At 41.1% G+C, this 144,179-nt stretch overlaps 1 protein-coding gene across 2 annotated transcripts; it reads left to right on the top strand.

Moving 5' to 3' along the window:
• Positions 1 to 31,483: 31,483 nt before the first annotated feature.
• On the top strand, positions 31,484 to 121,711 carry SNAP25 (synaptosome associated protein 25). Of its 2 annotated transcripts, none has more exons than XM_037811598.1 (8): positions 31,484 to 31,637; positions 89,340 to 89,474; positions 91,383 to 91,424; positions 98,219 to 98,267; positions 105,240 to 105,357; positions 108,919 to 109,044; positions 111,466 to 111,610; positions 120,420 to 121,711. In XM_037811598.1, exons 2-8 carry the CDS (start codon positions 89,403 to 89,405, stop codon positions 120,486 to 120,488), a joined length of 621 nt encoding a protein of 206 aa, XP_037667526.1. In that variant the 5' UTR covers positions 31,484 to 31,637; positions 89,340 to 89,402; the 3' UTR covers positions 120,489 to 121,711. The 2 variants fall into 2 exon arrangements, with proteins under 2 accessions (XP_037667526.1, XP_037667527.1); XM_037811599.1 differs by lacking the exon at positions 105,240 to 105,357 and adding an exon at positions 104,943 to 105,060.
• Positions 121,712 to 144,179: the final 22,468 nt, after the last annotated feature.

Raw genomic sequence — 144,179 nt, 5'->3', positions numbered from 1 at the left:
ATATTCTGATCAGACTCTCAAATACTGAAGAGAAGGAGCAAGTTCTGAAAGCAGCAAGAGAAAAGCAATTCACCACATACAAAGGAAATAATATAAGACTAAGTAGTGACTACTCAGTGGCCACTATGGAGGCGAGAAGGCAGTGGCATGACATATTTAAAATTCTGAGAGAGAAAAATTTCCAGGTAAGAATACTTTATCCAGCAAAACTCTCCTTCAAATTTGAAGGAGAGCTTAAATTTTTCACAGACAAACAAATGGTGAGAGACTTTGCCAATAAAAGACCTGCCCTACTTCAGATTCTAAGGAAGCCCTACCAACAGAGAGACAAAGAAAGGAGAAAGAGATATAGAGAATTTTAACAGACACATATAGTACCTTACATCCCAAATCACCGGGACACTCATTTTTCTCTAGTGATCACAGATCTTTCTCCAGAAGGAACCATAAGCTGGGACATAAAACAAGCCTCAAGAAATTTAAAAAAAAAAAAAAATTGAATATACTCAAAGAACATTCTCCAAACACAATGGAATACAAATAGAAGTCAATAATTTTTGAACTGTAACTCCACTATTTGCTTCCTACATGATATAAAATACACAAACTCTAAGGACAAATCAGTGGTTTTGAACTCAATGTAAAATTTGTAATTTTAGACAACTATATAAAAGTGGGGGAATGAAGGAGTATAGGAACATAGTTTATGTGCCCTATTGAAGTGAAGGTGGTATCAAAGAAAAACAAGATTGATAGGGATTTAAGAGGTTAATTTTAAGCCCCACAGTAAACACAAAGAAATTATCAGAGACTATAACCATAGAGATGAAATTAGAGTTTGGGTTAAGAGAAATGGGGGAAGGGGCAATGGGGAGTTAAGAAAGGAATCTAGGGTTGCTGTTTGAGGTGAAGGGAAATTTCTAGTAATGGATGGTGGGAAAGAGCATTACAACATTCTAAATGTGATTAATCCCACTAATGGAAGGCTAGGGAGGGGGTGGAATGGGAAGATTTAGGCTGTATATATGTTTCCACAATTGAAAAAAGGAAAAAAAAAAAAAAAAAAAGAGACAGTCTAACTAGACGACAATTGAATGCTAAGGATGAACTTGGATGGGATTGGAGGGTGGAGGACAGGTGGCTCAAAGGGACACAGTTGAGACATAAGGAAAAGGAAATATAGAATGTAAGCTTTGTATCATTGTTTAATCTCTTATACTTCTTAGCTGTGCTTAATGGAATTACATAAAGCAATGTTCTTGTTCATGGGAAGTACATACGTGAATTATAGTGTATGTTCAAGGATGTGTGCAGCTAACTCTCATATGTTCAGAAGACAGAGAAATATATGATGGATGATAGATAGGGAGGGAGGGAGGGAAATAAATAGTGATGTGACAGCATGTTAAAGTTGGTGGATTGAGCTATTGGGAGGGGGGTCAGGGTATGATGGAATTCTGTGTATGGGGCTAGTATTGTTATTGCAGCTATTCATGTAACTTTGAATTTATTTCAAAATAAAATAAAAAAAAAAGTAATACATGCTTATTGTAGAAAATATAGTTAACATTACCCATAATGCTGGCCACCACAGAGCAGATCAATTTTATAGGCATACATGTAAATATATGCATATAGATTTTAAAATATATACATATAGATTTAGTTTTGTACCTGCTTAATTAATGGAACAGTATTGTGAACATTTTGCCACATCAGTAAATATTCTTTACAAATAGAATTTAACGGCTGCTTAATACCGCCTCCCAAGGTTCCTAAATTTACATCAGTTTCATTAGTTTGAGGCCTTCAGGGTTTTCACAATTTTTTTTCTATAGGAAAAAGTAATGCCCTAGTGTTTGTATGCAGGTTCCAAAGCACTATGGATTTCTTTCTTTTTTTCTTTATATATTAGATATGATGGTAGCATCAGAATTTTGTCACTAAAATGGGACTTAAGGGAATATCCCCCACTTTGTTTTAGAGAGTTGTAGTTTGAAATATTTTTTGAGTACAGAAAAATACATGGAATAATGAAACATTAATTAATTACATTTCCTTCAGAATTTTAAATTAAAATAATTAGAATACTCTAGGTAAAGCAAAAGTCTTGTTTGTTCTATTTCTCTATCCCATCTTTTTCTTTCCCAAGCTAATGACTGTCATAAATATGTTGTATATCACCTAGCCCAGTTTGTTACATTTTTGCCACGTATTCATGTGGGTAATATATAGAGTTGCTTATTTTATGTGGATAAATGTTATCATATTGAATGTAATATTTTGCCATTTCTTTTCCCATTCAACATTTTTAAAAATCTGTGTTGATTAATGTGGTTCTAGTTCGTTCAACATAACTATATAAAATTCCTTTATGTGAATAAATAACCTCTCTATCCATTCCATTTTTTATGGATATTTGGGTTATTTCTAAATTTTCTCTTGTACAAACAGCGCTAGAATTTGTACAAAACTTTTCGTATATCTTTAGTGGCCATGTACCACCCCAACTCTCTTTTCATTAGTATTTGCCTGATATATCAAACGCGTTTTCCATCCTTTTACTTCCAGTTTTTCTGAGTTTGTTTACTTTAAGTACATCTCTGAAGAGTAGCAAACAGATGGATTTTTTTATCAGTCTGATTGTCTCTATCTTTTAATACAATCTATTTGTATTTATTATAATTACTGGTATATTTGGATTTATCTCTGCCATCTTATTTGGTGCATTCCATTTGGGATATTTTTCTTTGCTTCTTCTCCCTGCCCCTAAATTCTTTTGGATTCATTCCCCACTAACTTCCTATATTGGTTTAGATATCATACCTTATCTCTACTCTTTTAGTGGGTACCCTTAAATATTTAACATGTTTACTTAACACATTTCAAGTTAATCTGCATCTCTCTCCTTCTTCTAAACAATACAAGACTTCAGAATGCAGTGACTCTGATCTTTTCTTACTCATGCTATTATTTTCTAAAATGTTTGTTCTAAAATTTCTGTGTGTTTGGTGTGCTAAGATAGATTTCCTAGGTCAGCTCAGCCTTCCATTGGAAGTCCCAGGATAGAATTCCTGGAGACTGAATGTTTAAAAAATTCTGGATGGGTATGCACCAAAATATTGATAGTAATTATCTCATGGTGATATGATTAGAAATGATTGTTTTTTCTTTCCTATTTTTGTTTTTATACACTTTCTCTTTTTTTCCATAATGAAAAAGTGGAAAGAAATAAAAACAGAAAGAAGGAAGGAAGGAGGAGGGAGGGAGAGAGGGAGGAGGGAGGGAGGGAGGGAGGGAGGAAGGAAGAGAGGAGGGAAGGAAAGTAACTTTCTTTACTGTTTTTAGTCTCATCTTGCTCTATTGCTCTAATTCACATTAATGGCAGGATACAATTTTAAACTTACCCTTTAAAGGTCTATCAATTTGTATCTTCCTTGAGAAATCTCACAACCTGCTCTTCCCCTTCCACGTGGTGTCTGGGTACAGGGAGAAGCTGACATTCTTCCCTGCCTGTTGTTCTCTGCTGGTTCCCATTGACCTCAAGTTCAGCTGAGCCCCACCTCGCATGGTGAAGCTCCAGCCTGGCTGTTTCCGCTGCTGAGGGGTCTGCTATAAGCCCTGGTCTGCCCTTGCTGGATTGCCCCTTTCTTTCTTGGTGCTGATCCTCCTTCTTTGGGTTGGGCAATGACCCCCCATTCAAACTTTAGCCCAGTGGTCTACCCTGCAGCCTCTACTACAAACTCACCATACCCTATACTATGAGGAGTTGCTCTGGTGAGATCACAAGCCAGCTCCCTCTAACTCTTTTGAATGTCCCTTTGTCCCCTACCACTGGGGCATGCAGGAAATTCTGAATTCCCTATAAAGCATTCCCAGGCTAAGGCAGATGACATAACCACAGACTTGCCCCTTGCTTACCCACTTCATGCTGTGCATCCATTTCCATTCTGCCTTGGCCTTCTCCTGTTGGGGGCGAGGTGGGGGGGCACTCTTCTAACAGCCTTGACATTGTCCTAGGGTCTGCAGGGGAAATAAGGAGTGTCTGCTCTGGTATTCCTCCAAAACTGTCTGATTACTGCTCCCACAATACCACTGCAGATACTTTTGGCTCTAGGTAACAGAAAACCTGACTCATATTGGATTAAACAAGAAATAAATTTGGTGCATCCCAAAATGGAAATTATAGCTTTAGGGTTGGCAGATTCAGGGGTTCAACATTGTCAACTGGGTCATGGGCTCTTCATGTCTCTCTGCTTTGAGTGCCAAACTGTTGACCTCATTCCAAAGCCAGTTTCCTACATGGTCACAAGTTGGCTGAAAATAGTACTGGGAGTCTGCTTCCTTCACTGCCGACAAGAAAGGGGAGAAAACTTCTCTCTGACCTTGTATCATAAGGCTTTTCCGTAAGCCTGATTGGGCCAACTCAGAACAAATGAAAGTGGCCAGAGGATTGCCATGTGCTGATTGGCTTAAGCCTGGATTTCTGAACCAATCTCCACCAAGGGAGCTGGGATGACTATTATTTGTTCAGATTAAGCCCCAACCCTATAGCTGAATGTGAATGCAGTTTCTGGAATCATGTGGACTGTGTGAGGTAAAGACAGACACCAGACAAAATCATTCTACCAGTAAGGAGATAAACGGTTATGGGTGCTCATTATTCAGCAGTAATATCCCCTACAACCATCTCTCAAAAGGTTCTTTATATCAAGTAGAAGGAAGCAAGACATTCATATCTGACCTCTTGCCTGTCACTTCCTCTACTCTCTCTTGTGGCGGGAAACTTTCTACTGCTTGCTATCTCATGGAAACTTCCCCTCAAATAATAGGCTAGGTCTTTCTACGTCTGTTTTATGGTAAAACCTGTGTTCCTACTCCATACCTTGCTCTTAATATGAAAAGGAAGGGCTTAAATTTTATAAATCCCTTTTTTCTTTCTCAACAAAAGCTAGCTTTATAAACTTTTGTTTCTCTAGACCTAAGAAAGCCCACTTTTCATTCATTTGTCCAGGGGGAAATCTGCGATCCTCATGAAGATATAAAAACTGGAGATCTAATAAGTAAAGAGTAGCAAGGCAGCAGGCAAATGGATCCACAGGAAGCAGAGAATACAATGCAAAAATATAGCAAAAAAAAAAAAAAAATTTAGTCTCATCACATTTCTTCCTGCCTGGTTTTTCCTCCAGGCGGAGGGTTAGATCCTTCAAATCTCAGGTGATATCCCTCTGTTCATGTTACTTAGCATGCAGTTCAAGTGGCTTTCCCAGTTATTTTCTAATTCATCATTATATTGATTTCCTACTTAACAATTATTAGAATGTGTAATTACCTATTATTTTTAATTATTCCTATTTATTTTTACCTATTGCCTATGGGTAATGTTTAATTATTGCTTATTATCTGCACTAGACTATAATATCTATGAGGGTAGAGACTTTAGAAACTTCTTTATCCTCAGCATCTAGCAGAGGATCTGTACAAAGTAAGCTTCTAATAGCTATTAGTTGGATAGATGGATGCATGAATGAATGAATAATTTTATCTTTCTAAGTTGAATAGCCTTTATACAATTTAGCACTTTCGGATCCATGATCTCAGTTGATTTCTAGAGTGAGGTTACTCTCACCACCAGAAAATAGTGATAATAATAATAAGGTACAGAGATGTTAAGTAACTTACTCAAGGGCACACAGTAAGTGTTAAATGAATTAAATATGAGTCTCAAACACAAGTCTTTTGCCTCAAGTCCAGTGCCCTCTCCATTCTGACCTACGCTTTAAAGTTTTCAAAGCTCAGGAACCACTTCAACAGAGAGAGGTGGTAGAAAGCCCTCTCTAGCCAAACAGTGAGCAAAGTCAGGGAGATGGGAGAGAATGGGAGATATAATAAGGGGTAGAAAACCCTCTCTAGTCAAAGAGTGAGCATAGTTAGGGAGATGGGAGACAACAGGAAGCATTATGGGAGTAACCTGGTTGTGCATTCTGGAAGAACTTTCATGTACCTTGTCCCACAGAATGCTTAGGGAGATGTGAGACTTCCCATAGGAACCACAGGCTTTCCCTACCTTTTTTTGGCTGCAAAAACAACTACTGCCGCCTCTAGCAATGCCAAGAACCAAGTTCCCTGCATACTAGGAGTCTGAATGGAGGACATAGTGTAGAAATCACAAGGCAAGGGAGATTAAATTTAGCCTCTGCCTTCCTGGAATATTTCCAGAAGTCTGGGCTGCTCCTTCAGCAAAGGGGAAAATCCTAGACCCTGCAGGCACGCCCCATTCCATGCTCAGGGATTGGTGAGGGCAGGCTGCTCTCAGAAGCCTGGGGATCCAATAAGAAAACAGAAGGGAAGCTGACAGATACCCTAAGGGCCCCAAAACCAGAGATCTGAAGCAGCTCTGATACACTAGCAGCTAAAAAACCTCCTCTCTGCTTGAAGAGCTTTCTCTAAATATGATACTGTAGCAGCGTTAGCTCAGAATTATTCTTAAAGCCAGAAGCCATCCACTGTTCTCATTTATCTTTGATGAAAGCTTTGTGAGATGACTTGGGCTAGGATTACTTTCTCTGTTCTTGGATGAGGAAACTGAGGCTCAGAGAAACCAAGGGATTTATGTAAAGTCACTGTGGTGCATTGATTGCAGCATTGGCCCCAATTTTTTCATGCTTTTCCATATCCACACCTCTAGGTGGTGCTTTTCCACACTGACTGTGGGCTTGGCCGTGTGAGCAAACGTGATGCCAACAGAGACTTTGAAAAGTGCTTGTGCAAAAGGGCTTGCCATTCTCACACACTCCTGGGACCATGTGACCATCAAGTGAACAAGCTCAGGCTAGCCAGCTTGTTAATGAGAGACCATGTGGAGAGAGGCCTCTGTCATCCTCTTCTGTCACCACAATAACCAGCCAGGACCAGCCAAACCCCCAGCTGACCGCAGATGCATGAGCAAGTCCCACTAAAGTCAGGCAAGCTCAACCCAAATCAGCAGAAGCCATAGCAGATACATAGATTTATGAGTGATATCAATGGTGGTTGTTGTAAGCCACAAAGTTTTGGGGTGGTTTGTTACACAGAGTAAGCGAGCTGATACAATTCTACAGATGATAAATGGTAGAGCTGACACTCAAATTCATTGTGAGGCCTGTTGACGCCACACAACCCTGAATCAATATGATGATGATTTATAATTTTCCTACAAGCCATTTTATAAGTTCCTCCCATGCCCACCAGCACTGTGCTTTTTTTTTTTTTTTTTTTTAATTTGCCTCTTTGGGATATTTCCATCCTTGAACCATGAAGAGAAAGTCAGGGGTTTGAGCTTTAATGGTGTGATTTCCGGCTTTGATGAGATTGACCAAAACCTGTGGGGGAATTGCCAAGCCACCCCAAAACTTGGTGGCATAAAACAACCAGGTTTTATTTCTCATGAATCTAAGTGTTCACCAGGAAGTTCTGCGAATCTGGATCAGTCTTGGCTGATCTTGGCAAGGCTTGCTCATGCATCCACTATCAACTGCAGGGCTGTCAGGCAGCTGGCTGGTCTGGCATAGCCTCAACTGCAATTCCGTGGTTCTGCTCCATGTATCTCTCTAGTCCCTCCAACAGGCTAGCTCAGGCATGTTCTCTTGATAGTGGCAAAGATCCAAGAAAGAAAGCAAAAATGTGCATGCATTTTTTCAAGTCTCTTCTTTCAAAAAGTTAACTACTGTCTCATTACCCGAACACATCTCATGGCCTAGCCCAGAATCAGTGTGGAAGGGCACTAACCAAAGCCATGGATAGACGTAGGAATGAAAATCTGCATCCATTTATGCCATAACTCTACCATAACAAGCCAATAACCATGAAACTGGCCAAGAAATGGGTTTTGGGAAGAGGGAATAGTAAAATGCCTGGAGGAAGAGGAACTGGGTTATTCAGGAAGTGCAACAAAGAATGTTATAACAAAATGAAAGCAAGTTCATGAATAAACACCTGGAATAAGTATTTGGATAGTAGTCTGTGGGGCTCCTTCTGCTGGTGGCCCCCAGCCTGACTCAGCATTTCTCTGTCTTCCTATTGTTTATCCAGCAACCGTTCCCCTTGACTAATGAAGCAAGAGAGTGGAAAAGCTCCTAGAAGAAACAAAGGCAGATCAGGCAGGAGCTAAGGTTTTCCAAAGTGTGGTTTTGGGCATGTGAGTGCCTTTGTACAGAGGCAAAGCTGAACATTCCCATGACTTCGATGACCTTTTCATCACAACCACCTCTAGACTACGGACATTTTATTTCCATTTCCTAAATTATCAACTAAGAAATGTTTGTTCCAAAGAAAAAACAGCAAAAAATTCAAAAGCATATAAGATGGAAAATTGTAACATGGCTTCTACAAAACTCCTCAGGGGTAGCTACCACTCTCAGTTTGGGGCACATCCTTCCAGTCTTTTTTCTACACACAGACTTTTTGCACATAGCCTTTGAACATTATTATTCAGGACTGGGGTAATGACACTAACAGTCTAAGGGTCTCTTTCTGACAGTCCATAAAGCCAGCCTTGTCCTCTTTTTTGATTCAACCCTGTGCCTTCCTCCCTAGCCAGAAAAATACCCTCCCTGATAATGAGTCCCACTCTGCACCTCTGTTTGTGAAGATTGACATTGGGAAGTCTAATGTAGATACATTGATCCAAAGAAGGTAGGTAAGAGTAGAATAGAAGGAAAGAGAACACATAGAGAAATCCCAGGAGGAAAAAATGATAAAGATCTGAAAAATATCATGGAGACAACCCCAGTCTGATATTTAATCTAAGGACCTAATGGAAATAGCTTATACCCTGAATAAATATGTGTGATGGGCCTGGAGATTACATACCTCTTAGTAATGAGCAGGCCAAGTAGGGCCCCACACCTCCTACTTAATTTTTAGTCCAATTTTATTCTTATTAATTGGGCCATTTCAGTTGCAGAAATCTCACTTCCATTAATTGTCTTCTATTTGAAAAGCTTATGTGATTCACTTAGGATTTTATTTGGGTACAGATGCGTGTGACAAAAAATACAAAATAATAGTGACTTAAAAAAGATAAAAATTTGTATCTCCCTCACATAAAGATAATCTAGATTTAGGTAATCTAGGGCAGATTTGATACTCCATGGTGCCAAGAGCCCAAGCTGCATTTATCTTGTTGCTCCATTCTCCTTGGCCCATGGCCTCTACCTCATGGTCCAAGATGACTACTGAAACTCCAGCTATCAAGTCTGCATGCCAGCCTGCACAAAGCAAGAATGAAGTGAAGAAATGTAGAGACTCTTTCTTTAAGGTGACTGCTCATCAGTTTCTCACAACACTTCCTCTAACACTGCATTGGCCAAGATGTAGTCACATGACTATACCCATCTGCAAGGAAAGCTGGGAAATATAGTTTTTGATTTTCATGTGCCCAGCTAAAAATAAGGAGCTGTATCACTGGGGAAGAAGGGGGTTGGGGGGAAGCATATTGAGGGCAAACAGTAATCTCAAACATATAAAGTCATCAAATTTATTGTTTTTTCCCACTTAACCCTTTTTGAGACACTAAGAACATAAACAGAGATAATGACTGAGCACTTCAAATTTGTTTTGGATATACTACTTATTTTTCCCCAGGTAAGATGGAAAGAACTTTGTCCAAGTGAAAGAATGCGGAAGATTAAAGACTACAGTTCAATTGGGTTTCTGCATCCCTAGCAGCTATCTCAACCCAAAGAATCTTTCCCCATAAAACAATTTTTCTCTGGTGAAATCTTTGGCTTTGAGGCAAAGCAGTAAGAATATGCTTTCCCAGCCCTTCAAGGGGTGGAGGGAAGATAGCGCTAGTCCCCAGGCATAAGGCCTAAATGTGACCAGTTATCTCAGGCTCTGCAAGGAGTGGAAGGTAGAAAGCCCTATTGCCTACATCTGTACAGATGAAGTCTGGTGCACTCAGATGTTAGGAGAGGGGAAGTAGCTCATGGGAAGACATAGGGAGGATGAGAGAGAAAGCTGAGGGTGAGTTCCCTTTGACCACTCTTTTCTCATCCTGGAAACCATTGGAGAGAGAGAACAGTGTTATATGCATGCAGCAAGTTCTTTCTCAGCTTTCAGTTTCCCTCTCTATAAACAGGGTCAATGAAACCAGCCTCATAGGCTTATTATAAGGTTGTTTGGGACACACTTGCCAAAGCAACTGGCATACAGTTCCACTTAGCGCATGGAAGTTCCTCACTCTGCTTCCCTTTGGAATAACATAATCTAATTGCAAGGCTGTGTTTCCACCATACAGCATCATGAGAAAAGTTTGGCAACATGTCTACAGCTGCAATATGGTAGCCAGTCATCACCTGTGGTTATTGAGCACTTGAAATTGGCTAGGGTAACCAAGGAACTGAATTTTTAATTTTATTTCGTTTTAATGTATTTAAACAAATTTAAAAACTGAAACTTGATTTAATTATTGGAAAACATTTAAGTAGATTTGGAACAAATTAAGTATGTGAATCCATCCTTTTTCAATTGTAAATTTTATGAAATCTAAATATAGATCAATACTTCTGATGAAATTTAACATTCAAATTAATATGTGCTATAAGTATCAAATACTGACAAGATATGAAAGACTTACTACAAAAAAGAATGCAAACTATCTGAAATAACTTTTATATTGATTACATGTTGAAATAATGATATGTTGGATCTATTGGGTAAAATAGAATTTTTATTTTAATTTCACATTTATTTTAGCCTTTTTAATGTGAACACTTGAAAATTTTAAATTACATTAGTGGGCTATGTTAGCTTTCCGTTGGAGAGCACTGAACAGAGGATAGCAAATAATCAATTGGATTGATTGGCTGGTGATTTTGGCCCTGCTCAGGCATTGTATTAATTAATTGAATACCTATACTGAGCTAGGGATAAAGCAATGATTGAATCAGAAACAAACATATAAACAAACATTGTAAATAGGATAATTGCAGTAATTATAATGAGTAAAAGGATGGAAATAAATAGGGTAATGAGTGAAAGAATAATTGACCAGAGATGGGGGTGGGTTCTTTAAAGGGGAGGACAGGCAGAGAAGGCTGCCTAATTAGAGGAGGAGCATTTGAAATAAGACTTGGAGGGTCAAGATGTGCTACAAGTGTCACAACCTATAGGAGAGTAGCATTTTACAGAATTGTTAAATGATTTTTCTCAAGGGCAGACAGCTAGCTGCTGAGGGTCAGACAGGATTATTACGTACACACTCAGGTTAGTGTGTCCCCAGGGTTGGTGGCCTTAACCATTTGTGAGAGATTCTACTTTTCCCTCTGATATAATATTGTCCTTGTCTTTTAAGGGACAAAATTCTTGACAAGGACCAATTATAAAGAGGCAGAGCAAGAATCAATGGAACAAGGATATGATGGAAATTACTTATGAGGGGAAAATTAAAGGAGCTAAGTAGATGTATCTTTCCAAAGCCATGACATAATTGGGTCAGGCTAATAAGCTGGAGGAATTAATGACCAAATGGGGAAGTAATGGCAATTCTGAGAAAGGGACAGTGTGGATTCCGGAACAGGGGTCCAACCAGCAATGCAGTCCCATAAGGAGTTATTAGATTTGGAAGAGCAGCCATCCCTTGAGGTTTTGTAGACTGAATAATGGATGAAACCCGCCATATTGGGTTACAGAAATTCACAAGGAGGACAGGCAAACGGTTACCAACTTTTTCTCAAACGTTGAGACTCCAGATTTCTCCTGAAGTCCAGGGGCTGCTGGGAGACTAGAAATACATAGCATGCAGCCATTAAAGCTACAGGACTTGATATTTTTATTTTATTTTAATTATTTGCTTCTTTGTTTTGCTGCTTCTAGAGTCCAGAAATCTGGCTAGCCTTTGCCTTACTCTACAAGAGAAGAGGGTCAAAGACAATCTTCACAGATGCAAAAGCAGACATAGAGAAAGATGTTGAAGCTGTTGGGTGAAGAACGCTTGGAGCTGAAATAATTGGAAAGCCCACGAGGACGTTGAAATTCACAGGTTTGGAGAATGGCCAGTGTGGTTGTGTCAAAAGAATAATTCAACCTTAAAAATGAGTTTTTGTTCAATAAGAATTACATATCTGGCTCAGACCTAGCCTCTGGACTCCAGACTTGTCAGTCTAATTGCTAACTTGACATCCAATCACCAACAGATACTGGGTATCTCATGGTCATCTCAAATAAAACTTGTCTAAAATGGGATTTTTGGTGTCTATATCTAGCTTTTCCCATTTAGGAAAATTAGCACCATCTAATTGCCCAAGCTATAGTCTCCCATATCCATTTTTTCACCAAGTCCAGTCAATTGTGCTTCCAAAATATTTTTATAACCTGTTTACTTCCCTCCATCTCCAGAATCATCACTCCAGTCCACATTGCTGTCAATATGCATGGTAGCGGTGTCCTGGCTTCTGTGCTTGCTCCTCACCCCCAAGCCCATTTTGGGCAGTCATAAGCCCACCCAGATCCAACGAAAAGGGGCATGGACTTCCAACTTCTCAATGAAACAAGTGTCAAAGAATCTGTGGCCATTTTTAAAAATTGCCACATGCATGCTTACAGAAATTGGCACCCATTGCAAATCGTTTCTTTTGGCATTTCCACTGCTTCTGGTCATAGGCCTTGACCAATACAGAAAAAAAAGAAATCCACACCAACCGCAAACTCAATTTTTGCATGAGTTACCTACAAAAACATGGCAAACCTCTCCTGTTTAAATTTTGAGGTGATTAACTCAGTCCAGCACTATTTTCCTCTTTCTTGTTAGCTCTGGCTCTAGTTTTGTCACTTATTAGGTGACCTTGAGCAAATCAATTAATATCTCTGGGCCTCAGTTTCCTCATCTGAATTAAGGGTCTTTGCACATCATCACCTCCAAGTTCCTTGCACTTCAGCCAATTCTAAGGGAGTTCATCCACTTTAGCATGCTCATACCCCATGGGTATATAGTTAAAAATAATTGTTGAATTGTATTATTTATAAGAGACCTGCTTCTATTTTGACTTTTCATAGAACATGATACAAGTCTCCTGAGGATTTGAGCTGCCTTGCCATCCCTCCTCCCCAGCAATGGCAGATTATTCGAACCAACTTTAGATGCTATGATTGTTGCCAAAGACACTTTTCTAAAAGCTGCTTTCCCTTTTTGACCCAGCCAATTTGTCCCCATTCCAGTTTTCCAAGCAGATCCCTGCCTGCAAGTTCTTCTTTTCTTTCTAACTGTTCCAATTTTTTTTTCTTCAATTGTCTTATTCAAAAGAGGGTTCTATAACCTTTGTTAGCATAAATTTATAAAAAAAATGTAATTTCTCCTCTATCTGAATTTTCTTTCACTCTGTGTTAAAGGAACAATACATGCTGAGGCAGAGAACTAAATTGCATTTACATGTTGGGGATTCATTTAGGCTGGGGTAGAAGGCAAATGTGATATGTGTTTTTCAAAACTATTTCAATAAAAGTTATAAAGTCCATCATGATTAAATTGTTTACACGGAGAAAGGATATATTGTATTTATTCCTATGCTGCTTTTTCTAAATTATGGTCCCAAAATATATGTAAATGTGTAACATACATTTGAATGAATATAATAAAAGTAAGTTCCTCTGAAAAAGACATTTAGTATTTTTATCAGACTAAACCACTGTTGCATACCAATAACCCAGAGAGTTGAATTTTGTGGGGTTTTTTTTTAACTTTCTATTGGACAAGCAGATAAACAATAAGTACATGATTTGATCAATTTTCACAAACTGAATACACCACATGCGCAGTCAGAAGGTTATATGAATGCTTGTCAGTGATGAGTTCTTGAGAAACACTTGTAAAGTTGTCTTATATTGTTATTTAACTTTAAGTAAGCATGAGGTCTGCCTCTTCAACTAAATTATACATTCTTTGGCAGTCTGACCATAGCTTATATCACTTTTTTCTACCACAAAGATAGCTAAGTTCCTTGAACTGAGGACACCCTAAATAAATGAATATGATCTATATTCAGACTCAGTTTATAAAAAATTAATATGTGCCAGCCTCTGTTCTACATGCTTCCATTATCTGATTCATCTTCTCCACCACTGACCTTTCCTTCTAAGTCTTTTTGCTAGGTCCAACCTCACTGGCCAAATGTTTGAGTTTCTAGGACTCTTCATCTACACCCTCTCTCATTGAGTTCCATTGTTCTCCTGGCTTTAAATACCATCTATATGCTGAAGAATCTCAAGTTATAACTTCTACTATAGTAAGTTAATTGCATTGATGGCCCCAATTAATGGCCTCTCTATACCCACACACCTTTGCAATATGATGTTGCAGCAGCTCCCATCAAAAAGTGGAGTCTATTTCCCCACCCACTGAATCTCAGCTGGCCTTATAATGTAACTTTCTTGGTCCAACAGAACACTGGGGAAGTGAATGAATCAACTGTGAGCTTAAGCCTCTCTTACTCTTGGAACCCTGCCTCTAGCATATGAACAAGCCCAAGGTTGCTCACTAGAGGATGAAAGGATTACTCCAGCTGATAGCCAGCCAACCTCCAGAAGCAAAGCCACCTAGCCCACATGCAGCTGACTACTGATGCAAGGGAGAACTCAGGCAAGACCAAATGAGATGCCCCACATAAGCCACACTCAATCATCAACCTGCAGAATCATAAAATAATAAAATAGCTATTGTTTGAAGCCACTGGCTTTGGTGTTGTTTGTTACACAGCAAAAGCTAACTGATACATCAACTTAGACTTACATGTTCAACTACCAACCTGATATCTCCATGTAGATGACTCATAGCCATTGGAAAAAAAATCTGCATTGAACTGTTGATTTCCTCCCCAGGTCAAAACTTTTCCTCTCCAGACTTCCTCTTCTCAGAAGGTGGCCCCATGATCTTCAAGCAAAAAATCTGTAAGATACCATTTAATTCCTCCTTTCCCTCACCCCCCACATCTGATCCATCAGAAAAGTCTATTGATTCTACTTTTTAAATTTATCTTGAATCTATTCACTTCTTTCCAGCCCCACTAACATCATTTCTCCCAGTCTAAGTCTCTGCTATTCCTTGCCTATCACACTATAACAGCTTCCTATATGGTCTCCCTACTCTACTTCTGTACTTTTCCAACCCCTTTTCACACACACATACACACAAAACTAGAGTTTGGTCTGACATTCCTATAAGATCATGCCAGTCTTTGCTTAAAACCCTTCAAAGACTTCCCATTGCACTTAGAATCAAATCCATGATTCCTTACCATGGTCTGTAAGGTCCTTCTACATGACCTAGTCTTTGCCCTTCTCTCCAAACTCACCTCCTGCCACTCTCCATTAACTCACTACTTTCCCATCGGAGTGGTCTTCTTACTTCCCCTAGAAAAACCAAGCTCTTCCCCACCTCAAGGCTTTTGTTCTTATTGTTCCATCTGTAATAAACTCTCTTCGCTTGCACCCTGCTCTTTGCCTCATGGGTACCTTTTCATCCCTCTTGTCCCAGATTAAATCTCACCACTTCTTGGAGGCCTTCTCTGGCCACTCTGTCTAAGCTATTTAAAGTGGTATTCCTGCCGTGCACGCGCAAACACACACACACACACACATACACATTTTTCTTCCGTCATTGCATCCTGTTAAGTTCATTGAAATTATTACAATTTCTGATTCTTGATATATTTACTTAATAATTTACTTTTTCTTATCCATGTTCTCCAGCAGATCAGAAGTCCCAAGAGAGTAGGAAACTATGTCTACTTCGTTCACTTAGTATCATCAATGCTTACTACAATTTGTGGCCCATAGTAGACACTCAATGAATGAACATTAGACAAATGAATGTAATGCAATCCTCCCAATAAAATTATCAGGTCGATTTTTATATTTCTTATAGTTTTACAACTAGGAAACTTGAGGGCAGGCATTATCTGTATTGCCCTTTTTCAGAGCAGAGAGAAGGGATGGAAACATAGACATCAGGCCAATTTTTCAGAAAAGTTGTGGGGAACTGGAACCCTGTATTTCCTGTAGAGGACCTAATCCTTAATTCCTTAATTCCAGTGACTTCAGAAAAAGCAACTGTGCACTTGTGGGAAGGGGATGTTGCAAAGCAATGTGAGGAACAAAATGCCCCAGCTCATATTAGGTGTTTTCCACCCTTGCACTGCAGCTGCAGCTCCAAGAGTCATGTCCTCACACAACTGAATCCAGATGCAGGTAGGAAGGGGCAGACAGTAGTGGCCTTTCCTTATCTCTCTCCCTTATCAGAAAGGGAAATATTCCTCAGAAGCCTCCAGCAGATTTCTAGTTACATTTCATTGGCTAGAATTTGGTCCCACTCCCACTTCTAGACAAATCATTCACAAAATAGGCCAAGGTTGCCATGTGTGGTTTACACTCATTACCATTCCCTGCCTGGGCTGGGCTTGTTTGACTCAAATGCATCACGGTTCTGGATCTAAGACTGAAGGGGGAAATGGCTGCTGGTCATGCAAACACCAGTATCTGCCACAGATTCAATTACCCTGTGTTCTTTCAGTCCCATAGGCTTAAGTCCATAGACTCAGAAACCACGAATTCCGCTCTGATGACACTGAAGCAAGGAAGGTCACAACCTACTTCCCTTGGTAATTGATGAACCCGTATGTTGTACCTAAAGAATTTCAACCTCTTGCCTCCTGTCAATGCATAAACTTATATACTAGGCATAGCGTAACAAACCAAATGATATATTAAGGCATGGTCCTGATGATAAAAATAAAATTGTCTTGGTAAATAAATCTAGCCATGTTGGAAATTCAGTACTTAACAAACAACCTAAATATGCTACTATTCGAAATAAGTCACTTTTGGCTAAACCTCAATGTTCTCTTCCTCAAAAAAGACCCTTTTTATTTTCCATAAAATTCAATCTCAGTGTTTCTGTTTCATCGGCAGTGATAGGAGAGTTGCTGAGAACTACTTATATACAATAGAGGAAAGTGTGTCCTGGTGGAGCCAGCCTTTGGGAATTGGTAGACTGGGTTCTTTCCAGTACTGGTACTTCTAAAACTGGCTGTGTGGGCTTAAATAGTCACTTCAGTTTTTCTGTTAAATGTAAAGATTTAAATAGACAGAGCTTTCCACTTTCTGAGTCTAAACTTCTGTGATTATATCTGACATCCAAGTCAAAGCCAATTGGACAATATATTAGTAAGGGTATTTGATGCTAGCAGCTATGACAAACAGCCCCTGAACTGTAGTGGCTAAACATAGTAACAGTTTCTTTCTTTCTCACATACAGTCCAGTTGAACTCAGGAGGAATTCCCAGTGTCTTTCCTCCAAGCACTGTTTCAGGGACCCAGCCCTGGTCATCTCATTATGCTCCCACTCTCTGCATTTAGCTTCCACAGACCCTATAAGAGAAGAGAGAGCCTGAAGAATAAAGCAGGTGGTTTTATGGAAGGCCTGAAAGTGTCACAGGTCAGGTGGGTCAGAAGGGATGGGCAGAACCCTGTCACATGCTTCAGTCTAAATAAAAGTGGGGCCAAGTAACGTAGTTGGTGAGATCGGAAAGAAGCAACAGAATTGGTGAGCATCGAGCCAGCCTCTGCATAAACATTTTTTGAAATATTTCCTTCTCTGAATTCAAAGTACTGAGAAAATCAATCTCACTCTGAATATCCTATTGTTTCACTCCCTATATTGTGCTTCCAAGCACTAATACTACTACTATTTTATCATGAATTAACAGTTTATATGTCTACCTCCCCCTGCTGGCTGAGAGCTCCCTGAAAGAGGGACCCTGTGTAATTCATTTCTGTACCCTAAGGACTTAGCAGAGTACCTGGCACATATTAGTTCTGAGGAGGATGTCCAAATTGGCCCTTCCCCCATTCCATGGTTCCAAACTCACTCCTAGCATGGCCGAAAACAGAGTACCCCCCCCCACCCTGCCCCGAAGCAGCGATTATACAGGTTCCTAGACTTCCAAGATGCCCATAATCCAGAATTAGAAAACATCCCTGTGGCAGTCTTGGGATCACAGCACAGACCAGAGCTGCCCAAAAGAGTTTCCTTGTTTTCAAATTAAGGATGTATTTTAATTCTCGTAGTTTAAGCAATACTAAAAATCTGTTTAAAACCCAACTTCTAGAACTGTACAATCTAATACAGTAGCCTCTAGCCATTTGTGGCTATTTGGATTTAAATTTACATTAATTAAAACTAAACACAGTTAAAAATTCAGTTCCTTAGTTGCACTAGCCACATGTCAAGTGCTCAATAGCCACAGGTGGCCAGTAGCTGCCTCACTGGACAATGCAGCTATAGAACATTTTCTGTCGTCACAGAGAGTTCTGACTGGACAGCACTGTTCTAGAAACTGCTTCCATGGTACTAGTATGTGCAGCTTTCTAGATCAAGTTATCTTCAAGCCTATTGGGTAAAAAATCTGATGAGCTCCTTTTAGGAAAATAAAATAAGGCCTGTATTGTTGTGACATTTAGCTATATGCATGCAGTCTCTTAAAATAAATTTTACATATATGAAGGGTAGGTCCACCTTGCAAAGTTAAATTTCCCATCCTCGCATATGAGTAAAGTTTTATCTGCCTGGAGCTCAGTAATCATTATGGATTAAAGGTTAAAAAAATAAAGCGAATGACTCCTGACATCCTCCAGACAGGGAGGGAAGAAGCAACGTGAGACCCTTTCCAGGTAACAAAAGAAGCAAGAAAGAACTGAAAAAAGTACTTCAGCTGTTTTTAATATCCGCAGGAATATATCATTTTAAAGAATAAAATTCTATGTTACCTTATACAAAGCATGAAATTCTTCATACATATATTAACTTCTAAGCTATATAATGAGACACAGCAGCATTTTTTTCCAAGGGAAGAAATTAGCCTACCCAAGAAGAAAGTGGATTGGCCAAGATCCCATTTTGTCACTGGTCCAGGAATGGTGAGGACATTACCTGAACATCAGGGAGGCCACACAGGGTAGTAGTTATAGCTGTTTATAAAAACTCTGGCTAACCTTCTCCAGTGATTTGGGAGGACAGTAATTCCCCACTCCCTAAGGTGAGAAAGGTCCTATGACTTGGTTTACACAGTTAATAGGAGCAGGAGTGATGCATGTCGCTTCCAGTGGAAATGCCTGTGTTTGACTGTGTCCCCCTTTCTTCCCACCTTGACACTCACGGAAGCCCATATTGGAGCATCCTTTGGTGTAGATCCATTAGTGATTATGATGAACAAATTAGCAAGTGGAAGAATAAAGTACTGTTATGTAAACTCATTATAAACATGAGAATGTCCGTTACGGCAGCAGAACCCAGCCTAGCCTCACCAATGCATCATCCAAATCCAGGTCTTTTGGCACAAAATGGAAACTAGGTGCCCTAAGTCCATGGCTTCAATGAATAAAAATAAAAAGATATATATGTATATATATATACATTGATCAAGAATTAGACACTGAAGAGGGATCAATTTGACGAAGTCAATCCTAGGACTGATTTCCTACAGAAACTTAAACATGGTGAGAAAAAATGGCTAATTCATGTGAACAGAAATAGTATGTAGAGGTTTATTTAAATTCTGCTGTGAGTTTGGGCCTCTTTTTCTAGCTGGTTGAAGAAAAAATTCTATACTGACTATGTATGTCTGAACTACTTTTCCTACAAAAGCATTAAAATTTTCATTCTCCTCTTTCTAGATAAGTTAAGAGAATTTTTTTTCCTTTAAGAACAAATAAATCATTGAGATCAGCATCCAGCTTGCTGAGTCACTTGTCTTCCACTTGAACTTTAGCAGTGATCTGAAAGCAGTCTGTGCTAGGAGGGGGGAGAGGGAGAAAGGGGGGAGAAGGGAGAGAAGGAAGGGGGGGGAGGAAAGAAAGGCTGATTCTAGAAAGAAAGAAGAAAAATTATTAATTCTAATGGAAAAAAGCAAAAATAATCTTTGAGATGTTGGGCTAAGAGATCTATTCCCTTACACTGTAGTAGAAGCCCTGAATACAATATTTTAATAAAACTGTATTTTGATCAAGATTTGGACTGGGTTTCAACAGAGGAAAGAGCAAGACAATTAGAATGAAAAGACCTAAGATTTTTATTCCATACCTCCAATACTAGCTGTCTGAATTTTGACAAATTCAGCTCACCTCTCTGAGTTATGGTTTACTCATCTATGAAAGAGGAATTATAACACTTACCACTTAAATTTGTATGGAAGATAGAATGCTACACCATATATCAAAGGACCTAGAAAAGTTCCTGACACCAATCAGGAGATCAATAAATGCTCCTTTCTCTCTCTGTTTCTCTCTTTCCATATCTTCTTAATTCTACCAGGAATTAAGAATTAAGAATTAAGAGACACATCTCAAGATGAGTATCTTTCTCCAGAAGGCTCCTTATTGAAGACTGCCTATAGTTCTAATTCTACCATTCTGTTAGAATATTGGGTCAAGTTTACCTTCCTTATCTTATTTAATCTTCCCAATAACTCTATGTAAGTTTATCCCCATTTTACAGAAGAAACAGAGGCCTGGAGGGAAGAAAATGTTTGCCCCAGTCCACACAGATAGTCTTTTAGTCGTCTATTGCCATGATAATAAAGTATGACCAACCACCCCAAAACCCAGTGGCTCACGATGACAACGATCTGCTATGACACATTAACCTGTGGGTCAGCTGGATGGTTCTGCTGATTGGAGTTGGGCTTGGCAGTGCCCACTCATGTAACTGTAGTCATCTAGGGTTGGCAAAATGGCCAGAGCAATAATGAGCAGCAGGAAATGAAGTAACCTCTGGTTCATTTAGTGAATAAATTGCTGATTTATTCATGGGGGGCTCATTTATTTTCTCTGGACCAGAGATCTCCTTTAGGCCAATGCCTTAATCCCATAAAGGCCTGGAGTAGGGAAGTGGGGAAGGTCATGATTCTTGTAGAAAAGTTACCTCCCATCCCGGTCCTGCCCCTGAGAAAGGAGGCTGACAGCAGGACACAGACTAGGGGTAGCCAGACAGGACACACAGATGTTATTAATCCCCTGCAGCTCAAGGTGAGGGATTTACCACAGCTGAAGACCATTGAGATTGATGCTTTAGCACAGTTGCACCAAAATGTGGTCCATGAACCAGAAGCATAGGCATCACCTGGGAGTTCATTAGAAATGTGGACTCTTAGACTCTGCCCTAGACCTCCAGAATCAGAATTTGAGAAGTGGCTTTAGCAAGAATCACAATGGGATCACACCACCAGAATACCATATGCAGCTGGATTTGCTGAAGTAGATGAGTTAACCCTCCAAGCCCCAGCACCTTCTTGAGTCTCTGAACTCCCACCCAGGCACTTAATGCCTTCGTTGCTTAAGTGGTCCTACTCTCTGGGGTAAGCATCTGTTGTTTTTGCTTACTTATCATGCATCCCCCCTTCTGGTTTAGCTCATTCTGATTTTCCTTTGTGAGGACACTACAAGTCCATGTGTTTTTGGTAGGACACATAATAGTTCCAGGGACGGATACGTTGCACAGGCTAGCTAATTAGAGGTTAGCATCCTTCCAGCCACAGTGATTGTTTCTGAAGGGAGCTTATGACCAAGGCCTGGCCAATGAAAGGAATAGTCAGGGATTTTGCTGGAACTGTTGGGAAAGTGGTCATCTCTTTTCTTTTGATAACCATAGTTGGATGAGTCTATCTGACAGTGAGGTCAACACATAAATGACAAGATAGATTTCTGTTGACACTATTTGAGCACCTGGATCCAACCTTGCCTGAAGCCAGCCCTGACCCCAAACTTTTCAATTATATGAGCAAAAATGTTCCCTTTTATACCTAAGATATTATGGTCTGGATTTCTGCAACTTGCAAGCAAGAGTCCTGAAATACACAGCCACTCCATGCTCCAATTTTCCCAGACAGCACAAATCCTTGGCTCAACCACTGGTCTCTCTTGTTACCTATCACCTGTGACATAGTCATTTTCCAACCTCCAAATTCCAAAATGTTTGTAATTATATTTGTTATCATGGTCACAAGCCTAACATGGTGTCATGAGATAATACTGCATGTCCTTAGAGATTTGGAGGAGACATAATTCTTCCCTAGAATAACATGAACCTTAAATATGGGTTTCTATCCAGAACCTTACTACTCAGCAGTATTGGCATCACCTGAGACCTTGTTAGAGATGCAGAATCTCAGGCCTCACCCCAGACCTACTGAACCAGAATCTGCATCTTAACAAGATCCCCAGGTGACTCATGCAACTGGTTTAAAAAGTGATGATCTAAAATACATGTCATATAATAGGGGAAAAAAATTACTGCCTGGGAATGAGGAAACTGGTCCTGTCGTTCTCTCTCTGCATCACTTTCTTCATCTGTGAAATGAGCAGACCAGACTATGTCATAGATTTACAACAACCGGTCTTTCTAAGACACCCATATTTTGAGGACGCTGGCTTAAATAGATTGTGATAACCTAGAAATCAGTTAAAAAGGTAGGAGGCAGAGAAAGAAAAGGGTACCTCTTGGTCAGAAAGCAATTGGTTGGACCCTGTGTGTGGCATGACATCTACCTCCAACTAGAGGCAATTTCTCATTTTATAGATTAGAAAAACCCAGAGAAGGTAAGTAGCTTGCAAAACGCCACACAGTATAGAGGCAGCAGAGCAGGAGTGCAAAGCTACTCATCAGTGCTTCAAAGATACAAAGAGAGTAGAGTGTAATATACTCTGAAGCCAGGCTGCCTGGGTCCTGGCACTTAGCAGCATGGTGACCTTGGGTAGGATACTTAACTGCTCTGCCTCAGTTTACTCATCTATTGAATGGGCATTATAATAGTACAAACTTTATGAAATTGTTTAAGGGGGTCAAATCTGTAAAGTGTTCAGAATTATGTCAGCAACATATCATATTCTATAAGTGTTTGTTAAATAAAAATAAATGCTCTCTGTCCACAATGTTTTCCATTGTATCCTTCAGCTTTCCTGGGCCAGAAATGCCCCCACTGTCCCCAAAGATGTCTCTAACCACAAGATGACTAAAATCCCACCTTTTAGTTCTTTTTAAAATTACCAGGATTTCTTAGCATGGTGAAAAGTCACTAAACCCATGGTATGAACTGGTTACCTGATACTCTATTTTTAGTAAAAGCCTCCCTGAGGCACCAGATTAGCTCTACTAGGGCTTCTTGAAGAGAAAAGGAAATAGGATAAAAAGGACTGGATAGATGGACAGAATAGGGAAGTAAACAGGGTAACTCCTATCTGTCAGTTTATCTGTGGTTTATCCATAGCAGTAGGTCAAAGCATGGGATGTACCAAGAGAGCTTTATAAAAATAATCAGTATCCAGGACCCACCGCACCGCAATTAAATCAGCATTTCTGGCCATGGAACCCAGCATCAGTATTTTGCAAACCTCCCCCAAAGGATTCAATGGTGCAGCTAGGGTTGAGAATCACTGGCCTACAGATGTAAAAGTAGAGGTGTAAGATATTTTTTCCTTTCTTATTTTCTTTTGTCACTTGTGTTTTATATCATATCTAAGAAACAATTGCCTAATCTGAAGATTTATGCCTATGCTTTCTCCTGTGAGTTTTATAGGTTTAGCTCTTGCATTTAGGTCTTTTATCATTTTGAGTTAATTTTTGTATATGTTGTGAGAAAGGGATCCAATTTTATTCTTTTCATGTGCACATCCAGTTGTCCCAGCACCATTTGTTGAAAAGACTGTTCTTTTTCCATTGAATTGTCTTGGCAAAGAATTCATCTTTGGATATTCAATTTGATTCCAATGAGCTCTGTGTCTTTCCTTAGTTCTGTACCATACTGTCTTTTTTTTAAATGCAGTTTTATTGAGATATACTGTACCATATTGTCTTGCTTTGTCTAGCTTTATAGTAAGTTTTTAATTTTTCTTTATTTGTTTAACTTTCCATTTTGAAATAATTTCAGATTTACAAAAAAAGTTGCAAAAATAAGTACAAAGAATTCCTAAATGTTAACTTCTTATATAACCACGGTACAATTATCAAAAACAGAAAATTAATATTGATAAAATACTATTATCTAATCTAAAGATCATATTCAAGTGTTGCGTACTGTCTCATTAATGTCCTTTTTTTTCTGTTATAGGATGCTTCCAGGATCAAACTGTGTTTAGTAGTCATATCTTCTTGGTCTCCTTTAATCTGGAACAGTTCCTCAGTCTTTTTTCTTTCAGTCATTTTTTAAGTTAGAGAAGTTGTAGGTTTATAGAAAAATCATTCGGAAAATATAGAGTTCCCATATAACACCCCTCACACACAGTTCTCCCTGCTATTAACACTTTGCATTAGTATGGTAACTTTGTTACAATTGATGAAACAATATCATTATAATTTTACTATTAAATATAGTCCAGAATTTACATTAGAGTTCACTATGTTGTACAGTTCTATTTTTAAAAAAAAATTTTATTCTAGCAACATACATACAAACTAAAATTTCCCCTTTTAACAATATTCAAATATATAATTCAGTGGTGTTAATTGCATTCACAACGCTGTGCTACCATCATAACCATCCATTATGGGAACTTTCCATCACATCAAACAGAACTCTGTACCCATTAAGTATGAATTCCCCATTCTGTACCCCCACCCCAGCCCCTGGTAATCTGTATTCTAGTTTCTGACTCTATGAATTTGCTTATTCTAATTATTTCACATCAGTAAGATCATACAATATTTGTCCACTTGTATCTGGTTTATTTCACTCAACACAATGTCTTCAAGGTTCATCCATGTTGTTGCGTGCATCAAAACTTCATTCCATTTTTATGACTGCATTATATTCCATTGTATGTATATATCACATATTATTTATCCATTCATCTGTTGATGGACACTTGGGTTGCTAGCATCTTTTCGCAATTGTAAATAATGCCACTATGAACATCAGTGTGCAAATATCAGTTCAAGTACCTGTATTCAATTCTTTTGGGTATATACTTAGAAGTGGGATTGCAGGTCATATGGTAATTCTATACTTAACTTTCTGAGGAACGACCAAACTGTTTTTCCACCCCAGCTGCACCATTTTACATTCCCACTAACAAAGAACAAGCATTCCTATTTCTCTACATCCTCTCCAACACCAGTTATTTTCTGTTTTTAATTGTAGCCATTATGTTGGATGTGAAATGATATCTTATTGTGATTTTGATTTGCATTTCCCTAATGGCTAATGATGTTGAGCATCTTTTCATGAGCTGTCTCATCATTAATTATGTAAGAGAAGAAAAGAGTTATAAACAAACAAACAAAAAATACACGTATACTGTCTTTTATATTTAGCAATGTACTTACCTTTATTTGTTGTGATGGTTAAGTTTATGTGCCAACTTGGCTAGGTTATGGTCTCCCATTGTTTGATCAAGCAAGCACTGCCCTAATTGTATGTGAGGATATTTCATGGATTTAAATAATCAGTAAGTTGATTGCATCTATGGCTGATTACTTCTACAATCAACTGAGATTGCCTTCAACAATGAGAACTCTCATTGAATCAGTTGAAAGCCTTAAAGGGAGTACTGATGATTTCAGTAGAAGAAGAAAGAATTTCTATCTCTACTTCAGTCAGCCAGCTTCTCCTGGGGAATATTAAGATACTTCCGAGTTTGCTATTTTGGATGGCAGAACATCTGGTGAGATTGTTAATTGGAAGTATAAGAAGAGAAGCAGATTCACAGAGAGCAGGAATCAACTGATGCATGTATATGTTTAGTTTGAGATTCCTTTGAATCATCCTGATGACAGTGTCTAGTAAAAAGCTAGAAATATGAAGTTTACAAGAGAAGGTAAGATGAGACTATGAATTTGATAGTCATACATATCTAAGTGATAGTTAAACTCAAGAGCATGGATCCTAATTTTTTAATACAGCATGTGAAGGAGGGAAGGAAGAGGACACTGCGTTCTCTTGCCGTACCATGTTCAGTACACTAGCTTGGAAGACCAATCGGTATTTTGTAGTATGTGATAGGAGATTTAGAATGGGAAGTTCTCAGTACCTATTCCAACCCCACTCCCAACTGGCTATGTGATGTAAGAGCCGCATGTATCAATTTGGAAGTAAATAATAATTACTATTATATATACCTCAGAGAGTTGTGGGAATAAAATAAGATCACGTATGTGTCAATGCTTTGTAACTTGTACGAGGCTTTACAAATATGAGCCGTTCAATCTTTTTGGCTTAGAGTATAGCAGCTTTCATGGTGGAAAGTCAGGACACGTTCCAAGGGCATATGGCCCCCCAAGGGGGTTGGTGTGGGGCTCAGGGATATGTCCAGTTTAACCTGCTGGGGACCACAATTTTGCCACTTCAGCCCATCTGCTATGGAAAATGAAGAGCCAACACAGAAGGGAGAAACAGAGGTAATGGCATCTAATAAAGAAAGCTTTAGGAAGTGGAAAGAGTGGTGCACAGTGTCAGGTGCACCCAGAAATCAAGAAAGATGAAAAGTCCAATGAACATGACCAAGAGATCGATGATGCTATCCACCAAGGTATTGGCGTGTGCCTTGCCCAGTCTGGTGCCTGTCAGCTGACAGAACTGTCCTGCCCCTCACTCCCAGCACCAAGAGAATGGTCCCAGATATCCTTCCTCCTTTCCCAGCATACCCTGGATCATTTATTTCAACCCATCTCATCCTGGTCCTCATCCCTAGATTTCCTAGCCCTTGGGTTCAATTCCTGTTTAAGATCTCATATCAACACCAGTGGTCCACTTTGGTGTTCTGTTAGGACTTCTGGTTGACCCTCTCAAGTATATTTTGAATCCATCTTTTGACCCAATTCTTATTTAAGCTGCTTCTTAGATATCAACCCTTGAATCCCTCCCTTGATTGTCCTTTTGCACTTTCTTCCTTTGAATATATTGTTTCTGTTTGCCACAGCTATCACTCTACCAGTCTAAACCCCTCCCTTGGAATTCATCTCAACCACACCTGTGGTCAGTGATGCACGGGCTCCCTCCATTAGCAAAGGGGACCCTGAAGCTGCTATTGAGAAAACATAAGCACGAACCACAATGGGTTGAGGCAGAGAGGTTCGCCGTAGAGGGAGGGTGTAAAATCTGAATGGGGCCAGAAGAGTCTGTGCTAAAGCATAGTGATTATGAGCTTGGGCCCTGGGGTTCACATGCTAGTTGTACCATGATTAGCTGTGTCCTTGCACAGTTATTTTAAAACTCAATTCCCTCCTGTTTTACCTAGATCACAATGTATTTCAGGTACAAGCACATGGCACGTATTTGGATACTGAGCAAATGAATGAATTAATACAGAAGACACAAAGACTCAGAGGCATTAAATGATATGCATCTAGTTAGCAACTAACAAAGAACTCAGTCTCTCCATACTGCCAATAATTAGAGAAAGTTAAAAACTTATCAAACTGATAGATTTACTTTATTTAACCAACACTTCATAGTACTCAAAAAGTGCCAGACATAATTCTAAGTGTTGCACAATTTCCCTGTAAATTGGCTATAATTATTATCCCCATTATACCTATGAGAAAACTGAGGTACAGTGAGGTTATGGAGGCTATAAGATTCTTTAAAGGTTTACAGAGGGAATACTGTGATCCCTTTCAAATAGCCTTTTTGAAGTTTGCTAATCTTGACTACCATTTTCCCCTTCCTTCTGCCCCTGATTGTCACAAGGCTCCTCCTCCCCACTTGCCACAAGGCATGTATGTCTCAGAGTTGGGGAGGGTCCTAGGTTGCAGTCACCTACAAAAGAGAGCCTGAAATGTTAATGCGTAATGGAACATGGGTGTGGGAGCACCCAGCCTCTGACTAAAGAGCCCTCCCCTCCTTCCTTCCTACAATGCTGCTCTTACGAAAGAACAAAATGTTATTTAAAATTCCGAGTGTGCTGTCTTATTTTGCTTCAACATGGCAAGCCAGAAACAGAAACCAATATCCCTGGTTCTCTTTCTACCTCTCTCAAGATATGTCTCTACCTCAGAGGCTCGAAGGAACAACAGCCTGGAGAATTTAGACCTGGGGCATTTAAGCTTTCCCAAGACACTATCAGGTCACTAGCTGTAAGTGGGGCAGGAACTGCGGTAAGAGCTAGAAGAGCATGTAAAGAGAAAGTGACAAACAACATCATGTGAGAAACAAACCACAGAATCAAAACAGTTGATCTGTCAAACTGTATTCTTGTGCCCTCCTCCTGTGCCCTCAGGGTGATTTGAAACATTTTTACAGGGTGCCAGGTGTGCCCCAAGGAGGACTTTGTAGGGATTGGTTCTGAGCTGGGCTAGTTCTAAACTACTCCCAAGTTGACTTTAGATTTATATGGTAGTTCATAAAATGATTTATTGTATTATCCCTTATGAGGTTGTAATTTTTGAGTCAACCATAAATTTTGCACCTTGGTTAAGAGAATACAAGCTAAATACTTTGGATCAGAAGCTGTTACAAACCCGAATACTTTGGGGCCTGGTGTACCAGAACACTGAATTAACATAGTGTAAATAAACATCCTACAGAGCAGGTAATTTTCTCTTTTCTCATGGACTGAGTTCCTAAGCATTAGCTACTTAAGGTGTTGGCTCTTTATAGAAATAACTCACATGCAGCTGAATCATTTTGGAGCAAATTTTCCATCACCTTCCTTCTCTGTGTGATTCAAGGCTTTATAGACCCTGAGTAAAATGAAAATGCTGGTAATCAATCCTACTGGCAAGAATGGCTGTGGCTGTTTTTTTGTGGGTTTTTTTGTTTTTTTGTTGTTTGTTTGTTTTTAAATCAAGAAATGAGAAAACCCTGGGGGGCCGCGGCAGGGGTGGGGGGCTGTACAGGGGGGAAATCTCACTATCATATTCAAAATACATGTTGGGCTATCTTTCATCCTTAGTAGGCTTTTTAGCTCCAAATGGACCTAAATGTCCAATATTTATGTTTCTCTGCTACCTTTTCCAAAGCAAGATGAAGAACCTCTCAAACGCATCATTTTCAACACCAGCACAGGGAAATGGAAAATGCTGTCACCACTGCCAGATAATCTGTAGAGCCTGTGGTATTTTCTGTGACGCCCTGAATCTGTCTGACTCTCATCTTATCTGTAATTTTTAAAGATGTCAGTGTGGGGCATCAGCAATTGAAAACTCAGAACACGTAGCCAGTCCCTCCCCGGTTGACTTCCACACAGTTTTTGCCTGCAGGATAAACTCCCGTTACTGACGTAGTTACTTTTCAACTTTTTTTTTTTAATCTGGAAAATCCCCTGCTCCCCTCCCCCTCCCTCCCGTTCCTTCACAAAACTTGCTGCCTGAATGACTTCTAGTCTGATAGCCCTACACATATTTTGTTTCTCCCCACTGCAGTTTTCCCCTCTCCCCCAAACTTCTGCATGCTGCCTTGTTTGTGTGTGTCACATTTTGGAAAAAATCCTGACTATAAAAGATTTTGCAGTGCCACTGTATTTATCACCACTTCTCCCACCCCATTCCTACTTGCTTTATAATGAAATTAACAATCATAGCTAGGAGAGTTTTACTGGCAATTAAATATCTAAGGACCATACAGATTTTGATTTTCTTGTTCATTATTGTAGAGGAATCTTAAATGTTTAATAAATATTTAAGTAAACAAATTTCAATAGCATGCTTTATTTTAGGACTGCAGCTTTAATGAAAATCCAGACACCATTTATTAATTATTATTGCAAAGATTAATATTTCAAAATACCCTTTGGGTCAGAGGATCTTTAAGAAAAAAATGGCTTCTACTTATTTCCAATTAAGGCATCCTTTATTAAATTCTTCCAGCTTTGCGTCCTCTAACACAGTCCCTTTACAACTGTTTTTACTCCTTTCCTAGGGTCTGTATCCCTCCACCCTCTCTCTTTTTCTCCAATCACGTGCAATTAAAAGCCTTATAACTGCTCAAGCTTGGCTCTCAGGCCAGCGAACTCTGTGTGGGTGAGGGGTGTTGGGATAGGGGGGCTTTTTATTGCATGTTGATTTTCAGAACCCAGCTCTGAATGGTTTCTTCTAAAGGAGACAAGGAATTTCCATCATCTAAAAGAGGCCATCAAGTTTTAACACTACAAGGCACGATTTCTAATCGCATCCTTCCTGGAAAAGTACAAACAGTTCCTCAGCCGACGTCCCCCACCTCCCACGCGCTCCCCAGCTCGCCCTCCCCGCGGAGAGCCCCAGGACAGCCTCCCCAGCACCTGTGACTCATCCGAGGCTGCCACCGCGGAACCATTTGCATACCCCCCCCCGATCACCCTCCCCCCAGCTCTCCCTGGTCGCCTAATGTACAACAAAGGAGGACGGTTAGGATTATTGCTTTATGGTTATTATTTTTAATCTCTTATATGAGCAGCAGAACTATTCTTTCTTGCCCACGTCCTTTGGGGATCGTCAGAATGCCCCCGAGTCAGCCTCTGTCGTTACCCAGGGTTTGCGCACTGAGGGAACCACTAGAATTGCATCTCGTCCAAGCCATCCTTGATCCTGCAGTCCTCCACCTTCCCCCGGAAGTCTGGACGGTTCTGTAAGGCTCGTACTCGCCTCCGTGGACGATTCTGAAGATACCCAACACAGAACGTCAGGATCCGATCTCACATTCAACGGAGAACAGCGTCATCTGTTTTGCCCTCCGTCAACAACGCTACTCCAAGCCTCAAGCCCTAGCAAAGCGACGCTCGTTTGGTTAACTACCCTTCCCTCCCCTTTCCCCCAACTCATTTGATAGCTCTCGGCGATAATTGCTCTGACGTACTTGAAAATAACGTGTGCGAGTCTGTCTCTCCAGCTGACCACATTAATGCGAACTCCAAGCCCTGGATGCTGCTTTGATAAAATGAACAAATCACTCATAAAAATAGCAACCCACGTAGCCTGGCCATATATGGAGCTGGTGAGGGTTGACAGGGATGCCCCTTCGGACCTTCTTCTTTGACGAAAACAAATCGCAGCTGAAATCTAGCTCCCCCAACATCTCTCCCCGCCATCACCATCTCCTTCTCCGCTTCTTCTATCTCCCCCTCCTCTTTCCATGAGTCAACCAAAGACTCAACAGGGAAAAAAAGTACACACACACACACACATACACACATATGTATATGTATAGACACAATATCTAGAATACAACATATACACCCATACATACATATATTAGTACACATATACAAACACACGTGTGTGTGTGTATAACAGAAAAAGTCGCCAGATAGATGTGTTTTCCCAAGACCGTGTATTAATATGGAGTCATAAGAATCGCCCAGTTCGGGAGTTTATAAAAGACTAACATACAAAGGCTTCAGTAAAGTGCGCCGGGAGCTGAGTCAAGCGCTCGGCACCTCGCGGCTCCTCCCCTCCCACCCGCAGCCTGCGTCCTCCCTCCGCCCTCCCCGCCTCATACTTCCTCCCCGCCCCTAGAGGAGCAGGCTATTAAAAGCTGCTGACGTCAAAGGGACGGCCATCTTTGATGAGGGCAGAGCTCACGTTGCATTGAAGACGAAACCTCGGGGAGGTCAGGCGCTGTCTCGCCTTCTCTCCCTGCTCGGCGGCTCCTCCACACTTGCAACCTGCTGGGACCCGGCGAACACCACCCTCTGGAGAAGCCCAGGTAAGGAACCCCTTCCCTGGTCCCGGTACTGGCTTTGTGTGGCTGCATTCCCAAAGAGGACCACAGCTGGGCAGATCAGGTGGCCTTGGGCAATACAAGTATTTGTGCACCTAGGGTGCGGTATTCCGTGTGTGCGCCTCTGGCTAGACTCCCGCCTGGGGCTTTATAAAGTATTTTCGAGGTGAGCTGCTTGGGGAAGGGATGAACGGGGACACTGCAGATGGAGCAATGGGAAGGAAGCGTGAGGATACGTTCCAGATAATAACTTACTCTTTTAAAACTGTGGTGGGACCCTCTCTCTCTTCCGTTTTGCGATGCAGTTTTCAGAGGTGTTTGGGCTGCTGCCGTTTTGTTTTTCTATAGACAAAAAGAAAAGAAAAGAAGAAAAAATCTGTTCTTCCAACCCTATTATTATGACTGTTGTCATTAGAGTGCTATTATCCAGTGCAGGATTAAGGGGAAGGCAGGTTGTGGGCGTTGGGGAGGCGAAAAGAGGAGAAGGGGGTAGTTCCCGCCCCGGGCAAGCTGAGCTGCTGCAGCGACAGCAGCCTCCATGCCCCCACGGACTTGATTTATGCCGCCTGCTCCACGTCAACTGCAGGCTGGCGGGAGGCGGGCGGTTGGTGCTGGGTGGGAGGGCTCTGCGGAGTGCTGGCGGGGATGCGTTGGCCTCGGGTACTGCGGCGGCCCTCACTCAGCACCCTGGACAGCAACACAAAGGGCCCGCGCGGGCGCCCGTGACCCTTCAGCGGCGGCGATGCCTGGCCAGGATGAGATGTGCCAGGGCTGGAGGACAGATTGCCTGTCTGAGACCCGGGTCTCACAGAGACCCTCAATAGAGCAGGCGTAGTAGGTTAAAAAAAAAAAAAAAATCCTGCCCGCAGGGACTCCTTTGCAGGCAATGCCTTCTTCCTACACACCTCCTGCACAGCTTTTAAAAAAATAAGTCTACTTGTGGAAATCTTCTGTCGCCCTTTATTTTAGGTAGGAAATAAACACATTTCTTAAATCTGCATTTACCTTCCTATCGGATATCAAGGTTTTTGGTTTGTTTTTGTGTTTAACACAGAGCGGGTATTGCACTGCCTACTGCTCTTGGGTGGGCATGAGTGGGATATAAATGAAGACGCCAACATTGTCTGCTTATAGGAGTGATCTCTCCATATATATTTCTGTTTAACAAAAATTTGGGGATAGCTGAACTAAGCATAATCAACTTTAAGCATGAATCCCTCTTCCTCTTCCTTCTTCCTCTACCCTTGTAACTATGCATGAACACAAGCACACGTTCACAAAACTATATTTTCTGGGAAATATTTACAGGTCCTAGGGAGTATAAATTTAACTCCTTTAGCTATGATTTCAGAATTAGTGGAAGTAAATGTTTTCTAAGGATGTTGGTTATCTCAGGTTGAGAGCTTCTGATTTGACAACATTGAGACTGGTCTTCCTCAGGTGAATCCAATTGTGTCCTTCAGGCTAATGCAGGTGAAAGAACCATGTTTTAGACTGAAACTGGACTCTGGCCTAAAAATCTACTGCAATTTCTATTGTAGCATTGCGGGATTTTGCTGAGGCGGTGATAAGTACTTGAACCATTTTCTACTCTGAGGCTTGGAGACTGTAAACCAACAAAAATCATCACAAGAATATTTTTCTCTGTTTGATGTAGACAAAATTGACATAAAATGACAAGGAGTAAAATTGTGCTTTCTGAGTAAATAAGAATAACAGTGTCATATGTAAGAATATGTAAAACACATTAAAGAAGTGCCATCATAATCCTCTAAAAAGCCCCAAAATAAGATCTTGGGACGTGTTTAGTAATAATTCCAATCATCTGTATACTAGAGGTGCTAAAATGTCCTATCCACATAGGTATTTTTGCTCCCAGCTATTTATTTTCTAGTGCTTCCCCCTCCTTTTATGCGTAATTATATATTTCATATATGCATATTTTGATCTGTTACTGTGCATGGATGTAAAGTTATTTGGTTGGAAATTTACTTGAATGTGTTACTGCATGGAAGATGTTCATAACTCTCCAATCTGCAGAAGAAATAAATAACTGTGTTTTAGTGATTGAAGTGGGGGGAAAAAAGATGGGCAGGAGTATTTAAAAATGCTTTGACTTCATGCTGTATGTCCAGAGAGCTCTCTGCGTAGTTGCAGCAAATGACAAGCCTAACGCTGCCGGAATTACGTGCTTGGATATTAGTAATTACTGCTGGGTTTGTTTGCTAGTGGAAGATGGGGGTGAAGAGGGAGGGGGAGGACTGCAGTGAATCTGGCAAAAGGCTCAGTGCTGGGGGGAAGAGGAGATGTGCACAATTATGGAGTTAATTCTAGGATAGTTTCCTTCGAAATTAAAGAAAATCATAATTGAAGCATGAACTTAAATTTATATTGTTGATAAACTTCAAAAAAAAAAAATCAAGGGAGCACCTATTTAAAATTTTGAACTTTAAAAATCCAGGCAATACAGTAAGAAGAGCAGGAACAGATGAAAACGTTTGCACTGACCCTCTGATGGTACCTGCTTATTTGTCTATTGGCATTTTCTGCATTTCCCACAGAGGCATTCAAATTATAAAACAATCTGAAATCTTCCTAACCTCCTCATGATGATACCACTTAAGCATTCACAATTTTATTTTTACTTTGTTAAACACGCACAACCACACATGCACATACCCAGTACAAACTGTCCCTTAATTAGCTTGTCTAAAAACATTCCTAAGCTCCAAATGTTAACCCCAGAGTAGTGGTTATCAACCAAAAGCAGTGGCACCTTTCTGTGTAGCAGCTGGCCTTTAGTAAAATGTGTAGGTTTTGAAGGATTAGTAGAAAGAAGTAAGAAAAGTATTCTGGGAAAAAGATTGATAAAGGAAATATGAAGCAGAAAAATAGATAAATCTGATTTTTAGACAATGCACTATGAATAAACTAGTTTTCTCACATTATAGGAACTGTTTTACAATTTTATAAAGGTAAGAAAATTGAGTTTTTCATCCCCCGCACTGGATATGCTTCTGCAATGTCATCCCTTGTCACTAGGGATCAACCTGATAGGAAGATATTGATTAATCAGTGAACACTGGACATATAAATGAACCCCATTAGGGATATAAGCACTCAGGGTTATGTGGTCTTTGGCCTCAAGAAGTTGAACATCTAATAATCTTAATAAAAGTAATAATAAAATTAATAAATGAAAGAAAACCCAATATTCACAGTGAAAGAAAAATAGTGAGGGCATATATAATTAATTGCCTAGTGAATGTGATTAAAAAATAAGGAGGGTAAATTCTCAGGAGGGCAAATAACAGTGAACTAGAATGAACTGGCTTGTGGAGGTTGGAGAGAGGTGGGGCAGGTCTACTAAGTAAAAATTGCTGTATAAACAGAACCCCAAGTTAGGCAAGCCCAAGCTATGGTCAGCAAACCCTGAAACTGCTCATCCATTTGTCTGGTGTAGAGATCTCATGTGGGGGAATATACCAGAGCTAAAGTCAAAGCCTGCTACGGAAGGCTTTGAATGCCAAGAGGAGGATTTGATACTTTGTCCTCAAACTAAAATTGATTTCTGAGCAATATAGATGCCGATATTACAAAGCAACCATGTCTTTTTTGATATCCAGGAATTGCTATTGACAGGGTGGATTAAATTTGTGTGTTATTCCAGAATAGAGGAGAACAAATTGGTATCATAAGGGAAGATTAATTTAAAAGAAAATTAATCAGTCCTCATTTAGATAAGACCACTCTTTAGGAAACACGTAACTACGTGGACATATAAGCCCTGCCCAGAAGTTAATTATGACTTTATTGACTAGAAAGAATTATTCAAGATGAGTATATGCCAGAGAGATTGAAAAACAGGTCAGGAATCTGGTGATAAGTAGTCACCAGAAGGTACAATTGAATGACATACACTGGACAGGGCGCTGTCTTCCACACTCTGAGTATTCTGCATTTTCAAATACATTGACAGGACTGATGAAAAAAGATGCCGGTTTTTTCTGTGCATGTTTCAGGCAGTCCGACAAATAGAACCAGCCCCAAATGACTAATACTGAAAAACAACGATGCTCTAGTAAAATTTTGGAAAATTGGGGAGAGGCGAGGTTGGCGAGGTTGGCAGTACATCGTATTTCTTTTCTACCAACCCGTTGACTTTTGCTGATTACCCTCACTTCTGAACTAGACCCATTTCCTTTTTAATCTTGTGGTTACAACCATCACAGCAGAGCTTCAAAATTACAGATGCCAGCAGAGCTGCAGAACTGAACTAGCCAATGGCATCATGTGGAGGAAGAAATGACTGTTGCAGACATAAACTTTATAGCTATTTCATTCCCAGCTGTGAACTGTCAAGGGACTACCCCTATCTGTTCTTCACCAAAACACTGGCAGGGGAGGCATCTGTGTGATAATGTTTTGATTTTCAAGCCAGGGAAATTTGGAGGTAGTGACGTTTGATGCTTTAGGAGGAGGTCAGGCTAGTGGTTACTGAGTCCATAGGGCCTTTCAAGCGTCTGGTGAGAGGAAGGGAGGAGATGCAACAGGGCATCGAGGAAGCAGGACATGGCAAGTGAAGAAATAATTGAAAAGAAATTAGTCTTACAAGAGGAAAGACACTTCAGAGAAATTTCCAGAGAACCCCAGCTGCCACTAAAGACTCTTCAGAATCACTATCATTGCCCTAGCAATAGTAGTTCCTCTTTTTTACACAATTTTCTCCACAAGGATCTCAAAGCATTTCGCCCAATATAGAAGTCCAAGCAGTTTCTAACTTACTTCTAAATGAAGGTTGCAAAACATAAGCCATATGAATTCAGATATAATGTTACACAACACTTAGCCATAAATCTGAATTAGAAGGACACAGATACCCAGTTCAGTGATTAATCTGAATAGGCCCATGGAACAAAGAGTGAGCCATTCATTCTAAAAGCATTTACCTGAAGTAGCTTATTGAATCCTCATAACACCCCTGTAGTCAGCTTACTATTATTATTTACATATTATAGATGAGGAAACTGAGGCAGAGCCAGGATTGAAATGCAATCAGCCTGATTCCAGAAACTAAGCTCCCAAGATTATCCGTCTTCTTCATACTGGTCAAATGAGGCACAGAGAATGTACATGAATTTTTTTGCAATGTCTTCTCCCCCTCCGTGGGCAGCCTGGTGTGACAGCGAGTTTGGAGACCTGGTTCTAGCCCTATAGCAACTGCTTGTAATTTTCTGTTTTGGAATCACGACTTCTTTGAATAAGTCAGTCAACCACTGTTGAACTCAGAATGGCAGAATAACAGAGTGGAATAATTTTGTCCAATATTCCTACCATTCAGAAGTCAATGAAATCAGTGCTGAAAATAGCAATAGGCCTGGGTCTAGTGACCACCTGGTCTCAGCTGGAATTGCCTTAATAATGCTTCAGTAACTGACCTGGCTCCACATCTTAAGATTAAATACATCCATGCCAATTCCTTAATTTGTGCTATAATGGCTTTGACATCATCTTTCTGAAACCTTAAGTCATCACTGCTTTGGGTATCTTCTTTCCTTCTCAGTCCAATTTATATACTTTTCATAATTCATCTTTCAACCTAATTAATTGTTTTTTTATTCCTTTCTAGACCTCTTTTTGGTCTTCTCCTCTTTCTGACTTAAGGCAATTAGCTGTGATCTCACTCCTCCTCTTTCTTCCTCTGCCACTTAGAAAATGGAAAAGAGAAGCTTTTATAGAATCTGTGCGCTCTTAAGCACTTCAGAAGTGACATTTCCATATGACCTGAATCACATGATGCTGGTAACCAGCTCAAAAACTAATCCAGTTGTGAGGATGAGGGGTAAAATAACATTTCAAGAAAGCTTTAAGGACAAGGGGCAAAGTGAGGAGGAGGTTTTATAACCTACAAGATTTAAAGTTCAGAGGCCAAAAAGTTGTGCCACTAAGGCAGCTGATGATGCACTATTTGTTCATTAAATCCACAGTCTCATGCAAATTAAATCCACACACCCCAGAAGAGACTTGACTTCCTTGTCACAAGCCCATTCCTATTGCAGATTTCAGCGTATTTCCACCAAGGTAAAGCAAAAGCACGGCATTACAAGAGGAAAACATAACCAATTTGTTATTGCTGACTCACAGAGGTTAACCTCAGCAGTGATTAACTGATGGTAGGAACAAATCTGTATCCCTTGTCCCAGAAAGACAGGGGGAAAAATCCTGTTTAAGGATTAGTGTTTCCTTTGAAATGCTTAGCAACCATTCTAGAGAAACTCAGTCATTGTGAATTCCGATGCCTGCTCTGGATTGATTCTGAATGGCACCTGCCCTTGGGTTATGGTTTGCCTTCTTTGATCATGGAAAAAATATATTTGATCCTCTTAGCTAGAAGATGCAGCCAAATTCTAATCCATGTAAAGGAAGAACAAAGCTAATTTGTTTATTTTTTTTTCTTCTTCCTTTGTGTTTTTGTTGTTGTTTATTTGTTTTGGTTCCTATTACACAAAGATCACTAATTCTCATGGCTTGAATTGAGACTGCACTTTTTGCTGACTCACCAGGTCTTGCCTTGCAAGATGATTCATTTTTATACTTGAAGAGCAACGATATTTTCCTACTAAAGTGGCAGGTTCTACAAAATGACCATGTGGTCCCAACTTCCCCATCACTTCCTATATCCAAATGATGCTAGTCAACAGATTTTGAATTTGGGAGATGACTTTCCATGCCTCTGGGCTTGAATGAGTGCATTCTGTCCTTTACTGATAACAGCAAGTAAGCAAATGAAAGCCTCTTAGGTGCCCCCCTCTGGCCAGAGTTCAGCCCTGCACTCTCTCGTCTCATCCCTATTTGAGAGAAATCTTGCAGTCGAGCTCTGAGAGTCCTGCAATTTCGCCAGAGTTCCTTTTTCATAGAGATTCTCAGACCAAATTGCTGATCTCCATTATTCACCTTCACCTTCTGTACAGTTTCAAGAATAAAGACTGAGAAATTGCAAAACACTGAAATTCCCTGCAGTTAGTCCTGGGTTAGTCTGACAGCTAGCCATGGGTAAACCACACTGGGACTTCTGCATGGATAAACAGAAATAGAGGAAAATAAGTGCCAGAAAGCCTGCTGAGAAGAACACTGGCAAATGATTTCGATATGCAGTAGTCCTGACAAGTGATTTTTTTTTTTATTTTAATAGGAAACTCCATAGTAACTTCACTACAACACTAAAAATCATGATAGTGCTCCTGATTTATGCCAGGGAAAATTGCTGAATGTGTCCATTTTACCCAACTCCAAGATGACTGTCCATGTGTTCTTCAAACATACATTAACTATCAATTATGGCATTCTTAATTTATTTATTTATTCAACAAATATTGATTGAGCAACCGTCATGTACCAGGAAAGCACGTATTATCCTGGTTACTGAAGATACAGCTGTAAATAAAATAGGCATGTTTCTTCCCTCAATGCATTATGTTGAGCTTCCCCTTTTGAGGTAGTAAGATGCATTATTATTTTAGAAAACACATTTCCTATGTAGGGTCTTCTTAGAATCTAAGACATTGGCTAAACTTAAAAAAGAAGCTAGCTCTCTATCCAAAATATGCAATAGATTTAAGGTTTCTAATGAGTAGTCAGTTTCCAAAGACAGATTGCTACACCATAAACAGAAATATGTATTAAGAACCAGTCTCAGTCTTCAGGGAGCTAAATAAATATCTAGGATATACCCTAGTATAAATGTGTCTCCATTTAAATGGCAGTCAACTAGGATATGGTTAAATACAGGTCTTTATACTAGGATTCCAGTCCACTGGGACGTCTTCTTGTGGAGACCATTTCCCACCACTTATGGGGAGAAGAGGTCAAGCTTCAAGAAACACAGTGCCTCCTAGGCCAGAGAACCTAGCCCCAACCCTAAAACTCATGGAGCAATGGAAGACATGGTGACAGTGTCCTTTGGATGCAGTCCCTCCCAAGCCAATGTACTTCCCTCCTATGATAACTCCCTATTATTGCACAAGGTTCAGAGATTTAAGATCAAGTATAAGTAGTGCTAGTCCCCACCACCACCACCACTGCATTTAGAAATTTACTACACCATATTAATGAACAATGCTCCCATCTCCTTTCAAGATTTATCATGTTGTTTCATAGTTACCTACTTATGCTTTTTTCTGCCTTAATAGACAACGAAAGTCTTTGAGAGCAAGGGCCATATCCTAACCATGTTTGAATCAATGTCCATAACAGTGCCTGTTGCATGCCAGGTATGCAGGAAATGAATGAGTGAATGGGAATATCAGCTACCTCTTTGCAGAGAAAAGAATTCTACCACTGTAAGTAATTCTGCCTTTCGTTTATCAAATGTTGTGATCAGAACAACTCAGGAATCCCTGTATAGCCCGACTTGTAGATTTACCCTACAAACCAGAAAAAAATTGTCTCAAGGAAGAACTTGGAATCACCTCAACTAGCTGTCAAAATTTGACAAATAATTTATAATTCTGCTGTTTTATCACCTGTGAGTCAGGGGTTATAATACTAATCAAGGATCAGAGGATTCTCAAGAAAAGCATCACTACAAGTAGGTTTATATTTCAGAGATGAAAAATCATTGTCTAAGAATGATTTGAGTCAGTTTCATGTATAAAGCCAAGCTGTTAACCATTCATAAAATACAAAAAGTTTGTTAATTTTTATTGAAATTTACATAAAGTTAAAATTCTTTACTGTTCACTAAGATAGAAAGGATATTTTTGATGCCATGTCCACATATCCTTTGGCATGTATATTATAGTCACCAGGGGAGTAGACAGGTGGCTTTGGCCACCTTTTGTCTTCAGAGTCATATATTTGCTGCTGTCTTATTAGACTTGGCATGATGTACACCAGCTCTCCATGTTGATCTGGCTTTCTGAAAAGTGTCCTCCACAAACACTGATCTTTAATAGATGTTTTTTCTTTCAAACAGCAAGTGTCCCCTTCTCTGGGAAAAACAAATGAATCTAGGCACGATATGGTAAATCCACTCCATTTATCTTATAGGAAAAAGCCACTACCAATTGAGCACTGAATTTTGCATTTCTTTCCTCCCCCCACTCCTTCCCATGAAACAAGTCCAAAACCACTAGTCAGTCACTCAACAACCTGCTTTCTCCAGCTGAAAATGAAGACACCACTTGACCACAAAGGAACAGTAACAAAATGAAGTCCTCTCATATGCTACACTTGACCCTTGGCTTATCGCTTAGAATTCTTTTCTCTGTGGTCTAATTTAATTTCCATGGTAACCTTAAAAGAGTTTGGGCACTTATCTGACTACAAATTCCATGTTTTGCTCCACTACTCCATGAGTTTTTCCCATGAGTTTCACAAAATCCACTGAGATCTTGTAGCAGAAAGCATGCTTCTGACGTGTAGAACTTAAATCAGCAAAATCCAAATAGTTCAGGCCTCTGCACCAAAAAGATTAGGTGGGATATGGTGATATGGGTATTCAGAGGACTCTAAGTGCCCAGACGAGGTGATTGAACAGTGGATTGAGAAGTGAATTTAGCCCAGCTCTGTCACTTTAGTTATTTGACCCTCAACAACTTACCTAATCTGACTGAGCCTTAAGCTTCACATCTGTAAAAAGAAAGCAATAGCTGCTAAATGTATGCCACATAGTTGTCATGAGACCTAAAGGAGCTAATGCTTGTGAAGTATTCTGATACATACTTCTCTCTGGGTGAGAGGAAGAAGACTGTTCTTATCATGGTCTGTTATTTGTGATTTGCCAAGCCAGATTTTCCAATATTCTTTATTGCAGATTACGTGAAGACCATATGCTTCTTTTCCTCTTTATAATATAGAGTTTGCTTAAAAAAAACAACAGGTCTTGGTATCACATTAATTTCTAGCTTGAGCAGCAAGCATGGGAAAATGTGTCAACAGTCTTCAATTTTTCTATTTTGGGGAGGATTGAAAGATGCATTTGAATAGCATCGCTATTTTGAGAACAGCCTCATGATTCTCAGGATAGTGTTTGAAACCCAAAGATGCTCAGTTATTATTTCACTAAACACTAGCTCTTTCTTGCTTAATATCTTGGGTTCTAAGGCCTTTGAGGAGTTAAAAGAGATGCTCTGTTAAAATTTTCCTGCTATTCTTTAGCTCATGGAAAAGAAATTTGCTGCAAATTTGAAACTGCATCTGTTGGCTTCCCAACACTGATCTTCCCAAAGAGTGGGGGTTCCGATTTTATGGAGCAAGGTAGAGTTTGAGGAGGCTTTGAGGAGGAGAAAATGGTTCCTTCTTTTTCCATAGCTAATAAGGGGAAGAATCTGAGTTGAAACTGCATCTGTTGGCTTCATTTTGTATTCAGCTTTATGTTAAGTTTTTGTTTGAGGGGGCCTTATTAAATATTGTGTGTGTGCATGTGTGGGACACCTCTATAGTCGTGTCTTGGTATGTGTCTCACAATCTGCAGGCAGAGAGATGCAAACAGAGACCCAGTCTTGCAGCCAACCTTGGATATAAGATTCCTACCTCACTGCCAAAACCTTTAGCTTTATTCATAAACCAATAAATATGAAACCTGTATAAGCAAGTTATATGAACTTTGAAATGCATGCTCTTAAGCCACATTCTCAGAATGTTCTTCAGAGTTGGGAAAGCAACCCTGTATCCATCAATAACTTCATAGTCTGCTTTTAGGAGAATTCCTACAGGACAAGAAAGCTTGGTTGGGAAATTTTTTTTTTTTTTTTGAAACTCATGCTATCTTTTGAGCATCTACTACGTGCTAATTACTATATTATTATCTATCATAGCTAGTGTTATATTTAATTTCTCCAGCAACCTCCTGAATGGTGGGTGTTATTTTCTACACTTGACTCAGAGAGGATAATGTATGGTCAAGATACCTGCCAAGGATTCTAAGATGCTCATTGCCACCCTGCCCTTTCCATGTTGATATATAGACAGGAGTAAGTGATTAAAATATCAGGCTTTTTGTTAAAGCTGCATTGGAAAAAAAATGGTTTTAACCAGCAGCCATTATCAGATTTCCTACTGCTTCCTAGTTCCAGTCTAGACATTGAGACCCACCAGAGAAAAGATGCAGAGACTTACGTAGTAAGACAGAAAGCTAGAAAACCATAGACTCTGTCCACCCACCCTTACCCCCACCCAAGGGGCAGAACCTGCCTCAGGAAGCCTGCACCTTGGAGGAGCAGAAAATGCAAGCTTGCTGTGGGCAGGCAGATCCTGGAGAAAAAGCCAAGTGGGGCTGAGCTAGGCTTGCTCACTGCCTATTTCCTGTCTCCTAAAGCATTTAGTCACACTCCTCCTTTGGGAGAGGGGAGCAAGTGAAGGAAGGGGAATGGTAGAAGCCACCTTCCCAACACTGATCTTCCCAAAGAGTGGGGGTTCCAATTTTATGGAGCAAGGTAGAGTTTGAGGAGGCTTTGAGGAGGAGAAAATGGTTCCTTCTTTTTCCATAGCTAATAAGGGGAAGAATCTGAGTTGAACTGAAGATCCAGGTGCAGTGCTACTGACCTTCCACAATTAATGATTCAATACTGTAGGACATTGGTTCTCAAATGGTGGCACTTGGACCAACAGCATCGCATCTTCTATGAGTTTGTTAGAAAATAATTTCTTGGGCCCTTCCCCAGACCTACTGAATCCAAAACTCTAGAACTCTAGGGGTATGCTTTTTTATCAACTCCAGGAGATTCTGATGCACATAGTCAGAAGCACTTCCCCAAGATTTTAGTAGCCTTTTAAAGTGTTCCCATCTATCTAAAAGTGAGTCTGATGAGGATGAGGTGTTTTCACTCTTCTCTGTCTTACAAAAGCTTGGGTACTTGGAGACAGAAGGGCTTCCTGGGCCACTGGATAAAAGTCTCTACTCACTCTTCTGACTTGGTAATAAAGATGCTATTGTTCATGAGAGTGGGTTTGCAGGATGAGGAAGGTGAGTGTCCACAGAATGAGGAAGGGGAGCTCGGATGGGGGCTAGTGTTCTCCTTCATTATGATTTGATTCCTACAACAGTAGCTCAATGTCTGGATCCCAGAATCTTGTTCCCAAACTTACCAAAACTTAAAATCTCACCAAATGACAGGAAAGCCCTTTTCCTTCTCCTGCAGTCCCAACCTGCAGCCTCTGAGGAATGCCAGAAAGAAGGAACCTACAGTTAAAAAGATAAAGCAGTTTCCATCCCTCCTCCTCCGGGCCCCACTGTAAACCATCACAAGGGGACAGAGGGGCCTGGCTAGCTTCCATTTCTGCCTATCACCTGCAATTTCTCATTTTCTGCCTTGGATCAGAGCATCAACTATCCCTAGGGAAAGGATCCTCTTTCACTTTGCCCTTCTTTTCTGTCCTCTTCTCAGGTAGAATTATAGACTTGTGGAGCTGGCTCAGACCTTAAAAATGGCATTTTTCAAAATGATAAATCAAATCACAAGGCCCAGAAATAAATTATTTACCCAAGGTTGCAGGGTGAGCATTGCAGCCAGGTCTCCTGACTCACAGTTCAGTGCTCTTTCTACTGCCCTGAACTACCTTGCTACTTCTTCTGCCATCTCTTCCAAGTTTCTCTCCTGCACAGGTCCGTTCTCCAATTGGGAAATCTCTCCGTCTGTTGTTGCTCTCAGAGGTTTCTGGCCTGAAGAGGTGGCCCAACCTCCTCAAAGCCGTCTAAGAACATTTCCATGATTCTAAGCTGCCAGGCAGAAATTCCTGACCAGGTTGGCCACATTGCTTAGGTCTCTTTGGGTTTTGCATGTGACAAAAAAAAAAAAAACATAAATGGTTTATGCAAAAATGGAGGTTTATTGGCCCAAAGAATCTAAGTAAATGTTGAGAAGTCAGACAAATCATGGGATGGGCAGAGAGGTAGCTGGAATTTAGGAACAACTCAAACCCAATGTTCAAATGCTATCAGGGTGCTCTTTCTGCCTCCTATTCCTGCTTCTATCTGTCCATTGACTTCAGTCTCTCTTGTCAAAATACCACCTCCTCCCTCTACATACTAGAAACATGGACACCCACAAGCTCCCAATTTGTACTTCCCTTCACATCCACTATGGGAGAAGGACTGACATCTGTTGTCTGTACCCCATGTTCAAAAATCCAAGGAGGGCCCTGATTGGCCCAGCTTGGGCCAGTTGCCCAGCCTACACCAATCCATTGTGGGTGTGGAATATCATGTAAGAATATGACAGCCCCTGCTGGAACCACACAGTTTGATTGGTGGAAGGAGCAGTTTCAAGGCTAACACAATAAACCCCCTTCCCTTCCTGTCTCCAAAAGCCTGGGTTGGCTAACAAACCACTGACAACTGCTCTGTTGCTTTGGAAAAATAAACTACCTCATCCTCAAGAACAGGGAAACTTAACAAAAACCAACAAGAGTCTTTCCTGGCTCAGACTTTCCTGATCTATGGGATGTTCCTCCTCATTACTCATCCATCAAATATGTATCATGACCCTACTATATGCTAGGCAGTGTTCTAAGCAATGGGACTAAGCAAAGAACAAAACAGACACTATCCCTGATCTCACAGAGTTTACATGATAGTGGAGAATGACAAACAATTGCTACTGCAAGCATGGCTTTTTCCAATAGGAGAGCCTACCCAATCCAGTGCTACAGAGGAGAAACACGTCTTTCAGTGAGAAGGTGATTTTATTGCAAATGCACTGGCAAGGAACTGGAAAAATCTTCCCAAAACCAGTTCAAAGTGAGGAGGTGAGTTAGGGTTTTTATGAGTAAAGGAAAGGGGGTTGGGGTCAAAAACTAAGTAATGGCTGCAAGATACGTTCTTGTCAGGTCAGCGATGATGCTGGATCTTTGTGAGGAGGGCCCAGGCAAATTTCTCAATTCTGTGTTGTCTCAAGCACGTCTTATTGTTCCACCTTCAGTGATTAGATTTAGATATTGAGGTGCAAACTTCTATGTGCAGGGTCTTCATGACTCTATTCTTAGCTGACCAGCCAGGAATATCCAACTTGTCTTTTGAGGAGGGAGTCACTGATTCACTGGGCCACAGGGTGTTCTTGATATTATTCTGTTATCTTATTCCTGTAAGCAGAACTGAGAGGGTTTGGTCAATGTCCTTCTGGGAACTAAGTTCAAAGAGTAGACTGTTAAGCTGAGCTAGGGTAAGCATATTTTCCAGCTGTCACAATGGCATGAATAAAGTAATGCAGAGTAAGGGAATAGAGTACTGATTTGGAAAGGGTCATGAGAGAAGGCCTTTCTGAAAGGTGGCATTTGAGCAGAGACCTGAGTTATCTAGAGCTTGCTGTCTTGTATTCCCCACTCACTCTCCGCTTTCACCAGAACCCCAGCACTTGATGCCATCATTTACCATCAATAAAAATAAAGTGAATCTTGATCTGAATAAAATAGATGTGCTTTCCCATCGTCTTCTTATTTGGCTCCCAGACCTCAAAACCAGGTGCAACTCATAGATCCGGGGCACAGAGCTTGGAAGTGACTTCATTAAATCCAAACAGCCTAAAGTGGCAGAAATTAGGGATAAATCTGATCCTCTGGTCCAAGATGTTTCCCCTCTGGCTCATTGTGTCCTTAAGCTTCACAGTGTTACGTGCATGGATATTCTGATGAGCTGGGGCACCTATGGCTTCTGTAAGCAGAAGGACTCCCCCATTGGAGTCAAACCAAGGATTCTGACACAGGCTATTAAACTAGAGGGTAAATTTGTCTTCAGGCCTAAGACTCACACCACTAGTTCCTTCCATAGCTACTTAGGGTTTATGATATGTGAGCTTCATGAGAACATACACAGCCCAAATGGGAGAAGAAATGGCTATGACCTCCTTGTCCCAGCCAACTATAATATGGAACACAGCCACAAATTTCCTTGGACATGATGAGAAGAGGGAAACACTCACCAGATCCCATCTTTCCACCAATCAGCAAAAAGGCCCAGCATAAAGCTGAGTCATCTTTGGTCTAAAGAGAAGGTGAATGTTCGGGGTGGTCATGTGGTTGGATGAGGAGATGCACGAGTTCTATGTGAGGCCCCATAGACCCTGGGAGAGGAAGACCTGGGTCCAGAGATTCTGCTAGGCTACAAGGTCTTGCCTCTAAACCAGCAAATTCAGGTTCAAGATCATGTTCTCATTCTTCTTGCTGTAGTATTCTGGAGTCTAATAACTGGTTTTTCTCCTTTTTGTTGGTTTTATTTATTTGAGGTTGCCCTCAACATCACTTTCCTGGGTGAGGCTTTCATGCATCATTAAATTAGAAATTAAGTCTCCCATGTTAGGACTTGAGACTCATGTGGATTTGATATCTTTTTCCTCACCAACTCGACTAACAACTCTGCCCCCAGTCCACCAGAGTTGGCCTCTCAATGAAGTGGAGAAGATCCCCTTGGCCGTTTTTTAGGTGCCTCTTTGGAATTGCACAGGCTAGTGTGCTAGTGATTTTCAAGAATGTGGTAGTGATTAACAAGAACCATGTTCTATATAGACAGACTAAAGTTTTACCGGGTCACCTACCAAACAATTGCATCTGTTTAATAACTTTTTTTCTTTTTTCCACATTGTTTCACCACTATAATCTAAATTTTAACTTTATGACAGCTCTGGGAAGATACAGGATATAGAAATCACCATTTTCAGATCTGGAAACTGGGGCATAATTAATTTGACTGCCCTGGTCACCTACTTAACTGATGGCAGAGCCAGCTCTGGGATGAAGGTTGACCAAACATCCAGTTCCCCAGTCTTGTCCTTAATCCATGGATGGAAAGCTAGTAGCCCACAGGTTATCCACAAACTTATTTGGCCATTGCTGGACTTGTAAATATCTTTAACTTGAATGCCTTAAGGCAGGGTCTTTCCTCTTCAATTTGCCACAAAGTCTTACACTACTTGTCTTTATTTACCTGGTCCTATCAGCAATTTTTACTTTCTTCCCAGCCCCTGTAGGCATTTGAGTTTGTGTCTTCTGCCTACCAAAATTATGGCATTCTTGCCGGTTCTCTGATCTGCCAGGAAAAACTGGGTGAACACCTGGCAGAATCAGATATGATTAGACGTTGTCTGAGTTTGTTGCCTTAGCTTTTTCTTATGGATGTCTTCATAGTGATGTCAATATTTTGTAGACAAGGTTGGGCAAATAAGCTGCACTAAACAGATCAGCCAAGTTTTTTGATCTGAATAGAATTCAAGAAGTCTTAGGGTTTTTTAACTCATGGACCCTACTGCCAGCCTGGCGAAGTCTATGGATCCCTTTTCACGGTGATACTTACAAATGTCTAAAGTAAAATACATAGGATTACATAGAAAGTCAATTATATCGAATTGCAGCTATCAAAATATTTTAAAAAACAAATATGTGATACAGTAATACATGGTCTTTTGAAATTAAAGCATTAAATAACAAGTTTTAGTGGTGAGTCTAATAATTACCATAATTTCAAAGTGGTGAAGAGAGTATATGACATTTTGCGATGTCCACAACATCTATAAAGTGATATGAAAATATCTTGAGATTTCCACTGGTGAGAAATCAGTGTTTGGCCCCCCCTCCACCCTCTGGGTAGTCAGGTGGGAGGAAGCCAGTGGAGTGAAGGGAGGAGTGGATTCCCATGTCATCTAGTTACCAGGGATAGCTTGGAGACTGTTCCGGTTTGCTAATGCTGCTGTTATGCAAAATACCAAGAAATGTATTGGCTTTTATAAAGGGGGTTTATTAAGTTACAAGTTTACAGTTCTGAGTGTCAAAACTAAGGCATCAACAAGATGATCCCTTAACTGAAGAATGGCTGATGGCGTCTGGAACACCTCTGTCAGCTGGGAAGGCACGTGGCTGGTGTCTGCTGTTCCTTTGCTCCCAGGTTGTGTTTCAAAATGGCTTTCTCCAAAATGTCTCTGGGTTTCTCTTAGCTTCAACTCCTGTGTATCTAAGCTTCAGGGTCCTCTCTAAGCTTCTCTGGAGCAAACTCTGGGCTAGGATCTCCAAACATCTCCAAGCATGTCCAAATGTCAGCATCATTGTCAGCTCTTAGCTTCTCTCAAAAATGTCCCTCTTAGCTGCTCTGAGGTCCTTCTGTTTTGAGCTCTTTTATAGGACTCCCAGTGATTAAATCAAGACCCACCCTGAATGGATGGGGTCCATATCTCCATGGAAATAATTTAATCAAAATAGTTTCACCCACAGTTGATTGAGTCACATCTCCATGGAAACAATCAAAAGATTCCAACCTAATCAACACTAACATGTCTGCCCCCAGAAGATTGCATTAAAGAACATGGCTTTTTCTGAACGACATAATATATCCAAACTGGCACAGAGACCCTGAGACAGTTCTCTTTCGCTGTGTAACAAACCATCCCCAAACGTGGTGGCTTAAAACAGCAATTGTGTCCTATTGCTTGGAGTGACTGGGTAGCTCTTCATTTAGCTGGGGTCTGGTTGGTTCAGGATGATGTCAGTCCCATGCCTGGTGGTTGGTGCTTGGTCTCAGCTGAGGAAACAGGTGTGTATGGGCCACATGGTTCTTTCTCCTCATTAAAGGACAGCCTGGGCATTATCATATGGTGGCAGGTGCAGAGTTCACCAGAAAAAGCAAGAGAGAGTGAGCCCTAATATGCTGGCACTTTTCAAGTCTCTGCTGAAGTCACATTTTCTGTTGCCCCATTGACCAAAGCAATGGGGTCAAGCCCAGAGTGGTATGGGAGGGGACCACCAAAGAACATGGACACTGAGAGGAGAAAAAAAATCTACCACAGCCCCCGCCAATCTTGAGAGCATAAGTCAAAGGAAAAGCTCCTTCATCTTCACAGGCTGGGCCCTGGGCAACTTTCCCTGATTGTCAAACCACAGAACTTAGATGTGTGTTATTATCCTCCAGCCACTGCAGGTCCCCCAGTTCCCTCCCCAGATAACTTGGGGCCCTTGGGTTTAAGTGTGGGATATCCTTGGGTCCAGAGGGCTCTGGGAACATCTAGTGCATCTCTCCAAGGTTGCTAAGCAATCACAGACCCAGGTGACTGGTAAATTCAGGCGGGAGACAAAAGGAAAAATTTCTTGTCTGAACGTTGAGGATGTGTAAGCCTTTCTGGATTCAAACAGGGAAAGAACACATCTATTTCTTATTGTTTTGTGATGGTGTTTCTGTATCTGAAACCTCACTTGGGCCTGTCTTGGTGAGGGCAATTGTATTTGAAGTTCTTTCTCTGTCCCTCCAGAAGCACTTGCGTTTAATTAATTGCCAGAGCTATCCATAAGGGTAAAACCAATTCTCAGCCAACCCTCAGCCCAATGAGTGCTTTGGAAATGAAATGGGAACTCAAGGGAGGAGGCAGTGGAAAAAACCCTGAAGGCTTTTCAACTGTGCTGCTGCGTCATGAAAAACAAGCCAGGCAGCTGCATCGGGGCCTCATAGCGGGCCCAGCCTGAGCCTACCTCGTAATGATTCCATAGGTTAGCAGGGGACCTCTGACTCACCTGGCTTCTAGTCAGGCAATTCCAAAGAGCATTCTGAGTCCTGGCTGGTACATTTTCTCAACTCTCTTCAGATTTCAGATGGCAGACCCCCGAGGATCAGGACCTGGGCAGGAGAACAGTGAGCTTTTTCAGATCCTACCCCAGCTTCAGTTTCCTGAGCCCTCAAGGAAAGAATTTAAAGGTTTCTGAATTCTTAGGTCTATCTTAGATCCAGACCCTGAGACAAGGATGTGAGTGCACAGATTTTATTTGGGGGATGATCCCAGGAAGCACTGGTAGGTGAGTGGGGAAGTTAGACAGGGATGGAAGGGGACATCAACAAGCACCTGTCCACTGTGGGCTACTAGGGTTCAGTCCTACTGTGCCAGTTTGAATGTATTATGTCCCCCAAAACGCCATTATCTTTGATGCAATCTTGTGTGGGCAGACATATTAGTGTTGATTAGATTGTAATTCTTTGATTGAGTGTTTCCATGGAGAAGCCACCCACCCAACTGCAGGTGATAACTCTGATTGGATAATTTCCATGGAGGTGTGGCTCTGCCCATTCAGTGCAGGCCTTGATTAGTTTACTAGAGCACTATATAAGCTCAGACAGGAGTGAGCTTGCTATAGCCAAAAGGGACACTTTGAAGAATTCTTGCACAGGAGCTGAGAGGGGAGCTGCAGCTTAGAGAGACATTTTGGAGGCCTTTGAAAGCAGACTTTTGCTCCGGGGAAGCTAAAAGAGGACAAATGCCCAAAGAGCAACTGAGAGTGACATTTTGGAGAGAAGCTGCAGCCTAGAGAGGAACGTCCTGGGAGAAAGCCATTTTGAAACCAGAACTCTGGAGCAGATGACAGCCACATGCCTTCCCAGCTAACAGAGGTTTTCCAGACACCATTGGCCATCCTCCAGTGAAGGTACCCGACTGTTCATGCGTTACCTTGGACACTTTATGGCCTTAAGACTAACTGTGTACCCAAATAAATCCCCTTTTATAAAAGCCAATCCGTTTCTGGTATGTTTCAAAAAGGCAGCATTAGCAAACCAGAACGCCTGCTAAGGACTTCTCGGACAGACTTAGAACATTCCTGTCTTGCCCCAATTGCCGGGCAAAGAAGGTGAGGTATTTATCCACCATCTTCCATCCTGAGGGCTGTTTTCAGGGTTGTTAAGTACCTGAATGCTTGCAGCCAGCCCTGTGGGGGGCCAAGTCCCCTCCTGAGCCTGGAGGAACCCTATGGAAATCAGTCACAGGTGCTTGCAGTAGAGACCCTCAGGATACTGGCGGGGCATCGAGTGGCTGCTGCAGTTGTGCAAAGTGTCATCTCCAGACACCCCAAGTATCAAAACAATCCACCCGTAACTTTGGCACATGGATATTTCAACCCTTTGTTCGTTCATTCATTCAACACGTTCACTGGGCTCCTACTGGGTACCATTTATTCAACACCTATGTGTTGGGCACTGAGCTAAGTTTTTTGCATACATTAGCTCATTTGAGTCTCATAACAACCTGCAAGGGGTTATTAGTTCCCTTATATAGCTGGGAAAACTGAGATGCAGTGAGGTTAACTCACTCTGAGATGAGATTAAGTAAGCTTATCCCTCAACTTAAAAATAGCAGAGCTTAGATTTACATCAGATCCACCTTCAAAGACAAGGCCCACCATGGCCAGCCCTCTACCACCATCTCTCCAGAATCCCTCTCCTCTCCTTTGTCTCCCCTGTTTTCATCTCTTGTTCTCAAGGCAGCTCCTTAAAATTATCTCCTATCTCTTCTTATTCCAGACCCTTTCTCAGGGCAGTGAGCTGTCCCTCACATCCTCCAGGCTCCTGGCCCTGGGCACTGGGAACATTTTCCCCAAGATCATTGCATCTTCGATTCTCTGAGTCCTTAACCACCCTCCAACTCACACCCACCCATGATCTGTGCTCCTTCAACCAGCATCTGTCAGGCATTTTGGCAGGCCCTGCTACTTGTAGTATCCTTATGGAAAAGGAACCAGAGAACCATCTCTTTGTGACATCCCATGGCTTTAGAGCTAGTTTCCACCATGAGTCCCCAGCAAATTGAACCAAATGGTTTGTTTTTAAGCATCAGGTCAAAAATGTACGCCCCAATTCACTGTTGTTAATATTTTAAAAATAAGATGTCATGGGGTGAGGACCAGGAGAGGGGATAATTAATTCCAGCCTGGCAGCAGGGCGTAGGAGGGAGGTGGCAGGCCCTCACAGTCTCGGGGAAGATGCCACAGCAGTAAGCACAGAATTTCAGTCTCCAGGTGGCATAAATAAATAAATAAAGGGGATTGAGCAGGGTACGAAAGGCGGCGCGTGGCTCCATTTTAGAGCTAACATGTCTGACTTTACAAGAATCATATTATAATTTTTTAAAAAAACAGTATCAATAATTCAACAACACCAAAATAATCCCTGGTTCTCTGAAGCCAGAATCAGTGAGTGCCAGATTCTCTCCATCCCTCACAGGCCAAAAACAGAAAATAAATTTGGAACTAAAAGAACTAAAAGAATGTGGCAAAGGTCTTTGATGGAAAATGCCCTGGTTCCAAATGGGCCATTTAAAGGACAAAATCCAAAGAGTTATAATGGAGAAGGAAGAGTAGGAGCCTAGGGGTGTTCAGACCTAGGTCTAAATCTCATCTTGGATCACAACTGCAAGATATTTTGAACCACTCACATGCAGGGCCACTTCTGTACCCCAGCGTGTGGGTTACATTGCAGCATTATGGAACATAGAGCTGAGGGCCCATTGGGGAGCCTCCAGCTCAACCCCCTCACTTCACAAGTACCGACACCAAAGCCCAGAGAGTTTAACCACATTGCACAAGGTCACACAGCAAGATTTTGCCAAGGTCAGGACCAAAGCTCAGGTCTTACAATTCTTCCTCAGGATTCTTTTCTCTACAATGCACGAACTCTCATAGACACATCAGTGTCTAGCTGTCCTATTCTTTCTGGCTCATTCTGGATTAATCTGCTCATGCACTGATTAAACATGTGCTATGTGACAAGTACTACATTCTGGGGATACAGGAAGAACAAAACAGAAATCCTGCCCTCCTAAAGCTTATATTCTAGTATAAGCCAAACAATGAATAGAAATGTAAGTCAGATAGTGATAAATACAATGAAAAAAAATAAATAAATAAAACAGGAGAGATTGTGAGAATTGCAAAGTCCAGTATGAGAGGCACATGTGGCTATTTAAATTAAAATTTAAAAGAGTTCTTCAGTTGCACTAGCCTCATTTCAAGTGCTAGTGACTATTTGTTTCCATCACTGCAGAAAGTTCTAGTGGAAAGTGGTATGGAGAGAGAGATAAATGGTCAGAGATTCATGTAGGCATTTTGTCTTGGAGACCAGCTGGCTGAAGTCTGGTCTTTTCCTATACTCTAGCCAATTATTCACTGAAAGTGATAAATTTAGTGGCTATAGACAAGGATGCCCAATCCCCCTTTTAAAGGCTTTCACCTGATCAAGTCAGATGCACCCAGAATAATCCCCCCTTTTGATTATCTGAAAATCAACTGATTTGGGACCTTAATAAACCTGCAGAATCTCTTTACCTTTGTCATATAACATCATCTAATCACGGTGTGACATCCTGCCACCCTTACAGGTCCCACCCACACAGAGTATGTACATCAGGGGGCTGGAATGTTGGGGACAATTTTGGAACTGTGCCCCCCACATTAGGGAAAGGCAGATTCTGCTTCCTTCAGCCATCCTCCAGGGCTCCTTCCAGGCTGCCTCAGTCTCCCTCCCTAGAGAGAGCCCTGGTCCACACCTCACCATCTGAGGCCTCCCAAATGAATGTTTCTCAGTTGCCAGGCCACGTTCTGAGCTAGCACTTTTTATGTTTGCAGACCCACCTGTCTGCCCAAGAGGGGGCCTAGATGCATTTTTCTGACTTTGATTGCCTCCATCCACAATCATCGCTCAGACTGAGGCCTGCCGAGTCCTAGAAGAGCAGGCAGGGGCCCTGCAGCATTGGCTTTCAGTGTTGGCCATTAACACACCAGGGGCTGATGTGAACGGCTTCAACTGCTCTCTGGAGGCATCAATTACAGCAAGTTTGGGGGGTCCTCAATATGAGCTAGAGAAACACTTCTGCGGCAGCTGCTGCCGGCCATGGGAATGCCCTGCAGCCTTGCTGAGCTTCCACAGAGCCAAGCCGGAGGTCTGGGGCTGCCTGCCCAGCTCCCGGGAGGCCGGGATGCCCTCAGCCCACGGAGCCCAGTCAATGCTGGGCAGTTTGGAGGTGAAAAGAGCAGCAGAGGCCTTGGCCGGAAAGGCGGGGATCCAGGGCAGACCTCGAGGGGGCAGGCTGGCAGAGCGGGTGCATTTAGGGGGACAAGGGCAGCCTCTTTGTTCTGTCTTGCCTGGTATGGGTCTGACTTCCAGGCTACCTGGCAATATCTCCTGGACCTCAGAAGGCATCAGGTGGGCTCAACTCCACGGATCCTCATCATGTAGATTTGGAGCCCATGGCTCCCATCAACTCTCCTCCCCTCCTTCTTTCATTCACCAAGTAGTTACTGAGCATCTGTTACATGCCTAGAGCTGCCCTAGGCACTGGGAGAATGGGGTGAACACATCGGACAAGAACTCCTCTCATGGAATTCACGTTTTCCTGCAGGTAGACAGACGTCAGACAGACAGGCAACAAAAATATCAGCTGGGGATGGGTATTAGGTAAAAGATAAAAGTAGGGTGAGGTGGTCACTAATGGCTGGGGGTCAGGCAGGGCCTCTCTGAGATGACATTGAAGCTGAGACCTGAAGACAAGAAGGGATCAGTCACAAGACGACGGGGAGAATTTTCCAGGCGGTTGGTGCAGCGCCCCTAAGGGGAGAGCAGTGCCCCTTGTTGAAGGAACAGCAGTAGTCCGCGCTGCTGCAGTGACGTGGGCAGGAGAAACGGGGCATGAGGCAAGGCTGGAGAATCAGGAAGGAACCAGATCAGCTGGGGCCTGAGGGTCTCAGCAGCCTGGCTTCTGTCTGGAGAGCACTGGGAAGTCACCGCAGGGTTTGAAGGACTGAAAGGATCTGATTTATCCCTTTATGAGCTCACTCTGGAATACTGCAGAGTGAGAGTGGGAACAGGGAGCCAGTTAGGAGGCAATTGCAGTTATAGCATGTGGGTATGGATGAAGACACTTGGACCCAGAGAGGTGACGTGACTTACCAGGGGCTCGCAGCCCATGGGTGGGCATCACCAGGCGGTAACATTGGACAACCCTGACTGCTGTCTCCCCAGTCACCTCCATGAGGAGAAAGGAAGCTGATGAAAGTGGAGTTCCCTAGCTGCAGGGAGGGTTCATGTGGGGGTGATTTATTGAGGGACAATTCTCAGGTGGCACCTATAAGAAAGAGAGGGAGGCAGGATGGAATGGGGTAAAGCCAACAAGGATTGGCCTCAGCTGGTGGGACCAGCTCTGGGCAGGAATTGGATCATGGTTAGTCCCACCTGGAGGCCAGGAGGGCCGTGCTCCTTGGCCGGCGTGGAGTGGAGGGGTGGTTAAGACCCCGGGCACCTCTGGTAGAGCTGGCTGCTGTCAGCTAAGGGCAGGGTTCTGGGGAAGTCGCTCCCTCTGGGGAGTGGGTGCATCTGTCGGTAAAAACAAAGGGGATCTGGGCAGGGCACCTCCAGCATCAGTTATAGAGGCCGTGACTTTCCGGGGTGAGGGAAGGGAAGATGGTCTAGACTATGAAAGTGCCCCCCCCATCCCCTGCATGAAAGTATTGTGCCTTTAGAGCAGTGTTAAATTTCTTGAACTTGATAACTGTACTTAATTGGTTATATAAGCAAATATTCCTGATCTTAGGAAATGGACATGGAAATAGTAAATGTTCAAGGAGTGTGCTGTATACAACTTACTCTCAGATATTCAGAAGATGATAGATAGATAAATAGATAGAACGATATAGCAAATGTAGCAGAATGTTAAAATGGGTGAATCTGAGTATCTGGGTAGGGGGTATGGTGAAGTTCTCCATGTGGGTTTTGTATTTTGGCAACTGCCCTACAAGTTTGAAATTATTTCAAATTAGAGAAATTTAGAAAAAAAAAATAAAAGCATAGCATCCACATTTAAAAAATAGATGAGTTAATATAGGGGGTACAAAAGAAAGCTCTCATTACCCACAGATCTCTTCAAAATACCTTTCAATAGACAGCTCTCACTATTCACTTAAAATAGAGATTGACTTACAGGTATTGCATCTACCCAGCTTCTCAGGAATAAATTCATTGCATGCTGGACAGTTATATCTGAGTATCCATCTAGCCAGCATTAAAGGAGATTAGGATTAGGTGCAACTAAACAGTACTTTAGAGCCTTCCACCAAAGAGATCTGGTTCTCTGTTTCTGATCATGGCACGGAATAGGGCCTATAAGCAAGGAGTGCTGTGCCTGAAGTAACCACTCACACTGCAACTGCAGAAGAGAAAATTGTGGCTAAGGAGTTAGGATCCCCTTAACTCAGATGCCCCTGGTGACTGCCAGAGCTTTATTTAATGAAACCAGCTTTGCCACTCAACTGCATAGCTCTTTAGAATGCAGATTAGTGGCTTCCAAAATTTGTCTGCACATCAGACTCCCCTGGAATCTTATAAAAATTCCAAAGCCCAGACTGTTTTTTAAATCAATCAAATCACAATCCCTGGGGGTATTTTTTTAAGTAAACTTCTGATTTTGGAATAATTTTAGATTCACAGAAAAGTTGCAAAGACAGTACAAAGAGTTCCCATAGACCCATCACCCAGTTCCCCCCCATTGTTAACAACTTCGTTTACTGTGGTGTGTCATCACAACTAAGAAATCCACAGGGGAACATTTCTATTAACTAAACTCCAGACTTCGGATTCCACTGGCCTTTCCATTACTGTCCTTTTTTGTGATTGACGATCCAATCTGGGGGTACCACTTGGCATTTAGTTGTCATGTGTCCCCATCTCCTCTGGTCAGTGACATTTTCTCAGTGTGTCTTTGCTTTTCATGACCTTGACAGTCTTGAGGAGATCTGGCCATGTATCCTGTAGAATGCCCCCCAGTAGGGTGGGTGAGTTATTGTTCTTGTGATTCGACTAGGATGATGGGTTTTTGGAAAGAACACAGCAAAGGTGAAGTACCCATCTCATCACATGATGTGAGAGGGTGCGGCAAATCATCCATGTGACAGCACTGGAGAGGTTCATTAACCTTCATCACTTGGTGCAGACTTGGCATACTTCTCAGATCCTCCAGCTATGTTACCTTGGATGGATTATTTGATCCTTTCTGAGCCTCAGTTTCCTCCTCTGAGAAATGGGTATCTATAGAGTATCTAATCACAAGAGTTATTGCAAAGATCGAATGGAATGATGCCTAGAAAGCTTTTACCACAGTGTTGGTCACAGAACAAACATTCAAAGTTAGCTACCATTCATAGTAATAGTAGTTGTAGTAATGATGCTTTCGGACTTTGTGTATAGATATCTATAGCCACAGTGATGCATCTCAGTGACATGAAACATTAAGTTTATCATTGCACTGGGGGTTGGATAGTAGTCATCTGCAGATCTTGGCTGAGCTTGCCTGTGTGTCTGGTGATTGGCTGGCTGTGGTGAACTTGGATGGTCTTGGCTGAGTGGCTAAACTCATCTGAAAATGTACATGGAGGGGTAGCTCAGGCATGCTCTAATGGAGATGGCAGAGGCCCAAGAGCCAGCAAGCCCGATTATATAAGCACTTTTCAAACTCTTGCTTGGGTCACATTTGCTGACATTCTATTGGTCAAAGCAAGCCACATGGCCAAGGCTATAGTCAGATTAGACAGGCATTAAAAAGTTACATGGCAAAGCATGTGTGGCTCCATGCTGGAGGGAAGCGTGGGGCCAGTTTTGCAATCTGCCCCTGCTGGCCTGCTTATGCTGGATCCAGATCCCACAGCAATTCATCCACCGACTTCTGAGCCCTCCTCCATTAGATCCACACCTGCCCCAATCATCCGTCTTCACCCCAAAGCTCTTAGCCTGAACTCTCCCCCAGTAGAGTAGCTGAGTCTCTGGTATTCAACCCTCACTTTGTGGCTAAATTAGTGGAGCCCCAAGGAGGTAGGTGACTTGCCTAAAGCTACAGGCCAAATCAAGTTTAAAACCTAGCACTCCTACCGGAGGAACCCTGCCTTGCTCTGCCCTCTGATACATGGGTCCTTGGAGCTGGAAGTTATTCATGATCAAGCAGGATTTCTGCACTACCATTATGGCATCTGGGTTTTCATTTTCTGGAACTTACTTGATTCCATCATTAAGCATTTACTAAGGTCCTACTAGTGCCAGGAACTGTGTTTATTGTAACACTTGAAAAGAGGTGAGTCCCTGCCCAGTGGACCTTTCATGAGAGAGAGGGAGAGAGAGAGAGAGAGAGAGGCATATTAAACACAATGCTTATTTGTTTCACATATGTATTAAACAAACACCTGTTTAGCACTTCCTGTTTGCCAAGCACTGTTCTAGGCATTTTTATAAACATTAATTATTTAGTCTTCATAAAAAGCCTATGAGGTAGGAGCTATTATTATCCTCATTTAACCACTAAGGAAACTGAGGCACAGTGAAGTCAATCAGCTTGCCCAAAGTCACACAGCCAGTGAGTGGCAGAAACAAGATTTGAACTGAAGCAGTCTGACTGCAAAGCCCATCCTTGTAACCACTACCTTACAGGGGAGGGGTGCCCAGACAAGGAAAACATCTAGGAAGATGTGATCTTTGAACTGAAATCTTAGGTAGGCATGTACTGAGTAAGTGGGGGGTGTGAGGGTGTTTGGAAAGGTCATTAAGGAACCCCCTGGTCAAGGGCAGGACCCTTCCCAAACACAGCTGATATTAAGAATCCTTTCCACAGGAAGTCTCTCCCCCCCCCACCCCAATCTCTTTCTCTCGTTCACTCTCTCTTGCTCCCTCAATTTCTGAAGGCACACTTGTCTCTTATTTTAGTGAGATGGGAGAGAGAGAACACCTTCTTTCAGTAACTGGAACTGATGGTTGGCTTAAATGAATCTGGACCATTCAAAACACATCCTCACGCTTTGTCTTCCACACAAGAAAATCAACCCACCCTCTTTTATTTTTATTTCAGGAGTTTGGTAATGCAAAGGAAGTGCCCGATTATGAGAATTTAGATTAGCTGTCAAATTATGTCTTGGGAGAATGGAACATTCGTTAGAATCTGGGAGCCTAAAAAGAGCACTGTTTCTAGGGCCGTGTGGGATTCAAAGTATTGCATTGAGGTCTTCACCCTGGGTATGTCCCTGGATTCCATGCTTGCTACCTGACCTCAACTAAAGACTTGGTGATAGGGATGCTCTCTTATTCATCTTTGATTCACACACACACTGACAGTCCCCACTCAGTATGTGCTCAATACTTGTTTTTAAATGAACTTATATTTAAATAGACCCATGATAAGGTGCTGTGACTTGCTTTTTTATCACTGCATCCATATCTGAAACCCCAAGAGCACATGTAAATCATAAACTATGTCCTTTTCTGTCCCCTCTTCTCTGCATATTAAATCACCTCCCCACTTCCAAAATTGGCAAGGAATAAAAGTATGCTGATTCGAATCATGACTGAAATTTTAAACATACTTTACCAAAATCTGAGACTTCAAAGCCACGTGCCCTTCAACCCAGATAACAAGTGTCCTCCAGGATTGGCGATAGTTAGTGGAGCTCATTGGAATTCATTTTACACTTGAATAGGTTGACTCCACTTCTATCTGAAGCCTGCTGGGAAAACTCAGAATTCCAGTGCCTTTGCTGGGAACATATTGATCCTGAGCTGATTCTGAGCTGTTATGTTTCAAAGACAGGCCCTGACACTGAATTTTTCTGGTTATTAGAACAAAAGAGAGGATGGTGAGTGTGTGCGTTTTATGCACATCTGTGTCTATATGTGCAGTAGGGAAGGAAGATGGGAAAAAAGAGATAAGAGGGGCTGACCTATTTATTGCAACGGAGAGCGATTTGCACTTTCGAGGTTCTCCTCTTGGTTTCATCAATGAAGAGAGAGTGATCTGCTGACCCTTGGAAACGTTTGATGTTTCCGTAAAACATCTTAGAAGAAAGAACAGAGTGGTGGCTCCAAAGAGTGGTCCCAAAGAGAGTGCTTTCACTACCCACCCTGCCCCAGACTCTCCATCAGCTCCTCCACCCCTCATCCACAGTGCACACACAAACTAAGTGAGAAAAATGAGTTTTTGCTGGGAAAACTCACTTTCTAGACAAGTCTCCCAAAACTTCCAATCAAACTGCCATCTTTTAAGCCCTAAAGAAATGTCATGATTCCCTTGAAATCCAGAAAGATGTGCTAAGTGTGGTCCTTTAAGTGGAGAGAGAAGGTCAGATGGGGAGAATGAATAAATACCCCCATTACTTAATATTTGTTCTCTAGAATTCATTCATTCTGGCCCCAGGCACTATGAATGAAACAAGGGCTTACATTATCCATCAGGAAGAATATTTATTAAGCGCCAACCATGTCCCAGTTACTGTCCTAGCATCTGACAGTGATGTACCATAAAGGTTATGGGTAAGTGCTCTGGCCTTGGACCCTGGGGAAGAGATGTAACCTTCCTGTACCCCAATTTCTTCATATGTAAAATGGGGGTGATTTTGTGAGGATTTGCACATAAAGAGGTTAGAACACTGCCTGGCATGCAGCAAGTGCTTAATAAATGTCAACTTTGGTGTTTCTAAGCATTTGAAATGGCCCAGTTCATCTCATGAGACCCATATGACCCAAACATTGGAAAAGAATAGGCAATTTCTCAACAGCTGAGGTGAGGATCTCCCCTTCATCCCTAATGGATGGGTGAAGCTGCAGAGAACACCATGGTTCTCCCTGACCACTGCACCTGAGCTGTCGCTAATTGAAGGCCATCGGAAGATTTGGTAAAGAGGCACCACCACTAATCAGTTGGGCAGATTGGTGGTGACATTTGGGTCCAGCCCTACAGGGTTTTTGTTTTTTTTTCCAGTCTTCTGAAATGAAATGAGATGACAAAACTTTCTTTTACCAACTATATTCTTCCTATCTTGGCCCACAACCTCCAAGTTCCCTTCTAGATCCAAAGAGACATTAAACTGAAAATAAATTTCAGCTGCAAAAGAGGGAAAGACTAAGAATAGAACTGCTGGTTGTTCCTGAGATGGCATATGAAAAATTTAGATTGCTGAGCTCCTTTTTTTCCCACTTGGCCTATTTTCATTTATTAAAGGATGTGAAGACAGCACCTTCCATTACTGACGTGCTTTCCAAGCAGGCGTTATTTCTGCTCTACTTGCCACCGCCTGCTTACTCATTCTGATAGTCCAACTGTCTGTAAAACTTCTTATGTCAAAGAATGGAAGGAAATTTGACTGCTGGTTATGGAGTGCAACACAGGGAGGTAGAATGTGGGCATTAAACTCTTGTGGTTTCCCTGATAGATCAGCTTTTGCTTTGTAACAAATGATCCCAAAACTTAGTGATTTCAATCAGAAACCAGTTATTTAGCAAATGTCAGCAATTTGGGCTGAGTTCAGCTGGGTGGTTTTTCTGGCCTTGTTTGAGCTCACTCTGTGGTCAGCTGTAGGGTCAGCTGGAAGAAGCCAGTTATTCTGTCATGGCCTCAGTCAAAACAACTTTGTCCCATGCGGTTTATCTCATGATCCACCAGGCTAGTGGTGGTACGGGTGGAGGTTACAAGGAGTAATGGAGAATTGTGGCCATTTCTGCAATCATCCACACCTCAATCCAATTAATCATCTTGAGCCCATGCCCAGGGGGTAATGAAGTCAAGGAGGTTGGTCTTCCTGATTGGATTGCACGAGAATGATCGAACTCAGACGTGCATGCACAGAAATCAACCAAAGCTAAGGCTTTAAAGGTGAGGAAACAGGGTGTAGGGAGTCACAGGAGGACCCACAAAGTCTTCCACAGCAAACCTCCGTACCGCATCCAATTCAGTTGTTAGCATTTTTCCTCCTTTGACACAAATCATTTTTATACTGTTTCTACTTTAAAAAGCAATTCATGTTAATTACAGAAAGATGTGTAAGTGAAAGAGAAATATAAAAAAAAATTTGATCAACCATGAGCTCATGACCTAGAGGCAATAATTATATGTAATTATTATATTATATATATGGTATAACATTGGCTTTTAAATATCCAATAATACCATTTGTTGAGCTCTATGGGTCAGGTCTTTGCTAAAGCTTTACGTGTATTAACTCATTTAATCTTTATAGAAACTTTATTTTTGAGATGAGGACTATGAGGCACAGAGAGGTAAAATATCCTGCCTGAGATCACACAGCACCTAGTGCTGCCAGACTTGAAGCAGTGTAGCCTAGCTCTTCAGACTACTCTTGACCTTCAGAATCTACTGTGAGTTCTCATATACTTTAGGGTGCAGAAGAATCACCTAGAGGGCTTGTTAAAAACAATCGATAGACACATCCCAAAGTAATTTGGGCAGAGAATAAAAATACATTTACAGGGCCTCCCTGAGGAGCTGGGAGAAAGTGCGGAAGTGTTGAACTTCCTCACCTGGACTGATGCTGATGTTGTCACAGACATTAGAACTGGTAGTTTGATGTGCTGAGCCCTCTATCATGGGACTTGCCCTTATGAAGCTCGTTACTGCAAAGGAGAGGCTGAACTTGCATATAACTTTGCCTAAGAGTCTCCCCATGAGTACCTCTTTGTTGCTCACATGTGGCCCTCTCTCTCTCTCTCTCTAACTGAGCCACCTCAGCAGGTGAACTCACTGCCCTCCCCTCTACGTGGGACCCAATTCCCAAGGGTGTAAATCTCTCTGGCAATGTGGGATATGACTCCTGGGGATGAATCTGGACCCGCATCATGGGATTGAGAACGTCTTCTTGACCAAAAGGGGGATGCAAGATGAAACGAAATAAAGTTGCAGTGGCTGAGAGATTTCTAATGGAGTCGAGAGGTCACTCTGGTGGACATTCTTATGCACTGTATACATAACACCTCTTAGGTTTTAGTGTATTGGAATAGCTAGAAGTAAATACCTGAAACTACCAAACTCCAGCCCAGTAGTCTGGACTCCTGATGACGACTATATAATAATGTAGATTACAAGGGGTGACAGTGTGATTGTGAAAACCTTGTGGATCACACTCCCTTTATCTAGTGTATGGATGGATGAGTAGAAAAATGGGGACAAAAACTAAATGAAAAATAGGGTGGGGTGGGGGGTGATTTGGGTGTTCTTATTTACTTTTATTTTTTATTCTTATTCTGATTCTTTCTGATATAAGGAAAATGTTCAAAAATAGATTGTGGTGATGAATGCACAACTATATGATGGTACTGTGAACAGTTGATTGTACACTATGGATGACTGTATGGTATGTGAATATATTTCAATAAAACTGAATTTAATTAAAAAAAAAAAACCGAACAGTAAAAAAAAAAAAAAAAAATCACTGGACCCCCAGATATTATGATTCAGTTGGTTTGGGGTGGAGGTCAAGAATTTGCATTCTAACAGACTCCCAGGTAAGGCTGATGCTGGGTAGCCCTGTTCACTACAGCATTAAGGTACCGTCTGTTAATTCCACTTTACAAATGAAAAAACAGAAACACAGTGAGGTCCAATAAATCAGCCACGGACGTACAAGTGGTCAACCTTATGTTGCATTCTGGTGGGGAGTGAATCATGTCCCCCACAGAAGACATGTTCAAGTCTTAATCCAAGAGCCTGTGGGTCTGAACCCATTTGTAAATAGTATCTTTGAATATGTTGAGGTGGGTCAGGGTGTGGACTTATTAGTGAACTGGATCTTTGAAGATCCTATTTGGGTGTGACCAAAGTAAAGCAGGGTGGGCCTGAATCCTTAGGACTTGAGGCCTTATAAAGAGAGGAAATTCAGACTACTGAGGAAACCAGAAGCCAGAAGTTAGAAGAATCCAGAGAGGAGAGAGGGAGAGAGAAATCGCCATGTGACAAGAACTGTCGTCACCAATAGGCTCCCTGACCCTGTAAGAAAGCACAGACCTACCGAAGTCTTGACTTTGAACTTACAGCCTTCAAAACTGTGAGACGAAAATGCTTGTTGTTTAAACCAACCCACTGTGCAGTATTTGTCACAGCAGCTCTGCCTAAGACATATCCCTTCTGCAAATTTATTCTAGTGGAAAGCAACGAACACAGGCAATTTTCACCTCATTTTATGGTCCCTGCCTTTCTTCTGGTGAGGATATAGTGCACAAGGAGATTAGTTCAGAACTTACATGCAGCCTCTTTGAGAGCCACGCATTACTGTGACGTGCACAGATTGTGATTCGTTCATTCTTTCTTTTCTATGGTTAGGAGCTCTACGTGTGAAGCACTGGGATGGGCAATGTTACGAGCCCTGCCCTCCACAGCTTCTGCATACTGACATTTAAGTGACTGTCTCTGTAGGAATGACAATCTCCTTCAAGAGAGATCTTAGCAGGAAAAAAAGGCACAAGGACGTTGCCTTCTGTTACAGAAAGGAACGCCTTCCAAAAGCTTCTGTGCTATATTTAAACAGCAAAGAGCCTGGTAATACGTTGCCAGGTTTCTTACAAGGAAAAAAAAACAAAAAACAAAACACCTCTTTGGGGTCTCCAAGTGTTTGTTCATGGTTCATGATGTTCTGACCAGGTGGAATGTAGCTTTTGTGGCCAGGTAGGACTAGCCCAAGCAATGGTCCGGGGCCCAGCAGCTTGTTGGCATCAGAGGCAACTTGATAGAAATGCAAATTATAAGCCCCACCCCACACCTACTGAACGAAAATCTAGGGTTGGAGTCCAGGAATCTGTATTTAACAAGCTTTTCATGTGATTTTTCTGCAGCTAAATTTTTAGAAGCTCTGGTCTACCAAGAACCCTGCAAAACCATTTTTTTTTCCTCCCGAGGACAGCTGACTCTCTGGAAAGTATCAGACCTTTGCTTCTCAGTCTCTGCTTCTCAAACTTTTGTGAGCATCAGAATCACTGACGGAGAGCTTGTTAAAATATAAATTCCTGGGCCACAACCTCAGAGATCCTGACTTAGCAGATTTGGTACAGGGTACATAAATTTGCATTTCTAGCAAGTTCCCTGGGAAGGCTGATGCTACCAGTCCTGCACCACATTTCTACAGCTCTCCTTTAGGGAATGGCCTTCTTCAAGAAAAAGAAGTTGACTTGAAACTTTAAGACCTTTTCAAGATCTCTGATTCTATAATTCCATTAAAAGGTTGTATTTTCTTAATTAGGAACTCTCTTCAGATAACCACTTCTTTTTTAAAATTTATCTTTCAATCAAAGACACAATCTTCTTTGGAATAAAGCTGGTTCTGACTATCTAGGGCTTTTCTGAAAGAGTTGGTTGAGTCAAAACTATGCAGAAGAATGCATGGTATGGCTTCATAATCTTATATTCAGGGAGATTTTGGTCACCTTCCATAAGTATTGCTTGGGGCTACAAATGGCCAAGAGTGGTCTCCAAGTCCTCTGGAGAGGAAACGTTGACGTGTTTTCCCAAACTTCCCTCCACTCATAAGCCCTCAGCACCTCCACTTTCTATGATACTGAGGCTAGTAGGTAAATGTGTATGTGTGTAATTTCTTACATTACTTATTAGACTCTGCAATAAATATTAATATGCTACTTTTTGAGAACGTGTTATCTTAAATGGTCAGAGGAAGATTGCTGCCAAGAAGCTGCATGAAATGATTTAGAAACATTTCTGTGAGTGCCTCCTGAAATTTGAGAGTCCAGTGTCTTGTTAAATAAAGAATATTATAAAGAAGTGGGAGATATGATCCTTGTCCTCCAAAATATTTCCTCAGTGCTTTCTTTTTGCTAGGCACTGGTCCCCTTTGAGGACTGATCACAGTGTCCTGGTGGATATAGATTACCTAATGAAGCCAGCATAGTATGAGGGGGGAAATGCTAGGACAGGACCCAGGAGGGCCACAGGGAAGTCCAGGGAGCTTTGGCTCAGTCCACCTGCCTCTTCCAGGAGATGCCTTTTGCTGGGTTTTGAAGGCCGGGTGGAAGCTAGCCGGATAAAGGAAGCAGGGCAGGGTTGAAGGATGATATTATGGCAACTTAAATAACAGATTTGGAGGATTACAGTAAAAGTAAGCAGGTAAGTATTTTTCATCAGCTTTGCTCCCAAGGGAGCAATGAATAATAAGCATGAGATCTGATCCCTTGGAAAATGTTAAACAAACTTGCAGCTACCTCCAAAAAAATACATAAATCTAATTGAGGGAGCCATGTTTGCATTTGTGATTAAAATAGGCTAACCTTTTCTGGGCAGCTTTTCTTTTTCTATTTTGTTATTCATGAACTCTTTCATTTTCATCATATCCCCTCGCCAGGCTCAGAAAAGCTTGCTTGCCTATGATGCATCCCTTCTAGAAAGTGAATTTATGGAAATTTTAGATATTTGTACATCTGCAGGACAGGAAATCGCACCTCTGGGCAAAGGGAAATACAGGAACCTGTAGAAATTCAGGAGGCAAATTCTCTGTACACAGTATTTGCCAGGTTATTCTACCAGTACATGCCAATTAAGAGTCAATGAAAATCACAAGCTTGCTTTCTTACATGGCTGCCATGACTTCTAGAACCATCTAGAGCTCTAGCATCCTTAGGTAGACAGGACACCATGTGCCTTGATCTGCTCTTGGGAAAAGCCTGGGGACATTTTATACATCTACACATACTGATACAAACACACACACGCACACTCGGTAGCAGCAAAGTATAATTTCCTAAGAGTTAAAACATGACTGTTACATGAACATATAGTGAGTATATATCAAAGACTTACTTACTTGATTAGCAAGAGAACTCAGAGGGTGGTGAAGCTTGTTCAAAGAGCATTTGAGGAACAGTGATTTATATCGTCGTCAGGAAAGGAAGGTTAAAATAAATTTGTTAAGTTAGAAACAAAACTGATTAATGTCCTTCAAGGTAAGAAAACTATAACCCTTGGAATTATCTTTTCTATGACAGAAATCATTTGCATCCCTACTGGATAAGTCATTTGCTCTATCTTCTATAAAGTAACATCTAACTTGACAGTCTGATCTCTAATGAGGAGCAAATAGTGAAAACTTTTGGGAGCAATGGATATGCTCATTCCCTTAATTGTGATGGTTTCACAGCTATATACATATGTCAGATTTATCAGATTTATATGTTAAATATGCATAATTTATCATATGCCCATTATACCTCAATAAAGCTCTTAAAAAAGAGAGAAAATAGTAAGCCAAACAAAGGTACATTCCCCAAGAAAATTAGGTAACCCTTGAACATGTTCCAGTATGATATTAAAAGGACATACTACTATCCTTCAGCTTTATTTCTAAGTTTTAGGTCATTTTTCCTGACATTAATTAAGGTAATTAATTCTAGAGTCAAGGAGATTAAGGTTTCAGCCACTTGCTAGTTGTGTGAACTTGGGCAAAATATTTCAACCTCTTTAAGAATCAGATTCTCCATCCGCAAAATGGAGATAATAACTGACTCTTCTTTCATAGGTATATTATTAAGATTAAATGAAGCAATGCTTGTGGAGTGCTTAGCAAGCATCTGGAACATATGAAGGGCCTAGTAAATGTCAACTGTCCTTAATTATTGTTTCTAAGGAAGAAGATAGCTGTGGGGCCAGAATGATTCAATATGGCCTGATAGGAAGACCACAGACCAAGAATGAGGCTCTGAGGATACTAAGACCTGTGTGGTCTCGACCAAGTCACTTCCCTTACCTTATTTCTGCTTTCTCAATGGTGAGAAGAGAAGACGAGGGCCAGAGCAGTTTCTAGCTTTTAAAGTAGGAGTCACTCACCAGGTCTTGAACCAACACCTGGTGGAATTCTGGCTTCTTCACATCCAGAATCTACTGATAAGCACTTAGGGCTGTCTGTCCACAGTACTGAAGCTTAGTGGTCAGTGGTGAGGACTCTGGATTCAGGCTCTGTCGGTTCAAATCCCAGGTCCAGCCCTTCCTAACTGGGTCATGCTGGGCCATTCACTTTCCCTCTGTGCCTTGGTTTCCTATCTGTGAAATGGAGATAATAAAGCATCCAACTCACATGGAGTTGGGGTATTTCAGTGGTCTAAACAGTGCTTGGCAGACACTAAGTGCTCAGTACTTGTTCCTGTTCATATCCGTATGTATGAATTATGTAGTATGAATGAGTGGTTGAGCAGCCAAAGGCCCCAGAGATTCAGCAAGTTTGAGGAGTATTGTAGAACATCTCAGAGTGATGAAGAGTTGGAAATTTTTATAAGCAGGACAATTCCCCTTTGGGATATCATTCAGGAATAATCCAAATTGTGTATTTTGGGTGCAAACGTAAGCTGACTGTGCATATATGGTTTAATGATGCAAAAACATTTTCTGATCTACATGTCACACCCTGGGACTGGAGAAGCAGTGTTGACACCCACAGAGGAGCTGGCCAGGCATTTTTTCAGGGTGACCTGGCCAGGCCTTCCATCCTGCTGCCTGGCAGGGATCCTCATGCAGGATGTGTCCTCATGATCCCACAGAGCCTGCAGATGGCTTACCACCTGCGTCTGGGAAGAGGACTCCTCCCTAATTCTGGGTACTGTGCAACTCATAGCTGCAAGAGAATTTCTCTCTAAGGAATTCCTACAACAGGCACTGTGGGTGCTCCACGAGATCCCCTTGGATTTTTTTACCTGCCCTTTGCTCAGCTTCTGTAGGTTTTTCTGCAGAATCTTACCCATACAGAGAATTGCCTCACCAGTACAAAGGACCAGAAAGCCTGGGGAGTGTTCATACTTTAGCTGTAGCAATGTTTGACCAGTGGAGGAGTGACCTTGAAGAGGATGTACTCTAGGGGGCACTTAGCCCTCCAGAGCTCCCTGCAGAATGAGGCTGAGGCTGGGACTTCCCCATTGCTTGGCTTTTTCCCCTTCCTTGACCGACTTCCTCCACCCCTTCCCTTGTCTGCCTCAGTAAACCCCTTGCACACAAATTCTAGACTCAGGGTTAGCTTCTGGGAGAAGGGGCAGCCTGTAGAGCCTGTGAAACCCCAAAGAAGAATTGCCCTTTATAGAAGTTCCTAGAAAGCCAAGGTTTTGTTTGAGCAGCTTGGTCCATCCTGAGCTACTTGCCTTGTATACACTTTGGGGAGAGGAGGAGAAGCAGGATAGGAAGCATTGGGCCTTGCAGTGGATGGAGATGGCACCATCCTGAACCCTCCAGCAGAGTAGAACCTGGTACCCCCAAGGCAAGGTGCAGCAGGGTCAGGCCTGCCTCAGGTCTGCAGGCTGTTTTTTAATGCACCACAGTCCCAGGGCCTGGGGACTTCCTGCCAAAAGAGATCAGCCTCCTCTGCACCAGCGGACTCAGGAAAGTTTTCCTAGCTTCCTTCTTCAGCTCAGCCATAGCAGGCAGCCTGAGGCTTCAGTCCTTACTTCACTTGAAGGAAAAAGGTTGATGAGACCCAGGGGGTCTCCTGGGCCCAGCCATTTGCTAGCTAAGGGTACTTGAAATGATGAAGAGCAATCCGTTCCCTAAAAAGTGTCAGGGCAGCCCGGAGCCTGCCTATGGACAGGAGAAAGACCTGGAAGTTTTCCTGTTGAAGTTAGCCAAACCACATAGTTCTAACAGGCCATTGGAGGGGGTGGTAACAACCATGATTGCCAGAAATCAACCTGGCCTTACATAGTCTCTGTGATGCAAAAAAGTACTTCAAAATTTGTTTGCTTAAAGGATCATCAAGAGATGCCTGCTTCCCTGGCCACAGATGACACCTTAATTCTTATCCACCATCTTGTCTGTGTCTTTTGAATGAGCAAATAACTCTTTCATCATGAAATAGACTGTATGGGAGAGGGTGAATGAGTCAGAATAAGCTCCTCCCAGTTTCTGGAGCAGAAACACACACACACAAACACACACACACACACACACCCCACAAGTCTTATTTCCTATCTCTGCTTGGGGTTGTGGGATGGGAGTCGACTGAGGTCAGTTGTTCTTTCTAACACTTAATCATTAGTGGTCTGTTCAGTGCCTGGCAATAGTAGATGCATGATAAGGGTATTTTGGACTCAACAAAACTAATAAAGAGTAATGGTGCTAACAAAGTACAACTCAAAAAAATCAGTAACTGTGTCCACCTTTTCTAGGATTAAACACAGGAATCTTATAGATTGAAAGGGAAGAGGTTTGTGTCCCATATTCCTTGAAAATTTTTCTGTTTTCTTGAACATAATTAAAAGTCTGTCCTTTCCTTTATGTGATGTGGCTTTGATAACATTGGGCTTCATTTACTTATTTTAAATAGGGCTATTAAGCACAGAACAATGAGAATAATGGTTATAAAAATGATATAAAAATGTAAATAAATGTATTATATAGAAACAAACTGTATAAAAATAGATCCCATCAAATTCTGAATTGGTAGTAAATCAATCTGAGATATTATATAGGCAAATCTTTATAGATAATACAAGGACATAAACAGTATTACCCTGGGAGAGTACTTAAGTAGAACAGATGGATTGAGGCAGGCCTGTCATCGGCAAAGCTACAAACTGCTTGCAGGCAGATGGGAACCTTTTTAGACAGAATGATCTTTGCATTATTTTTCAACACCCAAGAGTTCTATAATTGAGTGAGAGTTAAAACCAGAACCAGGTATCCCTAGGAAATAATAATGGTTAAAACTTAGGAAACAATATTCTTAAACTAGCGTGTTTGTAGTTTTTAAACCCTCTTCATGTGCCTCTGTGAGTCTATCCACTATTACATGGTACAATTAACTATATTTTATTTTAGTCCTCTTTGAACCATTAACCAATGTAGAAACAATGAATTAGTCAACAAATGATGCTGAGAAAAGGGGCTATTTGGAAAAAAATCAAGTTAGAGTTTTAGCTCTTTCCATACACTAAAATATATTTCAGCTGGATTAAAGAATTTGATTTAAAATGACCATGGAGAAAGACTAGAAAAAAATGAATTTTTAACTGATCTTGGAATATGCAAATATTTTATAAATAAAAAACTGACTAAATTCCACTAATTAAAAATATATACTGGTAAGTCTTAGTAGAAAGCATTTCATAAAGTATCTCAGATGTCTTTAAAATATTCATTTTTCTTTGACAAATAAATCCACGTCCAGGAAAACATCATAAGGAATTAATCTGAGATGTAGATAAAGCTTTTGAATAAATACGTTCATTGTGGTCTAACTTATAGTGACCAAAAAATAAAATAAAATGAAATATTGAAAGAAAATAAAACAGAATACAACAATATCCATCTAGGAATAGGGGATTAGCTTAATAATTCATGATGCAATTAGATGGAGGAACATGATATGGCCATTAAAAATGGCATTTGGGGAATGCTTAATGGGTAATAAAAGTTTTTGTGACACAATTAATAACAAAAGAAAAAATGATAAAATATACATTGGAATTATCCCAATTTAAGAATAAATTTCTGCATACATACACACACCTGCATATTGGTCCTAAGTAGAACAGTGGTTCTAGATCGTGGCTGCATATTAGCATCACCTGAGGAATCATGTTAAATGGTTTGCCCTAGCTAATCACAGAAGAACTCATGCCTCGCAGATATGAGAACCACAGACACGAGCTTTTTTTTTTTCCAGTTTTACTGAAATATATTCACATACCATACAATCATCCATGGTATACAATCAACCGTTCACAGTACGATCATATAGTTATGCATTCATCACCACAATCTATTTCTGAACATTTTCCTTACATCAGAAAGAATCAGAATAAGAATAAAAAATAAAAGTAAAAAAGAACACCCAAACTATTCCCCCGTCCCCCCCTATTTTTCATTTAGTTTTTGTTCCCATTTTTCTACTCATCCATCCATACACTAGATAAAGGGAGTGCGATCCACAAGGTTTTCACAATCACACTGTCACCCCTTGTAATCTACATGATTATACAATGGTCACGAGCTTTTTAAAAACGTTTCCTCACTAAACAGAGTAAGAGAAAAGATGCATATTCACTCAAGCCTGCCAGAGCTAAAGAATTTCCCCAGGTGACTGCTACCAAATTTCAAGGCTTAGTGTCCAAGCCAAAACTTACCTGTTTCTATTACCAAGAAAAAATGTCTAAAGCTTGGAAATAAGGCAAAAGGATGGCTGCATGCCTTTTCACTGACATACTGGTGCATTGTCTAACAGACCCACTCAAGAATCATTTAATTCTCATGGGAAGGTATCTGTTTGACATATTGTTTACTGTTGATTAGGCTCCAGATTCTGTAAAGTTACATGTTAACCTGGAGATTTGTGTGTAGTAAAAATTTAAATGATTTCTGTCTGGTAGAAAAGAGAATTACAAACGGAACAGTTTGATTGCCCCATAAAGTATCAACTAGCTTTGTATCTAATTTAGCAATCTTGTTTTCGCATTTTACACGCACACATGCACACACACACACACACACACACACACACACACACACACAACTTGCATTATCATTGAACCAGCCTTGTCCTCTTTTTGGTTCCATCATTAATGAGTTAAATAAATCTTTGACACATACTCATTCTGTATTTGAAGGAATCAGGTTTTTAACTTTTTAAAATTATGCTTTGCAACTATCTGTGCTTAAAACCAATTCAATGACAGAACTGAACATAGAAAACTCACACTCAGTGGAGATTTACCCAGCAGTGCACCATACGGTTTGGCCACAGAAAGTTTCCTTCTCCCTGAGGTTCTCAGGACATGCTCTCCGCATGGTTTGCAGAAATCCCTGGGCACTCTGCCCTCAAGGTCTAGTCCAAAGTGCTTTTTAAATCCACTTGTGTTAATGACAGGGAAAGCCAAATTGAGTAACTGAAGAAGTCAATTTTATACATTGGGGTAGTTACAGTCACACTAGTTACTTAAGCAACTGGAGATTTGGGTAAATCTAATTTTACGAATCAATCTTCTGTCCCCATTGACTTCCACAATCACTTCAGAGACACTATCATCATTTGGTGCTATTCTGCTGTCAGTTGGAACTCCTCACACTTTGGCGGGACTTTTTTTTGTTCCCACTCCACGTCAAGTACTTAATGATCTATAAAACGTTAAAATGTAAGTTAGGAGCTTTGCTATTTCAACTAACCGTGCAGTGAATTCATTTCTACAGCAAATAATTTTCCCGTGAGTCTCTTTAACTTAGCCGCTTGGTAGAGGCTGGCATAATAGGTTTGTTTGGAGTGGGATTGTGTTTGTAGGTCCTGGTTACTTCAAGGAGATACATAGCAGAACTGTTATCTAAGGCAAAAAATAATAATAATTATTATCTCCATCAAAGATAAAAATTATAATGTCCAGCTAATGCCTGTGTTGTTTGATACGTTATCAGATTAATCCAAGAAACAGCAATGAGGTTGGAGTTTTGGGTTCTCATCTCCATGGAAGCAGACTCTGCAAGTGAGTCAGCTCCTTTCTGGGAGTTTGTCCAGTTGGGAAATGTCTTGCAATCACGATGAATCACTTTAATACTGAGGAGCATATGGTGTTGCTTCTGGTAGGGCAAACCTTTCCCAGTTGGAATGAGACAGTACGATTAGACCCAACCAAGTTTTCATCTCTCTGACTGCCTTGTGGAAGAAGTGGGTACTGAGGAACCATGTTAAATGGTTGCCCTAGCTAATCACAAAAGAAATCAGTTTTGTGTTGGAACCTGGGGCTTGTGGCATAAACACCATAAATGTGCCTTGCCTTTCTTCATAGAGCCAGAGAATTTACACATCACCTAATTCAATGTCCCATCTCATGAATGACTCTTGTCCCCACATGCCACCTACTGGCCAGCCAGCCTGTCCTTGAATACCACAAGACATGGGGAACTTACTGCTTGTAAGGCCTCCAACCCAGACATTGGACAGACCTCTTAGAAAGTTCTTTATTGGGCCAAGCTCCCCAGTGATGATGGTTTTGTTTCTTGCAGTGGGTTGCAAATGGTCCGCTGCAAATTTGATAATTCTCAGTAATCATTTTAGATGTCTGCAGCATGTGAACTTTATAGGTCTTCCCCATAACCTTGACTAAGTATTATGTTATAAGGAAAACAAGCCTCAGGTGAAGTCTTCCCTCCTTTGAAATATTTATTAAAAAGCAGACACAGGGCTAGTTGGACAATCTGTTCTGTGAACACAATGAAGTCCCAACTTTCTGCTCTTTTGGGTGCTCTAACAAGTACCTTGCATAAAAGGATTACTCAGAGAAGATGCAGCAACACTCTATGGCAGGAATCTGGTGGCAGGAATCTGGGAACCTTGTAGTCAGATCAGGTGAGAGCAGGTGTTCTCACAGTGTGGCCCCTAGACCAGAATCAAGAACATCACCTGGGTGCCCTCCTGAGGAGCTGGGGGAGGATGCAGAGGTGTTGGACTTCCTCACCTGGATTGTTGCTGATGTTCTCACAAACATTGGGGACTGATGGCTTGACATGCTGAGCCCTCTGTCTTGGGACTTGCCTTTATGAAACTTGTTACTGCAAAGGAAATGCTAAACCTGCTTATAATTGTGCCTAAAAGTTACCTTCTGGGGGCCTCTTTGTTGCTCAGATGTGGCCCTCTCTCCCTCTCTCTCTCTCTGGCTGAGCCACCTCGGCAGGTGAACTCACTGCCCAACCCCCTACGTGGGACCTGACTCCCAGGGGTGTAAATCTCCCTGGCAACACAGGATATGACTCCCAGGGATGAATCTGGATGGGGCATCATGGGATTGAGAACATCTTCTTGAGCAAAAGGGGAGGTGAAATGAAACAAAATAAGCTTCAGTGGCTGAGAGATTTCAAATGGAGTCGAGAAGTCACTCTGGTGGACATTCTTACACACTATATGGACAACACTTTTTAGGTTTTAATGTATTGGAATAACTAGAAGTAAATACCTGAAACTACCAACCTCCAACCCAGTAGTCTTGACTCTTGAAGACAATTGTATAACAATGTAGATTACAAGGGGTGACAGTGTGATTGTGGAAACTTTGTGGATCACACTCCCTTTATCCAGTGTATGGATGGATGAGTAGAAAAATGGGGACAAAAACTAAATGAAAAATAGGGGGGATGGGGGGATGATTTGGGTGTTCTTTTTTACTTTTATTTTTTATTCTTATTCTGATTCTTTCTGGTGTAAGGAAAATGTTCAAAAATAGATTGGGGTGATAAATGCATAACTATATGATGGTACTGTGAACAGTTGATTGTACACCATGGATGATTGTATGGTATGTGAATATTTCTCAAAAAAACTGAATTAAAAAAAAAAGACGAACATCAACCTGGGGACTTCTTAGAAATGCAAATTTTAGGCCCCACCCTAGATCAATTACTGAATCAGCAGTCTGTGTTTTAACAAGCCCTCCAGGTGGGAATCAGTGAGCAGGAGATCCCCTAACAAAGGACTGAATTTAAGCCTTAGGCCAAAGGCACCCCTTCTGACTCACTTTTTATACAGATCCTGTATTGATGTTAGTGCCAGTAAGGTGTTTCTAGCTAATTCACATAACTTTAACACTCATTTCAACAATGGAAAATCATTCCTTTAGGCTAATAATTAGCAAACCCTCCAGTAGATCAATATGTAGATCATAGATCAAGAGAGTCTTAGGAATGTTGGCTTCTGATTAGAATCTTTCAAACCTTAACACCCAGTCCAAAAGTCCTGATTAGGGTACCTAAACTGTTTACCAACCATCTCTAGGGTACAGATTATAACTAATACATGTGCATGCTAAAGAATTTTGTTACATCACGAAGAATTTAAATGTTCACATAGAACACATCTATTACTGTTCCTCCTGATAACCGTTGAGTCTTTTTCTTCTTTTTTCCCAGCTGAACACCCTCATTACTTCTGTCATCCTTAATATAATGTGGTTTTAAAGCTCTTCACCACCCTCTTCTCTTCCCAGCTTTGAGTTAACCAGAAATTAATGACTAGGACCATTTGATGGAAATCACTTGTTCTGTGGGCTCCCTTATCCCAGGATAGAAGTACTTGCACACACGCTCACATGCACGCACAGTCCACTTATATGCCCTAGGCTACTACACCCTAGGTTTTGCTCAAACACAGAGCCCCTCCTGGCGAGCTTCACTTGCCTATCTTTATGCTCTATCCGTGGAGCAGGCACACGGAAATGCAGACAAGAATGAGTGGGTGACCCTACCCCACATCTGTGAGCCAAGTCCCCAAGTATGACACACACATCACTGATTGGATCACCAAATAAGCTTAGGAGGATGCTAGATGAAGGTTGTTTTTTTTTTTAATTTTAATAGTTGTGTCTATTTTAATGTATATTAAGAAAACATAATTTGCACATAAAACTTCTGATTTTACAGAATTTATTACTTAGAATGAGGCTAAATTTGAAATGTGTCTCCATTAAGATCAATTTCTTCAAAAGAATAAGTACGTTAATAATCTGCTATGCATTTGTTCCTTAATTGTGAAGAAGGTACAAGAAGCCTAGGGTTTTAGAAATACTGTTCACCAGGATAATGGGTTCAGGTTACACTGGCCATGGCGGTGGCCATGGGATATCTTCACCACCAGTGTCTTTCCTGGGAAAACAGTGAGCATGTTAGTCAGCAACATTTACCTGCTTAGCTGTTCATCACATCCCCAGAAGGAAGTTGAAAATAGCAGAAAATGCCCAAACTCAGATTAATTTAGCAACACAAACATCACCGAGTCGCGTAAAAAGAGGTTCCGGTGCCTCTTTTTAAGTCATGAGAGAACACGTCCCATACCAAGACCAACGCCTCCCCAGAAGAGCTCAGCCGGCAGCAACTAGAGTTTTAGTTTTGCTAGTGGAAGGATGATATAAAAGCATATGATAATAGTGATTGCCTCATATTAGTAGGAAGAAAGCACAGGTCACATAGGCCTTAGTTACGTTATTTTTTATACATTCAGACACCATTTGCAGTGAGCACAGGCAAGACAAGTTTTCTGATGTTTGCTGTTTCAAGGATTCCTTATAATGAGCCCTAGATTGGGAGTGAAGAGAATAAGGTTCCAGATCACTATGTAGCCTCGAACAAATTACTCTAGCCCTGAGCATCCCTTCCTGCCCCTCAGAGGGTGGTTTCCAATGACCCTTAAGTTCTAGCCATTCTACATTGGTTTGGAGCCTTCAAGTTCATGTAAGTTCAGCCAGGACTTATCATGTTCTTTGGCTACCATGTGGCTGGGCGTACAGGGATTTTAAATTTTTGTTCTATTTTTTTCCCTTTTCCTGATGCAATGATTTGTTGTTTCCATTAAGTACCTGATTTATAGTCGTACATATGGGGGGAAATGTATAGCTCAAAAACAAATGGAATATAGCAGCATTATTCACAATATCCAAAAGGTAGAAGCAACCCAAGTGTCCATCTATAAATGAATGAATAAACTAAATATGGTACATACATATAATGGAATATTAGTCATTCATGAGAAAGAGTGTAATCACATCCTTAAAGAATGGAAGAGTAGGCATGAATTAAAACCACAAGGATTAATGACTAGTTCCTTCCTTACAAAAACACAGTGGATTATTATTCAGCCATAAGAAGGAATGAAGTTCTGAGACAAGCTGTAACATGAAGAAACTTGAAAACATTATGCTCAGTGACATAAACAAAACACATAAGGACAATACTACATGCTGTCCTTTATAAGAGATGTCCAGAAATAGCAAATTCACAAAAGTAGATTAAGTAGGCAAAGTAGATTAGCAGTTACCAGAGGATGGGGGGGAAGGGGCAGTGTATGTTTAAAAAAAGAAAAGTTTGCCAAAAAAAAAAAAACGGAAGTTGCCTTAGGTTGGATTCCTCACAAGCTGACCCTTAGGTAAGGATTCATATGCAAATGCTTAATTAAGGATGTGCTCCCAGGAAAAACCAGAAGGGGTTGGAAGAAGCAGGACAGCGAAGCAGAGGAAGTCAAGCAAAAGAACAAGTTCAGGTGAGGTCCTAGCTTTGGCCTGAGTCTGAGAGGTGCTTTGGAGTGTATGTTACACTGCAGTTTGTCTCGCCGTAAGGCAAGAGAGCTGGGCTTTTATACATCAGGGTCAGCTTGTCCTTAGCACTGGGCCTGCTTGGGGGAGGGCCAGGGGGATATAAACTCTCAGGCACTTGCAGCTCTCAGGGGACCAGGCAAAGCAGCCGGAGGCCGTCCTTACAAAGATCACAGGCAGCGATCCATGCAGAAATTGGGGTGGCCACACGGAGCCAGTGAAGGAAATCCCAGAGGACTGAGGCGCGAGCATCCACTACTGAAGGCAAAATTATTAGTGAGCCTGAACGTATAGCAACTTCCTTCTAACTGCTGGTTTGGTCATGTGTTCCGGTTTGCTAATGCTGCCCTTTTGCAAAACACCAGAAATGGATTTACTTTTATAAAGGGGTTTATTTGGATACAAAGTTACAGTCTTAAGGCCATAAAGTGTCCAAGGTAAGGTATCAACAAAGGGTACCTTCACTAGAGACACACCATTGGCATCCGGAAAACCTCTGTTAGCTGGGAAGGCACGTGGCTGGAGTCTGCTTGCTCCCAGCTTGCATTTCAAAATGGCATTCTCCAAAGGGATGCTCTTGGGGCGTTTTTTCCTCTCTTAGCTGCAGCTGCTCTTCAAAATGTCACTCTTGGTTTCTCTCAGTTCCCTCTGTCTGTCAGCTTGCTTATATAGCTCAGTGATTTAATTCAGACCCACCCCAAATGAGCGGGGTAACACCTCCATGGAAATTATCCAATCAAAGTCTTGCCCAGTTGATTGAATCATATCTCCATGGAAACACTCAATCAAAGATTCCAACCTAATCAACACTAAGACGTCTGCCCCATCAAATTGCATCAAAGATAATGGCATTTTGGGGGACATAATACATCCAAGCTGGCACATCATGTGAGCAGTGAAATTGTTTGATTTTGATGAGAATGGAGGTCTTTCTGCTTGATCCTGAGATTCTGTCTATTCACACACTCCTGAGTAGAATCATTTTATTTAGGGTATAGTGAGATTAGCTTTTAGTGTAGCCAAATATCAGCTCTACACGGACATGGTCCATGTCCCAGGAACCAAGGCATGTACCTGGGGATACAAACACTTTCATTAGTTCTGCTAGGCAAGATGGAGGAGGAAACGTGAAAACAGAAGCTTTCTTGCTAGATGCTCCTAGAATCATCCCTTCGAGGCGGCAGTTCCACTCCAGCTGCGTTCTGGATGCTTCTGCACCAACAGCAGCATTCAGTAAATATTGGTTAAATGGATGGATCACTTACTGTGGTTTGCTTTGACTATGATCGGGGTAAATGAGACAAGGCTTAGTTCCGCACTCCTCTCTCTCCTGGTCAGTGAGTACTCAGCACTTCCGCTCTCAAGTAAACAATCAGGAACTGCTGAATAATACAAACCCACTGCCAAATACCCATTTGGCCTCGTTTGCAAAACAGACAAAGGAAACATTGGCATTTGTGAAAAGGCGAGATTTAGGCATAATCAGTGTTGGTTGTGACTGGTTGCAAATAAGAGATGCTGAAGCTGGCTGCATTTAAATGCCAGGCCACCCCAGACCCAGGACCCTAAAACACAAAACCTGAGCTGAAGCCACTGGTCAGCAAAACCATCATAATCCTGGAATAGCCCAGGAATGGAGCTCCTCAGGGAAGCCAGATTTCCCTTCTCAGAAGTACCCAGATCATGACTTTATCTGCTTTTATCCAGAAATTCAGACACTGAGTACCATTTAGGAACAGGGTGGGAGGTGATCTGGAAAAGAAGTCAAGCTTCCAAGGAATTGGGCTTCTAATGGTGCTCAGTGCCTCTCCTCCGAGATATCGAGAGAGAGGGTGAAACTGCTGTGAGCCCTTTTAACTTTGTCACTGCAAAGTTTCTTAAGCCAAATTCAGCTGCAAGGAATACATTTGTGGTATTTTGCCTAGTACCTGCTATGTCAGCAGATATTGAAAAGAACACCTCGGATCGAGATGGTCCCCAAAATACTGGGGAAGCATGCACTGTGTTTCTAGATGGTTTAATCTTAGCTAGGTTACCAGAGGTTCCCGTTAGATCCTTGCAAAGCCATTCAGACCCAAGCTACATGTGGATATTCCCATTCTGGGGAGCATAAGAAGAACCTGAGGTTGTTTTGAAAATGCAAATTCTAGCCCAGCTTCCAGAGACCTGTTTCAGTAGGTGTGTGGTGGCAAATCTGCGTTTTAACAAGCAACTAAAGAGGTTATGATGCCAGGAGACACCCTAAGGTGGGACGCTCAGCTGCTTCTACTTACCAGTTGTGTGACCTTGCATAGGTCATTGAGTTAGTCTGTACTTCATTCTTTTCATGCTTAATGTGGAGATACCGTGTTTTGGGACACATTTCTCAAACTGTTAACTTGTTCAGTAGGTGATCTGATTCAGGAGATCTGGGGTGGGGCCTGAGTTTGATCTGGGGTGAGTTTGTGAACAAGGTACCTGCTCTACAGGAAATACTAAAGGGAGCACTACAGACAGAAAGGAAAAGACACGAGTGAGAGGTTTGGAACACAGTTTTGGGTGACGGTAGCACAGCAATGTAAGTACACTGAACAAAGATGACTGTGAGTGTGGTTGAAAGAGGAAGGTTAGGAGCATGTGGGACACCAGAAGGAAACAGGAAAGATAAAGACTGGGACTGTATAACTCAGTGAAACCTACAGTGCTCAACAATTGTGATAAAGTGTACAAATATGTTTTTACATGAGGGAGAACAAGTGAATGTCAACCTTGCAAGGTGTTAAAAATAGGGTGGTACAATCAATGCAAACTAGAGACTATAGTTAACAGAAACATTGTATTATGCTTCCTTTAATGTAACAAAGGCAATATACCAAAGCTAAATGCCTTTAAGAGGGAGACATAAGGTTGGGGTATGGGACTGTTGGCATTTGTGATGTTGTCTGACTCTTTTATTCTACTTTAGGTCAACTCTTTCCTTTTGTTGCTTTTTAGCTGTCGTGTTTGTTTTCTTCATTTTTCTTTTGTCTCTCACCTTCTTTGATTCTTCCTCCTTCTTTGTGGAAGAAATGGAGATGTCCTTATACAGACAGTGGTGATGGTGGTGAACACATAAATAGGTGACTATACAGGGAACCATCGATTATTTACTTAGAACGCAAAGTATGGTGTGTGAACAAAACCATCTTAAAAAAAATGGGTTGATGAGGAAACCTTGAGGGCACTATATTGAGCGAAATAAGTCAGACACATAGGACAAATTTTGCAGGGTCTCACTGATATAAACTAATTATAATATGTAAACTCATAGACATGAAATATAAGTTACTAGGATATAGAAATGAAGCTAAAGAATGGGGAATGGTTACTTATTATGAGCAGAATGTTTAACTAGGTTGAACTTAAGTGTTTGGAAATGGACAGAGGTGACGGTAGCAGATTATTGTAAGAATTACTGACAGTGCTGAATGGTGTGTGAATGTGGTGGAAAGGGGAAGCTTAGAGTCTGTATGTCACCAGAAGGAAAGTTGGAAGTTAAAAGATGAGAATGTATAAAACAGTGAATCCTGTGGTAAACAATGTCTGTGATTAACTGTACAAATATTAGAAATCTCTTCCATGAAGTAGAACAAATGTATAATACTATAACTAGAAGCTAATAATAGATGGATATATAGGGAAAAATATATATACCTATTGCAAACTATGTGCTACAGTTCGTAGTATTTTAACATTCTTTCATCAACAGTAACAAATGTGCTATACCAATACTATGAGTCAGTAATGGAGGAGGGAGGTGATTAGGGGTATGGGAGGATTTGAGTTTTCTTTCTTTGTCTTTATTGCTTTTCTGAAGTAATGAAAATGTTCTAAAAATTGAAGAAAAAAAAAACTTAATTGTGGTGATGGATGCACAGCTGTATGATGGTACCGGGGGCAATTGATTGTACACTTTGGATCTTTGGATAATTGTATGGTATGTGAACAATCTCAATAAAATTAAATTAAAAAGAAAAAGAGTTACTGTGACACTGAATGTTGGAATAAACACAGCTGATTTTCTTAATAGGGAAAGGCTGCTTCAAACCTGGGGTGAATTTTGAATATTTAGAAAAGTGAAGGAAAACCACCTCATCACCAATATCACTCACCTGCTCTTGATGCACGAAGTAGTCTTAGAGGGTTGTCTCAGGGCCCTCAGTAGGCTTAACTGTTCCTTAGATGGGTGCTGGGGAACTTAGAGTTGCATTAACTTCAGGGAGAACTGTCATCCAGTGACAAGAATAGCACTAGTCCTATCTTTGAACACATTCTCACGCCATTACTGTCAGGGGGAAGAGATAATTAGCTCCTGCCTCCAGATGGATCCCAGTACTGTCCTGTGAAGACAAACTGGTTCCTTCTGGAAGCTGAGGACAGAGACCCAGAGAAAACAGGGGCCTCCCTCACTGATAGCCTGAGCCATGAGCCAAATGAGAGCTGCCTCTACCTCGGACGCTTAATAAGGGTTTGTGGTCGTCGTCGTCGTTTTTGCTTTGTTGGTTTGTGTTAGGAAGATGAAAGGGATAAGGCTGACATTCCAGACCCTTGAGTCTGACCAAAATTGTGCAACATAAATAATAGAGTGAAGAGGAATGTTGTGTAGCAATACTAATCTTTAATACTGTCATGGATCTATATACATATGACAATAACACAGCTGCAAAATGTAAAAAGCAGAAATGGATGGAAATATATAAGAAGAAAATGATAAAGCTGCAGTCAATGTAGGAAACTTGAACACACTCCTATCAGAAGTCAATTGATCAAGTTGACTAAGCATTTTAGGGAGTTTGGATATCATAGACCTTCCTTTTCAGCTTGATTTGATATAAGTACGTAGGTAGGTAGAGTCAAAGGCAGCATCCAGTTTCTTTTCAAACACAAATTAAACATTCTCAGAAACTGACCATGTATTGCGATGCAAAAGGAAATCTGGAAAAAAAAAAAAAAAAAAAAATCTCAGCACTTTCCAGAAGGCAAAAAATTCATATAGGTCACATTCACTGACCAAAATAAAAATGAAATTAGGAATTATTTTTTAAACTCTATTATTTAAATTTTAAAATTACACTTTCATATAATTCTTGAGTACGGAGGAAATGAAAGACGAAGTTTAAAGTATTTAGAAATGAATAACAAAGGACATACCACATTCTAAAACCTGTAGGATACAGCCACAGAAACAGACAACACATGGAGGGAAATTTATAGTGAGCCTGGTTTAAACCAAGAGAAGTGAAAAATACCTGAATCTTCTGTCAATTAAAGAAGATAGAAAAAGAACAACAAAATAACACTACATAGGAAGACAGGAGAAATAAAATAAGAATAAAAAAAAGGAACTGGAGACTAAAAATATATTAGAGATGATAAATAATTTGAAAAAATCTACCCTATATTATTTTCCAATATGTAATGAAGCTAAAAATACAAAGGTCCCCAGTTTTTAATTAAAAGACAAAATCTCCATTCAACTTGCTTTGAGAATAAATACGCTTTGAAAACAGGCTTTTGAAAATGACCCAAACTCCGGCTCTGAAATTCAGCTGTTTGTCAGTGAGAACGATACCACTATGCTACCTTTCCACGCATACGCCACCGGCTCATGGAAGGGTTTATACGGGTGATTATTTGATAAGCTCTTAAAACAGTGTCTAGCAAAGAGTAAGTACTCATTAAGTGTTTGCTAATGTGGCTTTTATTAATAATAAAAAAGAGTTGTCTTACTTGGATTAAAGAGTCCCTTTGTTCTCCTTCTGTCTTTGCTGGCTGTCTGAACCTTGAATATAATGAGTCTTTAGTAAACTGTTATTGAATTTGAATGTACATCTCACCAGAAGCAGGCAGGGTCTACAGGAGAGAGATATACCCTGCAGAAGAGCCGGTCAAATGATTAACAGCATAGGGAAACACTGAATTCAAAATGTAGGATTCAGTACTCTGTGATAATTCAACCTATGGGAATTGGTATATAGTTTTGGTATCGTTTTTTGGGGTTGTCTTTTTGTTTGTTTTGTTTTTTAATTCACTAAAAGGGAAAACATGGGCAGAAGTAGATACCAGCTCAGAGGGCACTCTTCCTACACCTGCCTTATGGTGCTTGGACTAAGGGCCAGTGCGCCCAGCATAACATCCATATCTCTTGTACATCAAAAAGCACACACCCCTATAGCCCACACTCACCTGTGCCACCTGGGCCCTAACCTTATATTTGATTCTAGATGTAAGCAACAAAGCAGTTTTACCCTAATGCATGTAAGTAAGTAGGCCCCACTACAAGGATAAGAGGGTCCTCTCCAGGGGCCATTTGCCCCTTGTCTGTCAAATGATGCAAGTCGACATGCGTGCACCATTGAAGGACGAGGAGCTTTACAAATTACACTTGTTACCGAGGAATAACTGCAGTCACTTTGTACCATAACTCGATAGCAGCAGCAGATCCTCAGAAGTTTCTGCCGCTGGGGCTGGGAAGCATTTCAGGTCATCATGGAAATAAGGACTCTTTTGAAGGACCACATGGGCACCCAATAACCTTGTGAACACTTACATGGATCAAATTAGATTTGCTGTCCTTAAACCCAGAAGATACAGTCAACCCAAAGGCATTTTTTTCACTCCATGCTTCATTTCTTTTTTAAAAATATGTTCTAGGAAACACAAATCCCACAGGAAGTCCCATGAAAAGGGGATTCTACCAACAAATACAGAGGGAAAATGTACCCCGCACTTTGTCTCTGTAAGAGATGTACAGTGCACTGTGTATCTTTAAAGCTGCCGTAAGGATTTCTGTTTAACTTTATATAGCCCTGGGGTCTCTCTGACAATAGGCAAAAGAATGGGAATGGGTGTGCTCCAAAAATTTTATTTATGGACTCTGAAAGTTGAATTTCGTGTAATTTTCCCATATCATAAAATATTCTTCTTTTCAGTCTTTTTAACCATTTAAAAATGTACAGAAACAGGCAGTGTGCTGGGTTTGACCCATGAACTGTAATTCCCTGGCCCCTGGTTTAGCCCACTGTTTCCCCACCTTAAATGACCGTGGGACCTTCCCACCACCCCACCTGGTGACATGAACATCCCAGGTGAGAGTGTTCTCTAGCTCAGAGCTACTTCAAGTGTGTCTGCTGACCAGCAGCATCAGCATCACCATGGGGCTTGAAAGAAATGCAGAATCTGGGATCCAATCTCAGATTGACTGAGTCAGAATCTTTGACGGTAAGACCCAGCAGTCTGAGGGATTCTGATGCCTACTGAAGTTTGATAATCCCTACCCTAGACCGCACCTTGAGAAGTGCTGATTTAGGGACGTTAAATACTACCCGGGGGTGTCAGAATAGTTCATTTGTTCATTCGTTCATTCAGCAACTCAATAAGCATGAATTGAGCACCTACTAGGGGCCAGACCTTTGGATGGACATAGTGATTTCAAGATAATTAAAAGATCGCCAGCGGGCCCTGAGTGGACTGGGAGCTTGCCTTACATGAGAGCCCTAGGGACTAGTTTTGAGTGCCTCTGCTTCCTAATTTCCTCATTACTATGGATATGCTGGCTGGGTCCATGCTACCATCTTGGGCAACACACAGGATAATGGTTTAATGTGCTAATGTGAGTGAAATGCTACATGCTGCCTAGATAATAAATGCCATTTCACATCCTTTTAGCTCCTCAAATGGCTGTTAGCCAATGTCATTATGCCTCTTTGGTTGCTGTCTCTTAGAATGCTAATACACATGGGTTTGGGGTTTGGGATTTGGGGGACAATTTATCAAGCACTAGCCATAAGCATGCCAACTGTGGACCCTCCATTCTTATTAGGGGAGTGAGTGTCTTAGTTTTCCAGGGCTGCTGTGACAAATGCCACACCCTGATTGGCTTAAACAACAGGAATTTATTGGCTCACAGTTTGGAGGAGTGAAGTCCAACATCAAGGGATCGCCAGGCTATGCTTTTTCCCAGAGTCTGCAGTGCTGGTGCTGGCTTGCCAGCAATCCTAGGGATTCCTTGGCTTGCGTTTCTGCCCCTGTCACATGGCGATCTCTCTCTCTTTCTCTGCTTCTCTTGACTGTGCCCAAATTTCCTCTGCTTATGAGGACTTCAGCCGTAACGGATGAAAGCCCACCCACACTCAGTCTGGGCACAGCTTTTCAAATAACACCTTCAAAGGTCCTGTTTACAAATGGGCTCACACCCAAGGACTAGAGATCAGGACTTGAGCATGGCTTTAGTGAGGGCACGTGATTCAGTCCCCAACAGTGGGCATTGCTTTTCCAGCTTTCAGATGCTGAGCATTAGAGAGCTGTTGGATTCATCACCCTTCCTCCCAAATCATGCACGTGCAAGCATTTTAGAGCAGCACAAAGGCCATGTGAAGGTGGGAGCTTCCTGGGGGACTTGAAAGTGATGAAAACAAGGGTGTCTACCACCGTGGCTTTTGTGCCATCGCACCAAGTGCCCATCACCCCAGATCCTGGCTATGGCCATCAGCTTGGAGCCAGGGATCCCTGCACCTGTTCTTCAGATGCTGAAAGTAGCAACTTTGAAAGGAAACGCTTGAGGCCCATGTGTGTGTGTTTCTGTGTGTGTGTGCATGCACGTGTGTGCATGTGTACATGTATGTGTGAGAGAGTGAGAGAGGAGACAAACATCCATCAGCAAGCACACCTGTGGCAGTGGGCAATAGCAACAGTCCTGCAGGTCTGAAAGCACATGGCCCCCTGCCTCCTAACAAACTGGTCTATTAAAAGGAAAGGTCAGTTGCCTACTGAGACTGATGGGAGAAATTACCCCTAAGGAACCCAAACAGCAGAATCCACAGATGGAGAGCAGGGTGAGAAGGAGCTCCTGTTTGTCTCCACATGGTGATCTTGCAAGAGGTGCTGCTCAGGGAGGCTCGGCACTCTGCTGGTTTCCCAGGTTGCAGGCTGCCCTGGGTGATAAGCATGTGCCGGGGGCCCAGCCGTCATTAAAGCAAACTAATTAACAAATAGTGGATTTGTTCCAAGCTTAGCAGAGCGGGCAGACCTATCCTGAAAGGGCCAGGCTTTCTGCATATTAAACTTCCACATCTTTACAAATAATGTTGGTCAGAACTTTCTAGAATTTGTTTTCCTACATAAGCACTGAGATTGGTATCATTTGCCCTGTTGAGAAAACTGAGGCCAGCATTACCTAGCTACTGAGTGCCCAAGCCAAGAATCCAACCAGATCATTCTGACACCAAAGCCCTTATACACTCCACCAAACTACCTGCCACACTCAATCTTCTAAACCTTCCCTCAGTTCACCATTTTTTTTCTGGAAGGTAGATCCCCAGTCACTAAGGCCAACATTGGGATTTTGTTTCTGCTTGTCTTATAGATTCAAGAATGACTTGATGCAGATTCCTTCCAGATTCCGTTTCCTAGATTCCTAATTTCTAAAATGGAGATATTGTTATTAGAAGTATTATACCATAGTAATACACAGACCTGTATTTAAGTAAAACACGAAGCTCTACATCATATTATGAGCACATATTCTGGTAGCCAGTATAGGTGTTCCGAAATTAGTAGGCTTGTGGTATGATGCCCTGTCAATTTTTTTTGATGACTGCCCATAAAACCAATCTGACACAAGCTTACTACTTTGTATTTTAAGGCTTGTATTAGGATCAGCCCTGAAGCATTTTTATTCTCTTTCAACTATGACTTGGTACTTGTCGCTTTGCCCAAGAATCACTGGGTAGAAAATAAACTGTGAAATCTATTATCTCCAAAAAAGTTTCATTTTAGGATTCCTCCTTTCAAAGATCCCTGAATAGTATGAGTTATTTCACAAGAGCAATAAATATGAATCTAATAACATGTACTAAATTAAAAATCCCCAGAGGAATCCAATCTCATCTATTGAGAAAGCAGTATAGCAGCAGGTCTGGGAAATGGGGTCCCAGAGCTCAGTACCCCGGGCTCAGACGGAGGGCCTGCCTCTGTGAACTTCACTTCCCAATGAGGCTATCACTGCAATCTTTTGATGAAGAGTTTTCACCTTCTTTTTGCAAAAAGCAGTCTCGTATATAAAATGAAACAAAACATAGCATTGCCCCACAGCGCTTCATCTAATTTCCCTTCCCAGCTTCAGTTTTCAATAGAGGACAAACACAAATGCGTTTCTTTGTTGAGAAATCATGCTCATAGGCAATGTTCTATTCCATTGTAAGTTTCCTCAGGCCTTCATTCTTTAGTGTAAAACCAGCTGCTATAATAAAGAAACTACATTTTCAGTAGTTTAACTTCTGAAACAATATTTCTCTCTCATATAAAAGTTCACTACAGATGTTTCTGATCAATAGTCACCTTTTACCCCAAAATGTCTTTAATTACAATAGACTACTATTGGGCAATAAGGAGGAATGAACTATTAATAAGTGCTACAACACAGATGAATCTTAAGACACTTATGCTAAGTGAAAGACCCAGACAAAAAAATTAGTATATACTGTGTAATTCTAGAAGATGCAAACTAGTTTATAGTGACAGAAAGCAGAACAGTGGTTGCTGAGGAGGGGGGTAGAGTGGGATGGGGCGGGGAGCAGTGTGGGATTACAAAAGCCTTGATGAAGCTTTTGTGGGTGAGGGATATATTCATTATCTTGATTGTGGTGATGGTTTCACAGGTGTATACAGATGGCAAAACCAAATTCTATACTTCATCTGTATGCAGTTTATGTCAATTATACCTCAATAAAGGTATTAAAATAAAAATAAGATAAAAATAAATAAATGTGAGACCAAACACTAACCCATAACCACATTCCTCCATCTCATCGTTCCCAACCATTGGGTGATTTGTGTCTTAAAAAATACTTCATAGGTAGACAGGTATCCGTCTCCTTGATAAAGCTGGCACCTGTATGTTCACGATAGTCTTCGGGAAAATACCATAATTCTGCTGATCCGTGTCTGAGTTTGGCTTTCAGCCAGGCGACGACTGCGCCACGGGGCACAGTGTGGCCTATTTAGACTTTCCTCTCTTTGGGATGGTCCTGGGGACACTTACAGGCACACCCATAACCTGTCACAGTCTCTAATCTCTCTCTTCCCAGGTGCTGTGACAGAACCCATCACTGAGCCCCCAGCCCAGGCGCCCAGCCCCCCCCACCGCTAAGATGGCCGAGGACGCGGACATGCGCAATGAGCTGGAGGAGATGCAGCGGCGGGCGGACCAGCTGGCGGATGAGGTGAGGCCGGGCGGAGGGGCGGCAGGCGGAAGGTGCGCGCTGGGGGGCTTGTCTCATCCGGGTTCAGGTGGGAAGAGGACTTCTGCGGCTCTCAAACAGGAAGAAGAATGGTGTGGCTTTGACTTATACACCTAAAGGACTTGTAGGACAGGAACGGATTGATGGCAAAACCTGCTTCCAAATTACCGCCTGGCCCAAACCCCCAGTTTTTATAAATCTAGAGAAGTCAAGGGGTTCTGAGAAAAGCATCGTCTTTGGGTGTTTTACTGCTAGTGATGTGCTGGAGCTGGCTCAATTCCAACAGCTGATTCTTACGTTTTGAATCAGCTGTTAAGCACAGCCATCGTTAAAATTTAAATTATATAAGCTGATGATGAGATAAATTACTTTAAACGCAGAGGTAAATGAATACTCAAGAGTCATCGCTTCCTAATTATTTTACTACGTTTTACTGCTCTTTATGCTCTTGAGGTTATTTGTATCTATTGCATCTGTACGGAGAGAATACCACATAAAATATATGGATTACTGCACATCTCTTGCCAACTTCACGTTTCAGTGATGTCTTTTTGGTGATTAGAAATCAGACATAGTGGAAGTATTTATACCACTGAAATGGCAAACACTACAAACCAGGGTTTAATATTGTTTTGTGGTTGATCATCTAGGCTTAACAAAGTGATGGAGAAAGTGTTTAATAATGCAGATTAAACTTAAAAGTGTGTTTCATCTGCAGCCATTACATTAAAAATAACACAGAAAAATTGAGGGATTATTCATCATCGATGAACTAGTAAAGCTCTAACATGTATCTTCATTATTTCACTTTCATTTTAATCATTGATATAAATGAAAAAAAAAAAAAAAAAACCAACATTCATGCCTGAACAGGACTTGCTCATCAAATGGGTGGCTACAGACATAAGAGTTCAGCAAAAATCAGCAAAAGCATTCTGTGAGACTCAATTGGCTGAATGGAATTTACATTAAAGAATATTACATATTTTATTATTATTTGTAAGTTGTGTGCTACTCTTCCTTTGTCTCATACAAATAATGAACTTAATTAAATACATATATATATTCATATGTTTTTTCTGGAGAGCCAGTTGTTAAACATTTACCAGTGATCCATGGCTTACCGCCAATCTATCCCAAAAAGCAACCTACTGACAGCACTTACTGGAAGGGAAGTTAACATTCTTTAGGTTCCTGAAGACTCTTGTCCAAATTAAATTTGTCACTTGCTTTTAGAAATCACACTCATTGTTGGATTGAAATAGTTTCAAAGGAACTACAAAAAAAGTGACACTATTTTGCCCAAGGGACCAGTGCTGAGTTCAGTCTTTCCATCCCATTTTTTTCTTACCTAGGGTTGAAGATAATTATTATTTTTGTTTCCCATAGGCTATTTATTTCTAACATACTTGATTTTTTTCCACCCTAAATCAGCATATTAATTTTGTTGATAAGAACTTCCAATTATGTTTCTAGGAGCTTTATAAGAAACTTGATGTTACTATATTCATCCCAGTTCCTGAAAAATTGTGTTCAAAATTCAGTATTCCCACCAAATTATTCCTCTGGGTATTTGAGATAATTTTTCATGCATCCTGCACATGCAAGATTTTCTTTTCCAGATTATTTTGTCTTTTATGTCAAGATCAGTTTCCTATAGTTTTGATTTTTTGAAGATAAGCTATAATGTAATTGCTTTAGAGAATCTTATCATGTAGAAAGCCTGACAGCAAAGAGATTGAAAATGGAAAGACTTTTTGTGCTTCAGTTGCAAACTTAAAAGAATATGCGATAGTGACCCTTTGTGTTTTGTGAGTGCAGAAAGTATTTCTATGATTTTGCAAGTCCTCTGGATCCTGCACTAGTAATAGTTATGTTTTTTTCTTTCAGTCACTGGAAAGCACCCGTCGTATGCTGCAACTAGTTGAAGAGGTAAGGAGTGACTGTATTTTACAATAAAGAAATTGATCCCTTATGCTTACATAATCTTTTCCTAGACCCTAATGCCCTTCCCCGGGTGTGATCCCATTGATTCCAGTGTTAATTTAGCCAACCAGGAAGTCATCCAGTAAGGGCGATGCTGTGTGTATTTAAGTTGCCAAACAACCATCCAGGGGTGTTTACTCTCCCTCCCAGCCAGAGGCCAACTTTGTAGTCTGGGAAATTAAGAAGGGCAGTATCTCCAAATAAATGCTCCCAAGAAATCACAAAGACTGAATCACTCTAAGCAAATCAGAAAGATTTTTAATATACAAAGAAATTATCTACATCAAAACTGAATTTGTAATGATTTTGACACCTGTAAGTCACACCTAATCTTGACATTCTGAGTAGAGCCACATAAATGGCTTGTAAAACTATTTATCCATATAGGCACATCATTTTTGGAAATTGTTATATTTAAAGTCAGGTACTCAAATTTATGAAATAGTAAGAAAATTCAACAAAGGGAAATTTCAAGCCCAATAATGTAAACTATAGAAGCCTTTTCATATTCTAGACTTTAGTTTGAACATCCATTTGTGAGGCACAGTTAATGAATCTCAGGCTAATTTTAAGTGAGTAAAATAGGAAAGATAGCAATATTGGAATCAAAAGGGCATTTGCAATAAACCTTGCTCATTCCAATTTGGTATAACAGCAGTCAAACAGGAAGAATAAATAGATTAATTGAACTTGTCCATTGGGAGAGATGAAGTGGAAAAAGAATGGAATGGGCTATATTTATCTTAAACCTAATACAACAAGCCTAATGCTTTTTATTCTGTGAGATGCTGTTTTAGCTAAGCTTTGAAACTGCAGGTCAGTGTATAAATTCACGTGTGGTTATTGTTTTTAGAGATCTTGGGTGTGCTCTAGCAGAATGAATTAATGAGCGTACTGACCTCGTGCTATTGTAGATTGCTCGAGGAATGAAAGGGGAAAGAATAAATTTTACAAAGGCTAAAAGAAAACGCAACCACCTCTCACCAAGTGAGAGCCAATGTCTTACCTTATTTCTGCAGCTTCAGCTTCTCAGCTAGGAATGAAATATGGCTAAATGTGAATTGCCACAGGAGGGGTGGGAGAAAGTAGCACAGGGCCCGGGAAGAGGGGTGGTGCACTTAACGAAATCTGTTGTCATGAAAAATGACCGTTCCAAGCTGCAACTTTGCACAAACTGACCCCCTCAGGAAGGTGAGCCCAATAAGGGCTCCCTCCACAGCACAGGAAAGCATTCTCTAAATGAAGAGAAATGTGGCTTTGTTTTGCTTTGTTTTGTGTGTGGGTGTTTTGTTTGTTATTTTACTCTGTCCTGGGATCACAGCTCACACAAATATTTGAGGACCAAGAAGGAGGCAGATATCCCACATCTAGGAGTTCTGGCAACTTCTCAGAGCATATTTATTCTCCCCCAACTTATCATGAGAACAAATGGAAGGAATGAACCTTGGTAACATCCCTATGTGAGCTCTGACATGAAGCCAGAAGGAACCCAGAAGTCAACTGACTTAATTATCTTGACACTTGTCTTTATGACCTTCAACCATATGAGCCTCCAATCTCATTTTTCATTTTATTTTACATGTATGCATGTATGAAGTAAGTTTCTAAAATACCAGAACTATCTTCAGTGGACAATGTTGAAACACTGCCTAGAATGTGGAAAGAGATGGAGACATTGGTTCAGGATGCACAACCTTGAACTGGCCCCTCACCCGTCCGGAGTCTTTGGGCCATGGGCACTTCTTTGTTGTGTGTTTTCTTAAACTGCTGCCAGTGTCAGCCAGTCTTGAAAAACGAGTGTCTGCTCTAATTTATTCTGGGAAAAATCTCAAAAGCTCTATTGATTGAAGTTAGATTCTCAAATCTTACATTTGTTTCTCCTAAAGTGCTTCTCAATCAAGCATGAAGCTGCATCTTAGAATAAAAAGCAAAACAGATGGAAGCTATCTCCTACTGTAATAAATGAGAGGAGGCTATTAGACTTTCCATCCTTAGGAAATTATGAGCAAGGCATTATTAGAGTAGATTGATCTGTTCTTACTTCCTCCTGGGTTATTGTATATTTATGGTCAAACACCCCTTCTGTCTAGGGCATTGACTATTCCGGTGATATTCTGCTTTCCAATCAAAAAGGAAATTCTCTTTAAAGAGAATCAGCATTAAATATTCATCAGGGACAGAAATCATTTTGAAAACCCAAGTCCATGATCCCAAAGTACATCAGTGGTATGTAATTTGAATTGAGCTGATTTCTTATTGAAATTCAGTCTCAAAGACAGAAAAGGTTACTAAACTTATGACGACTCCCTAAGGTAAAGGATTCTGCCTTCAGTGGAATATGTAACTTCAGAAACTATCACACCATTTCCAATGGGATGGTGGGGGTGGGGAGTTGCTTTTTAATAGATGCTATCATCAGCATTTCAAAGGTCATGTAAAAATGCACAGAGGCCAATGGGGAAAGTCCAGAAAGGCTGAATATCATCAACAAGTAAAAATTGGTTCCCATCCTGTCTTTGGGAACTGTCTCTTTTGATGGATGCATTTCAACAAATATGTATGCAAAGCCTAGCTCTGGGGGTAGGAGGGAAGATATAAATTGATATTATGCAGAGAAACAGATATGTAAATAGCTCTCCAAATTCAAGGCCATAACCTGGAAGGCCTTAGGAACATAGAGGAGGGAACAGTTAATTTTGACAGGAGGATCATGAAGATATCCTCAAGGAGGGAGTGCTTGATGCTAGGCAAAGACAAGTGAATTTTGCTAATGTTAAATTCAGCAGATGAAGTCTGTACATGAACACCTTGGGCTATAAAAGCTGAGGAAAAGCCGTGCTGCTATAGGGCTGGTCGATTCAAAAGCACCACATAGAGATTTAAAGAGTGGCTTCTGCATGCTCCCTTACATTTTATAGATCTTAGCATCTTGTCTTTTAATGCAACTTATCGTTCCAGATACTTTGGCCATAAGAATAGAGTACGCATGCTAAAGCTAGGCCTGTGTTATGCCAGATTTTCAGGTAAAAATGGAAAATTCAGACTGAGCAGTTCTTTTCAGATATGCATATTTAAGACCTTTTGGAATTCAGACAGTTAAGAGAGTACCTGGAGTGTTCTATTTTTAGCTCAAATGCTTTGGACTTTGGGCATAGGATCTTAGAACAGTGAAAGATTAGAAATATTCTATAAACATTATCTTAGTTAATCTGTAGAAGAGGGAGAGAGAGATAAAAAGAAAAAAGAAAGAAAATTCCTTCTCGTTTTGAAGTAGACCATTTTCCCAGCAATCTCAAACAGAAACCAAGAAATGAGCTAAACTAAAAATAGAACCACCTGCTCTCACTCCCAGCTATTGAAACAAAACTCCTTAAGAAATAGGAGAAAGTAATATTCTGCCTCCCTTGAAATTTCATCCCCATCCCTGTCTTTCTCTCCTGAGCTTCTAGTTCCCCCAAAGAACAATCCATTTATTTGGGTAGAAGCTGTCAGCAAAACAGTGGAGACAAATGTAAGCTCTGACATTTATTGAGGGCCTGCTGTGTGCCAGGCATGTGTTAGAAGCGGTCACCATCATCATCATCAAAATACTATCTAATTTAATCCTTGTACTTTTTACTTGTGCCTTTTACTACCTTTTCCTACTACTTTGATCTCTGTTTTACTAAGAAGGAAGTTGAGATATTGAGATACAGAGTGATTAAGTAACTGGCTTGGGACACACAACTGACAAATGGCAGAGATGAAATTAAAACCCAGGTCTATGTGATTCCAGAGAGTGAATTCTTTTACACAGTGCTTAACTTCCCTTCCACCAGCAGCGTCTACAATATTCATTTTTTTCTTTGAGTACCTCACAAAAAGCAAAATGATCCAAGAAAACAAAGCAGCTCATTCTAAACAGATTGAGATTCCGCTCACATTGAGTCTTGCATCTAAATGCGGTCCTTCCTGAACTTAGCGCAGCTTCACTTAGAGTTTAGCTTTTAGAGGATTTTACATTCTATAGCTCATTTTATCCTCATAACCACCCTGGAAGTAGAGGGGCTAAGATGGGGAAACCAAGGCACACAGCAGATGCCTCTAGAGCTATAGGACTACAAAGATGGGTCTAGAATTCAAAATTACTGACTCCCAGATCTCTTCCCTCTTAACCAAATGGGCTCTCACACTGAGAGGCACAGTGAGAAGCTATGCATTTGTCTTATCCTTAGTGCTTGGGGCAAAGTGGAGGCTCAGTAAATGTTTATTAAATGAAGGAATGGATGAATGAATAAAATAATGAATAAATGAGTGAGTGGGCAAGCAAGCAAGTGAACAAACCAACCTACTAACTACCCAACTTTATTTGGCATCTGAACTCTTATTTTAAATATGGGGAAACAACCTAAAATGCCAGTTGACTCATCCAAGGTCTCACGGCTAGCTGGTGGTCCAGCTAAGAGCACGGCCCAACATTCCTGACTCCCAGATCAGTGTTCTCTCCTTCTGATCTCCCAAGTTGGGGCAACCTAAAAACTCTTACTCCTTCAAATTAGGTCTATGAATCATCCCAGTGCTGAAACATTCTGCACCAAATTGTACCAACATGAAATTATACCAGCAGGGCTGTGTATGGAATCGGTGGTCATAATAGAGGAGATCAAGAAAGTGTAGACCAAGGAGAAATGGACTGACCAAAAGGAAATCACTGCCCATCAATTGTCTAAAAAAATGGAACAAGGAGCCTATGTTTGGCCTCGAGTTGAGTCCTCAGAGGAGAGAACACTCTTGGAGATGCAACCTGTCCTCACCAGAATTTGCGTTGTCACATCATACGCCTGCATAAGCAAGCCATCTGCTCTTTTCTTAATTTCCTGTTAATAAGCAATGGCTTATTAAGAAAAAAATTTAATGGCTTTGTGGTCTAGAATCTTGCTACTCAATACATACTCTTTCACCATCAGCTGCGTCCTCACCTGGGAGCTTGTTGGAAATGCAGAATCTCGGGCTCTGCCCCAGTCCTACTAAATCAGGATCTGAATTTTAACAAGACCCGCAAGGGGTTCATTGCACATTAAAGTTTGAGAAGTAGTGGTCTAGAAGCTTCTGACTGTAGTTGGTCATGCCAATATTTTTTAGTCTGCCTAGATATCCTGCTATCAATGCATTTTCTGAATGTATATCTTTTATAGGCACTTCTGTGATGCTTACTATCAGCCAGGCACCATTCTAGCCCAGTGCACATATTAATTCATTTCATTCACATAACAACCCCAGTGCAGTGCAGGTTACTCTTATCCCTATATTAAAATGAGAGAACTGAGGCATAGAGCAATTAAGATACTTGCCCAAGTTCCCAAAGCTAGGAAATGAAATCAGTAGGCTCCTGGCCCAGGCCACTGGCTCCAGAGTCTGTACTGTCCAGACTGAAGTCGTTCTATGCCTTCTTCTGCAAACTACATCCTGACTTTGCAACTCAAACCTATCACCGTGTGTTCAAAAGTGAATGGCTTTTGTATCCAGGAGACTTAACTGCACACATTCCGTGAAGAGGTGAGTGTGTAAAAGCTCACAGTAATCACTTTCAGTGCTTTGTTTTACATTTTAGAAGCACTGTGGGAATTTAATTGTTCAAATACTGCTTTATTAAAACAAAACAAAATAAAACAAAACAAACAACAACAACAACAAAAAATGCTGTTGACCTCCACTAACATCTCTCTGTCTCTTTCTTAAAGGTCAGGGAAAAATAAATGGGGTTATGGAAGATGTCTTATTTGAGAACTTATTCTGGGGTCCACCATGAGCTTTACATGAAAAACTAATTAATCTGAACTATAAGCTAAGCTATTTTATACTTATTAACAGTCACCTGGTCAAATGGAAGGTCTTTACTTAACTAACTAAAATTCTGAGATTTGATGATTCCTAAATAAGAGGATGAGAGTTTCTCTGCTCCTTCTCCCCTGCCCACCAACTCCTACTCTGCAACTCTCCCAGATAGCTCAGGGGGTGTTTGGTTTATTTGGATAATAAGGAGTGACATGGGGAGCTCCTTTTAAAGACTTCTGCACAAAAGAACCAAAGTAAAAGCTTTGGGAGGAATATTTTCTCACACTGTATCATTGTGCAGAATTTTAAACTTCAGAATAAAGAACGCTAATTTCTCCTCAGTCAACCCCTTTTCTAAATTTTGCAGAACTTCTTTCTAGAGAGAAAATGTGAGTTGTGTGTTTCTCCACCTTCATGGAGCCATGCTTTCTTTTGAGAAATGTAAAAATATCCCCCCTCAAGATTCTTTCCTATCTTCCTAGTTGTGCATCCTTCCCCACTTTACATGGAGGGTTTCTGATATCTTGTGCCAGAGGAGAAGATTTAATGTAGTCTAGAAGACTTTGAAAGATTGCCTTTCTGTGGTTGGTGTTATAAAACAATCAGCATTTTTAGTTTCCAAATGTCAAATCAATCATATCAAGTATGTCCAAATTCCATGCCAAGCTGCCTCCCCACCCCTGCTCTCTGTAGATTGTTCTCCACCCCCCACCCCCACTCCTGCCACCCCTCTTGAGAGAATCACAGGTTGCCCCTCCTCCAAGTCCCTCTCCAGCCCCTCAGTGCACTTGATAGGTTCCCCCCTTTTTTCCTTTTGTCCTTCCTCATTTTCCATTTCTAGGGCTAATCGTCACCTTACTGATATCTCTTTCTCTCTTTTCTCTCTCTAACTCCTTTTCAACTTTGCTACCATTATTGGGATGTAGAGTAAAGATGCTGGTATCAGGACTTTGGTTATGTTGGATGAACAAGGAGGTAAGTTCAGATTTCTTCAAGTAAGAACAATTCCCCATCCAAATGAAGTGCGTTGTTTATTATGTGTGCATATGCAGCTGGTCATTTGGACATGTGTTACTTATGTAAGTGTGGAATTTCTACAATTCTTAACTCGTGCTCTTTTCCTTCCTCTGTTGCAAAGACTGATAAATGCACAGAAATGTTGAAGGCTTCTTCGTAATTGAATGTAAGGTTCTACTATCTGATCCTATTGTAGATTTTTGAAAGCAACAGCCACTTGTTTGTAATTTTAAAAAAAGATAGTATTTTGAACAGTGAGAATTCTCTTTATTATTCTTACCCCTAGTCCTTCCCATAAATTTGATTTCCTTCTATAATAACTCCTAGGTTGAATGGAAGAATATTATATCATCTCATTCATTTCTTTTGGCCATCCTAATTTAATTCTCAGCAGTTTAGATTTCTATCTCAATATGGGTATACTTTAAATAACTGGAAGGTATTTTTAACAGGATACGAGCAGAGGGGAATTATTTGGAAAATGGAAAATTGAACCAATTGAAATAGCGTGACTTTTAAAAATTATTATGGAAATGCTAGAAACACTGAAAATCAGAGGGCCAGCATTTTAGTGTGGCACCTCTATACTCTAAAGTGGAACCCTGGAAGGGTAATATCATAATTTTCTTTCTCTCAACACATCTAGCCATATGGTCAGGTTTTACATAATTCTAGACACAAGTTAGTTACTGATTCATTCTTAGTTTTTATCATAATAAACAGAACTTTTGAGAAAAAATGTTCCCTATATTCATATTTTTGTGAAAACATGAAATTCTTCAGAACTCTGAGGGGTTTTTAATGTCAAAGATAAAAATGTAAAACTTATTCACAGCATAAACAAGTTCAAACATAAACCTCAAAATGGGGGGAAAGTTGCTCTACGGTTAACAGACATGGGGCACTTTTCCTTAAAATACAGAGAGCCCTTACCTACCGTCAAGGAAAAGGGCAACAACCCCAAAAAAGAAAAATGGACACAGGCTATAATCGTCAGTTTGCAAATAAACTTATGAAAACCATGCTTAAATACAACTCTTTATGTAGCAGATGGGCAGAAAGTTTTAAAAATTGAAAATAACCGGTGCTGGTGAATGTGTGGTAAGCATGAACTCTCGTTCTGCAGATAAGCGTTGAGACTCATGCAAATGTTTTAAAGAGTAATTTGATAATATCTTCCAATTTTGAAGTCCACACATCTTTGACTAAGACACTCCACTTCTAGAATTTTCCAATGCAGATATACATTTACAGTTGTATGAAGAAAAATGTGCGTGTCTTACCTATAATAGTGTAAAACTGGAAACCACCTTAATGTCTGTCAGCAGGGAGACCAAAGCAATTATGGTATGGCCCTAAAGGGATTATTCCGCAACAATACAATAAATGAGGTAAATCTTTATTTATTGGCTTCTGGGGAGTTGGGGTAGAAGCAAGAAGGGACTGAAAGAAGATCGGCCTGTTTGGGTGCTCTGGGAAGCAAATGTCAAGAAGGAACTAAAAGTGCCAGAGATTTATTGGGGAGATGTCTGTGAGGGATCAAGGGGAGAGAGAGCAGGAGGCGGCAGGGAAAGCCTTCAGACCCGAAGCAGGACTAACACCTGTGAAAGGAGGGGGTGAGGAAGGAGGAGCAGGTGGGAAAAGTCTCAGATGGCAGAACAGCGCTGAGAAAGTCTCAGCCAGGCTGACTGGAAACCTGGAGCAGTGGCTGCCTGTTAGAGGAGTCCCCACGTTGGGCAGAAATGCATGGATTCTAGCACCCCCATGGTGCTCAGACGTTGGCTAAAAGCCCCCTGGGGAGAGCGTGATGTGTGGTACATCCCACAGTGGAGCAGCTGTAGGCACCCATCACTAAGCTTCTCATAGCACGTTCCTGCTTGACGGGACATCTGAAGGGCACACCTTGTGTCCGCCATGTCAGGGCTTTTATTTTTACCTTATTTATTGGTACTGAAACTTTTCAATAAATATACACCAATCAATTAAAAAACAAAAGGCAAAAAAAAGTTTTAAAAAAACAAGTGAACATATAGACCTCAACCCTTCCCCCCATTTAAAAAATAGAAATAGAAAAATTGGTCAAAATTGTTATTAAATTTGATTTTATGAAATATTTAATTTATTAATTAAATTTCATTTTCTTGAAATAAAATCGCAGATTTCATAAAAATTTATAATTAAAAAATGGGGTTTAGTAGAGTTGTATTTTGAAGGCTTTACAAAAGCTGTGGCAGTCAGCATAATTGCCAGGAAGAATTTGCTAAAATTATAAGACCTGATGGCTTGATCTGTGTAACAGTTTTCCAGGCTTTGAAACTCAGGATACATCAAATCATTGCTTTTTTTTTAAAAAAAAAAAAAGCAGATACCAATATAGAAGACTTGTACCTCATTTCCAGAGCAAAATTGATACACATACACTCAAATAGTCAACAGATCCGCCTTATTACCTCTTTTAGTTAATAATTTGCACGAGCATTGCAACAGGTGGAGAGATTTGAGAAAAGTTCAGGATAATCCTTTTTCTCCTCCTAACAATAGAGCATTGTCATAGAGACGTGGAAAATAATATATATAAACCTGGAACAAAAAAGGGAGAAAGTGAACAGCACATTTACCTGGGCTGCAAATTTAATTGCTACTTCTCTGAAAGAAATCTAGAGATACAACTTGGCTAAATCCTCACACAGGTGCAAAAATATATTATTCTTAAGAACAAATGCTTCCTGGGAGCCTCTGTATACTATTCTCTGAGAAATAAAGCAGAGCAGAATGTCTGTTCACCAAATTTCCCCACCAGATAATGTTCTCAGCTATAGCATTTCAACTGTGGCAACACCACAGTAAATGCTGAATTTCTTGGTTAACTGTACTTCCTAAGATAACTGGGTTTTATAGTGAATAGATAGATACTGATGAGATATGTGCAACTGTAAAACCTCCCAAAGTGGGAGGTTTCTGCCTGGTCTTAAATGATGCCCATTCCATTTATATTATAATAGATTAGGACCTTTTAAAGTGGCAGCTGAGTATAAGTCAACAACTATCTTGCCATGCCATCATAAATGCATTTTAATTCTGCTAAGCCATGTTTAGTTGTTTAGATCAGCAACTGCTTCAAAATGTCTCTTCGGTTATGCTCTACTAATTTAGACTATGTTTGAATCCTCAAAAGTATTGACTATTTCTACCCAGCAGCTGCACAGGAGTCTCAAGAAACAACCATCCTTCTAAAGAACCATTTCAACCACGTTGGCTCAGGCCAGACCATTCCAGGTTGCCCAACTAAACAACTGCACTCAAAACTTCCTTATGGGATGCTTGTTTTATACCCAGGTGCCAGGAGGCACCAAGTAGCACTGAGGATGAGATGTCTCTGGAGTTGCACTGAGCCCTGGACTTTATTTCCCTAGACAATGTGTCTCCAAGAGAAATCCCCTTGTTATGTATCTTGGCATTAATGTGGAAAGATTTAACCTTTCACTTCTGTATTCCTTGTTCCTTTCCTTGGTTTTTACTGAGTCACATATTTGCCTTGATGCTGAAGACTTGGTTCTTGGAAAACTCTACCTCCAAACTGCCTGGCAGAGTAAAAGCCAAGTAAAACCCCATCCAGACAGCTAGCTGACTTTCTTAAAAAGCTCATGGCACCACATGGAGGCATTTGAGGAAACAAACCTCTTGGTAAAGTCTACTCAACTATATCTGTTTGTAGTGGCTAAGGCTGCACTGCCCGAAACAGGAGCCACTAACCACGTGTGGCTGTTTTTAATTTATTTAAGTGAATTTCTATATGTTCATCAATGCTAAGGAAAAGAAAAACTATGTGGGCAGTGTCTTATAACTGGATATACTCGTAAAGGCTTGCACACTGGACCAGTGGCACTGGTGTCTTGTCATTGTTCTATTGTTTTGTAATTTTTTAAACCAGGTTGATGATTCTAAAGGCCACATGTTGTCTTAATAAGAGTGATAGAAGGGATGTTTAAAGTTAAATCCCCGAGTGCCATAGTCCCATTGGTGGATCTATCACAAGCAACTAGTCATCCAAATGTGGAAAGAGAAAATTCAAGCTCTTGCCCCAACGTGTAGTGTTCTCTACTTGGAAGACCTTTCCCAATCCAAAATGTTCTTCTTCTCCTAGACTCCAAGAATAGATTAAAAACAGTGAGAAAGCAAGCTTAGAGACCTAAGAAGCAGTCACCCGGGGACAGTGCACTGCATCAGCCTCAGAGATTTGCTGTCCTCCAAATGGGACAAGGACATTGGTTGCTTTCAGTCATTTCCTGAGAAATGACTTCCCAGAAGTCCAATATGCCAAACTCAGCTGCAAACCTACCTCAGTACACTCTAAGAATTAATATTGTTGTTAGAATATCTATAACAAAATGGTACCAAGATATTCTTTTAATTAATTGTACTGTCAGTAATTGTGTATAAAGCATTCAACTGGTATTGGTATGTATAAAACAGTTTTCTGAATCAACTTTTTGGAAGGGGTGACAGAATTTTCTCCTTTAGCTATGATCTTTGCCAGACAAGCTACCAAGCCATGGCAGAACCCAGCACTAGGAAATACGGATTTGGGCCTGCCTGTTTATCTTTTAATTTGAATTTGCTAGTTCAGAGGTCCAACACTTATCGACTAATTCACATCTCTGAAGTCACAGTGGATGGAGTCCCTGAAATGTTGTCAGAGTTAACATTTTGGCTGAAATAATATGAACTTGCTTTGTAACTCAAGAGAAACCCCTCAGAAGGAAAAATAACTGATTATACATCCTCACTCCACATTGGGCTTATGTCAGTTTTTGTTAGTTGAGTCCAGCAGACTTTTCTCTGAGCCCAACTGGTACTCTGAGTCCATCTCAACACAGAACTCCAAGAAGCCAATAGCATTTATTTGGTTGGGATTTGGCATCCCTATTTCTATCCTTATAATGGTTGTTCATCAGACGATGTTGAGTTCCAGTTCCCCCCATCCTTCCTTTCACTGGAGCAGTTAATTTGACTTACAAACTAATTTATTGCATTCTTTAAAGGTCACTGGAGTGAAGTTGTCAGAAAAGTTAAAAAACAAAACAAAAAAAAAAAAAAACAACTTTTTGATCTTTCTGGAATGTGAAGAATTGCCCTCCTTTTTTTTTTCTTTTTTCTTTTAGCCCTTTTAAGGATTTTCTTAAAGACTTCACTGTACCTGTATTTACTCAGCAGAAATTCACCAGCATTACGCTGTCATTTCCTCTAGCTATCTAATGTTAGATAAATGCTCTGAAAATTTTATTTCCACCATTTATTTGAATAGTCTAGCAGAGAGAGCAAATTCCTAATAAGCTGAATTCTGTTCTTCAGCCCTCCAAAAGTGGGCACAATAAGTTCTTACTTTCTAAATTAACAGTGTCCCCAGTTTGGATCACTGGAACCCATCTTTGTTTTTCAGAATGACAGTTTCCACTGGTACAATTTAATGTGAAATTGCTTTTAAGTGATTATTTATGCCCTTAGGCTGGAAACTTATTAATCAGTTTTATTCTAATCAAGCCTTTATTCCTGGAGGCCTAGGCATGCGTGTATGAAAATATAAATGAAAGAAGGGATGGAAATGTAATTAGGTTTTGTAATTGGACAACCAAGACATCCTATTGTTGCTTTCCTTTAATGGTCTTAAAAACTATTTTAAAAATCCCTTCAGTGAACTTGTAGTTACCTCTATTTGGTGACACAACTTTTGAAAAATTAATCGAGTTAGTGTATATAACCCTGGTAACCTAGAAGTATAATTTGTTTTTGTGACTGGATCTATGCCTTAGATCTACTAAGGTGAACTTTGCTGGCAACGATGACATGGTACCATTCTGTGTCCCAATCCGTCCCACTTTCTCCAAAGAGAGTCAGGCCACTGAGGTTTGTATCTAGCCTGCCCCCCATTACAGAGAAATGAAATGCCTTCCAAAGCTCTCATAGCAAGTCATAGGATGAGGAAGGAATGAAAATGTTGCAGTAAGTATAACATTGCTGTGTTAATGTGGCTTTATTGGCAGCGTCTATGATTAAGTATTCTCAACCAAGAGCTGATCATGGGCTACTTTTGGCTAGACGTCACCACTAGGGGAAGAAAAGAGATCTGACTGCTTGCTGTGTATTGCTACTGTTATTGTTGTTTTCCCCAAAGAAAAAATGGATTCTACTTTCTACCCTTGCCTGGTTGAGTATGCTTAAAAACCAAAAGATAAGGATATTTTAAAGTTGAAGCAGGTACTTTTCCCAGTAGCATGAAATCTGAATGCCTAAGAAATGAACACCCTGTTTTTCTTTCCCTTGGGTTTCATTGATGTCTGAGTAAGTGGATATGCTATGCTGTGTTCCTGGACACTCAGAATCAAACAGGCTTACCTACCCCATCCCATCACGTTTGAATTACAAACTATTTTGAGCATCGCTTTTGTTCATTTCCTTCCACCCCCATGCCAGCACAGGGCAGAGGCAGCGGTCTGCAGCAATGCATCCTCTCGGACAATGCATTGTAATATCTCGCTTTCTCTTTCAACTTCTGTTTCACATAGTCATTTCTCATTTTCTGTTGGAAACCCCCCAAAAATTCATTCCACACTGTCATCCCTTTGTCCTAACCAGAACAACTCGATCGTGTCGAAGAAGGCATGAACCATATCAACCAAGACATGAAGGAGGCCGAGAAAAATTTAAAAGATTTAGGGAAATGCTGTGGCCTTTTCATATGTCCTTGTAACAAGTAGGTACTGGGTACCAGCTCTAATCTGTGGCGTCCAGTTTTCTTTCTTTCTTTCTTTCCTTTTTTTTTTTTTTTTTCTTTTTTTAATGTCAAAGTGAATGTCTGAAGTTTTGTCTTTTTTTCTTTGTCCTTTTCCATCTGCTTCATTCTGTGGGGATAAATTACTTGTGTTTAATCAGAACAACTGGAACGCATTGAGGAAGGGATGGACCAAATCAATAAGGACATGAAAGAAGCAGAAAAGAATTTGACGGACCTAGGAAAATTCTGCGGGCTTTGTGTGTGTCCCTGTAACAAGTAGGTGCTGCCTGCCTGCCTGAAGCTTTGGTTTCCCAAGGCCCATCTCTCCAAGCCTTGACAAGCTCATTCCTGCCGGACACTTACTTAGGCAGGATGAGCACGTGGCATGCAGGAGAGATCGATTCCGTCTCCAGTGCATTCATCTCATAGCATAGATGATATTAGTGGGAGTTACTGTTGATGCATTAAAAATCAGGCATACTACAGTGAAAGCTTCACTGTCAGCAACTTTTATTGATGAACGTTTCAACATTTTCTGGAAAGTGTACCTCGAGACAGAGCCCAGCCTCAAGAGAAAGGTGCCCAGGGAACGTTAGTTTCCCCTACCCCAAGAGTGAAAATTACAGATTTAGAAAAGGCTGGGGGTGAGTTTGGAAGACGAGAAACAAAAGAGACAGGTAATTTGGCCCAAGCAAACATTTCTGTAAGTTAGAGAGTATGCTATAGATTCTTCTTTCTCCTGTGAGACAACTGCCAAATCTGGGTGGTAGTTAGGCTGCAGATGCTGTAGCTGCACCCAAGGCAGGGCTGCTGAGCCCTTCAGCAAGACGTGCTCAAGCTATACCCAAATCGGACCCATCCATCACAAATTCTTCCTCTTGGAAGATCTAGCTGTACACTGGCCGAAATGTTGAAATGTGTAGATTTTGCATGCACAACATCACAAAACATTCAACTGTTCTCAAGGTTCTGCAATGCTTTTTTTTTTTGGAATGTAGCAGAAACTGTGACATGTGGTTATAAAAGTTTGCAACAGAAGGAACCTGAAACTGAGGGTTCTGGAAGGTAGTCTCATTTGACTAGCAATGAAAACAAATGCATGAGCAGATTGTCCCACATGCATTTGGAAAATTAAACCCTTTACCCGATCTCCCTCACCCCTCCCACATCTCATTTTTCAAACAAGCCTTTTTCCTAAAGCTTTCCTGATCCCAGCTTTTAGAATAGAAATTAATGTCATTTCTAGCTGATTATATGACCATTCACATCCTTTAAACTTTGAGGCTGACTTAAAATCCCACTTCCTATTTAGGAGGGGGAGGGGCTCAATTTACAAATACACTCTTTTTGAAAAAGAATGATTTACAGTAAAACCTGATTAACTGGAATCTAGCTTACTGGAACCCTCAACTGTGTTTATACTTTTGCTCCCTTCCAAATACACAAAGAAAAAAAAAATCACGTTAGAGATTTTAAGTGTTTTTACTTCCGGGGCAATCTAGTTAGTACATATTGTCCCACTCAGTCTACATCCTTCTACAGTTTCCACATCTAAGAGGAGTGAACAGTACAAGTGGATCTTCAGAGAAAGGCCGTCAGGCACCCCAGAAGAAACTATAACCAAGGAAAGATGCAATTATGTCCACTAAGAGTCCAACAAAGATACTCAGCAATCACCCTTGAAACAAAATTTATCTTCCATGACCCACTGTTAACTAAGAAAGTAGTAAAATTCACCAGAATGGCCCATTGCTCCTGCATTCCAGTTAGTCAAGATTTGACTGTTTATCCTTTTGAGTGACATTTTGCCCCCAGGTGAGATTTCCATCGGCTTTGTGATGAATTTTGTGATACGTCTCCCCCACCCCACCCCGATGGAGTCTAATGTTCTGATGAAATGATGGCCCCTGCAAATCCACAGATTAGTTGGCACTAAGTTCTTAATGCATAAGAGACCCTAACGGAGCTTCAAAGCTTGACTGCAGTGTTCCCTACCGTGTGTAAATAATGCTTTAAAAACCATGTGTCACAATGCAGAGGCTGGTGGTGCCCTGGACTAGCAGGGGCCTTCGCCCTGTCTCGGCATGTTTCGAAGGACTATGGTAGATGTACGGCAGCTCTGTGAGTCTATGTGCAGCGTTGTGGGTGCAGTGATTTGCCTTCTCTTAGAAACGCATACTTTTCCTCTCCCTTTGATTTGCCAAAGATGGTATATAAGACATTTTACATAGCAGAAAACATCACAAAGTCCATATAACTTCTCTTAAGCTAAGGAAGAAGGGGATGGGGAATTGGGGGAAAAAAAAACAAAAACAAAACACCAGAATCAGACTCCAAGCTCTATTAAACTAGTGTTTGGATCCTGTGCTCTGAGTGGACCCCTGGCCCTTTGAGCAGTAAGTCCTGACTGCTTTAAGGGTTGTGGAATTATACACTAGTTTATGGGAGTTGCTGAAATTCCATTTGTACAATTTTCCAATCTGTCTCCAGGTTTGCCTGGCCCCCAGTCTTCGGTATTAGAATCAGTTTTAATAGATAGCTATGGTCCTCTATTGAAAGAAAAATAAAAGTCAAATTCTGGTGTCTTCTAATAGAAAATGTGATAATGGGACCAAAGGAATTTCCGTTGCTTTTGGACTAAAAAGCGTGTGGTTTCTACTATGCAAAGAACCTAAAAAACATCTTTGATTGCTTTAGATTCCAACACACCCACCAAAATATGCTGCACACGTTTCTATTGGGCACAAAAGGTATGCCTGGATTTTAAGTCTCTCCAAGGCAGCTCAGCAAAATACAGCCCATGGAGACCACATCAGCTCCAAACCCCTCTCCCCCTGCCAGAACCCCAGGATAGTTGGAAGTAGGAAGTTGTAAACACTCCCACCCCGCCCCTCAGCCTGACAAAGAAGCTATTTAACCTGCGTTTCAAATCTTCATGAAGGCTATTACTGTCCTGCTAGTGCCTTTCGAGAATGGTCAACTTCTGGAGTAGTTTGGCTTTAATGAGAATGCTTCACTTTCTACTCATGCCTGTAGCTGGTGCATGAAGAAGACATAGAGGGATTTCCCTTTCCGGTGCTAGATGGCTTGTTCTCTCTTCTATTTTCCTGCATTCATTTCACTACGCCTCTTTTACTTTTTGTCTCTGTGGACAAAGGTTTGTACATCAACTCTGGATGTATGGTGACTGTGTGGAAGTACCGATATATCATCCAATTCAAATCACTCTAGAAGAAACTCAAAGACCATTACCCTTGGCCAACCACCAATCCTTTATGTCCTTCATGCAGAGTTGGAAATGTTCGTTCCACACATGCATTGGAAAAAACCCAACATTTAAACAGGCAGTCTTTGCATGATGGTGTATAAAAACTTGGTCGAGTATGTTTTTCCTTACGACAGTGTGTTGCTGTGGTGTGATGTACACACTCTACTTGGCAGTCTTGTTTCATGTCTGTCTGCCAGTGTGTTTTTCTGTGTTTTGTGTCTCAAAATATAACCATGTCCCTGAAATAGAACTGAATGAATGTCCTCCAGCTACCTTAATCCTTGTCTTAAATCCAACTAAACCACAAAAACAAACTATAACAAGAGCAAACTATAACAAGAATTTGCAGTCTTAACGATTATAGTTGACTTAATTGGAAATGACATGTTGAGTAGCTGAGGCATGGTGGTGGCCAACTGTTTGGGTCCAGTCTATGATATATCGGTATTTTCTGATGCCCTGACTTAAAACTCATTCGCTTGGTTCAGTCCTTCGCTTGAAGAGGTAACGATTTTTGTGAGCTTGATGCTCCGCCCCGTGCCTTGTCACTCACCCTCTTTTTTGCATAGGCTTAAATCAAGTGATGCTTACAAAAAAGCCTGGGGCAATAATCAGGACGGAGTAGTGGCCAGCCAGCCTGCTCGCGTGGTGGACGAACGGGAGCAGATGGCCATCAGTGGCGGCTTCATCCGCAGGTGAGCCTCACATAGCACCGTAACTGTTACCTTTTGCTGGGTAGCAAACCACTCCAAAACTGAGTGACTTAAAACGACAACCATGTTAGTCCTTCTGAATCTATACGTGGGCTGGGTGGTTCTTCCGCTAACCTCGTGGAGCTGCATACACCTGGGTGCAGGATGATTCAAGATGGCCTCATTCTCTCATCTGGTGTTTGGCTGGGCTGTCAGCTGGGTGCGTCTGTTCTCCACGTGATTTCTCCAGCAGGATGGCTCAGTTTTCTTACATGGGCATGTCAGCATTCCAAAGGGGAAAGCCCCAGTGCACAAGCACTTATCAAGCTTCAGCTTGTGTCATGTTTGTGTAAATTCCATTGGAAAAAGCAAGTTGTGTGGCCGTGCCCAGAATAAATATGGCAGGAAACAGCCATCTCAAACCAGTGAATAGAGCTTATTAAAGAGACTGTTTACAGAGGTGAGGGGAGGGTTAATAACAAGGAATTGTGGAGCATTTGGGGACTAGCAATAGCAGAGAGCTGTCACCACCAGCATCCTGGAAGGACAGGAGAGTGAGCTATTATCAGAACCCGGCAATAGTCATTGCCGTGGGTGAGGGGCTATAAGGTAGAGAAATGCAGCTACTGCCAACACTAGCAGGGAGTAGAAAACTGAAATAGATGCCTCAACCTCTCTCACCTTTTCCCTCTAATCTCTCACTGGCCAAACCTACTGAAGCCAGAGGGTAAGAGAACCTGGGTGATGCAGTCATAAAAGGACACAGAGCAGAGAAGGTCAGACAATGGATTTGGAGGTGCAGACAACACAGCTGGCTTTTTATTAAACATTTCCTTTGAGATCTGAAAGTAAAAACCAACTTAAATACCTAAAAAGACATCTCAAGTTATACAGATCAGCTAATTCACAACAGAAAACAGAATAATAATAAAAATTAAATATTCCTGGGGCTAAAAAGACAAGAAAAAAAAAAATGATCCCTTTGTACAAGCTCACCAGGACTTAGCAATGGCTAGGGTAGAGGTTTGTATAGCCAACTATACCCAGGCTATCGTAGCTGTTGTTAGCCAACTGCTAAGACTGATTCAAGTGATGGGTCACTGTTACTTAGGTGTAAGGTCTATATATCCACTTAGAGCTTCATGGATGACAGTTCTCTTCCTGCTGCTATCTGCTCCAAGAGAAACTAGTCCAAGGGTTTTCCACCCTGGATGCACAGTAAAATCACCTGAGGAGATTTTATAAAATACAAGTGCCTAGGTCCATTCCAGACCAGTTGAATTGGAATCTCCAGAAGTGGTGCCTGGCATTCGAGATTTTTAAAGCTCCTCAAGTGATTCTTGAGGATTGAGATGCAACCTGGATTGAGAACCATTAAAGCAGAGGTATGCCTTAGCTGCTATGATCATTTAAATAAACTTCTTCCTTATATAAGAAAGCTGGGTCATTTGTCTTTAATTTTTAAATTTTCTCTGCCCTGGGCTGCTTTAAGCACTTTAACAGGCCAGTCTGCATTGGGTGTTATTGTAAGGGAGGGATTTTAACCCTTCTTTACGTTTTTAACCTCATCACCAGCTGTAATGAGAAAATGTTATTTAGAACATTCTGGAATAAGTAGTTACCGTTTTCAATAAAGAGTTCATTACTTCTTAATTTTCACAAATCTGTGGGAAAAAAAATGGCAAGATGGTTAAGACACTTTGAGAACCAACTCCCTTCCCCCTATTCTCACCTCCAGCCAGGCTGGAACAAAAATCTTTTATCACAGTTTTCTCCTCTGAAATCACCCATTCACAATGCCACTAAAAACCCCATGGCACTAAAATGTGAGCAAATTAAATCATTCTGAACAAGTAGCTCCCTTTGGAGTTCATGGAGCAAGCAGGATTAAAGGGCAGACTGTAATTACCATTACCCTTCCCATTGATGTTAGTCCCAAATGGGAAAAGAGAGGAGAAAAGACATTTCTCCGACTTAGCACAATAAGATTATCCTTTCATTCTGAATTTGAGTCTAGGAGACTTTGGTTGACATTCCAGAAAGAAAAATACAGTTTCTCCCTAATCCCTTCTTCATTCTCTATTCTCTGGTCCTCACAACTAAAATGACTTTGTCCTTAAAAAAAAAACATAAAAATTGATATAAGCATATGGAAGAGGACGTGTTGGTGGAAATGAGAAAGTAGATAAATTCATATATTTAGTATATCTTCTTTAAAAATAGAAATTCGAGAGTTCAGAAATACAAATGTCTTGATCATTTTCTAATGTAGAAAAGTTAAATGTGTCTGTGTTGAATGGAGATTAAAGGTGAATGGGTTGAAGGTGTCTAGAGAGATCTACAGATCTTCCCTAAGCCTCTGGTCCTTGGTATTGAAGTTTTTCCCCACCCTCTGTCTTCTAAAAATTGCTCTTTGGCTCCCAGGGTAACAAATGATGCCCGAGAAAATGAAATGGATGAAAACCTGGAACAGGTGAGCGGCATCATTGGGAACCTCCGTCACATGGCCCTGGACATGGGCAATGAGATCGATACACAGAACCGCCAGATCGACAGGATCATGGAGAAGGTGAGCACGTAGCAGTCAGCAGGTTTCTGCCTCTCAGCACGTCTTCTGGGATAACTGCTCGGGAAGCATGATGGACAAAATAAGATCCACGCACCATGACACCGAATTCTGGTGTGCTGGTAGCTGGAAACGTTTCCCTCAATTTTCTATGACAAAAACAACAGCAATGGAACTGGACTGAAGATTAGGTAGTAGAATTTAACCAAGTAGTAGATATTCCTCAGAGGGTTCTGTATGCCAGACGTTATGCTAGGCACTGTGCAACACATAACGATGAGAATGACACCATCCCTGCTGCCAAGAAACTCAGAGTCTACAGGAGGCAATGAGCCACGAGATGAATTTACCACCAGGCAGAATCTAATTCCCCTAGAGAATCGCAGTTATAATGCTAAATAGGGTTAGAAGAAGGAAGACTGCAAGGGACAGGGGTGGGGAAATCTCAGAAAATTCCATTTGAGTTGAGTCTTGAATGACAGGCGTTTGTCAAGGAATAGAATGAAGAAACAGTGGAAAGAATTATTATTTTAGTTTGGTCAGAAGATGAGTATAAGCTTTGCTTTTCATAAATGCCAGAGCTTTAATGATAGTTCAAAAAGACGCAGGTTCCATTTCCAGTCCAACTGTTGATGTCTCCAGATCTCAAAGTGGGGAACTAATATATGACGAAGTTGAGGTCACACAAGGACACCAGATGTGGCTCTATGACTGAGACCCCCACTGTCAACAGGACATAAGGAAGACTGAAGAGAGTAGAATAGAAAGGGGTGGGTTTGGAGGTTTGTAAAAAGGAACAGAAAGTAACACTGGGAAGTATCTATAAAGAGATCTGGGGCAGCAAAGCTGATATTCCACACGATGATACAAATCTGACGTGGTTTCTATGGCCTTGTATTCCACCCTCTTCAATCAGTAGGATCTCAGATTTTGTTTATACTCTCCTAAAATGTCCAGATGCCAAAAGGGAGAAAGAGACACATTGTAATAGGTTTAGTAGTAATAGTGCATTGGTAATCTACTCTATTTGGCTAATCTTATGTGTGTGAATTTATTCCCTGGGAGATACTGAATTTTTGAGACGGAGACCCTGAATTTCTTTTTAATGATCCATTCCATGTTGATGAGTTGAGAAGGATGATTTTGGTATTTCTTGAATCATTATTCTGAATAGTCAGTTTCTTGGTATCCAAGAAGCATCTGCTGACTCGGAAAAGGAATAAGTAGACATAAAGGGAACACTTTGCTCTATACACTCCACATTGAAAATATCTGATTGCATAACATTTTGCCTGATCAGTATGGAGCTACAGAAGTGTCAGGGTTGGTTGGCAAATGCTTGTGCTTTGCTTGCTTTCGCTAGTCATAACATGTTTATCATTGTTAAAAGGCCTTTGATATGCTAAAGCTTTTACAGCTGTGCAAGTCAATGGATTTTAGAACAATATTAAGGGTTTTGAAAAGCACCAGAGCCAACATAATCTGACCCATTATCGCCCAGAAAAAATAACTAAAATAATTGTTGAACTGTCTTTCAATAGGAAAATGATTTGAAAAAAACAGGAAGTATTCGTTTTCTATCAGCGGACCCAATTTACTTGCAGATTCAGGTAGATAATGCATCAAAGCCAATTAGAGTTTCAGAAGCAAAGGTTTTACTAATAGAGGGGTCAAACCTTTATCGATACAGTTGGACTTTAAGCATGAACAAATGGTCCTGGAAAGGAAAGTGCCATCTTAATTCTGCCACTTTGCATTTCAATTTCTCATCTTTAGGGAAAACTTTCATTCTGTGCCCAATTTACTTCGAGGTCAGAGACATATTCAGCTATAAGGCATAATCAAAAGCCATGCAAGTGAATGGGAAATGGCCATTATGGTTTGATTCATTGTTCAAGTGCTGAACCATTTAAGAAGTGGGGGAAGGATCTAGTTGCCTTTGAACAACTAGTTCATTGCAGTTGACACTTTAAGTAGCCTTTTTTCAAAAATCACAATGCAGACATGATTTAGATAGAGCCTCTTTCAACCCAGGATTGCCTCCAAATGATACGTTACGTAAACTGCACAGTTATAAATAGACTTCCACCTTCTCATGTAGTTTCTCGCTTCTGATAACAGGAAAAGGTGTGCAAAAAGTCTTCCACTCATCTAAGTTTTAGTTAAAATCACACTGTAAGGAAAAGGAGAGTCTTGCCATGTTTCTCCCATATTCCTTCATGATCCTAATACCAACCTTCACCCTACTCCATCTGTCATGATCCTTTCCCATCTCTTGGATTAATAGTGAAGTTCTGAGAGCTGCAAACAGTGTGATCTGCAATATTTCCCATGGACTATCAAAAAATCCCTTTGTCAATTTAAAAACTTGCTTTCTGTTTAAGGGTATTTATATATATTATATATATATATATATTATATATATATACACACACACACACACACACACACACAGTCGATCTTCTAAAGTTAAAATATACAGTTCTTTCAGAAAACTGCTGAATCGGAGGCAAGTTTACATCAGATATTGTATAGGAACTGTTGCTAAGGAAATAGTTATTCTGATAGTCATACTGCAATTTAAAGTTGTCAGTGGTAGATGTTATGCACACAGTGAAATACAGTGAGGCAGAAACAGTCCTCTAATTCTTCTACCATTGAGGAAACAGTGTTCGAGAACTAAAACCTTCAGTTCTAACAGCGTTTTCCTGCTCAACAGCGCTGTGATTTGGTTGCTTCATCTGAAAGATAGGGATAATGAGGGAACAGTTCTAAGTTGGGATCAGAATGCGCTGCTGTGTGTGGTAGTGAGCATCATTTCTGGAAGTATGAGCTGGGGCTTCATACCTACCTGTCATGGTCTGAAGTTGAGATTTCTAGAGTGTTCAGAAGGATGGACTTAACAGCTCCTTCTAACTCTCTTACTGGCTCTGTAATGGTCATCCTGGCTTTCCCACAGAGACAAGCCATCTTACATATGTTGGGTAGACCAATGAGTTTAGGGTTCTTGAAATAGAAATACAAAAACTGTGATGAGATATCATCTGTAAATAATGTCCTAAGCATATAATAGCATGAACCCAGAGACATTCTCCAGTTACCGGAAAAACAACTAAAAGGAAGCTCTCTTGGGGTTTTTTTTTTTTCCCCTAAAAAGTGTTGCTTTTTATAGAATGTGATAAAGATGTGGAAACATTTGTTTATGGGCTGGAATTTTGAAATGCATCAGAAAGACATTAGGTGGGATCACAGAGCTTAGTGAATGTAGGTCTGTTCTAGGCTCCTTCCAGATCCTTTGAGCATATACTCTATTTCAGAGTATAAGTGACCTTATACTCCACTTCAAAATTACCAGTGCACCACTGGGTGAAGGCTTAGCAATGCATTTCTTATGCAACAGGTCCTAGAACTTTTGTCTGCAGAAATGCCATCCAGTGTTTTCAGTTTTTTTAATTAGACAAGTTATAGGGTCACAGAAAAATCATGCAAAAAATACAGAGTTCCCATATACACCTCCTACACACACACACACACACACACACAGACAGAGTTTCCCTATTATTAACACTTTGCATTACTGTGATATCTTTGTTACAATTGATAAAACAATATTATTATAAATATACTATTAACTATAGTCCATCATTTACATTAGAGTTCACTGTTTGTGTTTTACAGTTCTATGGTGGGGTTTTTTTTTTTTAATTTTTTTTCTAGGAACATATATACAAACTAAAATATCCCCTTTTAACAGTGTTCAGATATATAATTCAGTGGTGTTAATTGCATTCACAATGCTTTGCTACCATCACCACCATCCATTACAAAAACTTTCAGTCAGCTCAAAAAAGAAATTCTGCACCAATTAAGTATTAACACCCTATCCCAGCCCCTTTTACCTGTGTTACAGTTTCTAACTATATGAATTTGATTATTCCAGTTATTTCATATCAATAAGATCATATAATATTTTCCACTGTGGCTGAACCATTTTACATCCACACCAACTATTTCTCCACATCCTCAGCAACAATTGTTACTTTCCATGTTTTTAATAGTAGCCATTCTGGTGGGTGTGAAATGGTATCTCAGTGTGGTTCTGATTTGCATTTCCCTAATGGCTAATAGTGTTGAGCATCTTTTCATGTGCTTATTGATCATTTGTATATCGTCTCTGGGGAAATGTCTGTTCAAATATTTTGCCCATTTTTAAGTTGGGTTGCTTTATCTTTTTATTCTTGAGTTATGGGATTTCTTTATAGATATTCCGGATATTAAACCCTTACTGGATATATGGGACTATTCTTTCTCCATTGAATGGATGTGGCAGCCTTGTCAAAAATCAATTGCTATAGATGTGAGAGTTTATTTCTGAACTATCAGTTGAATTTCACTAGTCTGTATGTCTGTCCTCATTCCGGTACCATGCTGTTTTGATTACTGTAGCTTTGTAGTAAGTTTTAAAAAGGGAAGTGAAAAAAATGAAGTGTAAGTCTTCCAACTTTGTTCTTTTTTCAAGATGGTTTAGGCTATTTGAGGTCCCTTACCCTTGCATATAAATTTAATGGTTGGCTTTTCGCCTTCTGCAAAGGAGGCTTTTGGAATTTTTATTTGGATTGCATTGAATCTTTAAATTGCTTTGGTTAGAATTGACATCATAACAAAATTCAGGTTTCCAATCAATGGACATGGAATGTCCTTCCATTAATTGGGGTCTTCTTTGAATTCTTTTAGCAATGTTTTGTTGTTGTCCTCTACATCCTTGGATAAATTTATTCCTAGGTATTTGATTCTTTTAGTTGCTATTTTAATGGAATTTTTTCTTGATTTCCTCTTCGAATTGTTCATTACTAGTGTATAGAAACACTGCTGAATTTTGCATGTTGACCCTGTACCCCGCCACATAGCTGAATTCATTTACTAGCTCTAGTAGCTTTCTTGAGGATTTTTCAGAATTTCCTATATATAGGATTATATCATCTGCAAATAGGGAAAGTTTTGCTTCTTCCTTTCCAAATTGGATGCCATTTATTTCTGTTTCTTGCCTAATTGCTCTGGCTAGAACTTACAGTATAATGTTGAATAACAGTGGTGACAGTGGGCATCCTTGTCTTGTTCCTGGTCTTAGAGTCTTTCACTGTTGAGTTTGTTGTTAGCTGTGGGGTTTTCATAAATGCCCTTTATTAAGTTGAGGAGTTTTCCTTCTATTCCTAGTTTTCTGAGTGTTTTTATCAAGAAGGGGTGCTGTATTTTGTCAAATGCCTTTTCTGTGTCAATTAAAATGATTATGTGGGGTTTTTTCCCCCTTTTTTCTATTAATGTAGTATATTACATTACTGATTTTCTTAGGTTGAACTACCTTTGCATACCTGGCATAAAACCTGCTTGATCGTCGTGTATAATTCTTTTAATGTGCTGTTGTATTCAGTTTGCTAGTATTTTGTCAAAGATTTTTGCATCTATATCCATAAGGGTTATTGGTCTGTAATTTTCTTTTCTTGTGTCTTTTTCTGGCTTTGTTATTAGGGTGTTGTTGGCCTCATTGAATTGGTTAGGAACTATTGCCTCCTCTTCAATTTTTTGGAAGATTTTGAGCAGGACTGGTATTGGTATTAAATCTTTTTGGAATGCTTGGTAAAATTCACCTGTGAAGCTATCTGGCCCTGGGCATTTCTTTGTTGAGAGGTTTTTGATTACTCATTCAATCTCTTTACCTGTTATTGGTCTCTTGAGATCTTCTATTTCTTCATGAGTCAGTGTCATAATTTGTATGTTTCTAGGAATTTGTCCATCTCTTCTAGGTTATCTAATTTGTTGGAATACGGTTGTTTGTAGTATTCTCTTATACTACTATCTATTTCTGTGAGGTTGGTAGCAATGCTCCCCCCTTTCATTTCTAATTTTAGTTTTTGTGTCCTCCCTTTTTTTTTCTGTCAGTCTAGCTAAACATTTGTTGATTTTATTGATTTTCAAAGAACCAACTTTTGGGTTTTTTTATTTTCTCTATTTTTTTAAATTCTCTATTTCATTTATTTCCACTTTATTATTTCCTTCCTTCTGCTTGCTTTAGGTTTAATTTGTTCTTCTTTCCCTAGATCCTTCAGTAGTGAGATTAGGCCTCTGATTTGAGTTCTTTCTTCTTTTTTTTTTTTAATTAAACTCAGTTTTATTGAAATATATTCACATACCATACAATTATCGATGGTGTACAATCAGCTGTTCACAGTACCATCATATAGTTATGCATTCATCACCCCAATCCATTTCTGAACAGTTTCCTTATATCAGGAGGAATCAGAATAAGAATAAAAAGTAAAAGTAAAAAGGAACACCCAAATCATCCCCCCATCCCACCCTATTTTTCATTTACTTTTTGTCCTCATTTTTCTACTCATCCATCCATATACTAGATGAGGGAGTGTGATCCACAAGGTTTTCACAATCACACTGTTACCGCTTATAATCTACACTGTTATACAATCGTCTTCATGTCTTTCTTCTTTTTTAATGTAAGCATTTAGAGCTGTAAAGTTACCTCTTAGCACTGTCTTTGCTGCATCCTGTAAGTTTTGGTATGTTGTGTTTTCATTTTCATTCACCTCAAGATACTTCTTAATTTCCACTGTATTTCTTCTTTGACTCATTGATTTTTTAAAGGGGTGTTGTTTAATTTCCATGTATTTGTGAATTTTCCAGTTCTTCCTCTGTTATTAGTTTCTAGATTCATTCCATTGTGGTCAGAGAAGATACAGTGTATGGTTTCAGTATTTTTTAATTTATTGAGACTTGTTTTCTGGCCTATCCTGTAGAACAACATATGTGCACTAAAGAAGAATATGTAGTCTGCTGTTGTTGGGTAAAGTGTTCTATATATGTCTGTTAGGTCTAGTAGATGTATAGTATCATTCAAGTATTCTATTTCCTTATTGATCTTGTGTCTAAATGTTCTATCCATTATTGAAAGTGGTATATTGAAATTCCCTACTATTAACGTAGAACCATCTCTTTCTCCCTCCATATCTGTCAATATTTGTTTCATATATTTTGGGGCTCTGCCATTAAGTGCACATAAATTTATAATTGTTATATCTTCTTGTTGAATTGGCTCCATGCCATCCATTTTCAAATGGATGATTTTTCTCATTTGAGCTTTTCTCAGCATTCAGTCTGGAATAATATTCAGCAAATTTCCATCTGCAGGAACATTTCATATTGGTCTGAGCTTGTAATTTTCCTTTGCACCAAAGCTTCATTATTTCTGGTAGGATTTATAGCAGGTAAGGAAGGGTTTAAGAGTCAAGGAAAATTGAAGAGATTACCCATTTTCCAAATGAAGTAAAAAATATGAGTCTGTAGATCAAAATACTCAAAGACAATTAGTGCTCTGTCTTATGAAATAAATATTAATTTGGAAGCCAATTCTCAGTTATCCAAACTGATGTGGAGAAACATTATCAGTAAGTCAGAGTTATGAATAATTTGGAAATATTTCTATTTTAACTTTGCAGATTTCTATTTGAATATGAATAACTCTGGTGTCCTAGAAATTTACAATTCAAACTGAATAAAGAAGACCCAACTCAGAGAGATAAGAAAGCACTAAGCGTGGTAACTGGTACCAAGTCAGCCATCATTGAATAAATACTGGTTGTTTGAAAAATATTTCACTTTCCCTAACTGCCTCTCAGCTTCCTCCTCCACTTCCCAAGCTGGAGAGAGACAACATTCTAATCATGATACAGCAAAAACAGCAGCCTTAACTGAACATTTGTCTTCCTCTTGCTGACTCATGTCTTTGTCAGTGGGTGGGGAATAAGTACTTTTCTGGGGTTTAAAGGTATAACCTGATAGCAGTCCCAGGTTTTGTGGTACACAGAAAGCAAAAGGTGCCCCAAGTAGCAAGGAAATCCACCAGGAGGCTAAATGAGAAAATCACAAAATTATGGTAAATGTGACCATGAAGACCAAGTCAGTTATCAAAACCATAGAACTGAGTTTTCAGAAAACGGGCTTAAAATCTCTTAAGTATCCTGGAAGCAAAGCTAAGTTTTCACTCAGTAACAGTAATTGCAAGCTAACAAAAACATTATTCTAAGCATATTATTTTTGTAAACTCATTTAACTCTTATAGCAAATCTAAGTGGTATAGTGGTTAACACAGTGATTAACAATGTGAATTCTGACTGCAGGCTGCTTGCGTTCTGACCCCGACTTCCCCACTTACTGGTTCAATAACTTTAGACAAATTGCATAAAATCTTTCTGCCTGGTTTCCTAACTTAGAAAACGGTCCTATACACTTGATAATTGATGTTGTGGATTTTGACATTGTCCAGATTGAATAAGTAGAACACATTAGGTGTTGATGCTCATTTGCATTAGTTTTTATTATCCCCAGATTACAGACAAGAAAACTGAGGATGCAAAATGTTAAGTAATTTGCTCCAAGTGACACTGCTAATAGGTTAGCCCAATTTGAAGCCAATTTCACAAGTGATGGTAATTTGATTCAACACAGCAGCTTTGAATACCTACCACGGAAGTCACTGTTGTCATTCCAGGGATGGAAAGATAAATGATTAGCCTTGCCCTCAAAAGAATGCTCTCTGGAGGAGAGCCATGAGACCTGAGACCAAGCTTCTATAGTCACATCCAAGTAGAGCTATGAGCATTGGTTTGGGGAACACAAAAAAAGGGATGGTCCATTGCGACTGGAGAAGTTCCAAGATGGTTCCACCAAGTGGCATTTGAGCTGGACCCAGAAGGAAGAATAGTATTTTAAGAGGTAATCTGACTTTTGTTCTCTTTTCCAGGCTGATTCCAACAAAACCAGAATTGATGAGGCCAACCAACGTGCAACAAAGATGCTGGGAAGTGGTTAAATGGACCCACCCATGTTCTCTTCTGAATGCTGTCAGGCAGGATAGCACCGTCAGGCTTTTCTCATGGTATTACCTAGTAGGTCTGCACACATACACACATCAGTCCACTCCCGTCGTGAACGTTGTCCTGTGTTGTCCATCAGCTTCCCAACACTACTATGTGTCTTTTGTTCTTCCTGGGTCTCTTTCTTTCCAAAGGTTGTATATAGCGGTCATTTGGTAGCTCTTACTCCCTACATAAGATGTCTTTGGTTTCATTTTTTCCTTTTTTTTCCTCAGTGGCGTTTGCTGAATGACAACAATTTAGGAATGCTCAGTGTGCTGTTGATTCTTTCAGTACACAGTATTGTTCTTGTAAAACTGTGACATTCCACAGAGCTACTACCATGATTCTTTCTTTGGGTGTCAGGCTCTGAAATTCTTAAAATTTGCTGTCCTTGGTTCTTCATGGCTGTCATCTGTCTTTATGATTTCATGATTAGACAATGTGGAATTACATAACAGGCATTGCACTAAAAGTGATGTGATTTATGCATTTATGCATGAAAACTAAATAGATTTTTAGATTCCTATTTAAACAAAAACTTTCTATGACAGTAGAATACTGATGAGAAAACACACAAACATGCACAACAGCAACAACGAAACAACAGCGCATGCTCAGTATTGAGACACTGTCAAGATTAAGTTATACCAGCAAAACTGCAGTAGTGTCACTTTCTTTCTGTCAATCTGTAGACTTATTAATCATAATCATCCTTTTTTAAAAAAAATAATTTTAAAAAAAGATGGATTTGACATACTCACCATTTTATCACTTCCAACAAAATATACATTTGGCTGAAACTATGTCAAATGGATGTAATATAGGGTTTGTTTGCTGCTTTTGAAGGCTGTGTTTTAGAGAAAGCAATCTTGCTGTGAAACCGTGTGAAGATATAAATTTTATAAGGCTGACTCTTATTAATCACCATTTCCCCTGTGGTTTGTTATCAGTACAATTCTCTGTTGCTTAATCTAGAGCTATGCACACCAAATTACTGAGATGTTTAGTAGCCGATAAAGAAATCTTTAAAAAATAATATAAATGGATGAATATAGATAAACTGTGAGATAAATATCATTACAGCATGTAATACTAATTCCTCCTGTCTCCTCTGTCGATTTGTGAAGTGATTGACATTTTGTAGCTAGTAAATTATTAAAAATTATAGACCCCCAGATGTCTGCTTTAATTTTTTTCATTGACCCTGTCTGATACTGCACTCACACAAGAAAAAGAAGCCAGGCAACGCCATCCTGATGCTACTAAAGAAGCCAGTTCTGGTGCTGAGGACAATGTGTGGACGAATCAAAGATGTCCCTGTTATTCATGATGCCAATGGTAGTTGACAACTTGACTTGATTTCCAAAATCTATTTCAGAAATACGTGTTCGTGAATTCATTGTTGGCTTGGGAATAAATGTAGCTTTACAGCAGATACAGAAAAAATCCAAATTGTGTTGCACTTTGTGGTACCCAGACCTGGCCCTGTGTAGATTCAGGTATATCAGGTGTCCAGTCAACTTTTGTCTTCCTTCGTCTCCCCCAAATCCCTACCACAAAGTTGAGCCATCTACAACTACCACCACCACTGCTCCCACTTTTTTTAAATGGCTTTATTGACACACCATAAAATTCACCCATTTAAAGTATATAGTTCAATGGTTTTTAGTATATTCTGAGTTCTGCAGTCTAATTTTAGAACACTTTTATCACCCCAAAAAGAAACCCCATGCTCATTAGCAGTTATTCCCATCCCTCATCCCTAGCCCCCCGGCAAACATTAATTTACTTTCTATCTCTCAAGATATGTCTCTTCTAGATATTTCATATAAATGGAATCATACAATATGTGGTCTTTGGTGATTGGCTTCTTTCACTTAGCAGAATGTTTCCAAGGTGCATCTATGTTGTAGAAGGTATCAGTATTTCATTCTTTGTAGTGGTTGAATAATATTCCATTGTATGGATATGCCACATTTTGATTATCCAATCATCAGTTGATAGATACTTAGTATGAATAACACTGCTCTGAGCATCTACGTGCAAGTTTCTGAGCAGATATCCGTTTGCAGTCTCTTGCCACCACCACTCTACCACTGTCATTGCCTCCACAGCACCACCACTACCATCTGCATCACCATCACCTCCACCACACCTGTACCACAACTGCTTCCACCACCACCTCCTTCACTTTACCACCATCTCTACCACCTTTCCACCGTGTTCGCTAGCATCTACACTGCCTCCACCTTTATCATTGTCAGAATCACTACCACCACCACCGTTACCAAGCCACCATCACCACTCTCACTACTGCCACCAACACCTCCACCGCGACCACAACCATCACCACCATCACCGTCACCACCTCTACTACTTCTTCTCTCTCTTGCTCTCACTCTCGCTCTGTGCTATCCCATAAAAGCAATGCAGAAAAATTTATCCTGGTTGTGGTGTTGTCTGCCAGATAATTTCATCCATGAAAGCAGTTGTAGAGGTTGGGTGAGAGCACTTCAGAAGCAAAAACAGTAATGACCAATTCATCATTCTCAGCAAATGTTTGCACTTCTTTAACTGCTCTTACTAAGCCTTCAGAACATGTCCTATAAGTACCCAGATCCTCAGGGAAGTTATTCTAAGGAAAATCAATAGTAGCAACATATTTCTTCCTTTATATTAACATATTAGGGAGGATGCTAAAAGACAGAGAAAGTGAATAAATATATTGCATATGTTAAAGCTGCTACGGGATCAGCCTATGGGCCTTGTTAGAAAATTCTGTTCCAAACTCCATCTGTTCTCAGCCAGGTAGGTGAGTATGTTTCCGTATTGAGTGATTAAAACCCCACATTGTATGCATGAAAAGTAAGATGCAGAGATTTTGCTTTAAGTTCCCTCACAATTCACTCGGAGGTGTATTTTCTTTGATAATTGAGTGTGTCCAGCCTTGATTCTTTTGCAGCAAGCTCATTTTGGCTAAAGGAAAATATGTTCTCCAAGGATGAAAAAATGTAATGATTAGTACAAGGTGGATGATTGTAAAGCCTAAAGGTTTCTCTCTCTGATGCGTAACACTGACAAAAGGACCTTTTACAAAGGACTGAGAGTGTCCTAGAAACAGAGTCCTTTCCTCTTGCCTGCCTCTCCATCTCTAGTTCCCCTACACTCCTTCTGCATCCTCCTTCAGCATCTGCTTTGGCCAACTTCCCCCCAATCTTGGTGTCACTGGTTCATTGGCAAATTGATGATTGCCCTGATGATGTTCCTTCAAGGAAAGTAAGAGGAAGGGAAGAAAAAGAATATTTCATGACCCTCTCGTACGTGCCAAGCCCTGTATTAAGTGCATTAAATCCTCTTTAAAATTCCCCCAAATTGCCCAAATTAGCATTATCAGCCCCCCTTTGCAAAGGAAGAAATTGAAGCTGATAGTTTATTTGAACAAGATCTCTCAGCTAAAAAGTGACATCAGTGTGATTCAAACCAGATGTGTGTGACTCCAAAGCTGTACGAAGGCTTGGAAGATACATTCCAGGATTTTGCCTCTCAATTCAGCCAGCCAGGAAACTCCGGGAGACAGCTCATCCCACAAGAAGCAGCAAAGACAAATATACTGGACTTCTTAGCAGAAGGTCTTGGTGAACCCACCTTTCATGCAATCATTCATTCTTTCACTAACTCACCCAAGAATATTGAGCTACTAATATATGCCAGTCACTGTTCTGAGGATTGCAAATACAGCAGTGAAGGAAAAACAGCAATAACAACAACACAGGGAAAATTCCCTGAATTAATTTAACTTACACTCATGCAGGGTGGGGAATGGAGGGATAGATAAGCAAATAAAATATAAAATATAGCAGCTTGTAAATCTTACAGAGAAAAGTAAAAGCTATAAGGGAATAAGGAGCGTAGGAGGTGGGGATGGAAGTGGAGATGGGGGATTGTTTTAAAATAGAGTAGTCAGGGAAGACCTGTTGTTTGAGCAGGAAATTCTTCAAGGTTTAGAGTAATTAAAGTGATCTGTTCGGAGTGAAGTCTTTTTGAGAAGCAGGGGCTGGAAGTGATAAAACAAATACCCAAACTACCTACATCTTTTCATTTAGTAACGCTGAACTACCTCCTCTACAACTCATTCAGTACTGGTTTGACGTATTTGCTACATGAATTTTCCAGAATAAACTTGCAAAATCTTTGTCCCAGTGAGCAAGGAGGCAGGTTCAGGGGGCAAAACAAACGTGTAAGCATCAAGTCAAATTCTGTTAGGGAGTGGAAGGTATTGACTCCATGGTCCAAGGTTTAAGAATTCTCAATTTAAGGTTCTTTGTACTGTCATCAGTTTATTGATTTATGTGCAAGCTCATTAGTCATGTACCCCAGGTTCTCCATCTGGTTTGTGGAAACTTAAATCCATGGCCTAGAATGTAGGAAGCTTTTGGGAACAAGGAAATGAAGGAAACTATACCATTAACAAATCATTTAACTTACATGCCCACAACTCTTTCCTGCATGAGTTGCCAAAGCATCCCAGGTGTCTAACTGTTCTAGAATACCAGTCCCAGGCAGGTTTCTACCAGCTGCTGCTCCCCACCCACCATTACACAATCCCTGACTCTTTCAGCCTCTTTTATTATCACAACTTCATGACCATTCAGTTCGGGGGGAGAGGTTTACTGCCTTGAGTTCACAAACTTCTTTCCACAAGGAAATCAGAAAGGTTTGGCCTTTGACCTTTCAAGCTGCTGGTGCTGTGTCATCCCTGGTGCTCACCTCAACTCACAGAAGGCTCCTTGCAGTGAAGGACCCTGCAGTTCTCTGCCTGGGAGCAGAGTAAAACCTTAGGGTATAAAACCTAAGATGAGATCCAATGACTATACCACATGCACATCATTGCTCACATCCAAAGTGGGAATATTTCCTAGATTTTATTGTGCAAGCCAAATAAGTTGTACACAATAGGAGGTGTGTACACTCTGCAGGTCTATCCTAATATTACCTATTGTTATTACTATTACCAATGCATTAAAAAAAGGAAGGAAACAAGGCAAAGGATCCAAAGAATATGGTGGAGGCTGTGAACCTCTGTAACAGTTAGTTGTCACTGCATAACAAACGGCCCCCCAAAATGTGGTGACTTGAAACATTAAATATTTGTTTAGCTTGCAATTCTACAGGTTGGCATTTGGGGCTAGGTTCAGCTGGAAGCATTTCTGGTCTTGGCTGGGGGGAACCTGCATGTGACTGTAGTCAACTGTGGGACAGCAAGGAAACAAAGCTTCCAGCTGACGCTCCTCACCTGTCCTCTGTGTGGTCTTTCATTCTCCAGCAGGCCAACCAGGGTTTGTTCACATAGCAGTCAGGAGTCCGAGAAAAAGAGCAGAAGTGTGCAAGGTCTCTTGAAGCCAAGGCTCATCGCTTCTACCACATTCCATTGGCCAAAGCAAGTGACAAGGCCAGTTCAGAGTCGAGAAACAGAGAAGTCACCCCTACCTCTTGGTGGGAAATCCTTCAACGTCATATTGCAAAGTGTGTGGATACAGAGAGGGGTGAATAATTAGGGTTATCTTTGCAATCAATCCACCACAACCACAAAGAAGCATATGGAATGTCCTCCAAGTCTTATGGGGGGGGAAAAAGGGTTAGGGTGCACCCTCTGTGTGCCTTAGAGTGGACACATGCTAATATTCTTTCCCTTTAGTGATAGTTAGAAGAAAAATTGTAGGGCTCAGTGAGCCAGCCACCAAAGGGAGGATTTGAGAGCCATGAGCAGGAAGATTGGAGGGCTGGGGGCTGTTGGAGGATGTAGCAGCTTGTCCACAAGACTGCCCTTAATCCTGAAATAACTAAACAAATCTCTCCTGTTCAGTCTAAGCAGGTTTCGGCACCCATCGTTAACCCCTAAACACCCAGAATGTAAAACATTTTTACATGTAGAAAAAGAACTGGGTCCTCAATCCAGCTCTAAATAAATACCCTTATTCTGGGAACTTCTTGGGTGAGGTTTTTCCCTCCCACTTTTTATTTGCTGTTATCTGTGGGAATTTACATTGAAATATTTTTTTGGGAAGGGAGGTGGTGGGAGCTTTCTTTTATTTTCCTTTCTTTCCAGTCTTTTCTGTACAAAAATACAGTGTTCTCTTTGCTAAGGGAATAAAAAAGACTGATTACTCGGAGATGAAAAAGAAATTATGTGTGTCAGAGGCAGCTTCAGTGTACACGAGATGCATCCTGGGCATCCGGGGGAGGAGGGGGCGTGGGAGGTGTCTGCTGGTTTCCCAGGCACTGTCTTACTTCTTTAAAGGAACCATGACAACCGCCAGTTAAGGAAAGATGAGGCAAGTGCTAAATGGTGTGTGTTTTTAAACGTTCGGGGACTGTGGAAATAGAAAGCCCTAGAGGCCCAAATCCATACTCTCATTTGTTATCGGAGGCAAAACTCCAAACCGGGCCAAATGGATTCTCCAAAGGGGATAGAGCTTGCCTATATCCCCACTAAAAATCCCCATTCTTCCCCGTGCCTGTTGACTTATCAAGACAATGGCCCATCTGAATTTCTGCCCTCTGAAGGTTCATTTATCTCCCTTAATATTCAAATACACTGCTCAGATCTGAGGATAATTAGCAGCTTTTCAATCCAGATAGCCCTACCATGTATTGCAACATAATTATATTCTTGAGTCATCATTTCAAACCAAGATGAGACTCTGGAGTGTTTTGAAAGTGCTTTCCCCATCTCCAAGGAGGCTAAGTTAGAGGGTATTGAGGGCTGGTTCCCAGAAAACAAATGCTGAGACAAAGGTTTAAGTGTAAGCAGTTTATCTGGGAGTGTGATTCCAGGGAGCAGGAATATAGGATGAGAAACTGATAAAGAAGGGAGAGAGCCAAGGCAAGAACACATGATAGAGTTAGCCGACACCCCAGGCACCTGGGCTTTGGATCCCATGGGATAGCTGAGAGGTCTTATGCAATGAATATCGGGACCATCTTCCCTGGGCAAGAAAGAGAGAAACATTAACCCACCAGCTCCCTTTTCCCTTTCGTCCAGGGTTGCCCGAGTCCAGACATTAATTCCTCTCTACCTCTGGGTTGTACACGAGGCTTATTTCCTCAGTCAAGGGATTCTGAGGATGTCCCAGAGTATCAAAGAAGTTTCAGAGCAAGAAGTGAGAGGCAGGGTTGAGGCAGGCCCCATCAGCTGGCACCTGCATGAGGCTGGTTGAAGTCTGCATGAAAATGGTTGCCACAGCCATGACTGGAATAAGCGACAGGACCAAGAGAATTCAGATGTTTACAAAGCATCTGATGTGGGGGAACATGAGGGAGAGACCAGGACGATGCATACAGTTGTGCAGGTTGCATACTGTTCAACCCTAGGGGGCGCTCTAGAGAGCAACCCTAGAGAACAGCCCCACGTTTGCCTACCTCATTTCAGGGTCTCAGCTAAGACTGTGTGAAAGAACGTTTCATTAAAACAAAATGAAATGAAACCTTTAAAAACAACTGTTCTAGAACAATTTGGAGGACAAATAGAAAGGGGAAGTTGAAAGAACACAAACTGAAGAAGAGATGAGAAAAGTAAAATTCTGAATATTGGTGGTGGACCAAAGGTTTTGGATGATTAGCAGAAAAGAATAGTAATAGGAATGTGATTGTTTTTAAATCCTGGAGATCCAGAAGCAATGGGCTGGAAGGTTTAGCACAAGGAGGAAGAAAAGGAAAAGGGACACCTGAAGAGGATAAGGTTGAGGAATTATGGTGAAATGATAACACAAAAGAGAATGGAAGATAAAATGACGTAACTAGTTAAAAGAGAGCAAGAGGGAAATACTCAAAAAGAACTTTTATATATAAAATAAGAACCTGAACAATTACAGGCAGGGACTAACTAGTTATGGATTCAATTTCCATTTGCATTTCCAGGGAGGCTATTTTTCTCTCACCTTCCTGAAATAACCCCACCTGTGTTCCTTGGTCCCCAGCTCCATCTTTAGTCTCACAGTCATCCTCAGGTGACCTTGATAATAACTTCTACAGCCCAGAACTGCTCTCAGCCTGAGTCTCAACTCATCCAACCCTGAGCCAAACTTCAGAAATCTTAAATTTAATAAATGCTATCCTCTGAACAAAATATTTCACATGATGTTCTTATGGTCTTAATCTCTGCACTTGCTCTTCAAACTCATCTAGACTTCCAGTTCCTTCTCCCGGGTTTTCTGTAAGGTATAACATTACATACAGGAAAGTGCACACATGTAATTTTATATAGCTCAGTGCATTTTCACAAACTGAACACACCCATGTAACTGGCACCCAGAGAACATACTGTATGCTTCTGGGTATGTAAAGTTCAAAAGCAGAAAGGGAGGGTTAGTGATTAAAACAGGGCACGAGGAGAGCTTTTGAGATGCTGGCAACGTCCCGTTTCTTGACCTGTTTATTATTAAACAATAATAAAAATGACAACAAGATGTATGATTCCCAGTCTCTCCAAGAGCCCAGTGCCTGGCACCCTCCACTCAATATTCTGCCCTTCAACCCCAGACCACACCCATCGTGCAAACCCCAAGCCTTGAATCAATGCAACCATTTGCCTGAATAATTCTTATGCCCTGGGTTCTCAGGACTACTAATGAAAATCACACAAAAATATATAATCCCATTGCAACCCTCATACTCAGCAGGTGGGAATATAAATTGGTATAACCACTTTAGAAAATGACTCAGTAATATCTACTAAATCTAAATATGTATGTACATTGACTTGGCAATTCCTAGAACCCAACAGAAGTATGTACTTTTGTTCACCAAAAGACATACACAGCAGAAATATTCACGATAGCCCCAAACTGGAAATTACTCAAATTCCCATCAGCAATAGAATGGAGATATAATTTATGGTTATTCATATGTGAAGTACTTACCCAATGAGAATGAGCAAACTACAACCACATGCTGCAGCAACATGTGTAAATCTTACTAAAACAATGTACAGTGAAAGAAGCCAAATGCAAAAGAGAACATATTGTATGCTTCTGGGTATGTAAAGTTCAAAAGCAGGGAGGAAGGGTTAGTGATTAAAACAAGGCACAAGGGGAGATTTTGAGGTGCTGGTAATGTCCCGTTTCTTGACTTGGGCGCCAGTTACATGGGTGTGCTCAGTTTGTGAAAATGCACTGAGCTATGTAAAATTACACGCGTGCACTTTCCTGTATGTAATGTTATACACCTCAATGAGTTTTGAAGCAATAATATAAATGACAACAAAATGTATCATCCCCAACCTCAGTTGCCACTTGTGTTGATTCCACAGGAACTCCATGGGTACAAGGAGCCTCTCCACTTCTCTACTGCATAAGAGAAAAATTGAAGTCAGTAGCAGGGGCCTCGGTTGCTCAATTTCATCCCAATGTAAATGGCGCCTCTTGCAGTAGAGCAATGCCTGCAATTATCGGACATGAGTTCCTTCCATTTCCTGACCCCCCACTTTCAAAACTGTCCCTCCCCTCCTATGTTGTACTGTCTCTGATAGAGACTGAGTCATGGTAAGAAGAATGTAATGACAGGGGCTATTTGCGAAGGTGTAGGTAAGTTCAGGGAAACCAAGACGGAGAGTGCAGTACCCTGGGACTAGCACTAGTGCGGGATGGGGGGGTCACCTCCCATCCCTAGTCTTCCTAGTCCCAAAGAGGCACGGGAACCGTTCCCTGAACCCAGAGAGGGCAGTTATACCACGTGGAGAGGACTGCCTGGCAGGAGCAGTGGTCTTTGGTGGAGGGATAGAGCAGAGAGGGAGCTGGGAATAAATGCCGTGGTCTTTCTTCCCTCCCACCATCACATCTCTTGCCTAGCAGCTGGCTCGTATTTGCTAAACCCAACCAGTAGCCAGGGAAAGGAGTTGGGTGATGAGGTGCTGAACCCCACAAGTTGACCTGCCAGGACCCAGAAGAGGGTGGAAAAGGGCAGAGCATTTGTTTGGAAGAACGAGTTGTGGTGTCTAGAACATTCTGTTTTGTCTTTCTCCTCTTCACCCTGTTGTGACGGGAGTGATTACTGCCCTAGGGTTCTGGGGATGGCTGAACATATGACACCCGATAGCGGACCTATATACTCACAGCCCAGGAGGTGGAGGACACCGCAGCAATGTGGAGCCACGTGGGTCTTAGCACGAGAGTGAGTAAGCGGGGGGCTGTGGGAGGCAGACGAGGGGGCGGGGTGCCCCCTCAGATCACACTAACTCTTCTGTGGCTGCTGGAAACAGTCTCCCTATGGGAACCTCAGGTAAAGGAGGGCTTGTCCTGTGACTGGAACTGCAGTTAAGGAGTCATGAAGAATAAAGGGCTTTTCTCTTCCTCTCGCTTACGGCTGTGTGGTAGCTCCACTTCTATCTGCCTTTTTATTTTGTTGGCTCACTGTTTTCACTCCCTCATAACTTTGGGCTTGCATATGACCAACCATGCTTTCTCCACTACCCCCATCCATCTCAGTCTTTCAGCTTCCACACTCATTGCTAACTGCCTCATTCTCTAGATAGTACCTGGTCAAATTCCCAAATAAGGGGGTCGATTAGCTTCTCCCTCATTTTCATAGCAGGTCGCAGCATAGGTGGCTGACCAGCCTATGTTTGGATTGACTAAGCTCGGTCACATGCTCACCCTTGGTCCAATTATCTATGGTTGAAGACGTTTAGGTCATGTGACACAAATATGGCCACCAAAGTTGGGGAAGAGGGTGCAGTGGGTGAGTGACTATTGATATCTGTGTAAACGACTTTGATCTCCTTTGTTTAAAACATTTATTTCTCGGTTTAGAGTCCCCCTAAAGCAGAGTCTAATTTATGGCCTTAGGTTCAGGTCGATAATTTGGGGTATGATCCCAGGGAGCAGGAGTGAGGGACCTGGGAAGGAAGAAGAGCCAACACTAGCATGTTGTCTAGGTCACCACTGTGGGCAATGGGACTCTATTCTGTGGGCCCTCTGAGAAGTTTATAGAGTGCTTCTCAGAACTGTAGCCTGAAGGACAGGAAGCAGGAGTGTTCATTCATCAGCTCTCATCCCCATGGGTGGAGGGTGGTTCCCAGAGGTGTTAGCCCCAAGCTTGCATGCCCCATTGCTCACCAAGTGCTCACTGGTGCCCATGGCATTGGAGCCCTGGGTCAGAAACAAAAATCCAAGGTACTCACTGGAGGCAAGATGCCACCTGCATGAAGTGAGTTCAAGCAATGGGCGAAGCCAGAGGTCAGGCCAAGGGCACATGGATGGTTCTACTATCCAATGACAACCATTTTTCATCTTGTTTCCTCAACCTCAATTTTCTCATCTACTCTCTTGTACTATTGCTTGCCCTCTTAACTTCTCATTTAGTCATTGCTTAGGTCACCAAGAAATTTTCTAATTCCTATGTACAAAAAAAAAAAAAATCCTTTAATGTCTCAGCTACTCTGGCCTTGGGGATATTTGATACTATTAACCTCTAACTTCAATACTCCCTCTTTGGTTTTTGTGGAACCACTTTCCCCTGGATCTCTCTTACTCTCTGGCTGCTCCTTCTGAGTCTCCGTTAGGTTTCTCTTTCCTCTGTCCACCTTCTGGGTTTTGGTGTTTCCCTAAATTTCTAAATTGGGTTTGCTTCTCATTCTATATAAACCCAATTTTGTCTGTAAGCTTCAGCTACAACCTCCATGCGGATGATGCCTAAAACAAGATGGCTACTGCAGGGTCCTCTCCTGAAGCCCCAAACCAAATTACTTCTTCCTCCTAAACACCTCCATCTAGCTTGCCCACAGGGACTTCAAACTCATCGTGACCCACATGGAAGTTTTCACCACTACCCCCTTCCAGTCTCCTCCACCTCGGGGCTGAAGCCAGGTGTCACTCCCTCATTAAATTGGTCTCCAAGTCTTGTCCACACCACCTCCTAAAATCTCTCTCCTCTGCCCCTTCTTTCCCATGCCCATATCAAGACGAGCACAGACTCAAGACTGGCCTCCCCAGTTCCTGCCTAGTAGCTGCCCCATCCTCTACACCACATCCATGGTGAGCTTTGTAAACCACCAATCTGATGCCTCTTCTTAAAATCCTTCAATGACAACCTTCAAGAAAATGTCTAAATTCTTTGCCAGGACATATGAAGCTATTAATGATCCAGTGGCTGTCAAGAATTAGGACCCATTGCTACTATTGCCCCCTAGCTTACTAAGTTGTTTGCAGTTGTCTGAAAAGGATGTGCTCTCCCCCACCTCGGCCTCCCACCCCACCCTAGCAAGCACCTACTCATCCTTAGGACCTCATTCAGGCACCACCAAGTCTTCAACTCCCCTGACCACACCAAGGCAGATTTCAGCACTCTCTTCTCTCTCTTCTCAGTGCACCCTATACATTCTTCAAATGTGGTCTTTTTCGCATTGCTTGGTAAAATTTGCCTTCATATTTGTCTCTTTCATGATGTTGTAAACTTGTATCAGTTACTGTTGCTGCATAACAAACAATCACACAAACTCAGTGACAGACAACAATAAATATGAATGTCTCACGCTTCTGCAGGGCTCAGCAGATCTTGATTGCACTCAGCTGAGTTGTTGTTCTGGTCTCCCCCAGGCTCGTCCATGCATCTATAGGTCACCTGGGGTTCTGTCTAGGCTGGGCTTGGCTGGGATAACTTAGCTGGGGTGGCTCTGCTCCCCGTATCTCTCATCCTCCTGGGATTCAGCCACTTTGTAAATAAATGACTAAATCCTCCCCAAAACCCAGGTTCCATAATTTGAACATCACAGTGGCTTCTAAATAGCATAAAGAGTAGAAAATATTTTATGTGTATATGTGTCTATGTATGCATATGGGTGCATATACATATATCCCTCTTGGAATCTCTCTACTTAGTGTTTTAAAAAAGTCAAAATCCATACAGCTGTATACACAAAGAATGAACCCTAATGTAAATATGGTAGGGGACAGTCCTAGCACAGCCTGCCAGCCTTTTCCTGGTACCCAAAAATACAACCGGGTATGTTGGCCTGGTGAGATAAAAAGCAATCCCTAGTAGATAAGGGGGCTGCTAGAATATTCCTTCCCCTATTGTCCAGAGCATAGATAAATAGTCACAGGAGACCATCTGACACCGATGGGCATGTTTTACAGCATCCAGCTTCCAGCTTGCACCTCGGTGGGTGGTATATCTGTCCCTGGTGGGAAGGGATCAGGATCCCCCACTGCAGTACGCATGCATGCACACACACACACCCATGGAGAACTGACTCCACTATGAGGCTGACTTTCCTCTGTCTCTTCTCCCTGTGAGTAAAACGTTCCATCTAGTGACAAGTGACTGGTGCTTCTGTTGGCAACTCTGACACCTGCAAACCATGGGGGGGGGGGGGTAGGGGAGGTAGGGAAGGTAGGGGGACTCCCCTAGGGCTGAGCTCCTGATGGCAGGCGGGCATTGTTACACTGTTGCCGCTCTCCACATGGTGAGACCCTACCCCTGGAGGCAGTAATCGATGTCTCTCTTTCTCACCAACACTAATCCATGGCCTCTAAGTTACTGATAATATGTCAATATTGGTTCATCAATTGTAAGAAATGTACCACTCTAATGCAAGATGCTATTAATAGGGGAAACCATAGAGGTGGGGCGGGAATATTAGAACTCTGTACTTTTCTGTGTAATTATTCTGTGAATGGAAAACTGCTCTAAAAATAAAGTTAATTATTTAAAAAAAAACAGAAAACAAAATAATGATCTTCCTTTCAGGCTAATAGAAAGCTGTTAGGTCTTAGGAAAGAATACTGAATTGGAGCACAAATGTTGGCCAGGAAGTCTGGGTTGGAAGGCTAATTTGTAGAGGAAGAATTGAAAATACTCTGGGGTTTGACTGAAGCCCGACCCTTAATTTTCAAATTCCAGGTTCAACTGCTACCTCTGCAGAGAAACCAGATTACTAGAACACTATCCTCACCCCAGTTTATTGGAATGTCACTTGCTTTGCCTTCCCAGCTCAGCCCAGAGAAGGAGAACGCTGCTGGCCCACTAACGGTCTAGCCCAAAAGTGATAATGAGGGACATCATGTGGCTCCTAAAAATAATGAAAAAAAGGGGAACAGTATTAGAGGTCGTGAGTCACTGCTGTTTGGGAGGCAGGAGAAGGAGAGCAGAGAGAGGAAAAGAATATAAAAAGAACTGAGCAGAAAATAAACGCAGCTCTGCAAACATGCCAAAGGGACTGCTCCAGACCTCAGGTTTCCAATTCTTGAGAGCAGGGCTCCTTGGAGAGCTTGACAACAGGTTCACAGGGAGAAAGCCTGCCCATGGCTAGGCCAGCCAGGGGAGCTGCCACCTGCACATGCAAAGCTGTTTTTGGCCATTGCTGGCCCTCGAACCTCTGCTTTAGCCACTGAATGGCAACAGTGACCTCCCCTTCATGGCAAGAAGCAAAGATTCGCTGAGAAGCCACTTTGTGCCCAGGACTGTGCCAAGCCCAGAGAATACAAAAATGAACAAGACACTTGGGAACTTACAACTGAACAAGATTGACCCAGGAGCAATCACATACCAAAGAATAGAACCAGAGCAATGACAGAGGTTTGTTCAAGGACATATGGGAGAGAGAAAGGGGGTGGGAGGTTGTCTACCCAGGCTGGATCCTGGAGGTGGTAGGAGAGGAGATCCAGGAGGCTCCCTGGAGGAGGCAGCATGGGAGCTGAAAAGATAGAAAGTATGTGTTCCATGTTAAGAGGCAGAGGGGGTGACCAGATAATTCCAGGAAGAGGTAATACCACAACTGTGTTGATTTCCTGTATTAAATTCCTGTTAATTAATAACAGAAATTTATTCTCTCAGTGTCCTGGAGGCCAATGGTATGAAATCAGTTTCACTGAGCCAAAATCAAGGCATCCTCAGGGCCATGCTCCCTCGTTCCTTACCTCTTCCAGCTTGTGGCGTCTGCCACCATTCCTTGACTTGTGAGCACATCATTTCAAGCTCTGCCTCCCATCACTTTCTCCTCTGTGTGTGTCAAACCCACCCCTACTTCTCTCTTATAAGGATGCTTGTGACTGCATTTAGGATCCACCAGGATCATGCAGGATAATCTTCCCATCTCAAGAGCCTTAACTTGCTCACATCTGCAACGAATCTTTTCCTTTAAAAGGTATCATTGACAGGTTCCAGGAATTAGGACCTGATTCTCTTTGGGGAGCATCATTCAGTCCACCACAACAACCTAAGACCGGACCTGCAAATGATCTGGTGAGTGGACCTTCCTGCATTCGTTGATCTTAAGGAGGGTGAGAGATGAGGTAGGCAGATATCAGAGCATGAAGGTATTTTACAGACCAGGACAGGGAATGTGGATTTTACTCTGAGGGCAATAGGGCACCCTGGAAGATTTTAAGTGACAGGGATGTGGTCAGACTTCCATTGCTGGTAGATTCCCATGGCTGCAGTGTGGGGTGGGGTAGGAGAAGGCTAAAAAGGGCTCTTCCTGTGTCCATCAGGTCAGACTGTCATCAAAGGACATCACTGTGGGCTTTGAAACAGAGAGATTAAGACCCTGGAAGGAACTCACAAATACCTCGTGATCAAAATACATGTGTAATAGATGCCTAATAAGCAAAAGAGAAACAAGAGATGCAAGTTTTAACAAAGTTTGTGGGAATCAGGGTGGAAATGGAGGAAAATCAGGTAGGTGCCTGGGGAACGGAAGCAGAGAGGCCCTTTGCCAGGAAATGTTCTCATGAAAATTCCAGGGCCAGTGGGAGCGGCCTCACCTGGGAGGTTTTGTTGCCCCGCCCCAGGGCAATCCATTGTCAATGACTGAATGGTGTAGGGTACCAAAGCCCAGTCTCCTTGCCCCAAGGTGGGGCAACTCTTGACACTGTTCATGCTTCAGGGAGAGGCTACAACTGAGACCTCATCCTTGTTCAGCTCCTTCCTTAGCCAGGACCTGTTTCCCACACTCCATTCCAGATTTCTTCTGGGAGTACTCCCTAAATAAATCACTGACATAAGAATCCTCATCTCAGGCTCTGCTCTCGGGAGCCTGACCTTACATAGCCTCTCTTTCTGGTGATGTGACTGTTGGGACAGTCTTAGCTAAGAGACTGGATCAGCAAGTAGATTTTCAAACCAGTAGCCAGTCAGTCCTGGGAGAACTCTAATTCTGCACACTCTAAAATGAGATAAGAAGGTTTTATCAACAAAATTGATTTTCAATAAGTCAATGTCAAAAATTAGATAATCTGCTCTATGAAGACTGTTTATTTCCCCAGAACTGGTTTCTAATTAAAGACTATTTCTTTCACACTTACGTCACTCATCCTTGCACTGAAAACTTATGTTTTTGTTACATATGTTTTATTTTCGCCAACTAAATTCTCAAGTCTGTATGGGCGAGGCCCCAGGTTGTGCTTGCCTTGATTTCCCCCATGATGCCCATCACCTTAGCTGCTGTAAAGTAGGAGCTCAGTAAAGATGTAGCACTCACATTCCCCTGAGTTTGGGCGGGCGTTAGAGTTTATGATACATTCACATATTCAAAGGCCGCTCCACAGACCAGTAGCATCGGCATCATCTGAGAACTTGTTAGAAATGCAGAATTTCAGGCCCCACTGCGGATCTGCTAAATCAGAATCTCTGTCAGTGGGGCCAATCTGGTTTAACGAGGCCTCCAGGTTATTTTTACGGACACTGACGTAGATTACCTCTTTCAACTTGGGAGATAGATTGATCAGAAGGAGGATCTCAACAGTAAGCCACAGACAAAGAAGTGCAACAGCAACACAACAGGAACTGAGCCCAAATATACCAACAAACATACCTCTGAACATGTAAATGTCATGAGAGTCTTAGGTTGGGACTTAGCTGCCCCCGCTGCTGGGACACAGACACCAATTCCAACATTGGTTGACTCGGGTGAATACTTAATCTTTCTTAGACTCAGTTTTCTCATCAGTAAAATGGGAACAATCTTTTAATGCAATTTTACTGAGATATAATCACACAACATACAATCATTCAAAGCGTACAGTTATTCACAGTATTGTCATATAGTTGGACCTTCAACACCACAATCAAACTTTGAACATTTTCATTATCCAAAAAATAAAATAAAAAAGAACATACAAAGCATACCATCCCCCGCCTCCCCCCATTGTTTATTTACTTTTTTAATACAGTTTAATTGAGATATGTTCACACACCCTACAGTCATCCACAGTGTACAATTATTTACAGCACCATCATACAGTTGTGAGTTCATCATCAAGATCAATTTTTAAACTTTTCCTTACTCCAAAATAAAAATAAAAGCAAAAAAGAACACCTAAATCTTTCTATCCCCTCCATCCCTCCTTATTCTTCATCTAATTTTTGTCCCCATTTTTCCACTCATTTCTCCATTCACTGGATAAAGGGAGTGCAAACCACAAGGTTTTCACAGTCACACAGTCACACTGTGCAAGCTACATAGTTATACAATCGTCTTCAAGAATCAAGTTTACTGGGTTGTAGTCTGACAGTTTCAGGTATTTCCTTCTAGCCATTCCAACACACAAAAAACTAAAAAGTGATATCTCTATAGCGCATAAGAATACCCTCCAGAGTGATCTCTCAACTCCAGCTACTTTGCTTCATTTCTCTTCCCCCTTTTGGTCAAGAAGATCCTCTCAGTCCCACAGAGCTGAGTTGAGGCTCATCTCCAGGAGTCATTTCCTGCATTGCCAGGGAGATTGACACCCCTGGGAGTCACGTCTCACATAGGCGGGAGGGCAGTGAGTTCACCTGCCGAGTGGGCTTAGAGAGAGAGAGCGCCACATCCGAGCAACAAAGAGGCTCTCTGGGGGGGACTCCTAGGCACAATTATAAGTGGGCTTAGCCTCTCCTTTGCAGCAACAAGCCTCACAAGGGAAAGCCTCCAGATCGAGGGCTCGGCCCACCAAATTGGCAGTCCTCAGTATTTGTGGGAAAATCAGCAATAGCAAAATGGGAACAATCATAATTCCAACTCACACTGGCTAAATACACTATGGTATAGCCATACAAAGGAATGCTATACAACCTTAAGAATAAAGTAGGTTTGTATGTGGGTGTGTGTTTCTGTTTCCTAGGCTGTTCAAAGCAAATGCCATGGTATGGTTCAGCTTGAACAATGGGAATTTATTTGCTTATGGTTAGAGTCCAAGAAAATGTCCAAAACAAGGCATCATCAAAATGATGCTCTCTTCCCAAAGACCGGCTACCGGCGATGCTTGACTCCTTTGCCACATGGCAAGGCACGTGGCAGCTTCTACTGGTCCCTGCCTTCTCTTCTGGGTTTCATTGAGCTCATCTTCTTGCTCCCATGGCTTTCTCTGCTCTCTCTCTGTAGTCATTGCTTTTATAAATGACTCCAGTAAGAGGATCAACTAACACCCATCCTGATTGAGGTGGATCACACCTTAACTGAAGTAGCCTTCCTCAAAAGGACCTTACTTTCAATGGGTTCAGGCCCACAGGAATGGATTAGATTTAAGAACATGTTTTTCTGGGGTATATACAGCCTCAAACTACCACAGTGTGAAATAAAAAGATGTTCAATTTATATTTTTAAACAATGCAAGATTCTAAAGAGTAAATTGTATGTATGTGTGTGTCAGGTTAAAAATAAAGGATTTTTTATTACACATATATTACATATATTGCATGTATGTGTGTTGCACATACACATTACATTTGCATGTGAGGTTGAAAATGAAGGATGCATTAGCAGATATGCATGAGTACTTAGTGTTTATTAATATGATATATGCATATTACATGATATTATATATATATATGCAATGAGTCCTCTAGTTTTAACTGCACACACACACATACACAGAGCACTGACTATGTGCTAAGCTCTGGACTAGTTTCTGGAAATATCAGTAAAAATAAAATCAAGACTTTTTCAAGGAGGAGCTTATATTCTGATTATGAAGGTAACCTACAAAGAAGTAAATTAATAAGGAAACAGGATAATTACAAATTGTGATTATATGTTATAGAAGAAATAAACAAGATGGTATGATTGCAACTGGGGAGGGATCTATTAATTGAGGTCAAAGGACGTCTCCACAAGGAGGTGATGTTTAAGTGGAGACAGAAGGAAGACAAGGAGACAGTGATCCACTGTGCTGGGGAAGGGGCATAGCAGGCAGAGGCCATGGCACAGGCAATGGCTCTGAGATGGGAAGGGGACTGGTCATATGAGGAAAAGAGTCTAGTAAGAAGAAGGGGGAGTGATATGAGTTCAGGTGAGGGAGCTCCACATGCAAGCCTTGAGAACTATAATGCTACCTGGATTTTATTTTAAGAGCCAGGAAAACACATCAAAGGGTTTATCCAGGGGACTAACCTAACATGGTCTTGTAACCATGGAGTTAGGATTTAGGGGATGATTATGATTACTGAATCATTACATAAATATTCCTTTTATTACTTTCTGGTATATTAGAGTAGACAGAGGGAAATACCTGGAACTTCTGAACTGTAATCCAGCTGATCTCTGATGATGATTGTATAGCTTTCATCTTGTGACCTTGTGATTGTAAAAACCTGGTGACTGACTCTCACTTGTACTCCCTTTGTCCTTTTTTTTTTTCAACTTTAGAAACTTGTAATCACAAGGGCAACTCCCTCTAACACTAATGGAAGAACTTGAATCAGCTCAGAACTAACTACTGACTTGGTTTCACCACAGTTCCTGTCCTTTACATTTGTGAATTGTTTCTCCCTATACTTGCTATCGAGATGGCAATAGCCCCATCTCCCCTCCTTTCTGCTTATACTTGCTATTAAAATGGTGAGAACTCCATCTCCCCTTGTTTGCCTGAACTCCTTAGACTTGGCAGACAGATTTTTAGGCTGTTAGGCCATCTGATCTCCTGATTTGCACCTAGCAATAAATTCTTTCTCTCTTGTAGCCCCATTGTCTCAGGAATTGTTCATTTGAGTGCATGAGGCAGAAAACTTTTGTCCAGCCTCAGTCCGATTTATGTCTTTAAAAGATCACCCTGGATAGGGGCAAGATGGCGGCATAGAGAGGAGTGGAAGCTAAGTAGTCCCCCTGGAACAACTACAAAATACCAGAAACAACTAGTAAATAATCCAGAATAACTGCGGGGGGACAAACGAGACTGTCCACTCATCATACACCAACCTGAATTGGGAGGAATGCCTGAGAACACAGCATAAAATCTGTAAGTAAAACCTGCGGATCCAAGTCGTGAGACCCCCTCCCCCATAGCCCAAGCTGCAAAGCCTCGTGGTGCCAGAGAGAAGCTCTCTCCCAGCAAGCGAATATAGCTCAGCTGAGCTCCAACTGGGGTTTTAAGTAGCGAGTGTGAACTGCTCACTACAGGTACGCATCCCCAAAAAATAGACAGAGGCTTTGGATGATGACTGACCTTGGAGACCCGAAGGATCGCCTTGGACTGGGTCTGAAGGGGACTATCTGTTTCTTTTTCGGCTCAGTGGAGAAAGCCCCAGTCATATTCAGTTTCCAGGGCTGTGACTCTGGGAAGGGTGGAGACACCACAAGCAGACAGCGAGACCATTGAAATGCTAATGACCTCCACCTGGGGGGTCTGTCTTCTCTAGGAGGAAAGGGGTGGGGCCCTTTCCATTCAGAACCAGACCCCAGAGCCTGGGGGAACAGGGCCATACCTCCTCACACCAGTCAAGAATTATAGGCTAACAGGCATCACCTGCTGGGCAGAAAAGCACAGTGACCCGAGGCATCAAAGGGTGGAGCAATTTTCTAAGACACACCCGCAGGGAAACCAGATACTGAATATTTCTTCCCTCTGGGACCTGAGTCTGTTCTGGTCTGGGAAAACCTGATTTGGATAACCAAGGAAACCATGCCTAGACAACAGAAAATTACAACCTACACTAAGAAAAACAGAGTTATGGCCCAGTCAAAGGAACAAACGTACACTTCAGCTGAGATACAGGAATTTAAACAACTAATGCTAAATCAATTCAAAAAGTTTAGAGAAGATATTGCAAAAGAGATAGAGGCTGTAAAGGAAACACTGGGCATATATACGGCATAAATCAAAAGTTCAAAAAAACAACTAGTAGAATCTATGGAAATGAAAGGCACAACACAAGAGATGAAAGACACAATGGAAACATACAACAGCAGATCTCAAGAGGCAGAAGAAAACACTCAGGAACTGGAGAACAAAACACCTGAAAGCCTACACGCAAAGCAGCAGATGGAGAAAAGAATGAAAAAATATGAGCAACGTCTCCGGGAACTCAAGGATGAAACAAAGTACAATAATGTACGTATCATTGGTGTCCCAGAAGGAGAAGAGAAGGGAAAGGGGGCAGAAGCAATAATAGAGGAAATAATTAATGAAAATTTCCCATCTTTTATGAAAGACATAAAATTACAGATCCAAGAAGCGCACCGTACTCCAAACAGAAGAGATATAAATAGGCCTATGCCAAGACACTTAATAATCAGATTATCAAATGTCAAAGACAAAGAGAGAATCCTGAAAGCAGCAAGAGAAAAGCAATCCATTACATACAAAGGAAGCTTAATAAGACTATGTGCGGATCTCTCAGCAGAAACCATGGAGGCAAGAAGGAAATGGTGTGATATATTTAAGATACTGAAAGAGAAAAACCGCCAACCAAGAATCCTATATCCAGCAAAGCTGTCCTTCAAATATGAGGGAGAGCTCAAAATATTTTATGACAAACAGACAATGAGAGACTTTGTGAACAAGACACCTGCCCTACAGGAAATGCTAAAGGGAGCACTACAGGGTGATAGAAGACAGGAGTGTGTGGTTTGGAACACAATTTTGGGAGACGGTAGCACAACAATGTAAGTACACTGAACAAAGGTAACTATGAATACGGTTGAGAGAGGAAGGTGGGGAGCATGTGAGACACCACAAGAAAGGAGGAAAGATAAAGACTGGGACTGTGTGACTTGGTGGCATCTAGAGTATTCAACAATTGTGGTAAAATGTACAAATATGTTCTTTTACGAGGGAGAACAAGCAAATGTCAACCTTGCAAGGTGTCAAAAATGGGGAGGCATTGAGGGAGGGATGCAATCAGCATAAACTAGAGACTGTAACTAATAGAATCATTGTATTATGCTCCCTTTAACGTAACAAAGGTGATATACCAAGGTGAATGCAGATAAGAGAGGGGGATAGGGGAGGCATGTTAGACACTTGACATTGGTGGTATTGTCTGATTCCTTATTCTACTTTGATTTAAGGTTATTTCTCCTTTTGCTACTTCCTAGCTGTCATTTTTTTTCCTCTTTCTTTTGCCTCTCTACCTTCTTTGACTCTCCCTCCTGCCTGTGGAAGAAATGTAGATGCTCTTATATAGATAGTGGTGAAGGTGGTGAACACATAAATGTATGACCATGCAGAGAACCATTGATTATTTGCTTGGGATGGAATGTATGGTGAGTGAACAAAACCATATTAAAAAAAAATGGGTTGATGACAAAACCTCGAGGGCAATATACTGAGTGAAATAAGCCAGACACATTAGGACAAGTATTGCAGGTTATCACTGATAGGAATTGATTATAATATGTAAACTAATAGACATGAAATATAAGGTACCAAGATATAGGACGAGGCTTAAGAATGGGGAGTGGTTGCTTAGTATGAGCAGAATGTTCAATTAGGATGAACTTAAATGTCTGGAAATGAACAGGGGTGTTGGTAGCAAGATGTGAGAAGAACTAACAGCACCGAATGGTGTGTGAATGAGGTGGAAAGGGGAAGCTCAGAGTCATATACGTCACCAGAAGGAAAGTTGGAGGTCAAAAGATGGGAATGTATAAAACTGAATCCTATGGTGGGCAATGTCCATGATCAACTGTACAAATACTAGAAATCACTTCATGAACCAGAACAAATGTATGACAATACAATTAGAAGTTAATAATAGAGGGGCATATAGGGAAGAACTATATACCTATTACAAACTATATACTACAGTTAGTAGTATTTCAACATTTTTTCATAAACAGTAACAAATGTACTATATCAATCCTATGAGTCAACAATTGAGGGGGGTTGGTTAGGGACAGGGGAGGATTAGAGTTTCCTTTTCTTTTTTTCTTTTTTCATCTTTCACTTTATTTCTTGTCTGGAATAATGAAAAGTTTCTAAAAATTGAACAAAAATTAAGTGTGATGGATGCACAGTTGTATGAGGGTATCCAGGGGCAAGTGATTGTACACTTTGGATCTTTGGATAATTGTATGGTATCTGAACAATCTCAATAAAAATGAAAAAAAAAAAAAAAAAACAAAACAGATCACCCTGGCTGCTGAGAGGGTGGTGGCTTACTGGCAAGCATGAGGGAAAGCAGGAACACCATCTGAGACCATTACAGAAATCCAGGTGAAATATGGTGTGAGTTTGGACAATGGTGGTGCCCATGCAGGTGCAGAAAAGTGGGCAAATTTGAGAATCATATGGGAAGTAAAGCCAGAATTTGACAACGGATTTGGAAGGTAAAGGATTGGTCTGGGAGTCAGTTGGCTGTTAACTGATGTAGACTGTCCTTACCTAGGACAAATGGAGCAATTCAGCCCTGCCCCACCTCTCGCTCATCTTGCAGTAGGATAACCTGGGCACAAT

This window comes from Choloepus didactylus, chromosome 19 (assembly GCF_015220235.1).
Source record: "Choloepus didactylus isolate mChoDid1 chromosome 19, mChoDid1.pri, whole genome shotgun sequence".
In the NCBI taxonomy this organism is placed as follows: Eukaryota; Metazoa; Chordata; class Mammalia; order Pilosa; family Megalonychidae; genus Choloepus; species Choloepus didactylus.
This window is presented reverse-complemented; position numbering and strand designations above follow the sequence as displayed.

Bases quoted from the DNA above. Each gene is read 5' to 3' on its own strand.
- SNAP25 (XM_037811598.1), top strand. From the start codon at position 89,403: ATGGCCGAGGACGCGGACATGCGCAATGAGCTGGAGGAGATGCAGCGG. The intron at 109,045-111,465 runs GTGAGCCTCACA...TTTGGCTCCCAG, and splicing joins AGTGGCGGCTTCATCCGCAG to GGTAACAAATGATGCCCGAG. The intron at 111,611-120,419 runs GTGAGCACGTAG...TCTCTTTTCCAG, and splicing joins TCGACAGGATCATGGAGAAG to GCTGATTCCAACAAAACCAG.